The 118862-nt window shown below is 46.5% G+C and overlaps 2 protein-coding genes across 7 annotated transcripts; one reads left to right on the forward strand and one right to left on the reverse strand.

Moving 5' to 3' along the window:
• Nucleotides 1–17894: 17894 nt before the first annotated feature.
• plekha8 (pleckstrin homology domain containing, family A (phosphoinositide binding specific) member 8) lies at nucleotides 17895–97083 on the reverse strand. 6 transcript variants are annotated; one of them, XM_072509370.1, is made up of 14 exons: nucleotides 96939–97082; nucleotides 87254–87370; nucleotides 80602–80757; nucleotides 74252–74376; nucleotides 48932–49084; nucleotides 44139–44179; nucleotides 43166–43299; nucleotides 39179–39362; nucleotides 37996–38081; nucleotides 34919–34977; nucleotides 34643–34773; nucleotides 21965–22035; nucleotides 19660–19721; nucleotides 17895–19556 (listed from the first exon to the last, which is right to left on the reverse strand). In XM_072509370.1, the coding sequence occupies exons 1-14, from the start codon at nucleotides 96976–96978 to the stop codon at nucleotides 19359–19361; spliced, it is 1557 nt and encodes a 518-aa protein (XP_072365471.1). In that variant the 5' UTR covers nucleotides 96979–97082; the 3' UTR covers nucleotides 17895–19358. The 6 variants fall into 6 exon arrangements, with proteins under 6 accessions (XP_072365471.1, XP_072365470.1, XP_072365472.1 ...); XM_072509369.1 differs by having other exon boundaries at nucleotides 39179–39365; XM_072509371.1 differs by having other exon boundaries at nucleotides 39179–39365; nucleotides 87254–87311; nucleotides 96939–97050.
• Nucleotides 97084–97384: 301 nt separating this feature from the next.
• Nucleotides 97385–115380, forward strand: fkbp14 (FKBP prolyl isomerase 14). The gene is made up of 4 exons (XM_072509375.1): nucleotides 97385–97721; nucleotides 100957–101105; nucleotides 110407–110534; nucleotides 113403–115380. Exons 1-4 carry the CDS (start codon nucleotides 97516–97518, stop codon nucleotides 113559–113561), a joined length of 642 nt encoding a protein of 213 aa, XP_072365476.1. The 5' UTR covers nucleotides 97385–97515; the 3' UTR covers nucleotides 113562–115380.
• The last annotated feature ends 3482 nt before the right edge of the window (nucleotides 115381–118862 follow it).

Raw genomic sequence — 118862 nt, forward strand, 5'->3', positions numbered from 1 at the left:
ATGTCTCTCAAGTGCCCATCCGATTCCTTTTGAAATAATTAATCGCTGATGGGAAGCACATTCCAGGTCTTGACCAATTGCCGTGTAAAAAAGGTTCTCCCTTACATCTCCCTACATTTCTTGTTCAAAACCTTAAATCGGTGTCTCTTATTGTGATGAAATGCAGTTTGTGAGCTATTCGCTGCACTAACTGTGGTTTCAAAGCTTGTTCGGGCCCCAATTGAAAGAGGAAACAATTTATGGGAAAGGGAATGTGTAACCCAGGCAAGGCCTCCAGGCAGGACTATTGAGAAATAAATCTGTTCCATCAGTTTTTCGGAATAGGGAAGTTGATTGGGGGAAAAAACAAGGTTCTCAAAGGTTTCAGCAGGAGGTAAAGTACTAAAGTTGCTGCGGAACTATGCCTGCAAGACAGCTAACAAAAAATGAAAACTAAAGTTTGAGTTTTGCAGAAGGAATAGTGAGATAAAGTTACTGCCACTGCTTCAGTTTTGTTTTTAAATTTAGAGTAGCCAATCCATTTTTTCCAATTAAGGGGCAATTTAACATGGCCAATCCACCTACCCTGCACATCTTTGGGTTGTGGGGGCGAAACCCATGCAAACGCGGGGAGAATGTGCAAACTCCACAAGGACAGTGACCCAGAGCCGGGATCGAACCTGGGATCTCGGCACTGTGAGGCAGCTGTGCTAACCACTGCGCCACCGTGCCACCCTCTGCTTCAGTTTTTACTAAAGCCAGACATTCTGTGTACTGAAATGTTAAGTGGTTGGATGAACATGACTGGGGTATGTACGTCATCAGGACTGTCATTAACTGAGCCAAGGCGGTTTGCAGAAGTGGGCCCTTTTTGGTGATAGCTTTTATCAAAATTTGGAAATTGTAAAGATGTTGCTGGAGGTGACTTAAGAAACATATCCTGTATGAAGAAAATTAGGTTAATTCTCCCCGAGAAAGACAGAATAGTGATCTACTTTATGGCTGCATGTGGTGCCACAAATATGTTAAGGGAGCTGCAATAAATCCATGAGCTCTATCTTTGTCTCAGCTACTTAAAGTATGGAGTTCTGTTTGTGGTTTCTATTGAATGCAATTTGTCTGGTCATTTATGTTTAATTTTACATTGAGTTTGGTTTGATGTTTAAAATAAAATTTATAATATAACATTTTGGAGCGAATTTTCCGTTTGAGAGACTAAGTGGTGATGCCAGGACTGAATCGAGAGTGTTCTACATTGACAAAAGTGGTGCCGGTCCCGGAACAATTCTGGACCTGTTGATTGGCTAGTACTGGCACCATGTGGAACTACTGCAATTCCAATGTACGACGGCGTGTGATTTGCAGGGGTCGGGCCTGGCACTCGAGAGGCTGACAAGCTGCAGCCGCATACAAGCTCTCCACGCACCCCACACACTCATTCCAGCTAACAAAATGGCATCCTGAAGAGTGGCACCACGATTCGCCAATGCGGAGCTTGAGACCCTGCTGAACACCATGTAGGGGAGGCGGGGCACGTTGTTCCCCGGGGTGGGAAGGCGGTTGCCACCCACAGTTGTCAATTAGTCCTGGGTGCAGGCAGGGCTGTGAGCGCCGTGGGCCCCACCACCAGGATCAGCCAGCACTGTCACAATAAGCTGAACGACCTCCTCTGGGTAACCAGTCCCACGCGCCTAGCACCATCTCCTGTCCCCCACACCCATAGCACGCCCCCCCCCCCCCCCCCCTCCACACGGCTCCCACCAGGCAGACTGGAATGCGGCAGTGGGAATGGGTGGGCAACCCCCCCAGGCAAGTCAGGGTGGGCCACCACCACCACCGTCCCCTGGCACCAACCCTCACCCCACCAAGCAGCAGGCCACCCATACCCCATACCGCACCACATGTCAACAACTATCCCGCCCTCCATGGCCAGGTGCCTTGCACACACAGGCCACCAGCCACGGACCCACTGTGCTGACCTCGCCTGAATGTCTCCCACTGTTCATTATCAGACCCCAGGAGAGGGCGGCGCATAATTGCAGAGAGAGAGAGAGAGAGCAGACTGGAGGGGGACCACCGGACCTGTGGCCCCTCACTGCCACTAAGCGGAGGGCGTTAGACCTGGTCAGTAGGACTAGACAGTGGGCAGTCGCTGGGGCAGAGGTTGGCATTGGGGAAGCAAGTGAGCTCCCGACGGATTGCAATGTCTCTATGGCATGTGTGGCATCCCACACCAACCCCTCCTACCAGCTCCCATACCCTCCCTGATGTGGGGGTGGTGGTGTGGTGTGGGGGTGGTGGTGTGCCGAGGGGGTGTTGAGGGGATCGTGCCACGCATGCCATAGGAACACTGCAACTCAGCCCGGCTCATTTGCCTGCCCGATGCCGACCTTTGCCTCAGCAACTGCCCTCTCTCTGGGCCCACCAACCAGGTGCAGTGGCTGCTGCTCCGTGGTGGTGAAAGGCCACAGATCCACTGGTCCCCCTCCGATTCTCTCTCTCTCTCTCTGGAGTTATGCGTCGTCTTCCCCTTGGCGATGGTGTTGGTGGTGGGGGGTGACGAGGTGGGGAGTGGAGACAGAAAGCACACAGTGTTAGGCAGTCGGACATGTGTAGCACAGGGGGTGGTCAGCTGCTGGCCTCTGTGAACAGGGCACCCAGTCATGGTGGGCAGTATGGAGGCTGGCATGTGGTGCAGGGTGGGGTGCATGCACATTGCCGGCTGGTGGGGTTTGGTCACCCTCCCGGTGGGTGGGCATTAACAGGTGTGTGGGATGGTGGTTGATGCCAGGTGCATGGTGCTGGGTACTCACCCTGGCCGCCCTGAGGAGGTCGTGCAGCTTCTTCCTGCACTGCTGTCCAGTCCTGGCTATGGGGCCCACAGTGCTCATGGCCTCTGCCACCTGAGCCCAGGCCCGGTGTACTGCGGTGGGTGGCAGCCTCCTTCCCACCCTGGGGAACAGGATGGCCCTTGTCTCCTCCACAGTGCCTAGCAGGGTCTCGAGCTCTGCCGTGCTGCCATCATGTTGGCTGGGAAGTGTGTGTGTGGGGAGTGGAGTGCTAATATGCGGCTACAGCTTGTCAGCGTCGATTGGCAATCCCGACCCCAGAGAATCGGACACACTTTTTATTGGAATCGATCAAGTTCCACGTGACGCCGGTGGACGCCGGGCTCGGCCCCAATTTAGTTGTCGTGGAAATCCACCGATTCAGTCCCGGTGTCAACACTTAGGGTGGGATTCTCCGATCGCCGACGCCGAAATCGCTTTCGGCAATGGGCCGGAGGATCCATTTTTACTTTGGAATGCGGTGGCATTTTACCGATGTTTCGCCCCCTCAAAACCGGTGTACTCGTACACACCATGACGTTGGGACAGCCTCAGGGTGTCACCTGAGGCCCTCTTCGGATGCTCCATCCCCGATGGCGCGGGGCGTGTGTCCTCTCACTTTTCGGGGACCTCGCGTGGTGGCTGCGGGCTGTGTCCAACGACGCCATAGTTGGGGGTGGGGGGGGGGTGCATTCCGCTGACAGGGAGGGCTTCGGTGGAGGCTGGGGGGACTGGTGGGGGGTGGTGAGAGGGGTTACAGGTAGGCTGTTTCTGGCATGCTATGTGCATGCTGGGCACGGCCGGTGCCATGTTGTTCAGCGCTGCCGCCGCAGGTCACCGCCGTGCGCGGCCACGGACCCGGCCATTCTGCGTCCGTATCGGTAGGTAAAGCCAGGGTTTTACGTGGCGCGGCTGATAGCCCCCCACTGGGTGGAGCAGCGGTGTGGGGGCGGCGCTGACTTTTAGGTTCCATGACCAGACGGGTCCTGCGGACATAGCTGCAGAATCGGAGAATCCAGCCCTTAGTTTCTGAAACGGAGAATCCCGCCGTTTATTTACAGGGACACGGTTTACTCATATGCATAAAGTGGAGTAGGTAAGGAGGGTGGAGTAGGTAAGGAGATTGAGATCTTAAGATCAATCTTTAGAGATGAGACATCCGGAGATATGTAGTTCGAAAGGAGTATGCCAGAAAAGGTGGTATAATGTGGAATTAGTGGTGAGGGGAGTAATGTGCCACTATATAAGGTAAGGTTAGAGAGTCTAGTAAAAAGTGGTGAAGTGGTGGTAGGAGTAATAGAAAGATTACCTTTTTCAGGGGTACAATTTATCCTGAGTAATAATAGAGCTGGATCACAGGTAGGAGCGATGCCTACAGTGGTTGAAAAGTCAGTGGAAAGTCAAACAACTGAAGTGTTGCAAGAATCATATCCTGGGGTATTTCATGACTGTGTGGTGACAAGATCACAAAACCACAGGATGAGACAGGAGAAAGAGAACACGAGGAGTACCGACAGGGAGGCTGAAGTTCATTATCAGAAACCATGTTTGATCAAATGGTTGATAAAGAACAATAGCAGGTGGTGGAAGAAATGGATATCTTCAGTTCCAGAAAGTTGATTGAATTACAGCAGAAAGATTCAGAGATAAAACAGCCGTATCAGAAAGCACATACAAAAATAGTATCTGAGTGTGTACCAGAGTGTTATTAGAAATAATGTATCAATGAGAAAATGGAGACCTTTACACATTCGGGCAGATGAGAAAAGGGCAGAGGATTATCAAGTGACGTTACCGGTGGGTTATAGAAATTAGGTTTCACATGTAGTGCCTGTGGTTCCAATAGGGAGTCATTTAGGAGTCACGAAAACTAAAGCCTAGACTCCATAAGGATGTAGTTGAACTTTGCCGTACATGTCACACATCATGAAAGAGGGAGACCTCAAGTGGCAATCAAACCAATACCCTTAATATCCATTCCAGCATTTGAGGAACCTTTTACTAGGATCCAAATTGACTTTGGGAGCCCAGACTAAAACGAAAAGAGCGAATCAGTATTTGTTGACCATAATGAATGTGTCTACTAGATTTCCGGATGCCAGTCCGATAAGAAATATTACAGCTCAGAGGGTTGTAGAGAAGTTAACCAAATCATTTACCAGATATGGACCACCAAAAGAAAACCAATCCATTCTGGGGTCCAATTTTATTTTGAAGTTATCCAAGGATGTTATAGACAGCGTACGAATAAAGTAATTTAACTCAACTGCATATCATCCAGAATCACAGGAAGCATTAGGAAGGTGGCATGAAACTTTAAAGACTATGTTGAGGGTCTATAGTCTAGATTATCCAGAGGATTAGGATAAAGGAATTCCATTTGTATTATTTGCAATTAGGGATGTACCTAATGTATCAACTAAATTCAGTCCATTTGAATTGATTTTTGGTCATGACATAAGAGGACCACTTAAATTGATCAAAGGGAAATTGACGAGTCAGCATTCGGAGACTATAGGCACGATTCTCCGGAAAGATTTCGAAGTGTGGTAGTGAGCGGGAATTGCTTCGAGCTTCCAGGCGCTGGGACCAGCGAGGCCGGCAACATTATTCAATATTAATTGGTCCACTTGACGAGGCCTCACGGGCTTCTCGCCTCAAATGAAGGCTCGCCAGCTGATTTTCCGGGACCGCGCTCGCCAGTCCCCTGCTAACAAATAGAATTCCTTTATCCCAATGCACTTAACCTGCATTTGCTCAGCCAACCTCAGCCAGCTCGGAACAATGGCGCCGAGGAGACCGGCTCCAAGATTAGGGGACGCTGTCCTGGGGAGGCTGCTTGACGCAGTGGAGGCCAGGAGGGATGTCCTGTTCACCCGAGGATCCTGGAAGGTTAGCCATAGGGCAGCCAGTGCTGCCTGGGACAAGATGGTGCCGGGAGTGGTGATCAGGAGGACTGGCCTCCAGTGTAGGAAGAAGGTCAACAACCTAAACCGGGCAGCATGAGGGAGTAGACACCATAGCCCCTACCCCACTCCAAGCCCTCGCCCCCCCCCCCCTCCTCATGGGAGTGTCTACTCCCCTCCCTCTTCAAACCCCCAATCGGTCCTCCACCCCCTCCAACCCTCCCAAACCCTCCTTCACCCCCCCACCCCTCCACTACTACTGTGAACCATGTATGTGGCTAATGATGCCCTCTCTGTGGCCGAAGACCGAGCAGTCACCAACACGGAGGTTGGCAGACGCCACAGAGGTGAGGAACCACCAGGCTCTACCCAGAGGACATGTCAAACACGAGTTGTCATTGCCGTACTGACTGACCCGTCCCTTTCACTAACCACATGTCCATTCTCCCACATGTCGTCCAGCCAACGGCGTCGGCCCATCCTGGCCGCCCCCTCTCCTGACTCCGAGGAGAACACCTTCGAGGAGAGCTCGGAGAATACCACTATAATAGACATGGCACAGCTGTCATCCCCACCCTCCACCAGCACAGATACACACACCTCGATGGGAAATGTTAGTGGTCAGGCTGCTGGGATACAATCTGGTGAGCACCACACCGCTGCTGATGTACATCAGGTGGAGGCAGGAACCCCCAGCGAGACAGCAGTCGGAGGGTTGCTGGGTCCCAGCCTGATGCTGCGCATGTGGAACAGGGTTACCCGGAGCCGATGGAGACGTTAGGGAGCATCCGGGACATTCAGAGGGAGATGTCAGTGTCGCTTCAGCAGCTCCATATCCGCTTGGTGGAGGGTCAGAGTCTACGGGCGCCGGAGATGTTGCCGGCAATGTGTGGCACGGAGTCCAACACAGTGGAAAGCCTGGTGCATGACGTCGGCACCATTAGTGAAGGTGTCCAAGGCATCACGCAGTCGGTGACGGGATTGTTGAGAGTCTCGGCAGAATGTGTGGCTCACTGGGAGATGTCACCCAATACCAGATTGCCCCCAGTTGATCCCCCCCCCCCCCCAGCGCATACCCTCACCCTCCCATGGCCGCCCACCCCTGCAGGGGTTCCCCTGACCCCAGCTGAGGGTCCCCCAGCCCACTGAGCTTTGGGGTGCCAAGCTCCTTGGCTCTTTGATATTCCTCTGGGAGGTAACTCAGTAATTTATTCCAATTTCTTATCACTTCCTCTTTGTCCAATCTAATTTGGGGAATGTCAACATTATCTCTTCCTGAGTTGCAATGCTTAACACCTCCTCCTTCTCTGGGACTCAATCCACTAAAGTTAGCACAGGTACAAAAGGAGATTGAAAGTACGTTTGGATTTCGGCGGCAGCGGTGCGCAGGGGCCTTCTGGGAGGTGAGTACTTACTTTAAAAAGCCTTACCTTTACAGGAGCAGCCCTTTGGATTTCGGCGGCAGCGGTGCGCAGGGGCCTTCTGGGAGGTGAGTACTTACTTTAAAAAGCCTTACCTTTACAGGAGCAGCCCTTTGGATTTCGGCGGCAGCGGTGCGCAGGGGCCTTCTGGGAGGTGAGTACTTACTTTAAAAAGCCTTACCTTTACAGGAGCAGCCCTTTGGATTTCGGCGGCAGCGGTGCGCAGGGGCCTTCTGGGAGGTGAGTACTTACTTTAAAAAGCCTTACCTTTACAGGAGCAGCCCTTTGGATTTCGGCGGCAGCGGTGCGCAGGGGCCTTCTTGGAGGTGAGTAGTGAATTTAAAAAGCCTTACCTTTACAGGAGCAGCCCTTTGGATTTCGGCGGCAGCGGTGCGCAGGGGCCTTCTGGGAGGTGAGTACTTACTTTAAAAAGCCTTACCTTTACAGGAGCAGCCCTTTGGATTTCGGCGGCAGCGGTGCGCAGGGGCCTTCTTGGAGGTGAGTAGTGAATTTAAAAAGCCTTACCTTTACAGGAGCAGCCCTTTGGATTTCGACGGCAGCGGTGCGCAGGGGCCTTCTTGGAGGTGAGTAGTGAATTTAAAAAGCCTTACCTTTACAGGAGCAGCCCTTTGGATTTCGGCGGCAGCGGTGCGCAGGGGCCTTCTGGGAGGTGAGTGCTTACTTTAAAAAGCCTTACCTTTACAGGAGCAGCCCTTTGGATTTCGGCGGCAGCGGTGCGCAGGGGCCTTCTGGGAGGTGAGTAGTGAATTTAAAAAGCCTTGCCTGGTCCCGTGTCTGTTCTTCTTTTCTGTTTTATTTGTTTTTATATAAGGCGGGAACCGGAAGTTCGACCCGCGGACCTCTGGCAAGTCCCCCCCCCCCCCCCCCCCCAACCAATAAATTCTGGTGGAGAGGAAACCCGAGACACTACGCTTGTAGTGTCTCCCACCCGCCCTCCTCCTTTAACCTAATAATAAAACCCATTGGTGTAAGGTAAGTGCCATATTATATTATTATTATATTATTAGCATTGTGCAGGTCAAGGTTCGGAGGTGGAGGAGCAGTCTCTGTCAGCGAGAGAACCTGAGAACATCTAAGACACTCAGAAGGTAAGAAGGTAAGTAAGTGATTTTTACTTATTTTTACTTTTATACCTTTTTTCAAATTGTGTGTGTCGGGGGGAAACTGAAGTGACATCACAGAAAAGCTGTGGCCAGAGTGGCTGGTTGGGATTCTAACCTAAATTTTTTTAAAAATTGAGTATTTGGTAACTAATTAAACATAATAACTTAATTATAATTTAGAGGATATCTAAGCCAGAGATCGGAGAGTATTATAGTTAGCTATCGCATTTCTATTAGAAATCTAGTGCTAGGAAACAGATAGTTGACAGTAACTTTGAAATTTTAAAAAAAGTATTTAAAAAAAAGACAAATTTTAATTTTAATTAATTGACGCAATGTCAGTTAGAGGGGTGCTGTGCTCTGACTGTGAGATGTGGCAGGTCCGGGAGGCTTCCAGCGTCCAGGATGGCTTCATCTGCAGAAAGTGCACCCAACTGGAGCTCCTCACAGACCGCATGGTTCGGTTGGAGCAGCAATTGGATGCACTTAGGAGCATGCAGGTGGCGGAAAGCGTCATAGATCGCAGTTATGTAAATGTGGTCACACCCAAGGTGCAGGCAGAGAAATGGGTGACCACCAGAAAGGGCAGGCAGTCAGTGCAGGAATCCCCTGTGGTTGTCCCCCTCTCGAACAGATATACCCCTTTGGATACTGTCGGGGGGGATAGCCTATCAGGGGAAAACAGCAGCAGCCAGAGCAGTGGCACCACGGCTGGCTCTGATGTTCAGAAGGGAGGGTCAAAGCGCAGAAGAGTAATAGTAATAGGGGACTCTATAGTCAGGGGCACAGATAGGCGCTTCTGTGGACGTGAAAGAGACTCCAGGGTGGTATGTTGCCTCCCTGGTGCCAGGGTCCAGGATGTCTCCGAACGGGTAGAGGGAATCCTGAAGGGGGAGGGCAAACAGGCAGAGGTCATTGTATGTATTGGTACTAACGACATAGGCAGGAAGGGGCATGAGGTCCTGCAGCAGGAGTTCAGGGAGCTAGGCAGAAAGTTAAAAGACAGGACCTCGAGGGTTGTAATCTCGGGATTACTCCCTGTGCCACGTGCCAGTGAGGCTAGAAATAGGAAGATAGAGCAGATAAACACGTGGCTAAACAGCTGGTGTAGGAGGGAGGGTTTCCGTTATCTGGACCACTGGGAGCTCTTCCGGGGCAGGTGTGACCTGTATAAGATGGACGGGTTGCATCTAAACCGGAGAGGCATAAATATCCTGGCCGCGAGGTTTGCTAGTGTCACACGGGAGGGTTTAAACTAGTATGGCAGGGGGGTGGGCACGGGAGCAATAGGTCAGAAGGTGAGAGCATTGAGGGAGAACTAGGGAATAGGGACAGTGTGGCTCTGAGGCAGAGCAGACGGGGAGAAGTTGCTGAACACAGCGGGTCTGGTGGCCTGAAGTGCATATGTTTTAATGCAAGGAGCATTACGGGTAAGGCAGATGAACTTAGAGCTTGGATTAGTACTTGGAACTATGATGTTGTTTCCATTACAGAGACCTGGTTGAGGGAAGGGCAGGATTGGCAGCTAAACGTTCCAGGATTTAGATGTTTCAGGCGGGATAGAGGGGGATGTAAAAGGGGAGGCGGAGTTGCGCTACTTGTTCGGGAGAATATCACAGCTATACTGCGAGAGGACACCTCAGAGGGCAGTGAGGCTATATGGGTAGAGATCAGGAATAAGAAGGGTGCAGTCACAATGTTGGGGGTATACTACAGGCCTCCCAACAGCCAGCGGGAGATAGAGGAGCAGATAGGTAGACAGATTTTGGAAAAGAGTAAAAACAACAGGGTTGTGGTGATGGGAGACTTCAACTTCCCCAATATTGTCTGGGACTCACTTAGTGCCAGGGGCTTAGACGGGGCGGAGTTTGTAAGGAGCATCCAGGAGGGCTTCTTAAAGCAATATGTAAACAGTCCAACTAGGGAAGGGGCGGTACTGGACCTGGTATTGGGGAATGAGCCCGGCCAGGTGGTAGATGTTTCAGTAGGGGAGCATTTCGGTAACAGTGACCACAATTCAGTAAGTTTTAAAGTACTGGTGGACAAGGATAAGAGTGGTCCGAGGATGAATGTGCTAAATTGGGGGAAGGCTAATTATAACAATATTAGGCGGGAACTGAAGAACATAGATTGGGGGCGGATGTTTGAGGGCAAATCAACATCTGACATGTGGGAGGCTTTCAAGTGTCAGTTGAAAGGAATACAGGACCGGCATGTTCCTGTGAGGAAGGAAGATAAATACGGCAATTTTCGGGAACCTTGGATGACGAGTGATATTGTAGGCCTCGTCAAAAAGAAAAAGGAGGCATTTGTCAGGGCTAAAAGGCTGGGAACAGACGAAGCCTGTGTGGCATATAAGGAAAGTAGGAAGGAACTTAAGCAAGGAGTCAGGAGGGCTAGAAGGGGTCACGAAAAGTCATTGGCAAATAGGGTTAAGGAAAATCCCAAGGCTTTTTACACGTACATAAAAAGCAAGAGGGTAGCCAGGGAAAGGGTTGGCCCACTGAAGGATAGGCAAGAGAATCTATGTGTGGAGCCAGAGGAAATGGGCGAGGTACTAAATGAATACTTTGCATCAGTATTCACCAAAGAGAAGGAATTGGTAGATGTTGTGTCTGGAGAAGGGGGTGCAGATAGCCTGGGTCACATTGTGATCCAAAAAGACGAGGTGTTGGGTGTCTTAAAAAATATTAAGGTAGATAAGTCCCCAGGGCCTGATGGGATCTACCCCAGAATACTGAAGGAGGCTGGAGAGGAAATTGCTGAGGCCTTGACAGAAATCTTTGGATCCTCGCTGTCTTCAGGGGATGTCCCGGAGGACTGGAGAATAGCCAATGTTGTTCCTCTGTTTAAGAAGGGTAGCAAGGATAATCCCGGGAACTACAGGCCGGTGAGCCTTACTTCAGTGGTAGGGAAATTACTGGAGAGAATTCTTCGAGACAGGATCTACTCCCATTTGGAAGCAAATGGACGTATTAGTGAGAGGCAGCACGGTTTTGTGAAGGGGAGGTCGTGTCTCACTAACTTGATAGAGTTTTTCGAGGAGGTCACTAAGATGATTGATGCAGGTAGGGCAGTAGATGTTGTCTATATGGACTTCAGTAAGGCCTTTGACAAGGTCCCTCATGGTAGACTAGTACAAAAGGTGAAGTCACACGGGATCAGGGGTGAACTGGCAAGGTGGATACAGAACTGGCTAGGCCATAGAAGGCAGAGGGTAACAATGGAGGGATGCTTTTCTAATTGGAGGGCTGTGACCAGTGGTGTTCCACGGGGATCAGTGCTGGGACCTTTGCTCTTTGTAGTATATATAAATGATTTGGAGGAAAATGTAACTGGTCTGATTAGTAAGTTTGCAGACGACACAAAGGTTGGTGGAATTGCGGATAGCGATGAGGACTGTCTGAGGATACAGCAGGATTTCGATTGTCTGGAGACTTGGGCGGAGAGATGGCAGATGGAGTTTAATCCGGACAAATGTGAGGTAATGCATTTGGGAAGGTCTAATGCAGGTAGGGAATATACAGTGAATGGTAGAACCCTCAAGAGTATTGAAAGTCAAAGAGATCTAGGAGTACAGGTCCACAGGTCATTGAAAGGGGCAACACAGGTCGAGAAGGTAGTCAAGAAGGCATACGGCATGCTTGCCTTCATTGGCCGGGGCATTGAGTATAAGAATTGGCAAGTCATGTTGCAGCTGTATAGAACCTTAGTTAGGCCACACTTGGAGTATAGTGTTTAATTCTGGTCGCCACACTACCAGAAGGATGTGGAGGCTTTAGAGAGGGTGCAGAAGAGATTTACCAGAATGTTGCCTGGTATGGAGGGCATAAGCTATGATGAGCGATTGAATAAACTCGGTTTGTTCTCACTGGAACGAAGGAGGTTGAGGGGCGACCTGATAGAGGTATACAAAATTATGAGGGGCATAGACAGAGTGGATAGTCAGAGGCTTTTCCCCAGGGTAGAGGGGTCAATTACTAGGGGGCATAGGTTTAAGGTGAGAGGGGCAAGGTTTAGAGTAGATGTACGAGGCAAGTTTTTTACGCAGAGGGTAGTGGGTGCCTGGAACTCGCTGCCGGAGGAGGTAGTGGAAGCAGGGACGATAGGGACATTTAAGGGGCATCTTGACAAATATATGAATAGGATGGGAATAGAAGGATACGGACCCAGGAAGTGTAGAAGATTGTAGTTTAGTCGGACAGTATGGTCGGCACGGGCTTGGAGGGCCGAAGGGCCTGTTCCTGTGCTGTACATTTCTTTGTTCTTTGTTTAAGAATGATATCATCAAAGTGAATTGTTAGATTGGAGCTCACCTATTGTGATGGTACCAAAACCATATGGTACACGATGATTGTGTGGACTATAGAAAAATCAATGCAGTTATGAGATCAGGGGCGGGATTCTCCAACCCCCCCCCCCCGCCGGGTCGGAGAATCGCCGGGGACTGGAGTGAATCCCGTCCCCGCCGTGCCCCAATTCTCCGCCACCAGAGATTCGGCGGGGGTGGGAATCGCGGCGCATTGGTCAGCGGGGGCGGGAAATCGCACCACGCCAGAGGGCCAGCCCCCCCACCGGTGATACTCCGCCCCGCGATGGGCCGAAGTCCCGCCGACGTCAACCCTCTCCCGCCGACGTGGATTAAACCATCTACCTTACCGGTGGGAGCAGGCGACGCGGGCGGGCTCCGGGGTCCTCGGGGGGGGGGGGGGCGCGGGGCAATCTGGCCCCAGGGGGTGCCCCCACAGTGGCCTGGCCCACAATCGGGGCCCACGGGCCTGCGCCGTGGAGCCACTCTTTTTCTTCCGCCTTTACCGAGGCGGAAGAGACCCCCTCCCCTACGTATGCGCGGGGATGATGTAAGCAGCCACTGACGCTCCCGCGCATGCACGGACTTCCGCCGACCGACGAAGACCTTTCGGCACCGGCTGGCATGACGCCAAAGGCCTTTCCCACCGGCCAGCGGAGCGCCAACCACTCTGGGGTGGGCCTAGCCCCTCAAGGTGAGGGCTTGGCCCTTAGAGGTGCGGAGACTTCCGCACCTTTGGGGTGGCCTGACGCCGGAGTGGTTCCCGCCGCTCCATCCCGCCGGGACCCCCCGCCCCGCCGGGTAGGGGAGAATCCCGCCCCAGATTTGTGTTCTATTGCTCATTTGAAAGACTGTGTTGAAAAGGTGGGACAAGCAAATCTTTTGACCAAACTTGACTTACTTAAATGATGCTGGCAAGTTGCTGGCAAGTACCTTTATCAGACAGGGCCAAGGAAATTTTGGCTTTTGTGGATTCTTCTGTGGCCGGGAGTAAGTGTGCAGTGCAAGGTCTGCCAGCACAACTGCCTCACTGGATGGCACTCAGAGAAGGCAGGAGAGGCAAGGGTGAGGGAGGATTTCAGGGTCCTTCGTTGGAAGCCCTAACTGATTGTTGGTCTATCTCTTTCTCCAATTCCTTAGAGATACCAAAATGGATGGTGGTGTTGATCCCGCAGTGGCTGCCATCGCATTGCTGGTGGAAACCCAGGTGACCAGATGCCGGAGAAGGTAACAGTGACAGCACAGACAGGAAGCGGCCCCCCTGGTTCACTAGGTTCTCAAAGAATGATGCAGTGTCCATCAGCTCAATTCCCCCTTTCCCTCCCTACCCCAATCCCCTCTCCCTGCCATCCCCCTCTAATGCTCCATTTCCTTCCTTCCTCCTCCCCTCATTTTTCCTTCAACCCCACATTTCCTTCTTCCCCCAATACCACCTCCCCTGCATATCCCCTACCCTCATTTTCCCCCTTCCTCCTCACTCCCATTTCCCTCCTTTCCCCAATACCCCCACATTTCCCTCTCCCCCAATACCTTCTCCAATTTGTTGCCCAGCTGCAATTCCCCTCTGCCACATTTCCTCACTCTCATAATCCCCACTCTCCCCCCATTTCCCTTCCCTCCTCCCCTCACCCCACCCCCACATTTCCTCACTCTCATAATCCCCACTCTCCCCCCCCCATTTCCCTTCCCTCCTCCCCTCACCCCATCCCTCCCCCTTTCCCTCTCCCCATCACTCCCCCCATTCCCCACCCTTTCTCTCTTCCCCCATCCCCATCCCTCCCCATTCCCTCCGTCTCTCCCCTTTCCCTCCCCCCATTCCCCACCCTCTCTCTCTTCCCCCATCCCTCCCCCTTTCCCTCTTCCCCCATCCCTCCCTTTCCCATCCCAGTCCCTCCTTCCCCCTCCCCAGTCCCTCCTTCCCCCTCCCCCCTCCCCAGTCCCTCCTTCCCCCTCCCCAGTCCCTCCTTCCCCCTCCCCAGTCCCTCCTTCCCCCTCCCCAGTCCCTCCTTCCCCCTCCCCCCTCCCCAGTCCCTCCTTCCCCATCCCCAGTCCCTCCTTCCCCCTCCCCAGTCCCTCCTTCCCCCTCCCCAGTCCCTCCTTCCCCCTCCCCAGTCCCTCCTTCCCCCTCCCCCCTCCCCAGTCCCTCCTTCCCCATCCCCAGTCCCTCCTTCCCCCTCCCCAGTCCCTCCTTCCCCCTCCCCAGTCCCTCCTTCCCCCTCCCCAGTCCCTCCTTCCCCCTCCCCAGTCCCTCCTTCCCCCTCCCCAGTCCCTCCTTCCCCCTCCCAGTCCCTCCTTCCCCCTCCCCAGTCCCTCCTTCCCCCTCCCCATTCCCTCCCCTCCCCAGTCCCTCCTTCCCCCTCCCCATTCCCTCCTTCCCCCTCCCCATTCCCTCCTTCCCCCTCCCCTCTGTCTCTCCCCATTCCCTCCGTCCCCCTCCCCATTCCCTCCATCTCTCCCATTCCCTCCGTCCCTCCCCAGTCCCCCTCCCCATTCCCTCCTTCCCCCTCCCCTCTGTCTCTCCCCATTCCCTCCGTCCCCCTCCCCATTCCCTCCATCTCTCCCATTCCCTCCGTCCCTCCCCAGTCCCCCTCCCCCCACGTCTCTCCCCTTTCCCCAGTCCCCCCCTCTCTCTTCCCCATCCCTCCCCCTTCCCATCCCTCCCCTTCCCCCTTTCCACCCCATCCCTCCCTTTCCCACCCCATTCCCTCCATCTCTCCCCAGTCCCCCTCCCCCCACGTCTCTCCCCATTCCCCCCACTCCCCCCCTCTCTTCCCCATCCCTCCCTTTCCCACCCCATTCCCTCCGTCTCTCCCCATTCCCTCCGTCCCTCCCAGTCCCCATTCCCTCCGTCCCCCTCCCCATTCCCTCCGTCCCCCTCCCCATTCCCTCCGTCCCCATTCCCTCCGTCCCTCCCAGTCCCCATCCCCATTCCCTCCTTCCCCCTCCCCATTCCCTCCTTCCCCCTCCCCATTCCCTCCGTCCCCCTCCCCATTCCCTCCGTCCCTCCCAGTCCCCATCCCCTCCTTCCCCTCCCTCCCCTCCCCATTCCCTCCGTCCCTCCCCCCCCCTTCGTCCCTCCTCCCCCCCCTTCCCATTCCCTCCGTCCCTCCCCAGTCCCCCCTCCCCCCGTCTCTCCCCATTCCCCTCCCCATTCCCTCCGTCCCTCCCAGTCCCCATCCCCTCCTTCCCCCTCCCCATTCCCTCCGTCCCTCCCCATTCCCTCCGTCCCTCCCCATTCCCTCCGTCCCTCCCCAGTCCCCCCTCCCCCCGTCTCTCCCCATTCCCCCCTCCCCCCGTCTCTCCCCATTCCCCAGTCCCCCCCCCTCTCTTCCCCCATCCCTCCCCCTTTCCCCACCCTCTCTCTCTTCCCCCATCCCTCCCCATTCCATCCGTCCCTCCTTCCCCCTCCCCATTCCCTCCATCTCTCCCCCTTCCCTCCCCCTCCCCAGTCCCCTCCATTCCCTCCCCAGTCCCTCCTTCCCCCTCCCCTGCCCTCCCCAGTCCCCTCCATAGTCCCTCCTTCCCCCTCATCCCCACACCTATTCCCTCCATCTCACATTCCATCTCCCCCTCCCCCATTTCGTCCTCCCTCCCCATTCCCTTTCCCCTCCTTCCAATATCTATGGATCCCCATGATGTTCTCCCCAACCAATTGATATTCCACTGAACTCTCCTTGCCCTCAATCAAAGGCCCCCTCGCTCTCCAACCTCTCCAGTGCCCCTGATGACCCATAACCCCCTAATTGATGCTCACTTTGATATACCTTTCCGGACTCATCTCTCCCCGCCCCAGATCTCTCGCCCCATGTTGATGTCCTCTTTAATCAGAGAACACGCAATGCAGAAGGAGGCCATTCGGCCCATCGATTCTGCACTGGCCCACTTAAGCCCTCACTTCCACCCTATCCCCGTAACCCAGTAACACCATCTAACCTTTTTGGTCACTAAGGGAAATTTATCATGGCCAATTCACCTAATCTGCACGTCTTTGGACTGTGGGAGGAAACCGGAGCACCCGGAGGAAACCCACGCAGACACGGACAGAACGTGCAGACTCCGCACAGTGACCCAGCGGGGAATCAAACTTGGGACCCTGGTGAAGCCTCAATGCTATCCACTTGTGCTACCCGGTCTCTCCAGCCCATCCCCAAGTGTCCCCTGACACCCAACCTCTCCTGCCATGCAACCTCATCAATATTTCCCTGACCTTGGATCTCTCCTGCATCCCTTGTAGATGTTCTCCCTTCACCTTGATCTCTCCCAGCTTCAATCTCATCAGTGCCTCACTGGACCCCCACCCTTTTCCTCCTTTACACTTACCGCTTAGGCCTGGTGTCATGTCTCGTCATTAAATTCAACAGGACCTAAAGGAAATCAGTGTTTCCTGATCCCAAAGCTCCCCCTGCAGTAATAACAGGGCCAGTGGTTCTGCAGACTAGCTCTGAATTAACCAAAGTGATCTCTGGTTCTCTAATGTTGTAGAAAAAGTTTTGTTGCTAATCATGGTTACATTATCGAGTCCCCAAGAGCAGTAATCAGATCAACTCTCACTGTTCCCTTTCCAGTGCGAAATACCCAATTTACATAATAGTTCTTCAAAATCTAATCCCACTCTCCTGTCAATTTTGATTATTCTCTCATTTTGTCATTTCAGTAACAGTGTAGAAACTGAATGAAGTGTCATTGTCTAAAAAGTTCATGATCGCTCAGGTTTGTTATTAGAGATGAGAGTAAAGGGGGTAGGGAAAGAATACTTTAGAACAGAGGAGGAAGCTAATCATGATGGCCGGAGCATAATGGGTGCTTTTGAAGGGGAGCGAAGCCCTTAATGAAATGTAACCTGATAGGATATTGAATGACTAAATAGTTGTGCTCAAGTATAAACAACTAGCACTCGGAATAAATGGAAGGTGACATGAGGACAGAAACAACCTTTCACTCCTCCTAAGACCTTAACAGAAATTACTGACCTTTGGCTTCAACCAATCTCCGGTTTCAGTTTCCACCACCGCTCCACTTTTCCTCTCTGCTACAGTGGCGGTTTCTCTGCTGGATTGCTGGAAGATAGGCCTCCTGCCTCAATTAAGTAAATTAGTACCCTGCAATTTTGGACTGGATCAGCATTGAAGTGAGTTTCCCGTTATTTTGGGTCAGTTATTTCATCCCATAATTATATTGTCCGAAGATGACAATGCATATAAATGCCAATGTGCATTCTTGTGCACTTGTATGGAAATTCCAATTCAGAATGAAACGATACAAGTTCAAAGTTTTATGATTATCAACAAATATTTCTATGAGCAATCTGACTGCACCAAACAACATAATAAAAGTGCAACTTTTTATTAAATAAGTACAAAATATATCCATATATTTAGATATGTGTGTGAACATATATATATATATATATATATATATATATATATATATTTATATATTACACACAAAGACAGTGCATTTTTCAGTTAAATAAATTCTAATGGCTATAATTGCATGTTAAGTCAATTTACTGCATTATAGAAAGACTTCCAAAAACTAGGCAAAGTTAAGTTAGCTCAGTCATCCCAGTTGGCAAGTTGGTACCACAATAGATTAGCCAAAAATAGTGTTGGCAATTTATCAACATTGAACAATTATTTTGAAGTGTTCATGTCAGCTTACTCGATAAGTTCTTTTACGGTCCAGGCCTTTTCCCTGAATATGTTTTGGAGTCAACCCTGTGCCCAGTCAGTGGTCTGCAGAAGCCTGTGTATTCCACTTGCAGGAGAGATGGATTACTTTGGCACATACTTGGCGGTTAGTTCTTTTTGTCTTTTACTTAATGAGGTACAGTACTGTTTTCAACTCGTGGTGACCTCACTCCAGGTCCACTGGACTGGAACAGTTAAAACAGGAAAACTAATAGTCGCATGGACTAGCACATGTAGAGCAGGTAAAAACAACGTTGCTGCTTAAAGCTCATTAAAAAAGTCAGAAGTGCTCTGCTGTAACATCCTCATAAGTTGCTTTCTCCTTAAATAATATTCAGTGACATTCTCCACAAATCAGGTTTAAAACATAATTACATTATAGCTGTGTATAATGTTATGAAACGGATTAAAAGTGTTCTTTGCTTTAATTAACAAACTTTTTTATCACATCATAAACCATATTAAAGTAATACATTATTAGATGGTTTGGACAGGCTGGATATGCTTTCAGGCAAGTCCTTTTAAAAAAAAAGTGAAGGGCTGCACAGAATTAGTGGACAGTGGTCAGTTGTTTAAGCACTTTGTTTTTTTGCAAGATTCTCAACACTTTAACCTATGTCAAAACCAACCAGATTCTGTGCAAAGTGATGTCTTTGGATAGATCAGTCACTTGTAAACCTTTAAGAGTTCATAAATTTACAACAAAATAGAAAACAATGCAATTATTTTCGGAACCACCTGACAATGACAAATATTATAAACAGTGATTAGTGTTTTGAATTAATTACGATCATTTTGGCAGCAATTATTCTGAGGGAGCGAGTTGTCATGAGTCGAGCTCGAGGATGCTTGGATTCATATCACCCAATAAATATGCCGTTATCTTCAAACAAGCCTTCTGAAATTTAGCTCCGTTGTCCATTTGTTCAGTACACATTTGATTTTTGAAATTCAACAGAATGTATTTCAAGTGAAAGCATTGGGCTCGACTGAAACTGTAGAACTAATATTTGTTGTACATTTCATTTGTGGCGCAGGATTCCCCAACAGGATCAAATGTTTTCCTTTTCAGTCAATGTTTTGAGGACCATTGATTTATCATTATACCACTTCATCAGATTCTAAATTATATTCTTCGTACAAAGCATCCAAGATCTCAATTTGCTTCCCCATAGCTGGAAGATACTGGTTTAAATCTCTCTGCATTCCTTCATAGAACGCCTCCTTCTGTTCATCCCCTTCATTTACAGCGAGTGCTGCCATAAACCCTTCATAAAACGGTGCTGCTCTTAATGCCAACTGTGAATGTGAGAATAAGGCAATCACACTTATTTCACGATTTCTCTGAAAAAACAGAATATACAAATGCACTAAACATATATTTATTTTAATAAAAACTTACTGCAAAGACACCTCTAACAACCCAACCATGGTACTGGCGCAATGTTCTACCATATGAAGTATCTAAACAAGAGAATAAAAGAAAAAATACATTTTGTGCAAAAGATAATAAAAATCAAGAACATTTGAAACCATGTACAATTGTAGCAAACAATACCCAGTTCAAACCACACCAACAATTCTGTCAAACAATGAGGAACTGTTAATTCACAAATATTTTCTCTCCCGTTCTTTCTTTTCACACCATAATCTTTTAAGAAATTGAACAATGATAAGCAATGCCAATCTTTCTCTACAGCTACAAGAATAGGGTGGCACGGTAGCACAGTGGTTAGCACTGTTACTTCACAGTGCCAGGGGGCCAGGTTCTATCCCCGGTTTGGGTCGCTGTCTGTGCGGAGTCTGCACATTCTCCCCTTGTCTGCGTGGGTTTCTTCCGGGTGCTCCGGTTTCCTCACACAAGTCCGAAAGACGTGCTGTTAGGCGAATTGGACATATTGAATTCTCTCTTGGTGTACCTGAACAGGAATGTGCCGACTAGCGGCCTTTCACAGTAACATAATTGCAGTGTTAATGTAAGCCTACTGTGACAATAAAGATTTTTATTAATTCACCACTACTGGTTCAAGATTGGCACCATGTAAACACAAAACAAATCATGATAACAAACGCAGAAATGAGAGATATTCCAAGGATCAAGAGCTCAGCCAGAATTTAACAAGGCCAGAGGTTTACAAATTCATCTCTCTTCTTGTGCCGGCTCATGGAAAGATTAGAAGCCCAGGGTCTCCAGGCAGAAGCGGACTTTCAATGAAACACACAGCATTGCAACGCGGCACCCCTGCCAATGGGGGCGTACCATACGGAGAGGTGATTGTTGTGGTGAATACACTATATCAGAGCCTTGGTAGTTCTAAATTTGCTGATTGGCTCAAGATGAGCTTATCAGCAGGCAGTACAGAACAACATTAGGTTCTGATTGGTGGACTCCCTTTAATTTGTCAGACGTTGAGAGGTGGTTCAGACACGGATCTCCTGAATTGGTGTGAAGCTTCTGGACTTTCATTGAGTAAAGTGCAAATCAGCAGCCTGATTTAGGACATTCAGCCCGTCAGGTAGCCTGAGACAAAAGTGAAGTCATCGACCTTGTGCTACAATGGGGCAGCACGGTAGCACAAGTGGATAGCACTGTGATTTCACAGCGCCAGGGTCCCAGGTTCGGTTCCCTACTGAGTCACTGTCTGTGCGTTACCTCCGGGTGCTCCGGTTTCCTCCCACAGTTCAAAGATGTGCAGGTTAGGTGGATTGGCCATGATAAATTGTCCTTAGTGAGCAAAAAGGTTAGGAGGGGTTATTGGGTTACGTGGATAGGCTGGAAGTGAGGGCTTAAGTGGGTCGGTGCAGACTTGATTGGCCGAATGGCCTCCTTCTGCACTGTATGTTCTATGTTCTAAGTTCACAATTGTTAGCCTCAGTTCGAAATTTTGTCATGGATCAGGAGGGCAGTGACATCCTTTAGGGCAGGGCTCAACAACATTGGGGTGGGGCTTGGCAACATTGGGGACGGACCGCTGTCACCAGGGGGCAAGGCATGAGGAAAGTAGATTTTCACTCTCAAAGTAAAAAGACAAGTAGAGGCGCTGTCAGCAAAATGCACCCAAAATACACTACACACTGCACCAATTTTGAAGGGAAATAACACTCGTTTCCACATCAGCATAAGGGTGATGTAAAATTTCTCATTAACTTGTGCAATCAATTCGCCACTAAAACATGGCATCAAATGGGATCACAGAGGAATGGGATTGCCAGGAAATGAGCCAATCTTAAACTTTTTAAACGTAATTGAATAGCTTGATGCTCTTGGTTTTGAGCTTTAATTGGCTTCAAGCAAGTGCTGGCACTGTGGCAGATTAGGCCAACCTCAATTTCCCTTTTCTGCCTGTTCAGGTGAACATAAACAATCTAATAGAACTATTAGAAAAGAAGGGATTTCTCTTGTTGACTTGGCCAATGTTTATCCTTGCACAGCAGCATCAAGTGGATTCCACATGTCTCATTTTTATTCACAAGACTTTGCTGCAGATAACTGCTGATTGTATTTGCTTACCGTACAGCAGCTGAGCACCCTTCTAAATAATCACTGGTTGTAACATGCGCTGGAAAGTTCCAAGAATACGAACGGTGCTATATAAATGCTAGTTCTTTCTTGTTGATTCGACTTTTCCTCTCTCCCTCACACTATGTTAACTAAACACAGTAACAGAAAGACAATTCCATAAAATACATGGTTAACTCAGACTTACTTAGTGCTTTTTGGATGTCCTTTTCTCCGTTGTTTACTTCTTCCAGAAATCCTTTCAGAAATTTCAATCCCCTGTCACATGGGTATTAAAGGGGGAAAATTGTGATTTTCCCGTTTACCAATTACTTCTCGCTCCATTTTATAGCTAATTTTAGAACAAATATTTAAAAAATGGTTTGGGATTCTGTTGCTAAAGGCAATACTCAAAGTTGCCACTAGATGGTATAGTGAAACACAAATGCACACCCTTACAAAAATGGAAGTGCTAAAAAATAGCTTTTTAAAAAAACAGCTTTTAAAAAAACAAGGCACACTCCCCACAAGGTCCACAACACAAATCAATGTACAAGTGCAAAATATCTCAAAACAAAGGTGTATGAACATGATAATTTCTTTTAAGACAATTAGTTTAAAAAATCATGAGCGACATGAGGATGTTTTTAAGTTATGATCTACAGAGTGATGGGGGCAGATTCAATAAGAACTTTCAAAAGTGAATTAGATAAGTACTTGAAGGGGAAATATTGTGGCAGCCTTGGTGAGAGTACAGGGGAGAAAACTATGTGGATAGTTCTTTCATTGTGCGATCATAGGCACAATGGAACATTCTGTGATTAAACTCAGTCCATCGGGTTCCAAATTCGTTTAGTACATGCGCTCACATTCTACCATTAAGTTTCCTATGAAAAATGAACCACAGGTCCTCATGAAATTACATACGAGAAGGAGCTACTGTGGAAGGGCAGTGGTATTTAACCGGTCATGGCATCAGCTATAGCTAAACCCAATATTCCATCAGTTGTACATTGGGGAGAAAACAGAAGTAAAAATAAGTGACAATTCTGAACAGAGACGAGAGTTCAGATAGTGAAGAAAGGGGCTCTTAAGAGGACTGGGTAGCACAGATTCACCAGAATCATTCCCAAATTATCTAGACAGGTTGCACTTCTTATTCCTAAAAAGATTAAAGTGTTGTCTAATAGAGGTGTTTACAGATGATCAAAGGACTCAGTAGGGTAGATAGAGAATTAACATTTCCGTGAGTTGGAGAGTCCAGAGCAAAGAGGCAACATTAAAAGTGGAGCTAGGCTGCTCTAGGATGATCAGGGAGAACTTGTTCACAGACAGTGTCATGGAAATCGGAAACTCTCTCTCCCCAAAATGGTGTTCAGGCTGGGCCAACTGAAATTTCAAAACGGAGACTGATAAGATATTTGTTCGGCTAGAGTATTAATTGTTCTGGAACAAGGTAAGTGGTTAGAATGTAGATCATTAATTATCTAATCGAATGGTAGAATAGGCTTGAGGGGCTGAATAACCTGTTCAAGTTCCAATGTTCTTATGTCCCTCACATAGGGAAATTAGAAACCTTTGACAAATTGTTAACATGCATTTGACAGTATCAAAGTGTACTGCAATACACTAGTTTAAGCCTAATGTTCTGGAATAGATATATTCTACATTAACTATCAAAATAAGACTATAACTATCAAAATAAGAATAGAAGTCGAGAGTCAAATATTAGTATGGCCCAAGAGAAATCACTGACCAGTCACAGGCATTGCTGCTGCAATACCATTTTACCATAATGAAGTCAAAGAACCACTCACAACTGCAGGACAACCAACTTTGGCAGAAAACAATGTGTACGAATAGAGAGTAAATGTACTTCACAAAGTACACAAAATATCTACTACCATCCATTTTTAAAAAATGTTTCCAATTGAGGGCAATTTAGCATGGTCAATCTACCTACCCTGCAGGGTTGTGGGGGGTGAGACCGACACAGACACAGGGAGATTGGTCTACTACCATTCATTGTGAAACCTTTCACTTTTACTGAAGTTGGTAATTTTGATGTATGAATTGAGCAGACGCAGCACATCTTAATGCAACTTTTAGGTTTTTGTCCTGCAGTTGTGAGCGGTTCTTTGACTTCATCATGGCGATTGCTGAGATTGTGGAATTGCAAAAGATGTGTCAGATGTGACGTTGTATGACATGCCCTATTGGAGCGATTTGTTATAGGTTGAGCTTATTTAATTCTGCCTCAAACAATTCTTCCGATTGGTTGACCTGACCATGAGAGAAGCTCGCCTCTCAATGTTGTTGATTTTCCATGATGTAAAGTCTGGCTATTTTACACATATTTCACACCATTTTAACAGATAACTAAGAACCACTACCCAAGGAAGTAAGGCTACACAACAACCAAAAGACATTTCTCTTCCTAGCGAGGAAGGTTTAGCACAGTGGGCTAAACAGTTGGCTTGTAATGCAGAACAAGGCAGCAGTCCGGGTTCAATTATTCCCGTACCGGCCTCCCCGAACAGGCGCCGGAATGTGGAGACTAGGGGCTTTCACAGTAACTTCATTGAAGCCTACTTGTGACAATAAGCGATTATTATTATTTTACCAACAAAACCACAAAGTATACATGCATACACTGCAAATGAGTATTGAAATCACATATTCAATGATTGTGTCTAATTACTCATTCTTTATTTATTAATCAAAATGCAATTAACCACATTCTAGATTCTCAATTAATCACGTGTGGCTATTGGTTAATGTATTGAACCATGTCATGAATTACAATTTTTATCTTTCCACCAACAGAAGGCAATTCTCAAGTATAACACAACAGACCTAAGTGTATGCAGGTTTAATAGCTCAATGAGATACGGTCAGGAGTCTCACTTACATCTTAATGCTGAACCAGATGTAAATAATAGAAAATGATAGAATGTAAAGAACAAAACTTGTAGCTCAATAATGTTAAAATGTTGAAGTATGCTGGAGTCAAGAAAAATAAGATTTCTCATTGCACATTAATTCAGGGAGAAACAAAATTTGTGAATAAACAAATAATGGCATTGCGACTCCAAGTAAACTATAAACATTTTCACTCTCCGAATGCAGGTCTGGATTTTTAGGGAGTCGGGGCGACTCTGCAGACCTTTTAAAATGGCAGATGGGACCAAATTCTGGGATTCTCCGCCACATTTCTGGCTCCCCAATTTTCAGCAGTGAGCCTAAGGGTGCAGGCTGGCACAGATCCCCAACCAGCACCCTGCATTCCCAACCCAGCCAGTTCCATTTCAACAATACCCATCTCCTAGGCACAGGCAATTTTTGTGGAGTAAGGCCAGCTTTTCAAGGACTCATGGTTCTAAACCCCTCAGAGCATGGGGAGTGCTTCAGGAGGGGGTGTTGCAGAATGACGGGTGTAGGGGAGAGGGCATAATATTAAATTAAAACCCAGAATAACAAGGTGGGCATTTTAATGAGCCCAGCGCAACACTCAGCAGCCTCTGTGGCTACCTCTGAATTGTTTCAGGAGATGGTGGGATTGACTCCAGCTCGCTTCTGCCCCCCCAGAATGAAAAACCTGTTTTTGCAGCCACTCTCTCTAAAGTGGGCATGCCGAGCCTGGAAATTTCCCGACTCCTGCTACCCGCCTACGATAAAAATCCAGCCAACAGGCTCCCAACCAACTTTATCTCCTCCAGATCGAGTGGAGTTAAGAGAAACTGGTTGCTGCCTTATTCGTCCCCAAATACTCTTCCTAACCATCCCAGTTCATTCTGGTCCCACGCAACAAGGTGGTTTTTCTACTCGTGTGTGTGCAAATGCTGGTACTTTCTCCACCACACCAGTTAATGCTGGCACTCTCCTTCCTCCACTCAACCTGAAATGCTCAATTTCTGGAATCAAACAACGTCTCCCTTTTACTGCCATTCATTTCTCTCTTCCCACTATTACCATCCATTTATCCCCCTACATTGCCATTGATGAGGAAAGGGAAGAAAAGAGGCAATCAGTCACCCACCCACTCCTTTCGTACCATCTATTTCCCCTTTTGAAATCTACTCTGTTGCTTATTCTCTTCTCTATTTTTCTCTCACCTTGCAATCTTTAAACTCCTGTGATAATCTATTTCATCTCCACCATCACTTGCTCCAGTCAGGCCAATACATGTTTCTAGCACTTCCTTTCTGGAGGCCATTTGTGTGATAATCGGGCCAGTAGTTTTGGAAGCATGCAAAAAGAATGGGCCTGGTTGGTGCATTAACCCGTGGATTTGGAAAAAGAGCAGTGGGATGAAATGTTTGGACAATAGAACATTACAGCGCAGTACAGGCCCTTCGGCCCTCGATGTTGCGCCGACCTGTGAAACCAATCTAAAGCCCATCTACACTATTCCATTATCATCCATATGTTTATCCAATGACCATTTAAATGCCCTTAATGTTGGCGAGTCCACTACTGTTGCAGGCAGTGCATTCCACACCCCTACTACTCTCTGAGTAAAGAACCTACCTCTGACATCTGTCCTATATCTCCCCTCAATTTAAAGTTATGTCCCCTCGTGCTAGACATCACCATCCGAGGAAAAAGGGCCTCGCTGTCCACCCTATCTAATCCTCTGATCATTTTGTATGCCTCTATTAAGTCACCTCTTAACCTTCTTCTCTCTAATGAAAACAGCCTCAAGTCCCTCAGCCTTTCCTCATAAGATCTTCCCTCCATACCAGGCAACATCCTGGTAAATCTCCTCTGCACCCTTTCCAATGCTTCCTATAATGCGGCAACCAGAACTGCATGCAATACTCCAAATGCAGCCGCACCAGAGTTTTGTACAGCTGCAACATGACCTCATGGCTCCGAAACTCAATCCCTCTACCAATAAAAGCTAACACACGTACGCCTTCTTAACAACCCTATCAACCTGGGTGGCAACTTTCAGGGATCTATGTACATGGACACCGAGATCTCTCTGCTCATCCACACTACCAAGAATCTTACCATTAGCCCAGTACTCAGTCTTCCTGCTTTTCCTTCCAAAATGAATCACCTCACACTTTTCTGCATTAAACTCCATTTGCCTTCTCAGCCCAGCTCTGCAGCTTATCTATGTCCCTCTGTAACCTGCAACATCCTTCTGCACTATCCACAACTCCACCGACTTTAGTGTCATCCACAAATTTACTCACCCATCCTTCTACGCCCTCCTCCAGGTCATTTATAAAAATAACAAACAGCAGTGGCCCCAAAACAGATCCTCGTGGTACACCACTAGTAACTGAACTCCAGGCTGAACATTTCCCATGAACCACCACCCTCTGTCTTCTTACAGCTAGCCAATTTCTGATCCAACCGCTAAATCACCCTCAATCCCATGCCTCCGTATTTTCTGCAATAGCCTACCGTGGAGAACTTTATCAAACGCTTTACTGAAATCCATATACACCACATCAACTGCTTTACCCTCATCCACCTGTTTGGTCACCTTCTCAAAGAACTCAATAAGGTTTGTGAGGCACGACCTACCCTTCACAAAATCGTGTTGACTATCCCTAATCAAATTGTTCCTTTCTATATTGTTTTTAAAGAAATATTTTTATTCAAATGTTTACATTTTCAATAAACCCCCCCCCCACCTTACAGAAAAAAGAAAAACAAAGAACACAAATAAACATCTTACAGCTACATCACGAATTCCCCCAATATACAAACCCCCCATTAAGCAATAATAAATACAGTAGATAACACATAGTACACCCCCCCCCCCCCGCCCCTCTGGGTTGCTGCTGCTGCTGACCACCTCCTAACGCTCCGCTAGAAAGTCGAGGAACGGTTGCCACCGCCTGAAGAACCCTTGCACAGACCCTCTCAAGGCAAATTTTACCCTCTCCAATTTAATGAACCCTGCCATGTCGCTGATCCAGGCTTCCACTCTCGGGGGCCTCGCATCTTTCCACTGTAGCAGAATCCTTCGCCGGGCTACCAGGGATGCAAAGGCCAGAATACTGGCCTCTTTCGCCTCCTGCACCCCCGGCTCATCCGATACCACAAATAGTGCTAACCCCCAGCTCGGCTTAACCCGGGTGTTCACCACCTTAGACACCGTCCTCGCAATACCCCTCCAGAACCCATCCAGTGCCAGGCAGGCCCAGAACATGTGGGTGTGATTTGCTGGGCTCCCCGAGCACCTCCCACACCTGTCTTCCACCCCAAAGAACCTGCTCAGCCTCGCCCCTGTCATATGCGCTCTGTGAAGAACCTTAAATTGTATCAGGCTAAGCCTGGCGCAAGAGGAGGAAGAATTAACCCTACCCAAGGCATCCGCCCATGCACCCTCGTCTATCTCTTCCCCAAGCTCCTCCTCCCATTTACCCTTTAGCTCCTTCACCGAGGTCTCCTCCTCTTCCTGCATCTCCTGGTAGATCGCCAAGACCCTGCCCTCTCCAACCCACACCCCCGAGAGCACCCTAGCCTGGATCCTGAATGCTGGAAGCAGCGGGAACTCCCTCACCTGCCGTCTTACAAATGCCCTTACCTGCATGTATCTGAAGGCATTTCTGGGGGGAAGCCCAAATTTTTCCTCCAGCACCCCAAGGCTCGCAAACGTCCCATCTAAAAACAGGTCCCCCATCCTTCTAATTCCTGCCCTGTGCCAGCTCAGGAACCCTCCATCGATTCTCCCCGGGACGAACCGATGGTTCTCCCGGATCGGGGACCAAACCGAAGCCTCTACCTCACCCGTGGCACCTCCACTGCCCCCAAATTTTCAAAGTCGCCACCACCACCGGACTCGTGGTGTACCTAGTCGGCGAGAGCGGCAGCGGTGCTGTCACCAGCGCTCCCAGACTCGTGCCCACACAGGACGCCATCTCCAGCCTCTTCCACGCCGCGCCCCCTCCATTACCCACTTGCGTATCATCTCCACATTGGCAGCCCAGTAATACCCACACAGATTAGGTAGCGCTAATCCTCCTCTGTCCCTACTCCGCTCCAGAAACACCCTTCTCACCCTCGGGGTCTTTTTCACCCACACGAATCCCATGATGCTCCTACTGACCCGCTTAAAAAAGGCCTTAGGGATCAGGATGGGGAGGCACTGGAATATAAAAAGGAACCTTGCGAGCACTGTCACCTTCACTGACTGTACCCTACCCGCCAAGGAGAGTGGCAGCATATCCCACCTTTTAAACTCCTCCTCCATCTGCTCCACCAGCCTCGTCAAGTTGAGCTTGTGTAGGGCCCTCCAGCTCCTGGCCACCTGGATCCCCAAGTACCGAAAACATCTTTCCGCCCTCTTCAGTGGAAGCTCATCTATCCCCCTTCCCTGGTCCCCTGGGTGTACCACAAAGATCTCACTCTTCCCCACGTTGAGCTTATACCCGGAAAAGACCCCAAACGCCCTGAGGATCTGCATCACCTCCGGCATCCCCCCCACTGGGTCCGCCACATACAGTAACAGGTCATCGGCATACAACGAAACCTGGTATTTCCCCCCCCCCACGGACCAGCCCCCTCCAGTTCTTGGACTCCCTTAGAGCCATGGCCAAAGGCTCAATTGCCAATGCAAATAGCAAGGGGGATAGGGGGCACCCCTGCCTCATCCCCCGGTACAGCCGAAAGTATTCCGATCTCCTCCGATTCGTGGCCACACTCGCCACCTGGGCTTCGTAAAGTAGCCTAACCCAACTAATGAACCCCTCCCCGAACCCAAACCTCAACACTTCCCAGAGGTACCCCCACTCCACCCTATCGAAGGCCTTCTCCGCGTCCATCACCGCCACTATCTCCGCTTCCCCCTCCACTGCTGGCATCATGATTACGTTAAGGAGCCTCCGCACATTGGTATTCAGCTGCCTTCCCTTAACAAAACCCGTCTGGTCCTCGTGAATCACCCCCGGGACACAGTCCTCAATTCTGGAACCTCAGTCGATCCAAAAATAGAGGCATCCTCCGTCGGGGGCTCAGACCTAAACAGCCCCTCATAAAAGTCTCTAAATACCCCATTAATTCCCACCACACTCCGCACCGTGTTCCCCCCTTTATCCCTAACTCCCCCAATCTCCCTCGCTGCCTCCCGCTTCCGAAGCTGGTGTGCCAACATCCGGCTAGCCTTCTCCCCGTACTCATACACTGCCCCTTGCGCTTTCCTCCACTGCACCTCTGCCTTCTTGGTGGTCAACAGGTCAAACTCGGCCTGGTGGCTTCGTCGCTCCTCGAGTAGTCCCTCCTCGGGGACGTCTGCATATCTCCTATCCACCCTTAAAATCTCCCCCACCAATCTCTCCCTCTCTCTCCTCTCATTCTTCTCCTTGTGGGCGCTAGTGGAGATTAGCTCTCCCCTAATCACCACCTTCAGCGCCTCCCAGACCACCCCCACCTGCACCTTCCCATTATCGTTAGCCTCTAGATAGCTTTCAATGCACTCCCGGATCCACCCGCTCACCTCCTCATCCGCCAGCAAGCCCACATCCAGGCGCCACAGCGGGCGCTGGTCCCTCTCCTCCCCTAGCTCCAGTTCCACCCAGTGCGGGGCATGGTCTGAGATGGCGATGGCCGAATACTCAGTGTCCTCCACCCTCGGGATTAGTGCCCTGCTCATAACGAAGATGTCGATCCAAGAGTAGGCTTTACGGATATGGGAAAAAAAAAGAAAATTCCCTGGCCCCCGACCTGACAAACCTCCATGGGTCCACTCCTCCCATCTGGTCCATAAACCCCCTCAGCACCTTGGCCGCCGCCGGCCTCTTACCCGTCCTGGACCTGGAGCGGTTCAATGCTGGATCCAGTACCGTGTTAAATTCCCCCCCCATTATCAAGCTCCCTGCCTCTAGGTCCAGAATCCAGCCCAACATGCGCCGCATAAATCCGGCATCGTCCCAATTCGAGGCATATACATTCACTAATACCACCCACACCCCCTGCAGCTTACCACTCACCATCACATACCTACCTCCATTGTCTGCCACGATGTTCAGTGCCTCAAACGACACCCGCTTCCCCACCAAAATCGCCACCCCTCGATTCTTTGCGTCCAACCCAGAGTGGAAAAACTGCCCTACCCACCCCTTTCTCAACCTAACCTAATCTGCCACCCTCAAATGCGTCTCCTGAAGCATAACCACATCTGCCTTCAGTTCCTTCAGGTGCGCGAACACCCGGGCCCTCTTGACCGGCCCGCTCAGGCCTCTCACATTCCAAGTTATCAGCTGGATCAGGGGGCTTCCCGCGCGCCCCCCCCTCCATGCCGATTAGCCATCCCCTTTTCTAGGCCAGCCACTTGCCCGCGCCTCCCGCACTCTCCATTCCCCCCAGCGGCAGACCCCTGCCCCTACTCCCTCTCCGAGCTCCCCTTTGGCCAATGCAGCAGCAACCCAGCCCCCCCCCCACCAGCTAGGTCCCCCCCTAGCTGTGTTGCTCCCCCCATAGCACTCCCACAAGTCAGCTGACCCCGGCCACTCCCGTCACTCCATCGACCCCCCAGTGTGGTAGTCTCTCCCCCCCCCCCACTGTCCATCAGCGGGCGCTCCTCTCCAACACCGCCCTCGCCCCCGCACCTGCCCCCTTCCTTCCCTAGCGCGGGAAAAAGCCCGTGCTTTCCATCAAACCGGCCCCGCCCTCTCTGGGACAGCTCCCTTTTGCGGCCTAATCCCAGCTCCCCCACCTCGGGGCCCCGTCCTTCCAACCACCGGTGCCCACACTCTCAAAACCCCCACTTCGAACCATTTCACCCTACCCCACCCAGCACCCAAGGAAACAATACAGAACAGAACATCCCCCAAAGCACAGCAACCACGACCTCCCCTCACAACTGACCCTCAGTCCGTGTCCAACGTTTCGGCCTGAAGAAAGGTCCACGCCTCCTCCGGCGTCTCAAAGTAATGATGCCGGTCCTTAAACGTGACCCACAGTCGCGCCGGCTGCAGCATCCCAAATTTCACCCCTTTCCGATGCAGAACCGCCTTAGCCAGATTGTACCCGGCCCTCTTCTTGGCCACCTCCGCGCTCCAGTCCTGGTATATACGGACCTCTGCATTCTCCCACCTGCTGCTCCGCTCCTTTTTTGCCCATCTTAGGACACACTCCCTGTCCACCAAGCGGTGGAACCGTACTAATACTGCCCGCGGCGGCTCGTTAGACTTGGGCCTCCTCGCCAGGACTCGGTGGGCCCCATCCAGCTCCAGGGACCTCGGGAATGCCCCGCGCCCATCAACCGCATCGTCACCACATATGCTCCAGCATCCAACCCCTCCACTCCCTCCGGGAGACCCAGAATCCGCAGATTCTTCTTCCTCGACCGATTCTCCATGTCCTCGAACTTCTCCTGCCATTTCTTATGCAGTGCCTCCTGCGCCTCCACCTTCACCGCCAGGCCCAATATCTCGACCTCATTCTCCGAGGCCTTCTGCCGCACCTCCCGGATCGCCGCCCCTTGGGCCTTCTGGGTCTCGACCAGCTTGTCGATCGAAGCCTTCATCGGCTCCAGCAGCTCTGCTTTCAATTCCGTGAAGCAGCGCTTGAGAAACTCCTGCTGCTCTTGCGACCACTCCGCCCACGCTGCTTGGTTCCCACCCGCCACCATCTTGGCTTTCCTCCCTCGCACTTTTCGCTGCACCAGAATTACTTTTTGCACCGCTCCACTCCTGTTCCAATCCATACAGTGCCGGGGAAATCGTACTGTCACCTTCCCACACCGGGAACCGTCGAACAAATGCCGTTGGGCCCCCCAAAAAGAGCCCAAAAGTCTGTTTCTGGCGGGAGCTGCCGAACGTGCGACTTAGCTCAGCACAGCCGCAACCAGAAGCCAAATTATTCCTTTCTAGATGATTATAAATCCTATCTCTTATAATCCTTTCCAAGACTTTGCCCACAACAGAAGGTTACCGGGGTTGTCTCTACTCCCCTTCTTGAACAAGGGGACAACATTTGCTATCTTCCAGTCTTCTGGCACTATTCCTGTAGACAATGACGACATAAAGATCAAAGCCAAAGGCTCTGCAATCTCCTCCCTAGCTTCCCAGAGAATCCTAGCATAAATCCCATCCGGCCCAGGGGACTTATCTAATTTCACACTTTCCAGACTTACTAACACCTCCTCCTTATGAACTTCAATCCCGTCTAGTCTAGTAGCCTGTATCTCAGTATTCTCCTTGACAACATTGTCTTTTTCCTGTGTGAATACGGACAAAAAATATTCATTTGGCGCCTCTCCTATCCCCTCGGACTCCACGCACAACTTCCCACTACTGTCCTTGACTGGCCCTACTCTTACCCTAGTCATTCTTTTATTCTTGACATACCTATAGAAAGCTTTAGGGTTTTCCTTGATCCTACCTGCCAAGGACTTCTCATGCCCCCTCCTGGCTCTTCTGAGCTCTCTCTTTAGGCTCTTCCTGGCTAACTTGTAACTCTCAAGCACCCTAACTGAACCTTCACGTCTCATCTTTACATAAGCCTCCTTCTTCCTCTTGACAAGTGATTCAACTACTTCAGTAAACCATGGTTCCCTCGCTCTACCACTTCCTCCCTGTCTGACAGGTACATACTTATCAAGGACACGCAGTAGCTGTTCCTTGAACAAGCTCCACATTTGAATTGTGCTGATCCCCTGCAGTTTCCTTCCCCATCCTATGCATCCTAAGGCTTGCCTAATCGCATCATAATTGCCTTTCCCCAAGCTCTAACTCTTGCCCTGCGGTGTATACCTATCCCTTTCCATCGCTAAAGTAAACATAACCGAATTGTGGTCACTATCACCAAAGTGCTCACCTACCTCCAAATCTAACACCATACCAAATCCAATGGGCCTCGCCTCTTGTTGGCCTATCTACATACTGTGTCAGGAAATCCTCCTGCACACATTGGACAAAAACTGATCCATCTCAAGTACTCGAACTATAGCGTTTCCAGTCAATATTTGGAAAGTTAAAGTCCCCCATAACAACTACCCTGTTACTTTTGCTCCTATCCAGAATCATCTTTGCAATCCTTTCCTCTACATCTCTGGAACATTTCGGAGGCCTATAGAAAACTCCCAACGGGGTGACCTCTCCTTTCCTGTTTCTAACCTCAGCCCATACTACCTCAGTAGACGAGTCCTCATCAAACGTCCTTTCTGCCACCGTAATACTGTCCTTGACTAACAATGCCACACCTCCCCCTCTTTTACTATCTTCCCTGAGCTTACTGAAACATCTAAACCCTGGAACCTGCAACAACCATTCCTGTTCCTGCTCTATCCATGCACGGTCTGCTGACTTCTGCAAAATGTGGAAAGTGCAAACAGGGTCTCCATACATCAACAGGTGGCGTCACATGGGCAGCCTGTTCGGTTCCACGCACCCATCCACCCATTTAGGGTTCCACGCACTCACCCATCCATTTAGGATAGATCTATCAGGCATGAAAGACTAGCATGTCTTAGAGATTCAGTAGACAACCTGATCTATTACTCAGCCAAATAGCTCAGAATGTTCTTAGTTTCAACTCTTGCTTTAGGTGGAATTAACTGATCACAGTTCTTATCAAAGAGTGGCTGTAGTCTCCTTGGGGGGTTGGGAAGGAAATGAAAGAAAGTGCTGAGACAACAGCCATAGTTATGCCTCCTTATTGGTGTTCAGTGGCCTTAATTGTAAAATGTGTTCCTGTGGATTTTCAGTGTCTCGAGTTCACTTGAGATACCCCTCAGTTAACTAGACTGGTAATCTCTCTCTGTCTGTGGGGTATGCATGAAGAATGGTCACTTGGATCACATCCAGGAAATTTGTTGTACCTCAAGAGTGCAGCCACATCCCCAACATAAAAGTCAGTCTACAGGAGAGAATTGATCAAGAAATAAACTTTTTGGGAAGGTTGGAAAATTGCACAGACATACCTCTTCAGCCAAAGGAGTGCCTCTGTAGCAGAGTTTCTAACTGTGGCCTCATCAGTTTCCAGTTCATACAGCACTATCTTCTGAAGGGTAGTGAACCTTATGGAATCAGCGATGTATTTCTGATTTATTTTCTGAAAGTAGAATCCTTTTTTGCAACCATGATCAACTTAAATGGTTTTTAAAAGTATACAAAACCTAAATGTCCAATTTTATTACACGTAGTCATAGACTAACAGTAAATTAGTAACATCTAGAGGAAAAATATATCATACATACCTTAATATTACCCACAAAATCCAATTTGACAGGAGCAAAGACAGTTGGGCCAAGTTTATCTAAGAGAAAAGTGACAGAGGTTCAGTATAGAATACTGAAATTAAAACATTGTGATATGGAATAGAAATTAAAGGTAAAAAGGAAAATTCCTTATTTCATTGATTCTTGTAGAAGCCCATTTAAGCTTCTGATCGGAAAAGAATTAAGCAGGTTGAGAGAGAATTCTTTCTTTCAAAATTAAAATAGATGGAGCATTAAAAGAAATTCCATTGAAAGAATTTCCTGTTGCCACCTTTTTTGAAGTAGACAGCTCACAATTACAATTATACTGCAAATTTTAAAATCCATCAGTGCTATCAAAAATGATGACTTGATTTTAATAATCTCAGCATGGTTTGTGTTAATGACCCAAAGACAATGAGAGATTTTCTTAGGTCGATGCCCAGGAACACTTGGCATTGGCAATTATCAGAAGCTCAACCTGGTCATGGTGCGTGCTTGTAAAGGAACTTGCTTGATAGTCTCCCTTGGAGATAATTGGAAAATATTTGGAGAACTCTTTCACATGCAGACTCTGACCCATCTGTTTTCCACTTTTTAGCCATGGCTCACCAACACACAGTCACTGGCATTCTGCCCTCTCTCGTAGAAGGTGGCACGCGACAGGCTGGAAAACCAGCACACGTGCATTCCCTCGGCACCATTGAGGAGATCTTCCAACAAATCATCAGGACCAATGCCACAAAGCCAACCAATGCTGTCATTGAGGATGATGGTAAAATGTTGCCTAATGCACCATTCTCCAGCCACACTCAATCTGAAAAGTGTCACGAAATATAAACTGTAGGTGTCGTGACCGTGCAACTTGTGCTTTCCTCCCCATGCCCACTTCCCTCACCTGTTCTCTCCCCTTATGCTTCTGTGCTTTCCAATAATCGAGGACTGATGCCAACTCAACCTCTAAATAGGCATGAGGAAGAGCAAACCAAAGCTCCATGTATTGTCATCAGCATTTCCCTGTAGACCACCCAAGCAAAGTCTTCATCCGAGTCCCCTGCAGCAGAACTTGTCTATGATCTCAACCCTGCAATCTCACCCCAACCCTGCCCAAACTCACAAATGAGCTGCAATACTCCCACCCTGCTTACAAGCCTGGTTGCAGCTCTCTCATCTCCAATGTTTCACTGTGTGCTCATCAGACATTCTACACTAGCCTCTAAAGCGAGTGTCTGGGATGACACTGAAGAGGCACTGTTACTTGACCTTGCATGTGCAGTCACGATACTGGTGCTGTGCGTACCTCTGGTGTAGAGCCATGATCAGCAGGCAGTGAATCAGAAGGCATGAACAAGTTGTTGCAAAATAGGAAGACATAACAGTCAACATGCAAACTCCCTAGAGAGCAAGATCACAGATGAACTCTTCTATTGGGAATGAAGACCCCACTGGTGTGGACTACAGCAAAACTGATGACAATGCGCATTGAGATGTTTAATCTATTGGCGGGCCCATCAGACATCCTCCAGTCACTAGCACAGAGAGTGTAATGTTCTTGTCAGATGGCCTGATTTACATTACAGGAGCACTTTTAGCTAAAGCTATAATGATTTATTAACATTAAGTGTGGGTCAAATATATACAAACAATGATCAATATCAGTATGAACATACATATGCACAAGCAACCTCTTTCCCAGCTCCCTTGTCAGTCTGAGGTCACCTGACTCTAACATTCAATTATGTATTAGTGATACTCCTAGTGGTCAGTCGGTGAATTACAACACAACCATGATATCACTACATCCCCTTTCCTTTGAAGGAATAAATTAATACATCATCATCAGTATATTTACATGTGATATCATTAGCCTGTGAGTGTAACAGTATTAATTTTTTTCTTTAAAATTTTTAACTGATTTTATATATATATATATTATATATATATATATATATATTTATTTTTATATACTTTGACCTTGCTGCTCAGAACTTGTAGATTCAATGTACTCCATGGCATTCTCGTGCTCAGGAACTGCTGAACTATCTCACACTGCAGCTGACGTTGATTTTGATGTAGATTCGTCATCCATCACGTTGTTGTGAAAGTCTTCTCTGATTTTCAACAGCGCGCGATGATTTCTTCTTAAAACAAACCCTTCCTCTGTATGTACATTGTAGGAACAAGGTGCTACTTCTTCAAATACAATGGCTTCTCTCGGCCTAAATCTTCTATTCTCACAATGTCATCACTACTCAAGAGGTGGTAAAGTTCTAGACACCCCATTTCATGACCTATCTGTGGCTTTTCAAATCCTTCTCCCCTCCTGTTCAAAAACATGATTTTTTCTCTCTCTCTCTCTCTTGGAGCTCTGCCCAGCTATTCAAACAAAGGTTCAATCCTGGGGTGCACAGATTTCAACCCATCAGTAGTATCTTGGCTGTTTGATTTCCCACTCCCATTTATACAAAAGAACAGAGCCATGCTATTGATATGCAACTAATCTCCCATTGACAGAAAAGGAGGTCATCAGACTCTTTAATGGGCTAATAGCTGGACACTCCTATCCCGAAGGACAATGGATTTCAAGTGACTCACCCTGACTAAACATGGGCATCCTGTGTATTCCCACTAACGAGTTTAAGTCTGAATGGGACAATGTAACGTAGGCCAGGTGTGGGCATATCCATCTCATTCCATGCTTTCCCGCTGTCTGTTAACCCCTAAATTGCCTGTTCTCTCTTTGATCCCATTTCTGGACACACTTTTCTAAAATCTCCCTTGCATAAAAGTAGGCAGATAAAATTTTAATCTGCTGTCGGACAATTTTTAGAAAATTAAAAATAGATGAATTTTTAAAAAAGTTAAATGTTCCGACAAAGTATCTTTAGCACAATTAGGTTATGACATTTGCTAACGAGATAAAAATGTATTAATCGACAAGAGAAAACTAGATAAAAATTAAAAGGTTAGAATAACTGGTTTGTAACTCTCCCCAAATGCCTCCATGACAGAACATACAGCTTTCCTAAAATTAATCTACGAATATTGCAGAAATAAATGAAAGTGCAATTTCCTACCTAATACTGGTACGATTGCATAACAAGATTCCAGAAATGGCAAAGTAGGAATACCATTGTCTTCTTCAAATTCAATGTCAGTAAACCTGAAAATGAAAACAGACTTGCATGTATATTGTTGGAAAGTATCAAAGAAAGTATTAAAGACGAAGAAAACAAACTCCTGGAGACATTATGTCCAAAGGGAAACTCAAAGAAAAATTAATAAGCGGATATGCTATCGTGAAAAATTTGGAATGGTGCCAATACCGACACTGCAGCACAAGTTGGCCGGTGTCATGTGGAATTGGTAAAGTCAAAACAAATCATTCAGTGGACACCAATGCTACCTGATTGGCTTCAGTTTTAAAAGGATCACTTGTGCAGCCCTGTTGGCTTGATTTGATGTGTGATTATGTTTGTTGTGTTAATGTTTAAATGCCTATATTTTAATTAAGGATCACTTGTACAAATGAATTTAAAAAAGCAAAATGCACCATACAGCCGAAACTAGAATTAGCTTACCTGTACACCTGCAGAGATTGCAAAGAGTACGGGGTCAAAATAATGTCTAGCTGAAGCATTTAGTCACAGTCTGATTATAACCGTTGCTTGGTACAGGTTAACTTTGAAGCAAGAAATTTAATTATTTGTCAATGTTTGGTTTTGTGGCTGTAATTTATGTTCATAACCCTAAGTGCTAACTTAGATTAATCATCCGTAATTTCCATGGTGGCTTTAACTAATGCCCTCAGGAACTGTTTAAACGGCTGTTTATGCCGGTTCTCTTGGAATTTCATTGAAATTACTGTGACAGCTTGGGGAGTCTCCCCTCCCCCCCCTCCTAAACTCCTATTTCTACCAGCCAAATATCTGCCAACAGTATTTTCAGAAAACACTTCAGAGATCACTGAACTGAAGATTTGAAAGGGAGGCGATTGTAAGTCATAACATGTCATCAGATCCAGTGGATTTCAAGCTCTGGAAGAAACATTTGACCGTGTTCCAAAGCATCACTAATTTTTAATTATTCTTCATTTAAAAACCACAACTGGATATAGGACATACAAGTCAAAGCTCAGCCTGTATGTAAAGACAGACAACTACATTGATTACAAAGACACAAGCTAATTGAAATCATATTTGCACAGAAGGACACACTTCTTTTGTAACGCATGGGGATTCTCGTACAGACTGTCCGTACCTTTGCTCCATTGCACTGAAGAATGTCTGAATCTCTTCCTTTTCTGCATGAAGTGTTGTATTTGTACCATCCAGTTCCTCGCTGCCTTCAGCAGTCTCATCTTCAGCTCCAGAAAGCTGAAGTTCAACATTCACCCCACACTTCTCAGTAGCTGCATCTACTGATTCGGAGTTGTCCATCCTCTCTGCTGACATAACAAGGGGAAAGAAAAACACAGAATTAGACAAGACTTCACGGAGTCAAATATTAAATTAAAGAAAAACTCATTGGGATTAGGCGACATACAAATGACAGATTAAAATATACATTTATTTGAAAAAGATTTTTAACATAAACAGCAACTGACATTAAAAACAATCCAAGATTGTTGACTTATTTGTTGTACCATCTTATAGAGGACTACTTTTAACATACTTTAAAGGGGGTCCAGTGGAAATCCTGATAGGACCAAGTTTTGATGGCATGTGAAATGTTACAATTCGAAGGAATGGACTTTATAACCTCTTGGTAGCTGGTAAGATGACTTAACAAAAAAAAAACTGAACTACAAGCGCCTCAATTCAGCTTTAGCCCAGCATATTGGTAGAAAACAAAGACCATCATTCATGACAGAAACGGAGCCTGTACCGCAAGGACTCTTGCTGCGGAGTTGCTTAGGAATTTGCATACCGTGATGGCATGAAAACAGTGCTTTTATTCTTTTATCTCACTCATTAAGAACAAAAGATAATGGGAAAAGAATAGAAAATTCAATTGTTTAGAAGGATAGATTACTTAGGTTGTGCCGTGTTCCTTTCATTGGGTTGCTTTGAAATTCTTGAAAGCTTACTGAGCTTTGAATATTGATATAAAAATATTTACTATTTCTGTAAGCTTTACTGGTAAAATCTACTTCTTTATAAAACTTTTCGTTCTGCAATGGACTTTCAGCAACGCATGTAAAATGATTACCACCGACTTGGAGAAAAAAAGGATCTTATGCGAATTACATGCAAAGTCAAGCCTAATTAAAAGGCAGCATCAGATCATCGCAAGAATTATATCCATCCGAGTTTCCATAATGTACATCTATAGTGCAAGAGAAATTTTCAGAAAGTTGAGAAACTTTTCAGGAAGTTCCAAAACATAATGCAGTATTATAATGACTTCATAAGTCAAATGAAGTACAATATGGCAGAGTGGGTGGGGAGCAGGGGTTTGCACTTCTGCGCTCATCATGCAATCATCCACCCATTCATTTTAATAGGTGAAAAATCACAAGGTGCTTTTGAGGAAAACCCTGGCTTGGTTCTTTAGCTTTTACAAATCTAAAGAGTGTAAGTTCTCAATTTCCGTCTGCTTGTAAAAAAAAAAACTGCATCATGTTAACTGTGGATGCCAAGTTATTAGCCAAGATCTTGGCCTTGAGAATTGAGGATTGTGTGCCAAGGGTGATCGGGGAGAACCAGACAAGGTTTGTTAAGGGGAGACATCTGGCGGCGAATATTAGGAGGTTGCTAAACGTCATAATAATCCCCCCCAGGAGGACGAGAGGTGGAGGTGGTAGTCGCCATGGATGCGGTGAAGGCCTTCGATAGGGTGGAGTGGAACTATTTGTGGGAGGTCCTGGAGCACTTTGGGGTTGGGCAGGGCTTTGTGGATTGGGTCCGACTCCTGTATCAAGCACCGGTGGTGAGTATGCGGATAAACCAGTTGAAATTGGACTATTTTAAGCTGCACCGGGGGACAAGGCAAGAATGTCCATTCTCCTCATTGGTCTTTGTCTTGGCTATAGAGTCATTGGCAATGGCGCTGACAGCACTGAGGGGCTGGCAGGCGATAGTATGGGGAAGGGTGGATCATAGGGTCTCGCTTTACGCGCACAACCTATTATAGTACATTTTGGATCCCGCTGGGGAGGATTAGAGAGATTATGGGGATCCTAGAGAATTTCGGCTGGTTTTCGGGGTATAAATTGAATATGGGTAAAAGCGAGGTCTTTCCGATCAAGGCAAGGGGGCAGGATAATAAATTGGGGGAGATACCGTTCAAGGTGGTGGGGGGGGAAAGAGCTTTCGGTATTTGGGCATTCAGGTGGCGCAGGGGTGCGAGCAGCTACATAAGCTGAATCTGGCTCGGTTGGTGGAGCAGATGAGGTGCGATTTTGATGCGCCCCCTTTGTCATTGGCGGGGAGGGTTCAGGTGGTGAAGATGACAGTACTCCCGAGGTTCTGGTTTGGTTTCCAGAGCCTTCCAATTTTTATCCCCAAGGTGCTTTTCAAGAAAGTGAATGCGGTAATTTCAGGATATGTGTGGGAGGGTAAAACCACGCTGGAGCGGGGTAGAGTTAGGGTGGGGGGTGGGGGTACTGGCCCTCCCGAACTTTATAAATTATTGGGCAGCAAACATAGCAATGGTCAGGAAGCGGGTGGTGGGGGTGGGGTCCGTATGGGAGCGGATGGAGACGGTCTCATGTAGGGACACACGTTTAGGGGCACTGTTAACGGCGCCTCTGCCATTGTCGCCGGCCAGGTACTCCACAAGCCTGGTAGTAGTGGCAGCCCTGAGGGTGTGGGGACAGTGGCAGCAGCACATGGGGCTGGAGGGGGCTTCAGGGTGGGTACCAATATGTGCAATTACCAGTTTGTTCCGGGTCGGTTGGATGGAGGGTTCCGGGGGTGTCAGCGATCAGGGATCGTGCGGTTTGGGAATTTGTTTCTTGACGGCTGCTTTCCGAGCTTGGAGGAGTTTGAGCTGCCCAGGGATGAATGGGTTCCGCTACCTGCAGGTGAGGGACTTTGTGCGGAGGCAGGTCTTGACCTTTCCGCACCTACCGCCCCAGGGGCTACAGGACAAGGTAGTGTCGAAAATGGGAGTGGGGGAGGGGAATGTATCGGAGATTTATAAGGAGCTGATGGAATGGGAGAGAGCCCTGATAGGGGACGTGAAGCAAAAGTGGGAGGAAGAGTTGGGTGGGGAGCTGGAAGCTGGGTTGTGGGAGAATATCCTGAGGCGTGTCAATGCATCCTCGTTGTGTGCCAGGCTCAGCCTGATACAATTTAAGGTGGTCCACAGGGTGCACATGACTGTGGCCCGGATGAGCAGGTTCTTTGAAGGGGTGGAGGATAAGTGTGGGCAGTATGCGGGTGGGCCCGCAAATCATGTCATATGTTTTGGGCATGTCCGAAATTTTGGGGATTTTGGCAGGGGTTGGCTGACGTCATGTCAGACGTGCTGAAGGTAAGGATGGTTCAGAGTACAGAGGTGGCGATATTTGGTGTGTCAGAAGACACGGGAGTCCAGGGAGCTAGAGAGTCCGGCGTCTTGGCCTTTGCCTCCTTGGTAGCCCGGAGACGGATTTTATTGGCATTGAAGATCTCGGAGCCCCCGAAGTTGGGGGTGTGCATCAGTGACATGGCTGTGTTTCTCCGGTTCGAAAAGATTAAGTTCGCCCCGAGGGGGTTGATGCTTGGGTTTGCCTGGAGGTGGCAGCCGTTTATCAACTTCTTTGAGAAAAATTAAGCTGTCAGCCAGGGCGGGGGGTTTAAAAAAGAGGCACGGGGGGTTGGGTAAGGTTGGTGGAAAATTGGGATTGGGGAATTGACTATGTAAGCCATGATGGCTAGGTCTTGCTGGGTGGGTGTGTGTTATTCATTTTGTTCTTTTGAAATCTTGTTGCTGAAATGGTTAAAATTATAAATGCCTTAATAAAAATATTTTTAAAAAATGCATCCAGATTGGAAGAATAATATTCAAATTGTGTGTCGGGACAGGAAAAATCATAAAACCTATTAATCTAGTGTTCCTACAGCCTACTTTGTTCTTCTTCTACTTAAAGTGATTTTTGAAAGTCAACAAGTTATCGTATACTTTGTTCATTAGGTTCTTCAGTTATCACATATCATTTCAATCAAGGCCACAACCAAGTCGTCCTACTCCTAAAACTTTGCCAACATTTTTCTGGCAGCATAATGTGCTGCCTATTCTCCCTTCTGTTTAAAAACATACCCTCTGCATTTTCTGTGCTTCCCCTTCTTGAATTTTCCTGATGCTGATCATCATCTGCTGACTGTAACCTTTCCTGAGTCTTGAAGTTGGCCTGCTCTATCGTTGATCCATTCTGGACATTATTCATCTCATTCCTGCAGAACAAGTTTGATGTTAAAAAAAAAAACTTTAACATTTGTATAAAATTATCTTTTTACGTTGTGGAAGAGCAGCGCTGAATGTCAAAGAAAATTACGCTTTTACTGTAGCAGCTGTGTCACTCACTAACAACATAATTTCCGAGGCCTTTTGAGCAAGAGAAATGGCATTCACCATTACAATGATGCAACAATTCCAGAATACACATTTTCAAGCAAGTAGAGACTTTTAAATAGATCTGTACTTCTTTATTTTTTTGTGAAAAAAAAATGTTTTCCTCTACATTTTCAGGTAATCGTGCCATGTGTCATGGACAAAGCATTTATTTCCCAAACCTTTAACATCTGCTATTGGGAACGGGAGATAAAAAAAGAACGACTTACTGAACATTATGCTTCAAATCATTCTCTTTACTCACTGACCAAAATTCAGAAGCTGCAGCCAACAGCAAATCTATTTATATCATATATAAAGATTCACCATGCTTTAGATCCACAGTGACAAACACTACTTCATTTACATCTAATAGCAGCAGCAAGATAGTTTGATAGCAGCAACACAATTAATAACATTTAAAAAAAATCTTGGTAATTAGTTTTATTGCTGTGAAACATTGTTGACACAGAAAGCCTGCCACATTTGTTGAGCTATCAGTCACTGAAAAAGTAGTTCACTATATGGGGCTCTGACGTTATTAATAAATATAGGTTGCTAAATTTTAATGTCACTTTTAGGTGGAGTTTGAACCAAGACACCGCAGGTCTAACATTGTGTCAAATGCTACTTATCTGTGGAATATTTTCTCCATGGAATCATGCTTTATATAAATTCTTACCTTTTTGTGCAACTGTAACTGGAAAGATGCTGGTGCTTAATCTACAAAAATGATACAAGAACATGAATTACAATAAACTGGCAACTTGCCCAACTCCATTCAATCAACAAGTGATAAAATGTTGCTGATGTGTTTTACAGTAACTAACTTCCTGACCTCAGTGATTCAATTCTGTGTTTCATTGATACATTACCAATATCATTTGGGCCTCAGCCCAAGTTTTAATGTGTCTCGTACAGCAACAATTTGATCATTCAATTACCAACATTAGCCATCTTTTGTAGAATAATGGATGATTCAAAATATGTGACAAATTCAACCGTGGGAAGTATGTGCTCAGACTGTCCAGTTCTTCAACTATGGTCTAAATTGCAGAATATTTCCTTTTGAAAATCGTTTTTAAAAGCTATTCAATTTGGCTTTATAAAAAATAAAAGACAAATCCGCCATGTAGTTGAGGAAAAAAAGATTCCACAGAGCAGCTGGGCATTTGAATGACCTTCAACCATCTGCACAATGAGAAGTATTTGTTAAAAGCTCACTGAAGGTTGAAAATGAAGGATTAAGAGATTAAGACAATTTAATAAACAGGAATTACACATTTAGACCTTGGCAATAGCACATTCTGTATTTAATAAAACTACTGGCTCTTTGGAAAAAAACACAGACTTGCTTGGGAGACTAGCCAGCATGTGTAACATGAGAAAAGCAAGACTCACAAACAGGTATAAGCCATGCCAATTTATTGGCACTGCCTCAATGGGTTCCTTTCCTTCACCTATTTGCTCTCCTACTAACTGGAAGGAGTTGGCCCCTTGTTGAGATAGTCAAGGGTGCAATTCTCCCTAAAAATTTCCAAGTTAATTTGTGGCGGATTTTTCAGGGAATTTCCTGCCCGCCGAGTTCCCCACTGCTATTCAATGACATTTTGGTCACTTTTTTGGGCCCTGGGGAATTTCACACCGGTTTAGCCCATACTTGGAATTTGTTTTTAGCACTGGGGAGCAGAACACCGAGATCGGGCCACCATTTTGAAAAGGTTCCCCGATCTCTAAGTGAGCTTGTGGGTTCACCCCCCACCCCACCCATTGGCAATGTCACCCCATAAATATGGGCAATGTCACCCCCCACACAGGGGGACACTGTAGTACAGTGGTTAGCACAGCTGCTTCACAGCTCCAGGGTCCCAGGTTCGAGTTCCAGCTTGAGTCACTGTCTATGCGGAGTCTGCACGTTCTCCCCGTGGCTGCGTGGGTTTCCTCCTGGTGCTCCGGTTTCCTCCCACAGTCCAAAGATGTGCAGGGTAGGTGGATTGGCCATGCTAAATTGCCTTTAGGTTAGGTGGGGTTACTGGGTTACAGGGATAGGGTGGAGTTGAGGGCTTAAGTGCAGTGCTCTTTCCAAGAGCCGGTGCAGACTCGATTCGCCGAGTGGCCTCCTTCTGCACTGAACATATGGGCATTACCCCACACACCCCCAGGTGAGGACACCCCACTAAGGGGTCCCCGAGGGTAGCCCCTCTTCAGGCCCCCTAACAGCATCTCCTCCCTTCCAGGACCCCCACGCATCACTCCTCCAAACTCCCCAAGGCCCCTACTTACCTGCCATGCATGCCCCCACTCTTCAAACCCCCCCCTCCATCCTCCTTTCATGGGCATAGCAACCCTTGGTCCCTGGCCCTTGGCAGTGCCAGCCTGGCATTTGGGCACGCTTGCAGTGCCACCCTGGCACCTGAGCAGTGCTCCTGCCTGCTTGGCAGTGCTACCTGGACATCTTGGCAGTGCCAGGGTGGCATTGTCAAAGTGCCAGCTGGGCAGAGCCAATGTGCCGATGTTCCACATCACTGCAATTTTTTCTTTTAATACTTGCAGCAAGACATACCTGCTCCTGTACTCAAACCCTCTCGCAATGAAGGCCAGCATACCATTTGCATTCTTTACTGCCTACAGTACCTGCATGCATACCTTCAGTGACTTGTAAACGAGGAAACCTAGATCTTGTTGCACATTCCCCTCTCCCAATTTATGGCCATTCAAATAATAGTCTGCCTTCTGTTTTTCTGCCAAAGTGGGTAACCTCGCATTTATCCAAATTTTCCTGCATCTGCCATTCATCTGCATCCTCCTCACAGCTCACCCTTCCACCCAACTTGGTGTCATCTGCAAATTTGGAGATATTACATGTTCCTTAATCTAAAGCATTAATATATATTGTGAATAGCTAGGGTTCTAGCACTGATCATTGTGGTACCCCATTAGTCACTACCTGCCAATTTGAAAAAGTCCCGTTAATTCCTACTCTTTGTTTCCTGTCTGTGAATCAGTTTTCTATCCATCTCAATACACTACCCCTAATACCATGCACTTTAATTTTACATGCTAATCTTTTTTAAATTCTTCATGGGATTTGGGTGTTGCTGGCTGGGCCAGCATTTATTGCCCATCTCTGAGCGCATTTAAGAATCAACCACATTGTTGTGGAGCTGGAATAACATGTAGGTCAGACCAGGCAAGGACGAGAGATTTCCTTCCCTGAAGGACATTAGTGAACCAGATGGGTTTTTATGACAATGGTTTGATGGTCATCTTTAGACTTTTAATTCCGTATTTTTGTTTATTGAATTCAAATCTCACCTTCTGCCATGGTAGGATTCAAACCCGGGTCCCCAGAATCTGGATCTCTGGATTACTAGTCCAGCAACAATACCACTACACCACTGCCTCCCCTATATTATATTTGCTATCTTCCAAACCACTGAGACCATTCTAGAATCAACGGAATTTTGGAAAATCATAAAAATATGCACTCAACATCTTTGCAACTATCTCTTTTAGCGACCTTGGATTAGGCTATCAAATCCTGGATATTGTCAGCTACTGGTTCCAATATTTTTTCTCTGGTGATAGTAATTACCTTACGTTCCTCACTCTTAGCTCCTTCGATTCTCTCTACTTCTGGCATGTAATTTCTGACTTCCGCTGCTATTTCTTCATTCCCCATGATAATGTCTTCTGCCTCTGACATCATTATTTACTTTAGCTACTTGCCTTATTTTTATATATTTGTAAAAAGCTCTCACTATCTGTTTTCATATTCCTGACTGGTATACTCTCAAAATTATCAATTTCTGGTCATGGTTTGCTGGTTTCTGACATTCCAAATCTACAGGTTTATGTCATGTGAGAGTATTTTTAAGAAATGGGTGTTTAAGAAATGTACCTTTAAGAAATGGGTGTTTATCAGTGATGTCAGAGTGTAGGTGGAGCTGAGCTCTGGCTCTGTTTTTTCGTTTCACTTTGAGAAAAGCTTGGGTGTGTCTGTGTCTTTTTGGTTTTGTTTTCAGTGTTGGAGCTGAAGCCAGACAAAACAGCTGTACTGCTGTTCTCTCTGCCATGAGAACACTATCTCTTGATCATTTGGTGAATTCAGAATTATAAATGTTTTCAGTAGTGACTTTAACCTGATGTGCTTCTGTTAAAAGGTGTTTATTTTGACTTCTGGATGTTGTTTGGGAAGTTATTAAGAATTACTTAGTGTTGTATTCTTTCGGGGTTCTATTTGAATTAATGGTTACTAAGATGTTCACTGTATGTTTTAAAAAGGTTAACTTGAGTTCATAGAATAAACATTGTTTTGCTTTAAAAAATACTTTTCCATTTCTGCTGTACCACACCTGTAGAGTGGGCCGTGTGCTCCCCATACCACAATCTATTAAAAGTTGTGGGTCAGGTGAACTCCATGATACACTTTGGGGTTCTCTAAACCCTGGCCCATAACACTTATTACAATTCTTTGCAACATGATAAATCTCATTTTTAATCCACGAATATCCTCAACATCCTAAGCAATGAATGGATAATTCTCACTCTTTTTTTGTATTTTAATGAAATGTATTTTTGTTGAACATGTAGAATGTTTTTTTATGTTTCCCACCGCTTAGTTACCACCATACCTTTTAGTCAAGTAATTGGCTTTATTAAGTTTAATATTCTTGTTTTGGACTTGATTATGTCACTTTCAAACTTAATATGGAATGTAATTGTACTGTGATCACTTTCTCCCCCCAGAGGATCCTTACTGAAGAACCAGGGACTATTAACAGAGGGACAAAAATTGGATTAATTTTTCTCCCCGTGTTATTAGCTTTCTCTTTTCATTTAGCCTTTTTAAAATATTTCGATTCACTTTGCTATTTTTTAAAATCTCTAGCAGCACCTAAGTAGCAAATCAGTTAGCTCACAAAAATAAACACATTAATCGGATGTAACTTTAGTACATTGGATGCCCTTGGAATACAATTTACTGGATGTCCTTGTAACACAAGTTAATCCTGCAATGTCAATTTGAACCTGCCAAATCGAATTACATAGAATTTACAGTGCAGAAGGAGGCCATTCGGCCCATCACGTCTGCACTGGCCCTTGGAAAGAGCACCCTGCTTAAGCCCACACCTCCACCCTATCCCCGTAACCCCACCTAACCTTTTGGACACCAAGGGGCAATTTAGCATGGCCAATCCACCTAACCTGCGCATCTTTGGAGGAAACTGGAGCACCCGGAGGAAACCCACGCAGACACGGGGAGAAAGTGCAAACTCCACACAGACAGTGACCCGAGGCTGGAATGAACCCGAGATCCTGGAGCTGTGAGGCAACAGTGCTAACCACTGTGCCACCCTGAATTAAGTAAATACACAGAAACAGCATCAGTTCATTTGAAGAGATCCAATTACACATATTGAAGCCAAATAGAATGTAAAAAAAAAAAAATTACTTGCTTAAAAACAAACATACTCGGTTTGGTTTTATGATGGCTACATATGGAGAACCTGGAGGTGTAGGTTGCAGCAGTTCAGGCCTGAAGGTAGCATTTGCAATTTGCATGCATTCTTCCAACGTCTTCATAAAGGTGTTGCAAGTTGATCTTAGAAGAGTTGCCGTATCAATCTTGGTGAAGTTTGCACATAATTAGGAAAAAGAAACAGGCATAATATTACAATTAATATTAATGATTTAAGGGGGACTGTCACGGTTGACAAAATATTGACTCAGCTTGCCAACCCATTATGCAAATGTTTTAATGGATGTTTTTGACCGGTGCAGACACAATGGGCTGAAGAGCCTTTTCTGTGCTGTATTACTCTATGACTATAACTCTCACTCTAATAGGTTCCTTAAATTCAGTCCCGAAAACAGAACTGCATGTAAACCACAATTAAACTAATTCTGGTTTCCCTCCCATCGCCTCAAAACAGTAACAATTTCCCTTGACAATCAGAGCATAAATACATACACAACAGGATAATTGGTTGATGTTTTGAATGCCATTCAGAAAAGAGTCAAGCATTAAGTCACTCCATTTTATATTTTAAAAATTTGGAGTTATGTATCACCATCAATACAAACTGCCGGAGATGAACTATTTGCGATTATCTCAGAGTCAAGCTTACATAGATTGCAAAAAACATGGAATAGAAGGTTAAAAGGCAAATTTGTTTTACCATCAAAATTTCTTGGGGTGGTGTGGGAGGGCGGGGCGACAACCAATGCAATAAGATGGGATATGCAAAAGCTCATGTTCTAAATTAGTTCAAAAGCAATCGGGTCTTTTTGGTTATCTTCATTCAATAATCTTATGGTGCACTCCCCATAAAAGGGAAGCAAACCTGCTCAAAAGATGGTTTAGTTTGGTGGCTCCAGAAGCAGTGGTGTCAGGACAGCAATGACTGTTTGCTTTTTTGGCAATTATTTAGCAATAATTTGGCTATTATTGGTCGAGCACTCAGCATTTTAATTGTTTGCAGGTCTGTCCCTGACTTCTTCATCCATCATGTAGCTAGATTTGCCTACACAATTAGTCGGTCATCAGTGCTTTAGAATGATGCCCGAGTTCCACAAGACTGGGAGTCAGGATTTCAAAGAACCACTCCAAGATATAGTACTGCTGGAATATAAAGCACAGCTTTAGACAAGTGCAATCCACACTTGTAGCCTCCCGGGATTCTCTGACGCCCGAGAGATATCGGAGTCGGAACCCCGCCTCAAATGGGCATGACCAAATAATGCTCGCGGTAGTAGGTCGTAAACCTACTTATGACCTACCTGCGCAGGAGCCACCAGCCTCCCGCAATTCACCGGCCTCCCCAGAGAGACTGCAGCTGGGTGCCGTCATCAGTGCTGGTCCACACGAGTGTGATGGGTCCTATCTCAAACAACGGCCAATCAGACTACAGGAAGGAGAAAGATCACTTGGTTGCATGGTGTACCGAAAACAACCTCTCTCTATATGTTGGAAAAACCAAGGAACTGATCATCGACTTCAGGAAGCGTAGCATGACCCCCCCCACCAAATCAATGGCTCCGAAGTAGAGATGGTCGATAGCTTTAACTTCCTGGGGGTCACCATCACCAACGGTCTGTCGTGGTCCACTCACGTTGATGCAACCGTCAAGAAAGCGCAACAACGTCCCTACTTCCTACAGAAGCTAAAGAAATTTGGCATGTCTGCATCAGCTCTCACACACTTCTACAGTTGTGAGATAGACAGCATCCTATCCAGCTGCATCACAGCTTGGTATGGCAACTGCTCAGTCCAAGATCGCAAGAACTCCAGAGTGTTTTCGAACCCAGCCCAACACATCACACACGCTTGCCATCCTCCCATTGATTCTGTATACACCTCCCGCTGCCTCAGGAAGGCAGACAGCATTGTCAGCGACCCCTTGCACCCAGGCTTTCCCTCTTCCAGACCCTTTCATCAGGCAGAAGATACAGAAGTCTGAAGACATCCAGACAAAGGAACAGCTTCTTCCCCACAGTTACTGGACGCATGACTCTCTCTTTGACTTATCTGTTTCTTGTAAGAACACTATTCACAACGCCCTATGCTGCTCTTGTTTGACCCTTGTTCTGCACTGTAACCAATCACTATTTGTTGATGTACCATTGTCAATGTACTCTGTTGATTATTCTTTTGTCTACCATGTATATACAATGCACGTTCCCTTGGCCGCAGAAAAATACGTTTCACTGTACTTCGGTACATGTGACAATAAATATCAATCAATCGCTCAATCAATCATCCAGAAGTGCTGTTAAACTGGTAGAAGCATGCATGTAAAGGAGTAAAGTTAACAATCAGCTTTTGTATAATTTAAATGAAAATTTGATGGTGCGGCTCAATCAATTTGAATGTTTCTTTTAAACATCTGTCACATTTTTCCATCAATGTAAAAGAAGAGGATGTTGTAAAAGGATCAGCAGCTGCAGTTGTTAAAACAACACCAGGAAGCAGGAGAAGCAGTGAGGAATTTCAATCTGCCTTGAATACAATGTGGGGCTGATTCCAGAGCATCAACAATAGTCAATCCAGTCCAGGAAGGAGGAAAATCGGAGAGGCTGGGGAAAATAAAATGACCCGAGGGAAAGAGCATAATTCAGTTACAGACTGTGGTAGTATGTATTAGGGGTCATGTGGGACTGGAAGCCCTAATGTCATTGGCTGGCTGACTGATCCCGGGTCCTGGCTGGCCGTTGACCTCTAGCTCCGCCCTGAAGGCGGAGTATAAGAAGCCGGAGTCCTCCCCCGCAGGCCATTCTACTATCGAGCTGCGGGGGAACAGACACGCTTAATAAAGCCTCATCGACTTCACTCTATTCGTCTCACGGAGTCTTTGTGCGCTACAATTTATTAAGCATGCCTAAAAAGGACTATGGAGCTCAGGATCATCCCGGAATGCCTGAGGATCAGCCCCCACGCAGTGAACGCGGCAGCAGCCTTCAAGCGCTGGCAGACTTGTTTCGAGGCCTACCTCAGAACGGCCACCGGCCGGGTCACAGAAGACCAAAAACTACAGGTCCTGCACTCGAGGTTAAGCACGGAGATTTTCTCCCTCATCGAAGACGCGGAGGATTTCCAGACGGCGTTCGCAGCACTGAAAAGTCTCTATGTCCGCCCAGTTAACCAAATCTACGCTCGCTACCAGCTCGCGACGAGACGGCAAAGTCCCGGAGAATCGATGGACGAATTCTACGCCGCACTGCTGATTTTGGGACGAGCCTGCAGCTGCCCTTCGGTGAACGCAAATGAACACACGGACATGTTAATGCGCGATGCTTTTGTGGCAGGTGTGAATTCCTCCCAAATCCGCCAAAGACTTCTAGAAAAAGAGTCGCTAGGACTCTGAGGCACGGGCCCTAGCAGCCTCCCTAGACGTGGCCGCGCGTAATACCCGCGCCTACGGCCCCGACCGCGCGGCAGCCCATTGGGCTCCGTACGTACCCGTCGCGACAAACCCACCTCCCCCCCCCCCGGACACCCCACAGGCTTGCGCGGTCCAAACGCCAAGTCGCACCGGGGGCGCCCGCTGCTATTTCTGCGGCCAGGCGAAACACCCCCGGCAGCGCTGCCCGGCCCACGCAGCAATCTGCAAGAGCTGCGGGAAAAAGGGCCATTTCGCGGTTGTGTGCCGGTCCCGCGAGGTCACCGCTGTCCCGGAGAACAGGGAGCCCTGCAAGCCGCTTACGCTCCCCAACCCCCCCAGCGCCCCATGTACGACCCGCAGGCGCAGCCGCTCTGGGTCCTGACCACCGCGGTCCCGGGAGAACAGGGAGCCCTGCACGCCGCTTACGCTCCCCAAACCCCCCCCCCCCGTCCCCACGTATGACCCGCCGGCGCTACCAATTTGGGTCCCGACCACCGCTGTGCCCAGAGATGAGGGAGCCCCGCGCGGTCCTAACGCTTCCCAACCCCCCCAGCGCCCCATGTGCGACCCGCAGATGCCGCCATTTTGGGTCCCGGCCACCACGAGGGAAGGGCGCCGCCGTCTTGGACCACCCCAGACCTGTACGACGCGTGGGGGCGGCCATTTTGTCCACCCCCGCCGCCATCTTGTGAGCCCCCAGCCATGTGCGATGTATGGGGGCAGCCATTTTGTTCATCCCCGACGCCATCTTGGACGGCAACAACGGACCCCAGTGTCGACGGCTCCACGGGGTTCGAGGAAGACGCTCAACTACTACAACCACGTCTCGCTTCAATTACGCTCGATCAAGCTCGGCCCCGGACACTCCAGACGACGACGACAACGGTGCTAATAAACGGCCACGAGACACCATGCCTAGTCGACTCCGGGAGCACGGAGAGCTTTATCCACCCCGACACGGTAAGACGCTGTTCCTTGACCACCTATCCCAGCGCACAAAAGATTTCCCTAGCTGCAGGATCCCACTCCGTACAGATCCAAGGTTTCTGCATAGTTACCCTAACGGTGCAGGGGAGGGAGTTCAAAAACTACAAACTACACGTCCTTCCCCAACTCTGCGCCCCCACATTACTGGGATTAGATTTCCAGTGCAATCTACAGAGCCTTACGTTCAAATTCGGCGGCCCAATACCCCCACTCACTATCTGCGGCCTCGCAACCCTCAAGGTGCAACCCCCGTCCTCGTTTGCGAACCTCACCCCGGATTGCAAACCCGTCGCCACTAGGAGCAGACGGTACAGCGCCCAGGACCGGACCTTCATTCGGTCCGAAGTCCAGCAGCTACTAAAGGAAGGCATAATCCAGGCCAGCAATAGTCCCTGGAGAGCACAGGTGGTAATAGTGAAGACAGGGGAGAAACAAAGGATGGTCATAGACTATAGCCAGACCATCAACAGGTACACACAACTAGACGCGTACCCTCTCCCCCGCATATCCGACATGGTCAATCGGATTGCCCAATATAAAGTCTTCTCCACCGTGGATCTCAAGTCCGCCTACCATCAGCTCCCCATCCGCCCAAGTGACCGCAAGTACACAGCCTTCGAGGCAGACGGGCGATTATACCATTTCCTAAGGGTCCCATTTGGCGTCACAAACGGGGTCTCGGTCTTCCAACGGGAGATGGACCGAATGGTTGATCAACATGGGTTGCGGGCCACGTTCCCGTATCTCGACAATGTAACCATCTGCGGCCACGACCAGCAGGACCACGACGCCAACCTCCAAAAATTCCTCCAGACCGCCAAAGCCTTGAACCTCACGTACAACGAGGACAAGTGCGTTTTTAGCACCAACCGGCTAGCCATTCTGGGCTACGTAGTGCGCAATGGGATAATAGGCCCCGACCCCGAACGTATGCGCGCCCTCATGGAATATCCCCTCCCGCACTGCTCAAAAGCCCTGAAACGCTGCCTGGGGTTTTTTTCATACTACGCCCAGTGGGTCCCCCAGTACGCAGACAAGGCCCGCCCTCTAATACAGACCACGACCTTCCCTCTGTTGACAGAGGCTTGCCAGGCCTTCAGCCGCATCAAAGCGGATATCGCAAAGGCCACGATGCGCGCCATTGACGAGTCCCTCCCCTTCCAGGTCGAGAGCGACGCCTCCGACGTAGCTCTAGCAGCCACCCTTAACCAAGCGGGCAGACCCGTGGCCTTTTTCTCCCGAACCCTCCACGCTTCAGAAATCCGCCACTCCTCAGTGGAAAAGGAAGCCCAAGCCATAGTGGAAGCTGTGCGACATTGGAGGCATTACCTGGCCGGCAGGAGATTCACTCTCCTCACCGACCAACGGTCGGTAGCCTTCATGTTCGATAATGCACTGCGGGGCAAAATCAAAAACGACAAGATCTTAAGGTGGAGGATCGAGCTCTCCACCTTCAACTACGAGATCTTGTATCGTCCCGGAAAGCTGAACGAGCCGTCCGATGCCCTATCCCGCGGCACATGTGCCAACACACAAATTAACCGCCTCCAAACCCTCCACGAGGACCTCTGCCACCCGGGGGTCACTCGGTTTTTCCACTTTATCAAGTCCCGCAACATCCCATACTCTTTAGAGGAGGTCCGTACAGTCACAAGGGACTGCCACATCTGCGCGGAATGCAAACCGCATTTTTTCAGGCCGGATGGTGCGCACCTGATTAAGGCTTCCCGCCCCTTTGAACGCCTTAGTCTGGATTTCAAAGGGCCCCTCCCCTCCACCGACCGCAACACATACTTCCTTAATGTGGTGGACGAATACTCCCGCTTCCCATTCGCCATTCCCTGCTCTGACATGACCGCGGCCACAGTCATTAAAGCCCTGAACACCATCTTCACACTGTTCGGTTACCCCGCATACGTCCACAGCGACAGGGGGTCCTCTTTCATGAGTGACGAGCTGCGCCAGTTCCTGCTCAGCAAGGGCATAGCCTCAAGCAGGACGACCAGCTACAATCCCCGGGGGAACGGGCAAGTAGAGAGGGAGAACGGCACAGTCTGGAAGACCGTCCTACTGGCCCTACGGTCCAGGGGCCTCCCAGTTTCACGGTGGCAGGAGGTCCTCCCGGACGCTCTCCACTCCATCCGGTCGCTATTATGTACGAGCACTAATCAAACGCCTCATGAGCGTCTCCTTGTCTTCCCTAGGAGGTCCTCCTCTGGAACGTCGCTGCCGACCTGGCTGGCGGCCCCAGGACCCATCTTGCTCCGAAAGCATGTGCGGGCACACAAGGCGGACCCGTTGGTCGAAAGGGTTCACCTCCTCCATGCGAACCCGCAGTACGCTTACGTGGAGTACCCCGACGACGGCCGACAGGACACGGTCTCCCTGCGGGATCTGGTGCCCGCCGGCAACACACACACCCCCCCCCCCACACCATTCACCCAACCCCCCCCCCTTCCTGCCACCGCCGCACCCCACGACCGCCCCCTTCCCAGGAGGATCGGTTCCCCTCCCCTCAGGCCCGACCAAGAATAAAGCCCAAGCTGAAACCGTAAGGCTCCCGGAGACGACAACACCGGTACAAGCACGACCACCACCACCGGGGCCGAGGCGATCGACACGGACGACCAGACCGCCCGACCGACTCGTGGCGTCGATCTAAATCAATATATGGACTTTTCACAGGAACATTTTGCTTTTCTCCCGATACCTTCTGTAAATAGTTGAAACAGGACAAAATTGTACATACTGTATTGCCATATGAATGTTTTCCTCCCAGGACCAGCCCTGTAAACCCTTCCCACCATGCGAAGCATCACCCCGCCGGGTTCATTTTTGACAAGGGGTGAATGTGGTAGTATGTATTAGGGGTCATGTGGGACTGGAAGCCCTAATGTCATTGGCTGACTGATCCCGGGTCCTGGTTGGCCGTTGACCTCTAGCTCCGCCCTGAAGGCAGAGTATAAGAAGCCGGAGTCCTCCCCCGCAGGCCATTCTACTATCGAGCTGCGGGGGAACAGACACGCTTAATAAAGCCTCATCGACTTCACTCTATTCGTCTCACGGAGTCTTTGTGCGCTACACAGATCAAGTCAGTAGCTGGAGTGGATAGATTGGGGGAAAAAAAGTCAACAGTCTTTGAAAATAATGGCAGCATATGGAGAAAAGAGGGAATGAGGGAATAATAACAATACTCTTTAATGTCACAAGTAGGCTTACATTAACACTGCAATGAAGTGAATGTGAAAAGCTCCTAATCGCAACATTCCGGCGCCTGTTCGGGTACACACAGGGAGAATTCTGAATGTCCAAATTTCCTAACAGCACGTCTTTCGGGACTTGTGGGAGGAAACCAGAGCACCTAGCGGAAACCCACGCAGACACGGGGAGAGCGTGCAGACTCTACACAGACAGTGGCCCAAGCCGGGAATCTAACCTGGGACCCTGGAGCTGTGAAACAACAGTGCTACCCACTGTGCTACCGCGGAAGACATGCTAACTGGTAATAGCTGAACATACAAAGTATTGGGATAGTTAATTACTCAGAATCATGCTATGGTCAAAATGTAAATGCACCTCATGGTGCAGTGCTGATTATACACCACAGGAAAGTCCCAATGTTGGTCCTTAGCCTCTGATGCTAAGTGATCTCAACCAGGCATTAGTGAGGGTGTTGCGTTTGACATTAAATTTGTAGAATCCTTACAGTGCAGAAGGAGGCCATTTGGCCCATTGAGTCTGCACCAACCCTCCGAAAGTACACTCTACCAAGGCCCCAATGCCCCACCCTATCCCCCATAACCCAATTGAATCAGCACATCTTTGGACTTTGGGAGGAAACCAGAGCACACATAGGAAACCCATGCATACATGGGCAAATGTACAAACTCCACACAGACCAGGCCGGAATTGAACCCAGGTCCCTGGTGCTGTGAGGCAGCAATGTTAACCATGTGCCTCCGTGCCTGTCCTTAGCATGCCAAGTTAAGTAAAAAAATAAGATCAGCTACATTTCATCCACTTAATTGTTATCTGCTGGAAGTGACCTAGGATGCAAATGAGAAATGGTTCAGTCCAGATCCTGTCTACTTGCATAACTCCCCCCACACAGATATAATAAGAGCTTGCTAACATTCACTATCCCACTGAAAAATGTGGAATGACCTTTCACATGAGGTTCCAGAAACCCACCATTCTCAGGACTCAGGCTATCACCTTCAAATAACAACAACAAGATGATATATTTATATGGTGCCATTAACACAGCAAAACATCTCAAGATGCTTCATGGGAGCATTATCAAACAAAATTTGTTGCCAAGTCACGCAAGAAAACGCCATTAATCAAAGTTTAGTCAAAGTGGCAGCCGTGTATACCATCTATAAATGCACTGCAGTAACTCACCAAGGTTCCTTAGACAGCACTTTCCAAACTTACGGCCAGTACCATCTAGAAGGACAAGAGCAGCAGATGCCTGGGAACCCCAGCACCTGTAGGTTCCCCTCCAAGTCCCTCACCACCCTGACTCGGACATATATCACCGTTCCTTTACTGTCGCTGGGCAGCATCCTGGAACTGCCCCCCTCTAATAGCACAGTAGGTGTACCTACACCTCAAGGACTGCAGCGGTTCAAGAAGACAACTCACCACCACCTTCTGAAGGGCAACTAGGGATGTGCAATAAATGCTGGCCTAACTAGCGATGCCCACATCCCATAACTGAATTTTAAAAAACTTGCCTCCTACCCGCTGACCTTCCTGTTTGCCGAACCACCCGCAACTGCTCTTGTGCTCCGCTCCTCATTTCCTGACCCTTTTGCTGCCTCTCCCACTACCTGACCCTTCAGCTTGCCTACTCTCCAGTTCACTGATCCTCTGGCTCACAAGCCTTCCGTTGCTACGGTTAATGGTCCCCGAACTCTCGCTCATCACACATTCTGATTCCTAACCCTCCCTCTCACCAACCGTCAGAGAGAATGCTGACCTTCCCAGGTACTGAACTCCCCTTGTGTTGAACTTCCTACTGCTTCCCTCTCCTGAACCCTTGCTGTGAGCATGGGCTCAGGTGATGAGTGGTGAGGGGCAAGAAGAGTACATTCAAGGTGCAGGGGTGTGGAGGTAAGCTGTAAAGTTTTTAAACATTGAGCAAAAAGGTCGATGAGAGGGAGGGTTGGCAGCTACTGGGATGGTCAGCAAGAGGGAGGATTAGAGGTGGAGGGTTGACAAAAGAGAGGGTTTTGAAAAGGAGGGCCAAGGAATGGGAGAAGCCGCTCAAAGATGGTGTCAATTAGGTTATGCGATTCCACATCAGACCTGGCACATAACAAAAATAAAACAAAACACCCGAGGCTAAACATGAATAATTGCTCCATTAACTGCACAACATTTCAAGGAATGACATTAAAAAACTGGGCAACTTAAAATAGGATCTTTTATTCTCCCAACTACTTTGTAACAAAAGCTAATGGAGCATTTGCCTTTTTAATTGCTTCCTCAACCTGCATGTTAACATTCTGTGATTCATGAAAAAGGATAGCCAACTCATCCTAAATGCAAACATTTCCCCGTCTCCCGCCATTCAAATAAAACTGTCTTTTTGTTTTTCCTACTAAAGTGGATAACTTCACACTTCACCACATTGTTTTCCATCTGTCATGTTCTTGCCCCTACCCAGCCGGTCTATATTCCCCTGTAACCTCTTTCTCAATGCTTACTTTCCCACCTAACTTTGTATTAGCCCTTCCGTCAGGTTCAAGGTTTTAAAAAGAAGTATTAATCAGCACCAACGTGACCATTTGTTGGGGAGGCAGATGAATGGCGGGAGGCCATTGGATACGAGGTGGCTCTCGTTAATTGTATGAAAATAGGGCTAAAGTGGTGATAATTGGTTTCTCACCACACTACAGCGAGATTCCGATTTCACCTACGGGACCGGGCCAGTTGCATTGCAAACTGTTTGGTGCCTGGTGCGGTTCTCATTTTCGGCTTCTCCCGCTCTTCACCGCCTCGTTTCACTCGAGTGAGAGTGCAACAAGGCCTGAGAATCGCACCAATAATTTCTCGCGTGGCTCTTTATCGACAGCTTTATGAAAATTCAAGTACATTACATCCACAGGTTCCCCCTTATCCACCTTACTAGTTGCATCAACTTTCACTTTTAAAATCTGTGTTGCCTCTGCTTAATCATATCATAATTTTCGAAGTGCCCGAATGGTAGAAAGTAGCATTTGCCTACTACTACTGTTGAACTAATTAGCCTATAGTCCCCGGTTTTCTCTCTGCTTAAATAGTTTGTTAACTTCCAATCTTTGGGAACCATTCTAGAATTTAAGGAATTCTGAAAGATCAAAACCAATGCATCATCCATCTCTGCACTATCTCCAGCACAACTTATTAACTTATTCTAATTTATTAAAATGTCTTAGTTATGCTAGACGAATGGTACCCCATTATTTCTGTAACTGTCTTTTTGTCTTCTACCATGAATCTACAGGTTCCCAAAGACTGGAAGTTAACAAACAATTTAAGCAGAGGGAAAACCGGGAACTATAGGCTAATTAGTTCAACAGCGGTAGTAGGCAAATGCTATTTTCTATCATTCGGGCACTACGAAAATTATAATATGATTAAGGGTGCAGTTGGTGAGGGAGGACCACAGGAAAGAATTGAGTCCACAGTCAGATCAGCCACAATCTTACTGAATGACAGAGTATGCTCCAGGGGCCAAAACGACTCCTCCTGCTCGGTTTATGTTCTTACAAATTCCTAAAATTCGATTTAATTAAAGTCTCGGCCATTTCACTATTCACAATTAGAGTTTTAGCTGTCTATGCATGAAATGAGGCCCATGTTTATGCTCACTAATCTCTTCCTATGTACCTATATAAAAAACAGATTGTAAACGTTTCCATGTCACTTTCTAATTTACTCTCATGTTCTCTTTCTTCATTAACTTATTGGTCCTTTTAATGGAAATTCTAAAATTCTCCCAATCCTCAGGCTTCCTACTTATTTTTGCAACAATACAGGACACTTCTTTTGATCGAACACTATCTTTAGCTCCTCTTGTTAGCCATGGTTAGACGATTTTTCTGTTGGGTTCTTTGTGTCTTAAAAATGCATTGCAAATTCTGTAATAATTATTTAAATGTTAACTAATGGTATCATATCTTTAGTGCAATTTCCTAATCTATTTCAGCAAACTCATCCTCATTGTTGAATACTCGATGTATAATAGCCCCTGCATGCTCTAGTTAGTTCTCAACACACATATTTTGTATATATTCCATGAACTCATTCTCCAAAACAGTATTGCAAATTTGGTTTGCTCGGTTTATAAGATCAAAGTCCCCATGATGGCTCAGTGCATACAACTTTAATTTCCTTATTTATACTCTACCCTACACCGCAACAAATGTTGGGGGCCCACCATTTCTTTCTGATCCTCGTTGGTCTATTCAATTTCTTATGTTTTTTTGTTCTTTGTGATACCCAAACTGATTCTACCAAATAGAAACAAAATAATGTCTGCATACCCTGGTCGAATTATCTCTGCTCTGTCTTTCTAAAAAAAATTAATTCAGTGTCCAGGCATTGCTGGCAAGACCAGTATTTATTGCTTATTCCGAATTGCCCTTGAGGTGGTAGTGGTGAACCATCTTGTTGAACAGCTCGAGTTGTGTGGTGGTTAATCCCATTGGAATTATTCCATTCCTCCGTGTGGAGTAATTCCTAGACAAAATTTCTTGCCCTTCATAGGAGAACTCTTGCTTTCTCACCCTTCCATTTGCACTTGCTGTTGTACAATCTCTTGGATTTCAGAGGTTTCAACAGATCGAACACAGAACATAGTTGTCTTTTCATCATTAGTACTGTAGGAGGAGTCTTGATCATGGAATGTGCAGTATTACTATACACCAGTAGAAACTTGTTAAGGCACTTGATCAGTGAACCTTTCCTCTGGTTGCTCTCTTATGTTTCATAGTTTGGACAAAACATTCTGCTGGTCTATTAGTAGCAGGGTGGTATGGTGCAGACTTAACATGTTGAATACCATTCTCTATGAAGAAACTTTCAAATTCTTGAGTCAAGTTGAGGTCTTTTGTTGCTTACCAGCTGTTTAGGGAATCCAAAATTACTGAACATTTCTCCTAGCTTGTCAATAGATAGATTTAGATTTGTCACATATACCGAGGTCCAGGCAAATCACTCCACGCATAAAAACATAGAACATACAATAAATACATGAGGATTCATAATGAAAATACATAAACATAAGACAGTGGGTGAAGTATACGGTATGTGCTACAACTGTAGAGAAGGTGCGTAGGAAGATCAGTTCAGACCCCAAGAGGGTCATTCAGAAGTCTGGTAACAGCAGGGAAGAAGCTTTCTTTGAATCTGTTGACATGTTTTCTCAAACTTTTGTATCTCCTGCCCGATGGAAGAGTTTGGAAGAGAGAATAACCCAGGTGAGGGACCCTTGATAATTCTGCCCGCTTTCCCAAGGCAGCGGGAGGTGTGGACAAACAATCCTGCAAAATCCACACACACCAAGGGTTGCCAAGACTCTTCAGACCAACCCCATGGCTGTCATGTCGCTAAGAGGGATCTAGGGGTCCTCGTTCAAGAGTACAGAAAACTAGTATGCAGGTACAGCAGATAATAAATAAAGTGAATGGAAAAATGGCATTTATAGCTAAAGGAGTAGAGTAGAAACATAAAGAAGTATTATTGCAACTATACAAGGTATTGGTGAGACCACACCTGGAGTATTGTGCACAGTTTTGGTCCCCTTATTTGAGGAAAGATGTAGTGGCATTGGAGGCAGTTCAGAGGAGGTTCAGTAGGTTGATTCCAGAAATGAAGGGTTTGACTTATGAAGAGAGATTGAACAGTTTAGGCTTCTGCACCTCAGAATATCAACTGGTCAACTCTATAGAGTTTAGAAGAATGGGGGTAGATCAAAATGAGGTATACAAGATGATAAATGGTATGGATAAAGTAGACGTGGAGCGGATGCTTCCTCTTATGGGGCATTCTAGATTGAGAGGTCATAATCTTAGGATAAGAGGTAGAAAATTAAAACAGATTTGAGGAGAAACTACTTCTCCCAAAGAGTTGTGAATCTGTGGAATTCGCTACCCCAGTGCGTGGTGAATGTTGGAACAACAAATAAATTTGAGGAATTAAGACAGATTTTTAATTTGTAATGGGTTGAAGGGTTATGGAGAATAGGCAGGACGGTGGAGTTAAGGCCAGAATGAGGTCAGCCATGATTGAATGGTGGAGCAGACTCGATGAGCCAAATGGCCTAAATCTGCTCCTACATCTTATGACGGTGGCAGGTTTCATACCTTCGCACAGGAAGAATATGTTCAATTTCTCTTCAATTTCCACATCCATCCAGTCCAGGCCACCAGAAATAGCTTTGCTATTTCCTTCCACGTATACAACTCCACAATGGCCCTCATGTAGCTTCTCACCCATTTCCTCAAATGGTGGCGGAATAATCACTGAGCCTCCATAGAAGACATCCTAATTGTACGGACAGTTCCAATATTCTGGAGTAGTCAGGTTTAAACCTAAGTCTTCCCTCTTAATACCATATACAACACATATCAGTCACTGTATCAGATTGCTTAGAGTGTGTTTCCTCACTTGTTCAGAAGTGGCACACATGTTGTCAACTTGTTCAAAGTAGGAGATGTTCCCAATTGAGCAGTCTGACGATCTACCATCTTGAAAGTCCATCCACATTCTCATGTAGATTTGACCGGTATATAGACAAAGCAATATCCAACTTCGTATTCTACTTGCGGCAAGTGACGGACTTCCCATGTGTGGTCCAAAAATGGTAGTTAATGGCGATGGTCCTTTAACAATGTGAACTTTCTCCCATACATGAATCGATGGAATTTCTTTACTCCAAAAATGATCACTAATGCTTCCTTTCCAATCTGGGCATAGTTATTTTCAAGATTTTGCTCAAGGTTTAAGAAGCAAAAACAATGGATCTTTCGTCAATGACAAGCCCACCACTCCTACACCATAAGGAGACACATCACAAGTTAACTGTATGGTTAACACAAGATCAAAAAGTGTGATATTCAAAAGTGTGAGAATTCTGAAATAACACTTCCTTGGCTTGCAAGAAGCTTTATTGCATTGATTCGACCACTTCCACCTCTTGTTTTAGGTTGCATAATGGTTTCAAAATTGTTGCCAAGTTTGAGACAAATCTTCCATAGCAGTTCAACAATCCCAGGAAGGAATGTAACCAGTTGATATCCTGAGGCGCAGAAGCCTCTGTCATGGCCTTAACCTTTTAAGGAAATTTGTGGAGGCCAGTGGCGTCAATCACCACATATTCTAAATATTCAACTGAGGGTTGGAAGGACTCATTTGTCCTTACGGACTCTCAGACCATAGTGTTCCAATCTCTGGAGAGTGGCATCTAGCTTTCAAAGGTGTTCTTCTTCATCTCTTCCAGTGACTAGGATGTCATCCAGATAGCACTTGACTCCGCTCAGTCCATTCAGGATCTGATCCATACTCTTTGAAACAATGCAGGAGCTGATGTGATACTAAACAGCAATCTTTGGAACTGAAACAAACTTTTAGGTGACACAATTCAGACGTTCCAGACAAGAATCTTATCTGGAAGGAAGCTTGGCTCAGATCAATTTTGCTGAAAGGTTGGTGTCCTGCCAATCAATGTGAGGTAGTGGGTACTGTTCAGTACATAATACACAACTTATGGTGGCCTTGAAGTCACTGCAAATCTTTACGAATTCATCTTTCTTGATGATTGGTGTGGCCCATTGACCGATGCGGACAAATTCCAAGATTCTGGACTTCTCAAAGTCACTCTAAGTCAACGTCCATCTTTGACCTAATAACATATGGTACAGACCTTACCTTCCAGCATTTTGCTTGGCTTCCTCCTTTTATTTTCAGTTTAACCATAATATCGCTCATGCTCCCCAATTCCCCATTGCACACAACACTGTATTTTGTTAACATTTTTGGATTCGCCAGATTCTCCATTGGTCATCGTGTGAACTTTGGCACAATTCAATCGAATCTTCTCCAGCCATGTTTAACCCATCAATGCTGGATAGTTTCCCTTTACTACATGGAGGGGCAGATCTGCTGTATGCCCATTAAGCTGCACAGCTACTTCAATGCGGCCCTTCATTGGAATCTCTACTCTTGTATATGTCTTCAGCACTATCCTTGACGAACTTAAGGGAATATGTTTAAGTTTCTCCTTGTAGACAGTCTCTAACAACAAAGAGACTGTTGCCCCAGTGTCAACTTCCATCCTTACTGGCTGTCCATCCAGCAGTGGAGTGACCCAGTATTGGTGTAGAGTACCAGCAATGGCTAGCACTTTCAGTGATAATTCCTCTTCTAACGGAGGTGCTTCATTTTCCTTGATCCTTTTGTAGAGCATGGACATTCTTGGTTTTATTTTGTTTAAATGCTGCATTGGTTTGTTCTTGCTTCTTACTTTTACTTAGAGCTTTCTTTTTCTTCCTGCAGGTATGCTCCATGTGTCATTTTTCTCACAGCTTCAACATACCATGACTTTACACTAACATTCAGCAGAAGGAATCCCTGGCTTTGCACATTGGTAACATGTACCAATATCAAAATTCTTAGGTGTCGATTCAGCAGTCAGTTCGTTTATTGGAGTACACAAACTCAATTACTGGGCAGCTCCATAGAAATATAGTGATTTCCATAACTTTCTGCAGAATACGATTACACCATTAGCAAACTTTTATGTATCACTTCATTGTGTAGACCACAAACTAATCTGTCCCGAATAGTGTCATTCAGTACATCTCCAAACTCAATATTTGGACAATCTTTTAAACAAAGCCACAAATTGCGTGATTGACTCCTCTTGGCTTCTTATGAAATCTGAAGCGCTCTGCAATCACAAAGGGTTTCGGTGAAAAACGTGCTTGCAAAATATCTACAATCTGCTTGTACGTGTTAAAGTTTGGCTTCTCAGGTTGCACTAAACTATGGAGGAGATTAAATGCTTTTGCCCCCCCCCCCCCCCATATCACACTCAGGAAAGTCAACACGACAATATCTTCAGCTATTTTGTTTGCCTGTGTAAAAGTCAAAATGTTTACTATACAAGCTCCATTGCTCCACAGTTTCATCAAAGCGTCCGATGAGGCCGAAACCACCCACCATTTTTCTACTAACTGAGATTTCCCATATGCACACTTTACAACCATGCTTTCAGCAGCTACCTTGACTACATCACACAAGAGGCCGAAGCTTGGGCTGTTGCCTTTTGTTTATCACAGACAACTGTATAATCTGTTCTGCAGGCAGATTATCATTACTCATGTCCACTTAGCAATTTAGTTCTCTGTAGCACGTGTCGCACTGGGTAAAATGTTTTTTCCAACTTTTCTCAATAATTTCTTCTTCCCGGGTGGCCAATGTACGTTTGTAGTCCTCAGTCAGTTTTTATGTTGTGTTTTGGAGGTGTGATACTAGGGAGCATGTAGGTTTAAACCAACAGAGCGTTATTGAGTATGTTATCTCTTACTTGGCCTTTCCTCTCTTTTCTAGGACTTATGACATCACTTGCAGTGAATGCATTCATTCAACGGAGCTTTACTAGGGCCAATAAGAATTAATACAAATATATAACACTTTTAGTTAGGTACCTATTATCAACATTAGCACCAATCATGAATTTTCATTAAGGTTATGCATGTTGGAGTAATTGTGTTTTTTTATAAACATCATGGACTGCATTTTACAGGGTGCAGTAGATTTGTTTCATTCCCCCCACCTCCACCCCTGGCGAAAACATTAGAGGGACTGGGGTTGGGTGGGGGGTGGGGAAAAAGGATGCAGATCCCGTAAAGAGCTGTCGGCCAATTAAATGGCCAGCAGCTCTGTAGTCCCAACTGCGCCAGCTGAGAGTAGTGCCTACTGCTCAAACTGCAGCTAGTCCCAACACGGAGAGGAGCCGAGGTAAGTCAGGGGTTGGTGGTCTCAGCGAGGGTTGGGGGGCTGGGGGGGAAAAGAGAAGCAGGGTTCAAGAGTAAGGGATGAGAGTTAAAGAGAGAATGACGGGGCAGTGATGCCGCCGGTGGGCCCGGCGGGGTGGCCTACAATGGAGACCCTCTTCACCATACCTATCATCAGCTCATGAAGCTAAAGCTGCTAGTCTTTACACATGGCCTAAGCCTCACTCGTTGCAGGCAAATGGCAGCAGGATGAGGCCCTTAAACAATCATCTCGCCACCCCTTCAAACTACCCAGGAAGCGTACAATCTAGCCACCTACCTATAATAAAAATGTGATATGCTTTTAGAAATCATTCTTTTTTGAAGAGGTACGATTGATGTTTGTTCGACCACAAGTCTAGATCATGTTGGGAAACCATATTTCAAAAACTATGTTTTCTTTGGAAGGACATTGCATTATTTGGACACTTGAGAACTGATCTGGATATTCTTCTTTATTAAAAGGTCACAAGTTCACCTTGGACTGTGAGTAAGCATGACTTCTCCAAGAAATCATATGACTTCAGCTAAATGACCAGCATGGCACTAGAGGAGGTGGGTTATTTGCTTATATGAATTGTAATTACTTCAATGGTTTTTTTTTTGGGGGGGGGGGTTTAAAGGCAAAGGCCCTAGTAATTTATTGGAAATCACCTGAGGAAGATGGGTTTTATATATTGAACTTGTTTTTTGTTTTATAAACGTAGTTGGGAATAAACAGAAGAGGGAAAGCTGCCCAACTTGTGCTCTCCTTGCCTTGTCTGAAATACAGTGTGTTTATCAGTTTCCAGCTAGGAATTCTCATCCCAATGGAACTCGTCTCTATTTGGAAACCCAAGGAGGAGATCCCGAAGATTGATCTGGCTCTAGTCTCTTCCACGCTGAAGCTCTGCTGGGGACCACCTCCAGACATCTACTGGGACTAGCGATCAGTCTTTACATGCAGCACGAGATCGACAGTGTTGAAACCCTGCAAACTTTATCATTTTCATAAGGTTTTTCTTTAATCGCCAGTCTCTGCAGAGACCCTATTTGTGTGTTGTTGTTGTCCCAAATTACAAAGGGTGTGAACCAGCTCTTGCAACTTATTTTTAAAGGAAGTTTCACTTTATAATAAATCAGTCGTTCTGACTTTATTGAAAGAAAAGTCTTTTTTATTCTGGGTCTAACAGTAGCAAGGATAAACGATTAGCCATTTTCGTGAATGAATTAAACAACACTAATGGTGCGAACAGTGAAGCTAGATAAATTGCGCACACTTCCCATCCTGGTCGTAACGCCATCCAAATTCCATTACTTACCAGAAACTCAGTACAAATACCTTCTTTCAGGATTAGAAAACAAACATAAACAGATGTTAGCTTTCATTGTCCATTGTGTGGAAATGCAAACTGCCCCATTCACAGAGCTCCTATTGTTAACTCAGATTTTCTTTTGCCCAATGGTTTTGCTGTCAGTGCAGATGCCTTTTAAATAGAAATTTTCTTATCCCATAGCCAACAATTCTGTGCCAGTCACTTGTATCTACCCTTGGTGACACGACTATAATCTCAGCTGAAGGGCCTGGTGTTGTCAGTGACTTCTAGGCTATAAATAATTTCTCACTATCCTTCAATGTTAGCTTTTGGTGTCATGCAGGAACTTGCTTTGCCCCTGGGTGACCAACTAGTAATTTCTGTTTGTTCTCTGAGAAAGTCAGTAAGTATTCAATTCATCAATCTTGGAAGCTTTAACTGTCACTCAAGTAACAAACCACAAACATTTCCACTTGATCCTGGAACTCTGACCCAACCTCCACTGAATGCATGAAAATAAAGCTATAAAAATAGCAACCATATTGCAACTTGTTGACCAATTCACTTTATTTCACAACAATTGTTTAAATCAAATGTTTTAGTTCATTGGAATTTTAAAAATGTTTTTATACCTTTCTTCAAAACTATTTTTTCATGACAAAATGAACACCTTGGTTTACCACTCCAAGTTACCTAACTGTGCTGCTATCCACCAGTTTAATATTGGACCAGCTACATAAGCTTTGTTTCCTGTTGTCTCAGTGATGCTTTGATTCCCATTTCAAGGAGTTTTTAAATGGCACTCTGTTCTCCTCTGCCAGAGTGAATGTTACCTCCTGTGACCCACCCACTGGTTTAGCACTATGACATAAAACAGAAATATAGAAAAATGCAGCCACAGAACGGTGGGTCAGGGGTTTGACCTCGTCAGGCATTTCACCATAAAAGCAAACTAAACAACCCCAAGAGGCATATCTTCAGCTTACTTTCAAATTGCAAAACAGAGCAATGGTTTTGAAGGCCATACATGTTCAAGCTCCACACAAGAGACGTGACCATTATATTGAGTGGGCTCTGCACAAAAGGTGTTATCTTTTGGACGAAATGTTAAACTGCCCTATCGAGAAGATGTGGACGATCCCACAATCCCATTCGAAGAACAACAAATGGGTTCTAGGCAATGTTAATCCCCAATAAAAATCACTTAAACAGGTCATCTGGTCATTCGATTCATTGCCGATTGTGTGCAAATTGGCTACTGCATTTCCTATATTTCAATAGCGACTATGTTTCCTTGGTTGCGAAACACTCATCAAAGATGCAAGCTTATCATTCAAAATTAGATTAGATGGGCAAATTTGAGAAAAGGGATCAAAGTGGTGTCAAAACAGGATAGGCAAACATGGTTAGAACAATTTGTTTGAATGAAGGGCAAATGGTAACAGGCATTGTTTGGTCTGAATGACCTGCCAGCTTGTTGCAGCTGGTTTATTTCTATGGTCTCTTATCTGGTTCATGAAGGAAGGAAAGCTATCGTTCTTGCCTGGTCTGGTCTACATGTGATTCCAGACCTACAGAAAAGTGGTGACTCTTTTTTGAAAAAATATTTTTATTCAAAGCATTTAACAAATATACACAGAATATCAGAAGAACACATCATCAACCATTAAACAACCACCATCCTCCAGTCCCCCCCCCCCCCACCCGCCATGTACCACCTTCCACATTTTAAACCCCTGGACTCCAGACATACCAGATATTGCCAGCTCCGGACTATGAATCGTCCCTCACCCAACACCATGGATATCATGTCTGAGAACCCCTGCCGAAAGACTCTCAATCTCGGACATGCCCAGAACATGTGACCGTGATTCGCAGCGTCCCGTCCCCACTGCGCGCCACCCACACCTATCCGCCACCCTGCAAAGAACTTGCTCATCCTTGCTATAGCACGTGGGCCCGACGCACTACTTTAAACTGGATGAGGCTTAACCTCGCACACGACGAGGACGTGATCAACCTCCGCAAGGCCTCAGCCCATGTCCCGGCCCTCACCAGGGCATCCTCCACTAGGGCACTCTCCCTCTTCATCAGTTCCTTATAAATATCCGACACCTTCCCCTCTCCTATTTTGTCCCCCGACAACAGCTTATCTTACAACACTGGAGGCAGCAGCCCCAGCACCTCTCTCCTCCCAAACTCCCGAACCTGCAGATACCCAAGACCATTCCCTTTGGACAACTCGTATAACTTCCCCAGCCACGCAAATTTTTCCCTTATGGATAAGTCCCTGAAGTACACAATCCCCTCTTGCTGCCACCCCCAGAACCTCACATCCAGTCTCGCTGGTATGAATCTATGGTTGTCGCAAATCGGTGCCTACAAAACAACCGAAAGTGCTGCCTACACTGCCCCCTCAAAGCCAACACCACCACTGGGCTCACGGAGTACCAGGCCGGCGAGAACGGCAAAGGCGCCAGCAACAAAGCCCTCAAACCAGTTTCCCTCCACGGTGCCGCCTCCACCTGCTCCCAGACCGACCTCTCCTCCATAGCCCATTTCCTCACCCATGGCAATATTTGCCGCCCAATAATTTATCAAATTCAGCAACTACAGCAACCCCCAACACGTTTCAAAACATTCCCCATCTACAAAACCTTGAGATCAGTCCATTGACGTTCCTAAAATAAAGACTTAAGGACAAAGATAGAGAGTTTCTGAAACACAAACAGAAAGCTGGGCAACACCATCGTTTGTACTGTCTGCGTCCACCCAGCCAGCAAGACATCCCACCTCTTAAAATTCTCCTTCATCCCCTCCACCAATCGAGCTAAGTTCAACGTATGCAGCTGGGCCCAGCTCCGTGTCACTTGAATACCTAGGCACCCTAAAGAGCAACTTCGCTAACCTCCTTTCCTGCCGTCTGGCGTTGATCGGGAACGCCCCACTCTTTCCCATGTTCAATTTACATTCGGCCAAATTCCCCCAGAATCTCCATAACCCTCCCCCCGTGGCTGCCCATCAGGTCCGAAATATACAATAAATCATCCGCATACAGCAAAACTCTATGTTCGGCAAGCCCCTCCAATCCCTTGACGCCCCAGGCGCCATTGCCAATGGCTCTATCACCAAGGCGAACAGCATCGGGGAGAGCGGACACCCCTGCCTCACCCCGCAGTAAAGCACAAAGTACCCCAAACTCATTCAGTCCATCCGCACACTCGCCACTGGCACGTTATACAGCAGCTGGACCCAACCCACAAATCCTTGCACGCACCAGAACCACCTCAGCACCTCCAACAAATACGCCCACTCCACCCGATTTATAGCCTTCTCCACATCCATTGCCATCACTACCTCAACCTCCTGCCCCATAATCATATTAAGTAGCCTCTGTGCATTCTGTGACAGCTGCCTTCCCTTCACAAAACCAGTCTGATCCTCCCCAATCACTTCCGGCATGCAGTCCTCAATCCACGATGCTTGGCATCGACATTCAATAACAATATCAGGTGGTATCACACGCACACTGCTCTGGGTCCTTGTCCTTCTTTAAAAATCAGGGAGATGGAAACCTCTGGAAAAGTAGGGAGGAGTTCCTCCCTCCCCCTCGACTCATCATACATCCTGACCAGCAGTGGCCGCAGCTCAGTAAACTTTATATAAAACTCTACTGGGAACTCGTCCGGACCGGGGACCTTCCCTGCCTGCATCCCCACCCCAATACCACCCATCACCTCCCTCAGCCCAACCAGGGCCCCCAGGCCCTGAACCCACCACTCCTCCACCTTGGGAAACTCATCCTGGAACCCCTTGGGATGTTCTAACCCATCCAGGAACCACTGCATCCGTTCTTCCCCCATTGGGGGCTCTGGCTCATAATCTCTCCTATAAAAGACCTCAAATGCACCATTCACCCACTCCAGGTCATCACTACCTTAACCCCTCTCATTCCTCACTCTACCAATCTCCCTTGTCGTTGCCTGTTCCTCAACTGCTGGGCCAGCATTCTACTTGCCTTCTCCCGGTAGTCAAACTGCCCCTCTGGCCCTCCACAACTGCCCCCCCCACCTTCCCCGAAGACACTAACCCAAACTCCATCTGGAGCCTCTAGTTTCTCCTTCAGCAACCCCTCCTCCGGCACCACGGAGTACCTCTTGTCCACCCTCAAGATCTCATCGACCAGTCTCTCCGTGTGCCCAAACCAAAATAAACTCCCCTCTCACTACAGCCTTGAGTGCTTCCCACAAAGTGCCTAGGGTGACCTCCCCCGTGTCGTTCAACTCCACATCGCCCCAAAGAGCAGCCCTCCCCCGCTCACAAAGCCCCTCATCCGCCAACAGCCCCACATCTAACCTCCACTCCGGCCGTTGAGCCTCCCCCTGAACCACCAGCAACTTTACCCAAAGCAGCAAGTGGCCACAATCTCCAAGTCAGCTACCCCCACCAGCAGCGCCTTGTCCATCACGAAAAAATCTCTTCTGGGAATACACCCAGTGTACATGGGATAAGTAGGAATATTCCTTCGCCCTCGACTGGGTTTCCATGAACCCCCTCAGCTCCCTAGCCACTGTCGACACCCTCGACGGCTTCGGATTCAACAGACCCAGGTTTAGTCACCCCCCATAATCAACTGGTTCGTGTCCAGGTCTGGACTTTTCCCCAACATCTGCCTCAAAATCCACATCATCCCAATTCAGGGCATAAAGTTTACCAAGGCAATCGGAATCCCACCAGTTTCCCACTGACCACCACGTATCGACCCCCCAGATCGGTCACAATGTCCCCCATCTCAAATGCCACCCTCTTGTTAATCCCCCCCCCCACTTCCCATCAGTTGTACCCCTCTATGAACCAGCCCCCAGCACACACCCCTCCAGGTCCTCCCTCGGATGTCCGCCGCCATCACTCTCCCTTCCCAACTGCGCCACACCAACTGGGTCCATGTCAGCAACCCTCCCCATCCCCTCCCCCAAACAAAGAACCAACCCCATATCCACCACCCTCCATCCTCCTGATGAACCCCCACTTCACTTTTGTTAAGTAGCCCGTCCAGCTGGCATGGTGCGCGCCCCCCCCCCCACCCCCCCACCCAACAAGGCCTTGGACTTCCCCTCTCCCCTCCAACCACCAACTAAGAAAGAATAAAAGGTAAGCTCACCATCACCACTCCCCCCATCAAAACCAACCCATACATTCGTCACCAAAGTTCAGTGTACTCACACTCTTCTCAGTCCATGGTCCCTCAAAGTCCATTGCCTCCTCTGGTGAGTCAAAATAAATGTCCTATTTCTGATGCATCACCCACAAGCGGGAAGGGTACAAAACCCCAAACCTCACTCCCTTCTTAAAGAGGGCAGCCTTTATCCGGTTGAACCCGGCTCTCCTCTTCACCAACTCCGCACCCAGGTCTGGTAGACCCGCAGCTCAATCCCTTCCCAGGTGCACTTCCTGGCCTTGCCCATTTCAAGTTAATTTCTTTGCCCAAGCATCGATGCAGCCGCAGCACTATATCACCCTCAGCGGCTCACCTACCTGCGGCCTCCTCCTCAGTGCCCTGTGCGCCTGATCCACCTCGAGTGGCCGGTCCCCTTCCCCCATCAACTTCTCTGGCATCCTCACCACATACGAGGTGGCCTCCGCTCCCTCGATGCCCTCAGGCATCCAGACGATCCTCAAGTTCTGTCTCCTGGAGCAGTTCTCCAGATCCTCTAATTTCTCTCTCAGCCTCTGCTCTCCAACACCAACCCCAACTCCGTCTCCAACGAGGCCATCTGCTCCACCGCATCCTCCACCTTCTGAATCACCAGGTCCTGAGCCTCCAATCTCTGCCCCACTCTCTCAAATCACAGCTGAGCGCCTCCACCATCTTAGCCAGGTCTTCCGATGCCTCCTACCTCTGTTGCTGGAACTGTCCATTCAAAAGCTCTACCAGCTGTTCCATTGACCACTGAGTGGGCAGCCCTGCTCCCTTGTCTTCCGCCATCTTGTGGCGCACCACAAAAACTGTCCTGCTCCAGCTGCTCGCTCTTTCTCGTGACACTTCTTGCCCTCTGATCCATGCACTGATCTCACCAGAGGAATATTATCTTCTCTGGGTACTCACACCTTTGGCACTCAAACCCCGCCCCCCCAAATGGATGGGGAAAGACCAACAAAATCCACCTTGAGTGGGAGCCACCAAATGTGCGACCACTCATCCATGGCCACCACCGGAAGACTCAGAAATGTGGTAATTCCTAACTGCCCTCTGAAATGGTGTGGCAAGCCACTCGGCACAAGAGAAATTAGGGATGGGAAATAAATGCTGGCCGTGTCAGCATGTCCACACCATTAATAGAATTTAAATGAGCATCTTTCTCGGATGGCCAGAATGGTTGGTAGCCTTGTTTTTTTAATTGTATTTAATCAAATTCATCTGCTATGTTTTCTTTCCATTGATTTATAGAACATCCCATTTTACGAACGTGGATAATTGCCCAGAAAATTAATTGGCCTTCAATGTACAACTTAGATCAGAACATTAGCAGCAATGATTGAGCAATAGATACAATACAACGGTACATAATGAATATATACCTCCATATCAGTTGGATTAGATTGGGCATTCTCTTTTAGATTATTCACTTGCTGGAGGAGAAGATCACAATACAATCTCAGCTCGGAGACCTTCTTTTTCAGGGATTCTGTGTTTTCATTTATTTCTTTAACAAAAAAGAGAAAATGTAAATTAGTTGCTTTCCCGTAAACTTTCTATAAACTAACTAGTTTGTGTAGCCCTATATACCATTATAATTTTTGCAAGAGAAATAATTTAAATGTAAATTCAAATAGATAAGTGAATCTTGCAAAGGTGCATTTACCATCAAAAGGCCACAATGCTAAGGTGAAGTCGTCATTATACTGAACCTGAACTCTTGCAGAATTGATGGGAAGAGCAACATCAACCACTCTACATGGCCTTACTTGATCTGACCAAGGCATTGACGAGTCAATTGGGAAATGCTATGAAAAACCCAGTCAAAGGCCAGCTTTCCAGAGAAATTAATCAACATCCTCAGACCAGCTAGGTCACACGTTTCGGTACCTCCCGTTTGAACGGACTTTTGGGCTCTTATTGGGAGCCCCAACGGCAACTTTTGACGGCTAAACCCATTGTGCTGTGAAACAGAAGGGAATCCCACCGGATGTACATGGAGAAAGGAGATAATAGTGGCCGGATTGCAGAGGATCTTCTGGAGCAGCGGCAAGGAAGGGAAGCACGAAGCAAGATGGCGGCAGAGGGAGGCCGTTTGGTATGGGGCCCGGAACAGCAAGAGTTCCTTCGGAGATGTGTTGAGGAGCTAAAGAAGGAGGTGCTGGCCCCGTTGCGGCAGGCGATTGAGGGGCTAAAGGAGGCGCAGAAGACCCAAGAATTGGAGCTTTGTGGCGTGAAGGCAAAGGCTGCCGAAAATGCGGACGAAATACAGGGCCTGGTGGTGAAGACAGAGACACACGAGGCACTGCATAAGAGGTGTATGGAGAGGCTGGAAGCCCTGGAAAATAGCTCGAGGAGGAAGAACCTAAGAGTTTTGGGTCTTCCCGAAGGTGCAGAGGGAGCGGACGTCGGGGCATATGTGAGCACGATGCTTCATTCCTTAATGGGACCGGAGGCCCCGACGGGCCCCTTGGAAGTGGAGGGAGCATATCGAGTCCCTGCGAGAAGACCGAAGGCGGGAGAAATACCTCGAGCTATAGTGGTGAGGTTTCACCGCTATAAAGACAGGGAGATGGTCCTGAGATGGGCGAAAAAGACACGGAGCTGCAGGTGGGAGAACGCGGTGATCCGTGTGTACCAGGATTGGAGTGCGGAGGTGGCGAGAGGGAGGGCGAGTTTCAATCAGGCCAAGGCGGTGCTCCATAGAAAGAAAGTTAAATTTGGTATGCTGCAGCCGGCGAGACTGTGGGTTACACATCAAGGGAAACACCACGACTTTGAGACGGCAGAAGAGGCGTGGACATTCATTGAAGAGGAGAAGCTGGACTAGACTGGAGAGAGAAAGAGCTTTTGTAATAAAGCAGTGGTGTGATTGCATGGGACTGGGAATCGGAAGGGGGGAGGGGGAAATTTTCTCTTTCCCCTCGATGGGTGGGGGGGTATGGTGAACTGTGGGTGCCGGTGGGGAAGGAGAGGGGGAAGGAGAGAGGGAGCTGCGCCATTAGGGGCGGGGCCGAGTGGGAAGCACGGGCTTTACTCCCGCGCTATGGTAATTATGGCGGGAAAAGGGGGCGCAGGAAGGAGGGGGCCTTACACAATGGGAGGCTGAGGATAAACAGGGGAAGCCGAGGTCAGCCAGATTTTGCTGACTTCTGGAAGCAACATGGGGGGAGCAATCACGCTAGAGGGGGATCTAGCGGCGGGGGGGTGGGGGCTAACTGGGTTGCTGCTGTTAAGGGGAAGGGGGAGCTGCTACGGGAGGGGATGGTCGGGACGGGAGGACACCGTTGGGGGGACAAGTGGGTGCGTGGGAACCAGGTGAGGAGCTGGTCTAAAAAAGGGGATGGCTAGTCGACGAGCGGGGGGGGGGGTAAAAGAGCCCCCCAACCCGGTTGATCACGTGGAACGTGAGGGGGCTGAATGGGCCGATTAAGAGGGCAAGGGTACTTGCGCACCTAAAGAAATTAAAGGCAGATGTGGTCATGCTGCAGGAGACGCATCTGAAACTGGCGGATCAGGTCAGATTACGAAAAGGATGGGTGGGATAGGTATTTCACTCGGGCTTGGATGCGAAAAATAGAGGGGTGGCAATATTAGTGGGGAAACGGGTATTGTTTGAGGTGAGGACCATAGTGGCGGACAGTGGGGGTAGATACGTGATGGTGAGTGGCAGATTGCAAGGTGAGGCGGTGGTTCTGGTGAAAGTATATGCCCCGAACTGGGATGATGCCAACTTCATGAAGCGTATGCTGGGGCGTATTCCGGACCTGGAGGTGGGAAAGTTGGTAATGGGGGGAGACTTCAACACGGTGCTGGATGCAGGGCTGGACCGGTCCAGGTCTAGGACCGGGAGGAGGCCGGCAGCGGCCAAGGTGCTTAAGGACTTCATGGAGCAGATGGGAGGAGTGGATCCCTGGAGATTTACTAGGCCTAGGAGTAAAGAGTTCTCCTTCTTCTCCCATGTCCACAAGGTGTATTCTCGGATAGACTTCTTTGTCCTGGGAAGGGCGCTGATCCCGAAGGTGGCCAGGACGGAGTACTCGGCTATAGCCATTTCGGACCATGCCCCACATTGGGTTGATCTGGAAGTAGGAGAGGAAAAGGAACAGCACCCACTGTGGAGATTAGATATGGGATTGTTGGCGGACGACGGTGTGTGTGTAAGGGTAAGGAGATGTATCGAAATGTATCTGGAGATTAATAACGACGGAGAGGTTCAGGTGGGAGTGGTCTGGGAAGCACTGAAGGCGGTGGTCAGAGGGGAACTGATTTCCATAAGGGGAAACAAGAGAGCAAAGAGAGGGAGAGATTGTTGAGAGAAATTTTGAGGGTGGATAGGCAGTATCCAGTGGCTCCGGATGAAGGGCTATACAGGGAAAGACGAAGGTTGCACACGGAATTTGATTTGTTGACCACGGGCAAGGCGGAGTCACAATGGAGGAAGGCACAGGGAGTGCAGTATGAGTACGGGGAGAAGGCGAGCCGGTTACTGGCCCAACAACTGAGGAAGAGGGGGGCGGCGAGGGAGATTGGAGGGGTTAGGGACGAGGAGGGTGAGATGGAACGGGGAGCAGAGAGGGTGAACGGAGCGTTTAAGGCATTTTATGAGAGGCTGTATAAGGCTCAGCCCCCGGAAGGGAAGGAGGGAATGATGCACTTCCTAGACCAGTTGGAATTTCCAAAGGTCGAGGAGCAGGAGAGGACAGGACTGGGAGCACAGATTGAGGTGGAGGAGGTGGTAAAAGGGATTGGCAGCATGCAGGCAGGGAAGGCCCCGGGACCGGATGGGTTCCCGGTGGAATTTTATAGGAAATACGTGGACCTGCTGGCCCCGCTTCTGATGAGAACCTTTAATGAGGCCAGGGAAAGGGGAACGTTGCCCCCGACGATGTCGGAGGCGACGATATCGTTGCTCTTGAAAAGGGACAAAGACCCGCTGCAGTGCGGGTCTTACAGGCCTATTTCACTCCTGAATGTAGATGCCAAGCTTTTGGCCAAGGTGATGGCGACGAGGATGGAGGATTGTGTCCCGGGGGTGGTTCACGAGGATCAAACGGGGTTTGTTAAGGGGAGACAATTGAACACTAACATACGGAGGCTGCTGGGTGTGATGATGATGCCCCCGCCGGAGGGAGAGGCAGAGATAGTGGTGGCAATGGATGCAGAGAAAGCATTTGATAGAGTGGAACGGGATTACCTGTGGGAAGTGTTGAGATTTGGATTTGGAGAGGGGTTTACTGGATGGGTTCAGCTTATATACAAGGCCCCGGTGGCAAGTGTGACAACAAATAGGCAGAGATCTGACCACTTCCGTCTATACAGAGGGACAAGACAGGGATGTCCTCTGTCCCCGTTACTGTTTGCGTTGGCAATTGAGCCACTGGCCATAGCGCTGAGGGGCTCTAGGAAGTGGAGGGGAGTACTTAGGGGAGGAGAAGAGCACCGGGTATCACTATACGCGGATGATTTGCTGTTGTATGTCGCGGACCCAGTGGAGGGGATGCCCGAGATAATGCAGACACTCGGAGTTTGGGGAATTTTCAGGGTATAAATTGAATATGGGGAAGAGTGAGCTGTTTGTGGTGCACCCTGGGGAACAGGGCAGGGGAATAGATGATTTGCCGTTGAGGAGAGTAACAAGGGATTTTCGGTACCTAGGGATCCAGATGGCCAGGAACTGGGGAACCTTGCATAAGCTAAATTTAGTAAGATTGGTGGAGCAGATGGAAGAGGACTTTAGGAGATGGGACATTGTGCCCCTGTCACTGGCGGGTAGGGTGCAGGCGGTTAAAACGGTGGTCCTTCCGCGGTTTCTTTTTGTGTTCCAGTGCCTCCCTGTGATGATTACAAATGCCTTTTTCAAGAAAGTGGATAAGAGCATTATGAGTTTTGTATGGGCTGGGAAGACCCCAAGAGTGAAGAGGGGGTTCCTGCAGCGTAGTAGGGATAGGGGGGGGGGGGGGACTGGCACTGCCGAGTTGAAGTGACTATTATTGGGCCGCCAACATATCAATGTATGCAAGTGGATGGGGGAAGGGGAGGGAGCGGCATGGAAAAGACTAGAGATGGCGTCCTGTTTGGGAAACCAGCCTAAAAGCATTAGCGACGGCGCCTCTACCGTTCTCCCCGAAGAAATACACCACAAGTCCAGTGGTGGTGGCAACGCTGAAAATTTGGGGGCAGCGGAGACGGCATAAGGGAGTGACGGGTGCCTCGGTGAGGTCCCCGATAAGGAACAACCACAGGTTCGTCCCGAGGAAGATAGATGGGGGTTTTAAAGCTTGGCAGAGAGCAGGGATTGTGAAATTGAAGGATTTGTTCCTAGGCGGGACGTTTGCGAGTCTGGGAGCACTGACAGAAAAATATGGGTTGCCACCGGGGAATGCATTTCGATATATGCAACTGAGGGCTTTTGCGAGGCAACAGGTGAGGGAATTTCCGCGGCTCCCGGCGCAAGAGATTCAGAACAGAGTGATTTCGGGGGCATGGGTGGGGGATGGTAGGGTGTCAGATATATATAGAGAAATGAGACACGAGGGGGAGACGATGGTGGAGGAGCTGAAGGGGAAATGGGAAGAGGAGCTAGGGGAAGAGATTGAGGAGGGGCGGTGGGCCGATGCCTTAAGTAGGGTAAACTCTTCGTCCTCATGCGCCAGGCTCAGCCTGATACAATTCAAGGTTCTACATAGGGCGCACATGACTGGAGCAAGGTTAAGTAGATTTTTTGGAGTGGAGGATAGGTGCGGGAGATGCGCGGGAAGCCCAGCGAACCACACCCACATGTTTTGGTCATGCCCGGTACTGCATGGGTTCTGGGTGGGGGTGGCGAATGTGCTTTCAAGGGTGGTGGGGGTCCGGGTCGAGCCAGGCTGGGGGTTGGCGATATTTGGGGTTGCGGACGAGCCGGGAGTGCAGGAGGCGAGAGAGGCTGATGTTTTAGCCTTTGCGTCCCTAGTAGCCCGGCGAAGGATATTACTTATGTGGAAAGAAGCTAAACCCCCGGGCGTGGAGGCCTGGATAAACGACATGGCGGGGTTCATGAAATTGGAGCGGATAAAATACGCACTAAGAGGTTCGGCTCAAGGGTTCACCAGGCGGTGGCAACCGTACCTCGACTATCTCACAGAACGATAAGGGAAATGGGAAAGGTAGCAGCAGCAACGCAGGGGGGAGGGGGAGGGAAGGGCGCATCCGGGCCCTCAGGGGTTTTGTACAGGTGTTTGTATATATGAGTTATTTATATTGGTTTTTGTGACTTTATTATTTTGGATATTGGCTAGTTTTTATTTTTGTTGCTGGCAGTTGCCGTCTAGTTAATATATTATTTATTGTTAAAAAAAAAAGGTCATTGACTAAATTAGATTTTATTATGTAAAACTAAAGTTTCCAATCGCAAGCATACAAGTGTACAAATCTCTCAATTTCCACCCCAATTCCCACACTAACACTCCGCAAATCTCCAGCCAAGAGCACAGACCTCTGTGCAGGCCTTTACCAATTCCTTTATTTTTTTGTGCTCAGCAGCCTACTTTTTTTCTACTCTTGTCTTCATGGTGAAGTGTTTTGTTCAACAATTCCCTCCAGTCGTTCTGGGACAGGAGCAGAAATAGAAATTATACCACTATACCATTTCTTCACAAAGCATCCTTTCAAATTGTTTTGGTGCAAATTACACTTAAGAAAGAGATACAAAAAAAGTAGTTTGGTCCTAAGAAGGGGGAAAAGAAACTACCTTTCTCCTTCTTTGTCCTACTGTCTGTCAGGCAAGCCTTGGATGATCCCAAGGCAACAAGCCACCTTTGTCTCTCAGCAACATTGACAGCCTTCAGGTAAAAGTGTTGCTCTCCTGGGATGATCAACTCCATTCTTGTGCTGTCACTAGTATGTACTGCAAGTGAAAGAAACAGATTATAATAACCCCAAGGGGATGGGGTGGTGGAGAGAAAAGTATATTCATTAACAAGTAAATGGCAGAAGAAATATGCAAAATTTGCCACACACATATCAAAGAAAAACAAACCAAATATTTCAAGTTATTTTGCTTATTACTGCTGCTTTGAAAAGAAAGAACATCCATCTTCAAGGTCTTCAATTTCTGATCCATCTCAGTTTGAAAATTATAAACAAGCTTTTAACTAATTTACAATCCATCATTTGCAATGAGTTAAAATTGGATCTTGCAGCCCGGATTTGCATGAAATTGGGCCAAGTGAGGGAGCCTTTAAAAAATGACAGACAGGGATTCCACCCGTTTAGACCAGAGCAGATTAAGGATGTGGGTAGCAAAGCGCATGCCACACTCCCACCCTTGCGGACTCCATTGTGGGGCAAAGCATTTCAAACACCCTACAACAGGCCTGTTTGGCTAGTCAATGTCATTCATTGCACCTCAGAGGAATCGTCAACCATGGCAGAACCCTAGTCTGGAGTCAGGAACTAAAACAAAACAGAGGCTTCAACATGCCTTTTGAAATACCGTTCTCCTCTTACCTTCTCAAAGCTGGCAATTAATCACAGCACTGTATCAGTGACTAAACGCTTTGGTCCATGTCACATCTCTTAATCTGTGTTGTCAGAGACAGTGAAAAGACTCTTCAAAAGTAATAAATGTGTGGAACAATAAAGCTAGCACTCATTTTGCAAGCTCTGCAACATTGCCTGCGGTGCTGAACCATTAGTTATTCAGCATCTATCATGTCATTTGTTCAACCTGCTTTTGTTCATATAATTGTCAGATAGCCTCATTATGAATGCTTGGCTGAGCTCTAGGAATGGCTGTTGAACACAGCTCTTTAGATAATATTGAACCCCTTGCAGTTGAGTGCTAGCTTTGTTTGATTAACATCTTTATTACATTGTGAGAACCTGATCTTTCTTTGAAGAGTTATTTTTCAATTCCTGTATGTTTATTTACAAGATTGAGGGGTGTGAAGTAGATTAAAGCTTTTTGTCACTGATGTTATGAATGACCATGTACGATGATTTTTAAAAGATTGAAAGCTGAGCAGTTTTTGTTTCTCCCCAGAGGAGATTTTTGAAGCCTCTTTGCTTATTGTGTCAATTTCAAGAGCATGTCAGTTTCAGGAGCATTTTCAGACTGAGCTCATTGCCTCTCAACATAATGGAAGAGTCGCTATTAATAATGGGTTATGAAGAGAAGGCAGAGAGTGAACATAGAGATGTGAGGGGGCATGGAAGGGGACATGCAGGGAGTGAGCGGGCGAGGACTTGAGGGTCTAACAGTCACAATTACAACTGGGCCAATATTCCAGTAAACGTAAGTGAGTCTTCTAGCCTGCCGGTCTTTCCATGTTTTTTTTAAAAATTCACTTACAGGATGTGAGCGTCGCTGGCTTGGCCGGATTTTATTACCCATCCCTAGTTGCCCTTTGATTTCTAACTCAAAAAAAAAATATATATATTTTTTTTTAATTTAGAGTACCCAATTCATTTTTTTTCCAATTAAGGGACAATTTAGCATGGCCAATCCACCTACCCTGCACATCTTTGGGTTGTGGGGGCGAAACCCACGCAAACACGGGGAGAATGTGCAAACTCCACACGGACAGTGCCAGGATCGAACCTGGGACCTCGGCGTCGTGAGACTGCAGGGCTAACCCACTGCGCCACCATGCTGCCCTTCTGATTACTAACTCAATGATCATTCCACTACTCCACCATCTCTCCAGTCCACTTATGTTGCCATCTGGACTTGCCGATGGAGACAGTGGTCCCAACTCCAGCTCATGCTCACCTGCATGACAGGTAACTGAAAGCATGCCCAATGGAGCAGTGACTAAAATTCAGGAATGCACAAGACACCAGAATTAGTGGAGTGCAGATATCTTGGGAGAGTGCTGGGCTGGATAAGATTACAGAGATAGCTAAATCAAATTCATACAAAATTGTATTCATGCTATCAGTAGCTTTTTAATCCCATTGATAAATTTTATATACAAGTCGATTACATTATGAATAAATGGTGGTATATCACCATTCTTTCTGGGGCTGCATCGTGACTCAGTGGTTAGCACTGCTGCCTCATGGCGCTGAGGTCCCAGGTTCGATCCTGGTTCACTGACCGTGTGGAGTTTGCACATTCTCACCCTGTTTGTGTGGGTTTTGCCCCCACAGCCCAAAGATGTGCAGCATAGGTGAATTGACCATGCTAAAATTGCCCCTTAATTGGAAAAAATAAATTGGGTACTCTTAAATTTATTTTTTCAATTTTTAAAAAATATCACATTCTTTCACACGATTAGTCCATATCTTGTAATTCCCTACCTAACACTACTGCAAGGGCAACATTGCATAGGGACTGGGGTAGACAAGATAATGGCATTGAAGCCTGTCGAAGGAAATTACTGTGAGGAATTATTAATATTAGTTGCCCACTTAGAGAATACATTAATATGAGTTGCTATTATAAAAAATCACTTGCTAATGAATGCTGTGACTTCTTGACTATATTTTAACATAGTTTTTAGCCATATCTTAGAATGATGGGTAATGTACCAAGTACTGCTTAAAAACAGCTTTTCGATTTAATCCTATTGTGCTGATGAGTTGTTCTAGCCAAGGATGCCAAATACGTACTATTAGGCATTGTCAGTTGAGAGATAATAAACCAAGAGCATTTGCATGGTTGTTTAATATAAACATGGCCAGACCAGATGCCAGATGTTTTTTTTTCAGAAAGCTGTTTATTTCGGGGTATAAAGGTATGCTCTTTTCTACTTGTAATTCAGAGAGCTGATGAATGGTCATTAACCATTGCAGGACTCTCCACGATATTGTGTTAATAAAATTCTTGAAATGAAGCTCAAAGCCTCTGTATAATATTATTTCCACGACAACGCCACAATCAAAATCAATCACTATCTTACTGCAGGCTTGAAGGGCTGAATGATCTAACACTGCTCCTAATTTGTTTGGTCATATCTGACTGCACCAACTTAAGAAAATCCACCACCTTTTCATGACAACAAAGGCTGGGAAATAAATGCAGCCATGCCAGCATTTCCCAAAGCCCGACAAAATAAAACTGGAAAAAAAGCTTCAACTTATTCTCACTAGGTTTTGCAAACACACAGAAGTCAGTCACTTCACTTACTTCTGCCACAAGGAGCACCAGATGAAGTTAATTATTAAAACTAGGCACTTGGATTAAAGGAACATGCACCCTTCAAATAGCATTTGTTTTCATTGGTGTCTGAGCATTTTTGTTAATGTGCTAGATAATGTACCAACAGATAGAGAAACTATCCCATACCTAACTAAAATTATGGAGACAGTCAGATATTTCATCCCAGCATGGCAAAACCGTGGAAATGAAAATTGAACTATTGAGTGGTTTTCTTATTTTAGGTCTATGACAGCCAGAAAAACAGGTTTTTCTGGTCCCTTCAGTTAGTTTTGTTGTAGCAGTTGATTTTTCTCTTCCTCCAAGTACAGCAAAATTGTTATAGCATGCAGTAAACTCTTGTCCAACTATATTGCAGGGTGTCTTCAAGGTTTCTGAATTGTTGCTTCAAAATGCTTTATGTTAAATAATGATTCCCTGGCTGTAGGAACGACAGCTGTTTTTAACAGTCAGAGTTACGAGATACAGGCAATGGGGCAGCCTGGTGCCAACTTTGAACTATTTAAATGTTAGCCTCAAGATGTAACATATTTGGATTTGCAAAAGGCCTTTGATAAATTTACTGAATGGTAAGATCATAGAGCATGCAGAGTCAGGGGACAGGTAACAGACTGGGTCGGTAGCAAGCTGGCTTTAAGACAGTAGGAATTAAGTGCAACCACTCCGACGGGCTAAGGTGGGAGATGGTGTTCCACAGGAATTGGTGCTGGGATCGCTGTTGTTCACAAATAAATTACATTTGATAATTTGGACTTGGGAAACAAAAATACAATTTAACAATTCTGTAAATGAATGGGTCGACAACTGGCAAATTAATTTCAATATAGATGTTTACTAAGTGGCAAATTTTAGTAGGAAGAATAAGAAAGTCACAGGGGCTGGTTTAGCTCACTGGGCTAAATCGCTGGCTTTGAAAGCAGAGCAAGGCAGGCCAGCAGCACGGTTCAATTCCCGTACCAGCCTCCCCGAACAGGCGCTGGAATGTGGCGACTAGGGGCTTTTCACAGTAACTTCATTGAAGCCTACTTGTGACAATAAGCGATTTTCATTTCATTTCATGCAGCTTGGATAACAAGTGTTTAAATTGGTTATAGGAACAGAGGAATCTGGAAACAAAGAATCATAAAAGTCACTAATAGTGATGCAGATACATCCACAATGCTGTATGGAAGTGGGTTCCAGGTTTTTGACCTAGCACTGATGGAGGAGCAGTGATTTATTTCCCAGTCAGGATGGTACATGATAAGGAGGGAAACTTGCAGGTTGTGGTGTTCCCATACAAAATGTAATTTAGTTTTTGACTAGGGCTTCCTGTCCATATCTCACCCAAACAGAAAAATGTGCATCATAGGCAGAGATCCGATTAGCAACATAGTAACAAACCAAAACAAGCTTTTTATTGAAACAGGTTATGATTTCCATCGCTTGATCTGATAAGGACAAGTCACTTGGATACATTGCAAACTTGTCCACATTTGCTGCAGAAGCTCACAGAAAATGCATCGTGGAATGGAGCACCAAACATAATAAAGGAAATTAAATAAGACTGTTGCTTAAATTGTTCAACATGGACGGAGCATTTACAAAAAAAAACAAACATAACAAACCACACAGCTGATGGAACAACAGAAATAGAAAGGCAAATCATTCTGTGTAATCAGCTTTTTTTTTAGATGTCTCGTGCTGGACCGGGTATTTCCAAAATGAAGTTAAGGTTACATCTAAAATGGTAACCTTTCTTTCTGAGACTGATCATTCTGCTGATACAATAACATACCTCCCATTCTGAAAAGTCCCTGGACGTTTGTGTGAAGAAAATTTAGAGCCAATATAATGAATATAAACATCTTTCCACCATAATTTTAATTGGAATCCAGTCTATGGATATGTAAATGCATCTAACGCCCATTTCAAAATAGCTTCCTTGACCAAAGTTACAGACCCTTCATTCTGCACAATTCATTGCTACCTACACAAATTTAATCCAAAATTGCATTTAGGCTTAAATGTGGTAACTTCAATTTATAATTTCTCCGCATTACCATCAAGTGAAGCCAGTATCACTAGAATTCAGCTCAAATATTAATTTTGACAGCTCAATGTTCTTTCCACATACAACTCGTATTCAGAACTACCAAAACCAGAGGTGCACTGTTCAACGAGATATAGAAACTGCACATAGCTTTAAGTAAGGTTTAACAGCAGATAATTAAGATGTGTTCCTGATTATAAATTATTCCAGAGCATTTTTCAGGGGAAGTAAAATGCATGCAGGTTTTTGAGTCCGAAACAGAAGATTTAATTACTGAAGGAGTACAGTGTGTTGAATTTAATGTTCCCTCAGGAGTGCTGCATAATGGGGCAGGAAAGTTTATGCTGGAGAGCCTGTTGCCTTCCTAACACCCTGTCACCACACACACCGCCCCCAAGTTAACTCTGAGGTGGGATGGATCGGGAATTGTTCCCCTGTCCAGGAGCTAATTGAGGCAAAATGGTCTGCTTCTAATATTCAATATCACTGGGCAAACCGCCGGGTAAAGCCTAGCGTGCATGCCTGTGGCCTGGTAAGGAGAGGGGGGACCCACAGGAACCTAACTCCTGCCCTTTCGAGACCCCAACCCTTGCTGGAATGTCCCTACTGATCACACCTCATTTCCCTTCATTCCAGAAACCAGTGGCAATCCTCTTCCTTGGACCTACTGAAGTTCCAGCAGTGCCCACCGCTCCTGGTGCCACAGTTTGGCTGGTATCACTTGGGCAGGACATCCATTCTGCAGGAGAAATCCATGAAGGGAAATCCCCCCTGCAGGAGCTGGGAATCTCGATGGCAGCCAGCAGATTGCCTGATTGGAATTTAATCTCGACGGCGCTCCTGGAAATGACAGCGGTGGAGGTGCTATTGCCTCTCCAGCTGGTGGATGAGCCAACTGCCACAACCAATAAATTCTGCCCTGAGTTACTAAAGATATAGGTTACATTTTAAAGTCGTGTTGAAAGCTCTTCACACCACTAACTGCGAGTGGGTTTAATGCATTAATTTTTAGTTAAAAGAATTGTCTTTTCTTTACCGATGGGCACAAACCCAATTTAACAACACTTGTTTATTTTATTTTAACATTTAATAAAATGTCATTTAATATCTACATAGATTTTCCGATTATTTCAAATCAGCACTGAGGAAATGAAAGTTAAAGGTGAAAGTTAAAAGGTCAGAGATGTTTTGATCCACCTCATACCTTACCTTGTATTTCACAGACAGCCATCTTAATGCTGCCTTTGCAGCCCTTCCACGTGTCCTCCTGTGAATCATAATAAGACAAAATTCCACCAGCAAGAACAAACCAGCGTGGCTGCCATCCTGCACAAAAAACATTAATATCAAATTATTACACTACAGAGCAACATTAACATGTGCTTCTACAAAGACAAATGGGAATATTTAGCCAATAATTGTGCAGGTACCCAAACATATTAGCAGATACATTAGTGCCAGTAATTTTTTCAACAGTCAAACACCAAAGAAATTCCATTTCTCATTCCAAGATTTGCATCTTCCTTCTCTCCTAAATTTCGTCATTAGGAAATAACATTTGTAAGTCGGAAAGGATTATTAAGATCTCAATTTGTTTGTAGCATCCTAATAATAGTTTCAGATATCTTACACATCAAGAATTGGCTCAAGGATGTGTCTCAACATAAGCAACCGCCTGGGACTTCCGGTGGTGGCCATGGTGTGAGTGGTCGCACACAGGTCAGCTCCTGCTTGTAGGTGTAGAAAAGAGCTCTTTTTACCCAAAACCGGGTGCAACCCCAACAAAAAAATGTAACTGAAGGTCGGAGGAGAGGTTCCCCCAGGAGTGACATGTCTGCTGGTTACTAAACCTGGCAGAAGTTGAAAGACCAAGGAGTTGGAAGAGACCTATGGCACAGCAGCTAGTGGAAAGATGGCGGAGGGGGAAGGGCAATTAGCAAAGGCCCAGGTGGAACAGTGGATGGCCTTCATCAAGGAAGAGTTCCACCAGCAGAGTAAAGAGATGCAGGAGGATCGATCGAAGGCCATCGATGTGGGCTGTGCACCCCGAAGGACTCGATGGAGAGGGTGGAGAAATGTTTGGAGGCTCAGGAGTTGCAGATCCGAGGTGGAAGGGTGATCCCTGAACACAGCGATAGCGGCGGAGGGGAGATCTCATGCAAGACGTTGAGTAAAGGTGGAGGAGCAGGAGGCAGAATCTGCAAATAGTTGGCTTGTGGAAGGCATGACTACCACAAAGTACGTTTCAAGAATGCTGGTGGGGCCAGTGGCGGAGGGGGTGCAGGGCAAGGCCCCTTGGGTGGACCGAGCGCCCAGGTCTCTGTGGCAGAAGCCAAGAGCTGGGCAGGCACCACGGGAGGTGATCGTGAGACTCCACAAGTTTGTGGAGAAAGAGTAGATCTTGCAGTGGGCCAGGGAGAAGCGGAACTGCGAATGGGAGGGGAACAAGGTCCGAATATATCAGGACATTGGAGCTGAACTGGCAAAACGGAGTGCGGAGTTCAACAGGACTAAGGCAATGTTATGTCGGTAGCATATCAAGTTTGGGGTGCTCTACCCCTTGAAATTATGGGTGACTTATGAAGGCCGGGGATATTATTTTGTGACCCCAGAAGCGGCCAATGATTTTTTTCAAGGAGCATAAACTGGGGGAGAACTGAACAATTATGGGAAACGGAGGTGCTGACATGCTGGAATAATGGAGAATACGGATTGGAGGGAGGGGGGAGTTCTTTACCTCCGATGTGAAGTGTTCGTTTTTCCGTTGGGTTGATAATGGGTAGCAGGGGTGAAAACTTTGTAAGGCTGTCACCAATACCACCACCACCCCCCGCCCCCCCCCCAACCCAGCCTGCAGATTTGGCTGCGTTTATTCTTTTTAAAAAATATATTTTTATTCTCCTCCTTTTTCACATTTTCTCCCGCATTTACACCCATCAACAATAAACAATCAGCAGCAAGATATGTCAATCCCCATAATAACAACGATCCCATCCGCCCACCAACCCCCAAACATCAGCCCACATGTTTACATAAACAAATGACAAAAAGGAATCAGGGATTACCCATAGTCACCCTTAATCTACACAGTCCCCCTCCCCCCCTCCAACCCACCCACAACTAATGTTCGATGTTATCCAGTTCTTGAAAGTGCATAATAAATCGTGCCCATGACTTGTAGAACCCCTCCGGCCCATGACCTGTAGAATACCTCCTTCTGCGTTTATTCTTTTTGTTTGTTTTTGGTGAAGGTGACCTGTGGTTCGAGATGAGTCTTTGGTTGGATGGGGGAGGGGGGAGGTCAGTGGGAAGCCTTCTTCGCAGAACAAAGAGGTGAGGGTGGGGGGTCAATAGAAGGAGCCTTTGGGCAGGAATTGCCACACTGGCATGTAATGCTGGTGAACGGAAATGAGGTCGAGGAGAAGGCCGAGAGAGGTGGCCGTGGGGAGGGTTGGGGGGGGCGGCGAGATGCAATGTGGCGAGGTTGAAGAAACATAGTCAGGGACGGAGAAAGGGGCCATCTTATGTGCCAGGTACAGAGTGAAATTAAAGGGGGTGGAGCCAAAAGGGGAGGATGGCGGACGGGAGGGGCGAATGGAGGCACAAGCCCCCAGTACAGCTGATAACATGGAACTTGTGAGGGCTCAAAGGACTGGTGAAAAGATCTTGGGTCTTTGTGCACCTCAGGAATTTAAACGTGGAGGTTTGCCTTTCTGCAGGAGACTCACCTCCACGTGAAAGACAAGGTTAGGCTAAGAAAGGGATGGCTGGGACATGTTTTCCACTCTGGGGTTGATTCAAAGTCGTGGGGGGGTGGCCATTTTGAATAGCAAGAAAATGGGGTTTGCGAGCACGAAGGAAGTGAGGGACCCAGGTGGGCGATATGTGATGGTGAGTGGGATACTGGTGAATGTATATGCACCGAATTGGGACGATGTAGGTTTTATGAGGGGGTTGCTGGCAGCGATCCCGGTCTTGGCTATGCACCAGTTGATTATGGGGAGGAGATTTTAATTGTGCCCGAGAGCCGAGGGTAGATAGATCACGTCCCAGGTCAATGAGTAAGATACGAACGGCAAAGAAGCTGGGAGGTTTTATGGAAATGATGAGTACGGTGGAGCGGTGGTGCTTCAAGAACCCAGGAGGGAGTATTCCTTTTCTCACATGTTTATAGGGTTTATTCAAGAATCAACTTTTTTGTGGTGAGCTGGGAGGTTTTGGTTGGGGTGGAGGGGGCAGAGTACGTGGGGTTGTAATCTCAGATCATGCACCCCATTGAATGGAGATTCGACGGGAGCAGAGACCGGGGTGGAGGCTGAATTTGGGGTTGTTGGCAGATACAGGGTATTGCGATAAAGTGAGTATAGATGGTTTGTATAGGAAGTGGAGAGAAGTGGGGCTGGTTAAGGTGAGAGATCTGCACCTAGTAGAGAAGTTTTCCAGTATAGAGGAACTGAAAGAGAGGATAGAGCTGCCAAGAGGAGGTGAGTTTAGCTACCTGCAGGTAAAGGACTTTGCATGGAAAGTTTGGAAAGAGTTCCCCAGCTTGCCGAGGTACACCCTGTTGGAGCAACTGCTGCTTTTGGATGTGGAAGGGGAAGGCAGGATCGGAGATATATTTGGGTGACTGCGAGATCAGGGAGGTGAGCAGATGGCAAAGATTGAGAAGTAGGAGGGCGAGCTGGGAGGGGAGATAAACTGGGGAGTATGGGGTGAGGTGCTACGAAGGGTAAATATGACCTCATTGTGCACAAGGATGAGCCTGATATGCACAAGGATGAGCCTGATACAGTTCAAGGTCGAACACAGGGTACATATGACTCGGGCAAGAATGAGTGTGTTCTTCCAGCGAGTGACAGACAAGTGTGAGAAGTGTGGGCGGGGACCAGCGAATCAAGCACATATATTCTGGGGCTGCAAAAAGATGGGAGAGATTCTGGGCGGGAGTGTTCATGGCGCTAGCAAAGATAGTGGGGGATGAGATTGAGCCGGACCCTTTGATAGTGATATTCAGGATATTGGAGAAGCCGGAGCTAATGGAGGAGAGGAAAGTCGCCGTTGTCACCTTCGCCTCCCCGATTGCCTGGCGAAGCATTCTTTGAAAGGTGGCCTGTCTGGCTGGGCGACTTATACGATTTTCTTCGGCTGGAAAAGGTCAAGAAATACTTAAGGGGTTCAGCAGAGGGTTTCAAGGCAAGGTGGGGAATGTTCGTAGCCGTGTTTGAGGAGCTGCTCGTCGTTTTTTTTTTGGGGGGGGGGGGGGGGGGAGGTGAAGAAGGGAAAAATTTCTACAAACTGTATAGTCGTGCATTGGGGAGATTGTTCCCCAATTTATTTATGTTTTGTAACCTTTTATATAAGTTTGGTATAAAATACATTTTTTTAAAATAAGCAAATGCCAACTTTCACCATTTTCTGTAGCCTTTTCCCCAGGATGGGCAATAGGGATCCCATGAATCAGACATCTGATTTAGTGTAGGCCTCTACAGGGGATCTGCAGCATCATAAGCAGTACAAGTAACAGCGAGACTCTTCAACCAATCGGATTGCAGTATCCTTACTCATGTAGACTGCCAGCCAGGAGTTAAAACACAGGGAACATGAAGTGAAATGAAGATTGGGACATGCAGTTGGGGTAAAGGAAGAGAGATAAAGTGGAAAACATTTTTTAAATAATCTGTGTCATTAATTCTCTTTTCCGGGATAATGACTTCACACTTGCAAAATTAACTTTGTGGCCAGAGAGGCTGCTCAACAGTAATTATTACTTATTTTAACATTACAACTTCAGTTACTTCTAAATGAACTAGCCCTAATTTTTATAGTGTCAAGAGCATAGCTGATGGTGAATGCTAGGGTATTCCAAATCCCCAAAGGAAAACTTGAAACACCTGCCCTTAATTGTATTTGCAATTTGATATACTGTGGATTTGAAAACCAGAGAATAATGTCCCAATCATCTTTGTGATGATTTTTAATAATTGGTTATTTCACAAAGTCGACTATAAATAAGTTCACTCACTCAACAACTTCCATTTTTGAATAGTTTAAAAAAATACATGACCAGCAGAACACACTCCAAATTACTGGATTGATTCAAATTTTCAAGTTATCGTGATTTTTCCTGACAATAGCCATCTCTGGAGCAGAACTGGTGAGTAAGTAACACAAGTTCATGCGAGTATGGTGACTTCAAAGACAAGTCTATCAGTGAGGAGTGCAGTAGCGCACCCGGTGGGAGAGCAGGGAATCTTTGGCAGCAACCTTTGGATTTCCACATTTAACTGCACATTTGCGAATATACAAAATTTCTATGAGATTTAGCCTGGAATAAAGTAACACATCGTCAGGACGGACGAAGAGTCTATGGACTCGAAACATGGTGGCATGGCTGACCTGCTGATTTTTCCAGCATCCTCTTGATTTCAGTTGCGACTTCTTTGCTTGGAAGCAAGAGTTAAGATCGGAGGAAAACAATTCTTTCTTTTGGTCAGTTCACCATCCAAGATGTGCAAAGGTCCATTGTCAGGAGCCTTCAAAACAAGCTAGTGCTTATTTGGATGACACCAAAGACAGAATCAGAGAGTTTTTGGGCACTGTACATACTGCCCACCTATCCTGGACTCATGGTGGAGGTGCACATCTACAATTAAGGCAGATAGTTCAAATTTAAGCTTCTGTTTTGTATGGAGAGATATAATGAAAGATGGCTGAGTTACTACAATCAGCCACTGACCAAAAGAACATGAAATACTTCTTCAATAAACTAAAAGTTGTGCAGGGACGAAAAACAAGAGACATGGTCCCATTTGGAGTGAAGATGGCACTAACATGCTAACACATCAAGCAGAAATCATGGATCATCAATATAGCCATTCCAGTTAGACCTTCAGTTGTCCATCTGCCGTGTCTTCTGACACACTGAATAACATACAGCAATGACTTTACCAAGGCCAGCCTGCATTCCACCTGCCAATGCTAAAGACCAATTTGCAATCAAGCAAATGCTGGGTGGAACAGCAATCGGTTTGGATGGTATCTCTGCATAGATCCAAAATCATGGGACCACAAGCTTAGTAAGAGACCGCTTTCCCTCTACAGCAAAATCTGGGAATGTTCAACTGTGTAACAGCTCAAAGATGTACGGGCTATTCACTCCTGCAAACACAAATGCTGCAATCAGGACTGGGAATTTCACTTTGAATCAGCAGCAGGTAGAAGTCGCGCCCACATCATTCTCTGCCAACTAAAAGAAATAGTAGAAAATATTCTTCCAGAAAGCCAGTGCAGCTTTCAGGTTGGTCACAGACCATCTGATGTGATTTTCTTCAGCCTTCAAATCCAGGAAAATGTAGAGGAGGCTACCAGAATTTCTGTCAACATTTGAATTTGTGAATCATGGTACACTGCAGGATATTCTTTTAAAGGACAACGGTCCTGATAGAACTGTGAATATTGTCCAGTAGTCTCCCTTTGGCATGCTGGCCTGAGTAACAGACCAGCGTCATGTGTCAGCACCATTTGTAGTCACTGGCAATATTTTACGTGACTGTGTTCTTGCCCCTGTGCTATTGAGCAGTAGTGCACCAAGTGTTCCAGAATGACAGAGGATATTAAATCCAATACTGTGTAGGTAATGATATCTTCAACCTTCACCGGCTGTGTACAAAAACAAAGTAACGCCGGTAACTGTTTTTGCCGATGATTTTGCATTTCTTTCGTTCAAAGCAGCAACTTGCTGTGATACAAAATCTTTTACACAGTCAAGCATCCCAAGGTATTTCACAGATGTGCTAGGCGTCAAGTCATATCTGAGATATTTTCAGATAGGTGACCAAAAGCTTGGTGAACAAAGTAGATTTTAACAGGCAGGTGGGCGAAATGAACTGATTTAGGGAGGGTATTCTAGATCTTACAGCTTAGGCCAACTGAAGGGTCAACTGATGAAAATTGGGGTTATGTGCAAGAGGCCAGAATTGGGGAACACAGATCTTATAGGTTGTAGTGATCAAGGTTACAGACATAGGCAGGGGCAAGGCCATGGAGGGATTTGAACACAGAATTGAGTATTTTAAAAGATCATATTCTCGAGGATATTCAGCTTTCATCCAGCTGCTTTGTTCAGGCTGCATAGTGTTTCGGCCTTACAATCAACTTTTAAAAAACACTGGTCCAGCCCATTCAGTTATACCCCTGCGATTATGATCAATGTACCACGTAAAGTCACGGATAAATTTTTGCTACTTCAGTGATGTCCTCTCTCAGAACACCACAATCAATATCACACAATGGATTTGTAAAACCCAAGCAATGACCCAGCCCAACAAGGAGTTACACTGGCAGGAAAAGTATTATAGAACCTAATTATTCTCACCATCTTCCAAATTGATTTGAGTGGTGGATCTTCCCCCACTGTCACATCAAGTAACTTGACCGTTTCCATTGGCACTGTCTACAATGTATCCCTGGTGTAGAATGGAAAGACAGGGTGTCTAACACTGATGTCTTCAAAGCTAAATATAACTGGAATTCAGGGTGCAATCAAATAGGTCTAGTTGCATTTGTGAGAACACATTGTTCACCCACATGCTTACAGAATTCCCCAAACAACTTTTTATGGCTAGACTAGATATCACAAGTGATATGGGGCAGATGAAACACTATAAAGCAGTCACTGTAAAATCTCACGATATTAACCCAGACACCCTGGTATATATAGCTACCAAGAGACTACGAGAGGAGCACATCTGCCTGGCTTGTTTGAATTATCTGGTTGCCAACCACCTGACAGCAATGGCAACCCATCTTCCTGCCTCACATGGTTTTCAGTACAATAAGAGCAGCCAGAATTGAACTTGTCTCCCATCAGTACGTCTGTAACAATGGGACTCCATAAAATATACCACAATCTTTCTAAACCAACTTAGCCAGCCATTCAAGTTCAGAGAGTTTAGGCGTATGAGCCAAAGCTTAGACCTTTTGGATTTGTAGAGAGGGGACAGCTGCAGGTTAACAAGCTGAAACCATGTAGCCAACCTGCACAAAGCACAAGTAGCTTCCTGTTCTAGTCTAGCCAGGACTACCTGTTCAATGGAGCATCAGTTTCCAGGGCTATCTGGATCAGAGTGAAAACAATTCCAGCTCAGTGATAGATCTACCTCTCTAGATTCCATCTGTAAGCCAGCCTGGTTATTCATAATCAATATGACACTGGGTCACTGGACCTGTTTGGGACAATATTAGGTTACCGAGACAGGCACGGATGGTTAACTTGGTTCCAGCCATCCGAGTCCAGATATGTCATCTCCACTTGCTCCAAAATCCTTGATGCTTAAATGCAGTGGTAAATAAACAGCTTACTAGTAATCAATTGCTTAATCCAATCCCTCACAAGGTTTTAGCAAAGTGACATGTCTACGGTTAAATTAAGCCGCTTTCAGAGTACTCAGTGATAGCACAAGTTATAGCCTCGAAAACTTGATAATAATCCCATTTCACAGCTTGTCCTTAACCTCTCATGTGGGCCAGAAAAGCTAAAAAGTGGAATAAGTTTGGTGAAAACAAAAAGCCAGAACTAACAAGAACAGAATAGCAGTACATCCATCATCAGCAATGTTACGAATCAGTTTCACATCAAAATTACAGCTGTAGCTGAAAATAACATGAAGCAGAGGATTTCAAACCACTCCTGTGTAATGTAAATCTAGTACAATATAAAACTAGGTGTAACAAATGTGCACAGTATCCTATGGATCTCCTCATTTTTCTTTTACACTTACCTACAACTAGCTGAACATTTGAGACAATGCAGGCTATTCAATCTATATTGTTAAAACATTGAAGTTTGCCATGCAGATGAGCAATCAGACAGCCTGGTTCACTGGCGGAACCTGAAGTGGAGTTATGTATGCATAAACACAAATGTACAGAACTCTCTCTCCTGGGCAGCAGAATTCAAGTGTCACTCAAGTAATGGAAACAGAATGTCAGACTAAAACTCTTAAATATCCAGACTGATAGTTGGCCATGAACACTTGCTAAAGTTCATTCTCTGACAATATGAAGTATGCTTCAGTGAAGTAATTATTAATTTGATCTCAAACAAAATTACAAGCAAATAGAAATTAAATAAGTTATCAATGGATAGACTAAAATTAACCAGCAAATCAGTCTCATCCCATTGAACCATGAAGAAACATACAGCGTAGTTAATGTTCAACAGTGGAACATGGAGAATCTCTTCAACATTTTCCCACCCTATAGTGTTTAGTCAAAAAGAAACAACCGAAATGTTTTGTAATTATCAAATGTAAGCATGCCGGACATGCCCAATCATATTAATTTACATGAAATGGCAAAAAAAGGATTTATTTATTGACGGTACATGTGGGTTGGGATAGTGAAACGCAGCCTTTACACGAAGAGGTGGCGGGGTGAACTATTTCAGGCTTCTCACTAAAATACATCCTCAATGACTTTTAATGTCAAATGAATGCCGACAGGATTAGGTCCAACCTGACAACAACAGCTTTGCTTGCTGCCGTGTGACCCAGATACCACACTGTTTTAACATTACCTGCCGCTTACTAGGCGCGGTTTCTATTCCGATTTGCACCGCGTTCATGAACATGCCGAGATCCCGAATACACATTATACAAACACAATCACATATAATGTCCTATTGTTGCTCCAGAGGCCCCGCCACTATCTTCGGAGGCCTGTCAACTGGAGGGGGGCAGTGGGGGGTTGGGGGGGGGTCCCTTCGGTCACAAGAACGCAACCATTTCCAGGACAGGAGCGCTGAGCACCCAACCCCACCTTTTAAAAATCCAAACCAAAGTCAAACACGAAACCGAATCTCACGCTTGAAATTTAAAAAAAGAGAGCGAATTACCACTGAGATAATTGGTCCACTTATAAAGCATTCCTTCCATGGTAACTGTACAGACCCCCTGCCATTCATTCACTCAGACAGTCCCGACTGCACGGCACACCAGCCGGGCGGAACCAGGAACACCAGGAGCCGAGCGCCCAATGATTGACAGGTTAAGGAACCATTCGCCAGTGGCACTCGCTCCTCAGGTAGGCGCGTCATAGTTCCCGTAAGTAACCAATCAGAGGCATGGGGAGGCGGGCTGATTCCCTCTCCGTCTCCTCTTGCCTTCTCTGCCGCCCTGGTTAAAAGCACCAATCAGATTTGGCCGCTGGGGCTGTTGCGTCACGATCACGACGCTGAGAGGACTGGCGCGCACGCACACTACAGAACAATTCGGGAGCACGCGCGCGCGAATTTCTTTGTGACGTGGAGCAGCAGGTCCGGAGAGGGCGGGGCTCGGTCGGCATGACGTTTATGTGAGAACTCAGCGCTGGAAAGTTGCAGCTGCCACGTCTGCGCGTGTGTGGCATTGAGTGCCAGAGGCAGGCAATACAAGAAAGGGGGAATTCTACCCCAAAGAGCACTTTGGCGCACTATGTTGTCCAAGTGTCTGAACGTTTATCGAGCACTCATTTTCACCTTCGTGCTGGGCTACACCAGCTGTGCTCTGATACCGGAGCCTGAAGTGAAAATCGATGTGTTGCATAAGCCGTTCCTCTGTCACCGAAAGACTAAACTCGGTGACCGGCTACTGATACATTACGCTGGTTTCTTTGAGAATGGCACCATGTTTCATTCCAGGTAAGTCCGTGAGGTTCAAGACTTGCTAGATATTTCAGAGTTTAAAAATGTCAAAAATGATCCGAGATGCAATATGAGGAAAGCTGTTAATCGAATTCTAACAGCGAAGAAGTAATTTTCATTTATGTTGTGCCTTTCACAATCCCAGGGCGTCTGAATCTGCAATCTATTTGTACATAACAAACACCAGCGAAATGAATGACTAGGTAAGATGTTTTGGCAGGTAGAACACCAGGAAAGCTCTGTTCTTGGGGGGGGAATAGGGCCTCTCAGAATGTAACATTCCACCAGGATTACACTTTGGTGGTGTCATTCACAAAGCTGTTTACACAGCCATCACTTTTGACTATTGATCCAGTCATGTCCCATGCTTTGATGCAAAGAGTGCACTACTGAAGAAGTATGAATGATCTGTTGACCTTGAATGCTGCATTTACACCAAATGGAAGGAACTGACAGCAGGACTTAATTTCACTCATTCCAGTCGAAGACTCTGGGACCTTTTTCGTCATCTTGGAGCAGCCCAAGAGTCACCTGTACCAAATTGCCCACCAGTCACCCTGAACCAAGTTCCGTGAAGTGAAGGCACCATTGGGAAAGAAAATAAAACTCCTCACCCAAAACAAACTGGGAAAACATCACTGGCAGTGAACAGAACATGGGCCGTCCTGGTCACTTCAAGATCACATCTGGAGAAAGCATTAAGGGGCCTGAAATGTGGCGAAGCAGTGGAATATTAAAGCATTGCACCAGAATTCCTGAAATAACTAAGGCCCCTATGGTCACGGCTGGCTTATTCAGTTCACACAAGAATCTTCAGATCAACCACACTCCTAAAAATTGTCAAATGGCAAAAATCATTGCTAATTCAAAACCAGGAAAAGATCTCCCATTGACAGCCAGTTTTCAACTGATTTGACTACTTTGTGTGCTTCAAGATGTTTGAGCATCTTATCTTGCAACGCAATCTCCGGGGTATGTTGACCAAGCTGGTTACTCTAAGGGATGCATCACATATGATCAAGTACCATCACTCACCACCTACACCGAAAATGGCTTCCAAAAGAACCTGAAGACAGGCATGGTGTGACTAGACCTCACAGCTGCCTATGATAGTGTGGCATATTGGTCTGCTCTTAAAGGTGTTCAGAACACTTTGAACCTGGGTCAAGACAATTGTCGAAACACTCCTTCACAACAGAGGATTGAGTCCACCTTGGGCAAGGGAAAAGTGCAGGGAGAAGGCTAGCTAATAGACTACCACAGGGCTCAATGCTAGCCCTTACCCTGTTGACCATATTTACAAATGACCTGCCATCCCACCAGTTTGTCTATGCTGATGATGATGTCTGTTACACCCAAGCCCCTTCCTTCTACATTCCGGACCAGACCCTCAGTGAAGGTTTTACAAAGTTGATGACTCATGTTGAATCCCTTGAACCAAATCCAGTGTATTCCACCTCGACAATGCCAGTGCCAAAAGAAAATCTACACTGATGACTAGAGACTAAAGCAAGTCCCAACCCAAAATACTTAGAAACAACGTTAGTTAGGACTTTGTTCTTCTGGAAACATCTGAAGAAAATGGCAGCAAAGATCAAACTCTGAAGCAATCGACGAACCAAACTTGCTGGATCCAAGAGGGACATTACTGACCCAACACTCTGGACCTTGCCCTACCATGCTTCGCAGCACAATGGCTTCTAGTCAAACAATACATGTTTTTCTTAATTCTCATCCGGTATTTAAAATTTCTCCAGTGTCTCACCCTTCCCCCTCATTCTTTAATATCCTCCAGCCCCACAACCCTCTTGAGAGAGCTGTACTCATCTAATTCTGGCCTCTTGAGGATTCCTGATTTTAATCCACCATCATTGGCAAGTCCCCAAGCTTTGGCATTCCTTCCCTAAATCTCTAGCTCTTTTCTTCCTTTAAGATGCTCCTTAAAACCAGCCTCATTGACTAAGCTTTGGTCATCCACCCTAATATAGGTTGAGCATCCCGTATTCAAAATGCTTGGGGCCAAAAGTGTTTCTGATTCCAGAGTTTTTGGAATGCCTGTAAAATTATATTATGCGGTAACTCGCCCACCTGCCAATGGGTGAGTTACCAGTGCTAAATGGCGCCCGGCTATGGCCTCCTTGGCGAAGCCGATAGGTCCCGGGAGCCAGTTAGATCTGACATCGGCAGGGTTACTCTGCAAATCTGGTTCCCGCCCATTGTGGGAGGAATCCAGACTGAAGTTTCACAAGATTTTGTAAGATCTCGCAAGGAGTAACGACCGTTGGGGAACCCAGAAGATGCCTCTCATGGGGTCTACCGGCTGCCTCCCGCCCCAATTCTGGCAGGATGCGGCCAGTAAATTGCAGCCAATATCTTTTAATTCATGATCAAACGGAACAATTGAGAGGGATTCCCGCCTCCTCCGAGTTCTGCCTGACAAAAGTGCTCTGATTACACTTCCATGACGTACCTTAGAATGTATTTATTTTTATATGGACAGCAATGTGAGCTAATGCCCAAACGAACTGAAACACAGGCCCATAAACTTCCCAGTTCTCCAGCACCGCTTTGGGGTACCCAAAGATGCACTTGGGAATTCTTCTAGGAAGTTCCCATGCAAGGGTTTACCAGACAATTGACAGAAGCGATTTAAATCATTAACTTCAGATGGTTCTGCCAGTTTTGCCCTGATAGTTGCTCTATTTGGAAGGGGATAACAAATCACTTCTAACTCCAGAGTGATTATTTAAACACCCAGCCTCACATGGAACACCCCGTACACAAATTAGCCCCCAGTAGACCCCCCCCCCACACACACACACACAATTGCTCTCCCCCCATTGTCTGAACCACTAACATTTGAAACTTACCTTCTCCCTTTAAATTTCTCCTTTGGGGCGTCTTTTCGCTCTGCACCCCAATTATTCCATATTGATACAGCCCGGGGTGCACTACACTGCTCCTGTCTCACCCAGCCTGAGTGCGAAAGGTTGGTCGAGACAGGGAATTTGGAATTCATGGGCTTTGGAATTTCAGCATGGGTAAGTCCGTCGAGTGGAATATGTGCCGAGGAAGTTACTGGCTTAATTTCCTTCTTGGTGTTTGTTCCTTCAGTATGCATGTACCATTTGTGGTGTATTCATCATTTTTTCAACAGAACTATTGGGAAGAATCTACTTGATGAGATCTGTGGTCCCAAATTTGGATACTGAAATCATTTCTTGTATTTCAGTCGTGAGAACAATGGTGAGGCGGTTTGGTTCACACTTGGGATTAAAGAATCACTTATTGGCTGGGACAGAGGGCTACGTGAGATGTGTGCAGGAGAGAAGAGGAAACTAATCATTCCCCCAACCCTTGCATATGGGAAAGAAGGAAGAGGTATTGCATCTAGAATTAAAGATGAGTTTTTGTTGATGCAAAATATAATCTATCCATTATTTCTGCTGCATAGTCTTAATATATTTTCTGTATACTTAACCATCAGCTCAAAAAGTACTTTGCAAATGAAATATACTATATTTTACTCTATTAGATATATATTATATTACTGAAATTGTAATTTTTGGAAAACCTTGCTTAGTCAAAACGTTTGCTATTAATAATCTTTCAATGTACATGACGTTTAGTGCATTGTATTTAATATAGTTTAGGGAGCCATCTCCTAACCAACCCAGCTGATTTTGGTTGCCATTCCATAATCTAAGAAAAGCCCAACAGTTGGGGTGGGTTAGGTAAATTGGAGTGTACAGGAAATTAAAAAGCATGGAAGTTCTATAGTCCCTTGTATTGTATTTAAAAAGGCAAGCAACAGTCTCGTCAGGACTCGAGAACAACTGCTTTGTATGATGAATGTGAAATTGTTATTTTATATTTGTTGCAGTAATGTTATTAAAAAAATCTGGGTACAGTACATGCAGCATGTTTGCTAAAGCTGTGATTTGAGGTTTTGTAAAAGTAAGGTCATCTTGATTTTGCAGGGTAAGTGTTCGGCTGATAGATTTGAGAAGCATTTATTTGTCTACAGATAGCTGGCTTAATGGAATATGGTTTTGCTTTGGAGGTCCTTTGGGTGTAGATAATTTGAGAGATATTGTACTTGGTCCTGGTTAAACATATCATGGGACATCTTATGGGAGGAGACAGAAGAATGTCTTATGCTTTGGGTACAGATGATGCAACTAAGGGAAAGAGCCAGGTCTCTGTGTAGTTGCAGTTTGCCATAGATTTTAGCTGACAAGAAATGCCTTTCAGTTTCCTCCTGAAAGGTTTTCTCCAAGGTCTCTGCACAGAGAAAAGCAAGTAAAATCTGATTGGCTATTTGAACTATATTGGTTTGCTTAATTGGAATATTTAGTGGCAGATTTAGGAAGTAATTTAGACTTCCTGCTTTGATTTAAGAACTGTTAACTGTAAAGCTATTTTTTTATTTTTTATTATTCATTTACGGGATGTGGGCATCGCTAGTTAGGCCAGGATTTATTGCCCATCCCTAGTTGCCCTTCAGAATGTGGTGGTGAGTTGCCTTCTTGAACTGCTGCAGTCCTTGAGGTGTAGATATACACACTGTGCTGCTAGGGAGGGAGTTCCAGGATGTTGCCCCAACGACAGTGAAACAATGGCAATATATTTCCAAGTCGGGATAGTGAGTGACTTGGAGGGGAACCTCCAGGTGGTGGGGTTCCCAGGAATCTGCTGCTCTTGTCCTTCTAGATGGTAGTGGCCATGGGTTTGGAAGGTGCTGGCTAAGGAACCTTGGTGAGTTACTGCAGTTCACCTTGTAGATGATACACATGGCTGCCACTGTTCGTCGGTGGAGTGTTTGAATATTTGTGGAAGGGGGAGCAATCAAGTGGGCTGCTTTGTCCTGGATGGTGTCGAGCTTCTATGGAGTGTTGTTGGAGCTGCACTCATCCAGGCAAGTGGAGAGTATTCCATTACACTCCTGACTTGTGCATTATTGATGGTGGGCAGGCTTTGGGGGGTCAGGAGGTGAGTTACTTGGTGTAGGATTCCTAGCCTTTGACCTGCCCGAGTAGCCACAGTATTGATATGGATAATTCCATTTAGTTTCTGATCAATGGTAACTTCCATTGATGTGTTAATATGGTTAATTCACTGTTTAAATTTAAGTTTGTTTTAATATAAAACAATACTTAATGGTCAGTGATATCACTCCTGTGGTGCAGTCAACATTCCTGACAGTTTTACAAATTGCAAATAGTTGGGTTCTCATCCGGGATCCTAATACATGTGCTACGGTCTGCATAGGAACTGTTAACTTTTTAAAAATCTGACTTTTGTCATGTGAGAGTACCTTTAAGAAATGGGTGTTTATTACTGCGGTGATATCAGAGAGTGGGTGGAGCTGGGCTGTCTGTCAGCTTTTTACTTTTGTTTTAGGCTGTTTGCTGCAGGGTGTGTTTTAGTTTTGTTTTCAGTGGTGGAGCTGAAGCCAGACAAAGCAGGTGCACTGCTGTTCTCTCTGCCATGAAAAGACTATCTCTTGATCATTTGGTGAATTCAGAATTATAAATGTTCTCAGTAGTGAATGTAAACCTAATGTGCTTCTGTTAAAAGGTGTTTCTTTTGTCTTCTGAATGTTGTTTGGGAAGTTATTAAGGATTACTTAGTGTTGTATTCTTTGGGGGTTGTAGTTGAATTGATGGTTGCTAAGATGTTCACTGTATGTTTTAAAAAGGTTAACATGATTTCATAGAATAAACATTGTTTTGCTTTAAAAATTACTTTTCCATTTCTGCTGCGCCACACCTGTAGAGTGGGCCGTGTGCTCCCCATACCACAATCTATTAAAGGTTGTGGGTCAGGTGAACTCCATGATGCACTTTGGGGTTCTCTAAACCCTGGCCCATAACACTTTCCAGTGACCAATGCAAAGGATTGCGCAGCATGATTTCAGTTTTAAGACTTTTACTGCAACAAATAAACTAAAATACACATTGACAAAACAGTAGGCAACTAATATAGTTAACAACAGAAAAGGTAGTCCCATTAATTTTTTAACACAATTAAAAGCTCCACACCACTTTTTAAAGAATGTATTTTATTCCAAACATGTGTAAAAAAACCAGCAACATACTCCACAAACTCACAGTCCACAGTAATACAATTTTTCCACTTCCTCCGCCCCCCCCCCCCTTCTCCCGCGAGAAACAGTTCCTCAACAGTGACATCAACAGCCCCCATTGTGACTCAAATCCCTCCGCTGACCCCCCCAACTCAAATTTAATCTTTTCAAATCGGAGAAAATTATACAAGTCTCTCAGCCAGGCTGCCACCTTCGCTGGCGTATCCGACCTCCAATTTAGCAAGATCCTTCGGGCAATTAGGTGAAGGACACAACATCGGTCCCCTTCCCGTCCAGCAGCTCCGGCACTTCTGATATCCCAAACATCGCCACCATTGGGTCCGGCCTGACCTCCACCCCCACAATTTTTGATAACGCCCCAAACACCATTTCCTAGTATCGCTCCAACTTCACGCAACCCCAAAACATGTGCACATGCTTTGCCACCCCCCATCCACACATCTCGTACTCATCTGCCTCCCTTGGAAGAACCCACTCATCTACGTTCGGGTCATAGGTACCCTGTGCACCACCTTTAACTGAATCAAGCTCATTCTCGCGCAGGAGGAGGTTGAATTCGCCCTACGCATCACCTGACACCACAGTCCCCAGCCTATTTCCCCCCACCTCCTCCTCCCATATGTTCTTGATCCTCACCACCACCTGCAACCCAATCACCTGCCACACCCCCTCCCCAAAAACGCTCGCCAACCACCCTTGTATATCCCCGATCCTACCCTCTCCCAACTCATCCAGGACCAATAAGGTATACTCCAGCAACGTGGAAAACGTCCTCCACTCCTTCCACACATAGTCCCTCACCTGCATATCAATTCACTCCCCCTCGGCAACTTGAACTTCTCCCGCAACTCCTCCAGACCTGCACACTGCCTTTCCGAGTACAGGTCCCTCTCCCTCATCAGCCCCACCTCCCTCCACTTCCCACACATCTCATTCATCTCACCTGGCTTAAATCTGTGGTTCCCCCATAGTGGTGTTGACACTGACATCCCCTCCAGCTTAAAGTGTCTCCGCAGCTGATTCCACACCCTGACCATCGACTGTACCACCGTTCTTCCTTTATACTTCCCCAGGGCTAATGGCAGCAGGGCAGTCACCATAGCCCTCAGACTGGATCCCGTACAAGACCACACTTCCATCCTGGGCCTCTCTCCACCCCACCACCTCACCCTCTCCACATTCACCACCCAATAGTAGTGCAGCACGTCCAGAATCGCCAACCCCCCCCCCCCCCCCCCTTTCTACCTCTGTAGCAGGGCCGTCTTTTCCCTTGGCACCTTCCCAGCCAATATAAACTCCAAAATAACTGTCTACAACTTCTGCAGGAAGGCCAAATGGATAAAGATCGGGAGGGTCTGGAAAACAAACAGGAACCTTGGCAGCATATTCATCTTTACCACCTGCACTCTCCCTGCCAAAATCAGGTGGAATGTACTCCCATCTCTTAAAATCCCCTCTCACAATCTCCTCCACCTACATTGTCAAATTCCACCTGCGCGTCGTAGCCCATTCCCTCATCACTTGAATTCCCAAATACCTGAACCTTTCTCGAGCCGCCTTGAATGGCAAAACCCCCAAGTTGGCCCCCCACCCCGCCACATTCACCGGAAACACCTCACTCTTCCCAACATTTAACTTTTACCCCAATCCTCCAATATTCCCATGATCCGACCCATACGCTCCAGCAGGTCTGACTCCAACAACAAGTCACCTGTGTACAATGACACCCGAATCTCCCTGCTCCCCCTCCCAATCCCCTGAACCCCTAAGAGCCATCGCCAAGAGCTCAATTGCTAGCGCAAACAACAGCGGCAACCGTGGACACCACTGTCTCGTCCCCTGTGCAGTCCCCAACTCCGTAAACTCATCTCATTTGTATGTACACATGCCACCGAGGTTGCACACAACAAATGTACCCACACCACAAACTCGGACCAAACCCAACCTACGCAGGACGTCAAATAATAAATTTGTCAACCTCACCTTCTCACAAAACCCCTTGTATGCCAAAAAACCCGAATCCAGTCTCCATCCCGGCCCCTGCACTTGCCCTGAGCTAAACTTCACCTCCAGCCAATGCCAAAGATTCCTGCATGCTTCACTCCCACATTGGCAACGCTCGACTCACCACAAAGAAATCAATTCTACAGTACACCTTATATACATGTGAGAAGAAGGCAGATCCCCCTCCCCGGATTCTTAAACCTCCACGGATCAAGCATTCCCATGCATTCCATAACCCTCCTAATTCCTTCGACGTCCTCAATCTTCCCATCAACTTGGGGCTCAACCTGTCCACCCATCGCACAATTAAAATCTCCACCCATAATCAACTAGTATGTATCTAAGTCCGGGATCATTCCCAGGAAACCCTTCATAAACCCCACATCATCCCAATTCGGTGCATATATGTTGACTAGCAACAGTGGTGGCCCCTCCAACACCCCACTCACTATTACATATCTACCCTCTGGGTCCCGCACTTCCTTGGCCCCACAAATACCGTCCTTTTGTTCAACAAAATGCCCCCCCGTGACTTTGAGTCAATCCCGAGTGAAATACTTGTCATACCCATCCCTTCCTCAACCTAACCTGATCCTTCAACCGGAGGTGCGTCTCCTGTAAAATGATCACCTCTGCCTTCAAACACCTCAAGTGTGCAAACACCCGAGATCTCTTAATCAGCTCCACATTACAATTCTTACCGGAGGCTTGCGCCTCCACTCCCCCCTACTATCCGCCGTCATCCCCTCCGGCTCCACTTCCTCTAATACTACCCTAAACCGGGTCCATCCAAGATAGTCCCCCTCTCCACCCAAGACCACACTCAGTCTCCAACTCTGCCATGTCGCGATCCTGCCTCCCCCTCCTCTCTCTCTCTCTCTCTCTCCACCCCCCACCCCTAGCCACCTCTCACGGCCTCCTCCATCACTTCACCTCCGTTCACCAGCATTACGTGCCAACGTGGCAGCTCCCGGCCGAAGGCCCCCCAACACACCCCTCCCCCTACAAGTCCCTCCTTAGCCTGAGCAAACGCCGCCCTACCCACGTGAATGCCCCTCCTTCGGCAACCCCACCCAACGTGCCCCATATACACCCCTTACTCATAAAGAAAGAACACGCAAAATCGCTTCTCCTGAAGGAAAGGCACCACAAATGAGGAGATGGGGTAGTTACCCCTTTACAAACTTATAACTCTCCCAAAGAAAAAGAAACACCCTCGAGCAACACACAATAGCCATAACATCCAACCTTTGCAGATATAGCTCCTCCATCTCACACCAACTCTCAGTTTTCCACAGTTTATGGTCTCTTATAAAGTCTTTGGCCTTTTCTGGCGTTAACACTCCAGGCCTTCAAATATGACCCACAGTTTCGCCGGCTACATCACCCCAAACCGACAACGCCGCCTTGACCCTGTTGAATGCAGCACGCCTCTTTACCAGCTCCACACCAATGTCCTGGTATATTTGGACATGATTCCCCACCCATTCACAGTCCTGCTTCTTCCTGGCCAACCTTTGAATCTTCTCCTTCTCCATGAACTTGTGCAACCGCACAATCACCACCCGCATGGCTCCCCCACTCTCGACTTCTGTGTTTGGAGATCTGTGGGGCCTGCCCACCTCTGGGGCCTTGTCCAGCACCCTCTCCTCCACCAACCCGGCCAGCATCCTGAACGCATATTTTGTGGCGCCCGTTCCCTCCACACCCTCTGGCAGACCCACAATTCACAGGTTCTGCCGCCTTGAACTGCTCTCCTGCTCCTCGACCTTCACTCTCCGTGACTTACATAGGTTCCCCAGGATCCCCACCTCCACCTCCAGGGCACATCCGATTGCTCTGGTTGGGCACCACCTTCTCCGCCTCACATATCGTCACCCCTTGTGCTTCAAGGCACTTCTCTACACAGTCCATCAATCCTCACAGAGGTTCTACTACTTCCTCAATGGCCATCAACCAGTCGCCATGCATCTCCTTCCTTTGGCAAAATTCTTCCTTGATGAAAGACATCAACTTCTCCATCTGGGACATTCCCACTAATAATGACCCTTCCCCCTCCGCCATTTTCACATTTGTTGCTGCGCCACAGGTCATCTCCAATTCCTTATCCTGGTCCTTAACTGTTTTTTGCGGGGTCCGGTAACTAGTACACAAGCCAGTCTTGGGGAGAACCTCTCCCTCTGTACCACCTTCCTGCCGGAGCTACCCCACTAACGGGTATAAAGTGCCCTCACCAATGCGTTTGAGCCAAAGCTGCCCTGTGTGCGACCACTCACTACATCGATGCCAACTGAAGTCTTCAGTTGGCAACTAATAAACACACTCCCAGCAGAGATAAAATCCCAAGCTCCTGCTGACTTCAACAGAATCCATTCTCCCTTCCCAATCAAAATGAACCTTCTAGTGTCCTTTTTAAAACAGTGCCTTCACTCAACCTTCTGAGCATAATCAAATGGACTGCAGTAGTAAGGCACCCTCTTTGCCTCTTCACCTTCGCCAGAACTCTACCCGGTGGTTAATTCTTGGTAGTTCATCTGTTTCCCCAGCAGCACCTATTTTTAGCCTTCCCCAAATCCCTCTCTGTCTGACTGACAGACAGAGTCTATGAGCAGCAAGACTAGCTGTCACCTCCTCTTGTGATGAGGTGTTAAAACGTGAATCTTACTTTTCAATATGCTTTGACCTGGGCCTCTGTTCCCATGACAACCAGGTCACTTTGTCTCTGGTAGAATTTTGTATGCAGTCATAGTTCTCATTGCACAGTGGTTAGCACTGTTGCTTCACAGAGCCAGGGGCCCGGGTTCAATTCCCAGCTTGGATCATTGTCTGTTCGGAGTCTGCACATTCTCCCTGTGTCTGTGTGGGCTTCCTCCGGGTGCTCCGGTTTCCTCCCATAAGTGCTTGTCAGGTGAATTGGACATTCTGAATTCTCCCTCATTGTACCCGAATAGGCGCCGGAGTATGGCGACTAGGAGATTTTCACAGTAACTTTTATTAGTGACACTAATAAAGATATTATTATCCAGGACATGCTGCCTCATTTTAAATTAAACGCACTTGAAACATAGCCATCTTATAAGATCACGCATTTGTAACATTTGACGTAACAGAGACGCTACATGCTTCAGGAAAGTTATTCTGCAGTTTTGAGTTCTCATTGCTGTTCATGTGGATATTGTATATAAGGAGCAAACCTAGATGTGTTTGTATAGATTTTTAATATTACAACCAAAATATCCTGCATGTACCTTTTTCATCTTTTTCAACTAATGTACTGAACAATTGCTAATATGAACAGCGTTAATGTTTTTACTATTCAATTACTAACCATTCCATGCTCTTTGTTTGGTTAACAGCTAACACGGTTGTGCATATTCAATGCATGTCCTTGAATTGAAATCTCCGTTACCCAGTGACATTTGCATGCTGATTTGGCTGTTGTCAGTTTTACTTTCTGGTAAGGTTGGCTGCGAGTGAGTGAAAGGGAATAATTCCACCCGTTCATAATAATGTATAATGATTGTATATCACAAAGTAGTCAATCTGGCAAGATCTGGATCTGTCCGATAGTTTGTATGTGATGATAGTACTACTCTGTGATGTACTACTTTGGAATTTCAGTCTCATTGAAACTCCTGTTACCTCTTTACCTTCAACAGCTGAGACACACAACCTCTAGATGCCAGTGTATGTTAAGAATATGAAGGACTGTTAAGACAAGATAAATTATGAATATCAAAAACATTAAGCTTCACTGCAATCCTTTCGGAGTTCTTGAACCGTACCAATTCACATTGGCAAGATTCACAATTGAAAAATAGCCATTGGAAAGTGGTACTCCCAGGGCCCAGCAAGGAGTCAATAGCCTCAAAAACTTTAATCATTGCGATATCCTGCCCCTGAACTCCCATGTCACAAGTGACAATCCTGGGAACTCCCAATTCAGTGGAGTCTGCAAAATGTGGCAGAGGTTGACTTCCGCGGTAATATTAACGGGTCTCCCCGGCCCGAAGTTTAGATCCAGCGTATAAACTTTTTTAATTAAATGAGTTTGACCAATTTTAATCCTGTTACCAATGAACAATATAAAACCTCCCCCAATTCAGCAATAAATTGACCATCTCACCAATAGCAGCTGGTGAGCCAAACGGAAAAATGATACAGGGGGTGCACTCGTGCTATTGGGGCAGAGTGGAGGAAACTGTTCTCCATATCTAGGCACGCTGTATCTCTTGGGAGTGCTGGGACTGACTCTGGGTGCCCAAAACCTTAAGTGTTCCATTTGTCACAAAATTCCTGAAAGTGAGTAAATAGCATTAACAATTTAATTGTGTATAGTATAAGGTTGACATCAAAATGTATCCCTACGTTTTAGCCTGATTCTAAGTATATCTTGATGTTTATGTGAATCACACGACTAGTGAATACCTCCTAATTAGCTGGGCTTTATTTGGCAGAAATGGTGAGATGGAACTGATCATTTTTCAAAGAGTTCCAGTAAAATCATAACAGTGTTTAATTTTGAATGCAAGTATTCCATTTCTCAACTAAAATAAATATATATTGCAGGAAAAATTCCACCTGAAAGCACTTTGACATTTGAAATTGAACTGTTTGAGATCAAACATGGACCACGATCTCATGACTCATTCCAGGAGATGGACCTCAATGATGATTGGAAGTTGTCCAGACGTGAGGTAAGACTATTTTTTTAATTTATAGATAAATATTCTCTACTCTCCAGATTAAAATTAAGGCCATGAATCTAAAACCAAGAAAGATCAATTATAATATTGAATTCAGTATAAAATCATGTTCAGAAAGCAAAAACGAAAGAAAGATCAAGAAGGCACTTAAAATATTTTTTAAAGGCCAGGGGGTGATAGAGGCTGATGCTTTAGCCTTTGCCTCCCTAGTAGCCCAGAGACAGATCTTATTGGCATTGAGGGACTCTGAACCCCCAAAACAGGGGGTATGGGTCAGTGACATGGTTGGGTTTCTCAGGCTTGAGAAGACCAAGTTCGCCCTGAGTGGATCGATTTCGATGGCAGCCATTCATCGACTTCTTTGGGGAAAATTAAACTGTCAGCAGTGGGGGAGGGGGGGTGTAAAAGGAAAGAGGGAGGCATGGGGGAATGGATGAGTTGGGAAATAGTTAGTAGGAAAGGGGGATTGGAGAATTGTGTATGTAAGCCATGTTGGCTGGGTTTGGTTGTTGGTTGGGTGGTGTTATTTACTTTGTTGTTGTTCTTGAAAATTGTTTAGATTATATATGCCTAAATAAAATATTTTTTAAAAAAATATTTTTAAAAAATATATACAATTTTTAATTAAAATTGCAACAAAAATTAAATTTTGCAGGAGTCTGATCCTATATTTTTAAATTAAATTTAAGACCATAGAAGTTGTTTGGTAGAATTAAGACTCCTCACCACAACAAAAAATCAACAAATTAAATCAATTATTTGTGAATGCACCAGTCTTCGCAGGTTCATGCATTTCATGTGTTTCAATGTCAAATCTATCAATGAGGTACTGTTGTAGCAAAACGTGTGGAGAACAAGGAAAATCAGACAGCAGCTTCCTAATTTCTGCCTTTAACTGTGCATGTGCAGCAGCCACACATTTTTGTCCGATTTACTCCAAAGTAATGGTGAATACTCGTTCTCTAACGTTTTCTCCTATCACAAAATCCAAGTTAGTAGGTTCTTTGCCAATCTTTTTTCATAACTGGTGCTCAGCCTTTCAAATCTCTTGTTTCTGCCTCGGTATTTTTGTTCAGTTTGACTTTATTTTCTATTATTGACTTCAGCTCTGTCATACTCCTTGTTTCTAAGTTTAATTTTAATTTCAGGACTCACTGAAGGAACTGCTTTTCCTCCATTTCAATTTCTTCTTTGTGAGAATATATCTCCATCTGTCCCCTTACTGTTTTGTGCTTCAGCATTTTCCATTGTATCTGTACTAACTTAATCTGCTAACGTTTTTCATTCCAGTTTATTTGGACTAATTCCCTTTTTTAATTTAAAGTGGTTTATCAAAGTACTTTGGCATCTGTCCTTCAGTTTTTTTTATCTTGAACCTAATAATATTGTGGTCACTGTTTGCTTGATGCTTCCCTGCTCTTGCATTGACTTCTTGTCTCATTTCATTCTGAGAACTAGGCCCATTCCATGATTTGTTGGATTCAAAACATATTGTTCATGCAGCAATTTAACTGTAAATTGGCAATATTTAATATTGGTGGACATATTCTGGCAATTTTTAACTAACTGTCCTCTTTCCTCCATTATATTGTTGATTATTCGGATGGGTATAAAATACCTTCAGAGTTTCCCATAATAAACAACTAGAGAATATCAGCCTGAATTTTTAAGTTGAGGTGGGCTCAGCCTCCGCCATCCGTGGAGTCGACAGGCAACACATCCCAGGCAACTCCATCAGTCCTGATGCCATAATATACTCTAACGAGTGTTGATAAGGCAGGACTTCCACCCTCGTGGGAGCAAGCCCCGCCTTTGAGAACTGCCAGCCAATCTGATTGGCCAGAAGCTCTCCAGGGCCACCAGGCACAGCACTGCAGTGGCCAGAAGAGGCACTGCAGGAAGCTGCCCAGGACTAATTCCTGGAACCTGGAGGAGAGGTAAGTGGCAGGAGTCCCAGGGTGGGGAAGGTGAGAATACTTGGGGGGTCATGATATAGGGTGATCGGAGTCTCGGGCATAGCCGGGGGGGGGGGAGGCAGCCAAGCAGAGGTTGGTTGGTCTGGAGGTCACCGGGCCTTAAGTGAGGGATGCCACTAGTCAGAAGGAGCCTTCTAATGGAGGAACCCTTCACCCCCACTGCCTGCAATAGAACACTTTTTTGTTGTTTTGAAATGGTCACTTAAGGGCCTCCACCAGGCACATCAGGGATCACCATGCACACACACACACATTTACCCAACCAGAATATATATATATATTTTTTTTTTTTGGGCTAGTATAGACTAGTTTGGAGGGACCTTGGGCACGGGCGAGGGCTCCCGCTGCCGAAGAGCCGAGACAGGGGGTTGAAGCCGGGCGACGTTAAAGAGATGGGGACTGGGGCGGGAAAGTTGGGGGGGGGGGGTTCTTTCGGATCCGGATTTGTAAATTGCCGGTCTCTATTCCAGCCCGATATTTAATCGGCTTTCGTTGTCGAATAGCCGGCAGAGGGGATGCCCCCCTCCCCCAGTGCGGTTACTGTGTCCCCGCCCTGCCAGCCATGATACCCACCCTCACCCCTGCTGAATCTTCTCACCCCCCACCCCCCTCCCTCCCGACTGCGAGGTCAACCAGAATATTTTTTAAATAACTTGATAAATATTGCTCAATAGGGAAGGTCTTGCAATAAGTAAAGCGTGTGAATGTGGATGCTTAATATTTTGTATTATATACCCATTTAAATATATATATCTTAAATTTTAATTCAATTTCCATTTTCCAAGTATTGCAATTTTTTAAGCTATAAACCATGAACACTTTATGTATGCCTTTAAATGTTAGTTTTTTTCTTTATTAATCCTGGGCTATCTTTGCAAATTAGGTGAAAGATTATCTCCGCAGAGAATTCGACAAATATGGAGTTGCACAAAATGACACCCAACAGGAATCGATGGTGAATGACATCTTTACAAATGAAGATGAAGACGAAGATGGATATATTTCTGCCAGGGAATTTACATATAAACATGATGAGCTGTAAATTAATTAATGGCTCTGTTCACTACCAGCACATAAGGACTTCTGCATTTGTGATTTCAAAGGATATTTCTAAAAAGGAAAAAAATAATAATCACTCCATTGAAAAGTAAGCCTGATATGAAGTCCATTTTCAAAAGTTTTTAAAATCAAACCTGACGTTATAAAAAGTGATTGGAGAAATTGTTCATTGGACATTTACCTCCCATTTTGAATGTTTTACCATAGACATTCACTCAATAAGCGTGAGCATTTCTGTGGACATTAACACCAATCATAATTGTGTGACAGTCATTGAGAGAAGGGACTATGGAATCATAAGCCCACTACTGATTGTTCATGTTAATTTTGAAAAGGGGCACTGTGTCCTTTTCAATTGTGCATTGCTGAAGTCGCATTTTATGCACCCAGCTGTGTGTTTATGGAATTGAAAACGGGGGGTTCGATGAACAAAATGTTAATCCAGTCCGTGCTTTAACAGTGAGCTGCACAGGCCATTTAATTTTTTGTCATTGGAATTTTTTCACATTAAAGCACTGCAAGAGTATATTTAAATATGTTCAAGAAGAGCTTTTTTACAGTAGAAAATATCTAAAACAAGTTTCCCACTTATGATTTTACCTCATCCCCACCCTGCCACGAGTACAAAATTCAGTTGGAGTAACCTTTTGTCTTTCTGTCTTATGAATATAATTTAATACACTTCCATGTGTTAAATCTTGCCAAGATAATTAATTACAGATGGGGAAGATAATTTGGCGAACTTAATTCATCCACTCGGGGAGAACCTCTAGTCCACCAAATGTCACACTCAACTTTTTTCTCAGTGCCTTGACTGCACGTGTTTCTCGCTTAATGCAAAGGACTTCTAGAAAAGCAGTCCTAAATTTATCTTTTATTTGTTTGAATACATGTCCCATTGTCCTGCTCTCTCAACTTAAAATAATATCTAGTTTAATCTTATTTTATTTTTATACTTCTAGGATTACCTCTTAGACGTCTCCTTTCCGGCTGCAAATTTTAGTCATTCCTATTAATTCAGACCTTTTGCACTACTCTTGGAACCTTTCCCCACACCACCTCCAGCACTTGGATGTCTCGCATGTCTCAGCAACTTGATTTGTATACAGTGCTTAAAAGTGTGGTCTGAATAGAGTACTGCACAGTTTGGACATATTTTTCTGACTAATATTGTCTGTATCGATCAATGTTCTGTTGGCTTTGTTGATTTATGCTCTGCATTGGTTGGATCGGTTGTATTGGTTGGATCGGTTACATGTCAAATCTATAAACTTCATCCGTACCTATTTTTAAAAATTCACAGATTACTTATGCCACCTACTTTTACCTTTCCTACATCAAGCAAGGTTTGCTACTGCTGTGAAAACCAGATTCGACAAGCACTTTGCATGAAATTGTACCTACAGACCTTTTAAAACTGTCATTTAGAGTAAACAATTAATAGCTCATAGATGTGATAATTAGGCTGCAATAATGTGGTTTAAAATTCTGTCCACATGGCAGTAGTGTCACCAAGCCAATACTTGATCCAGGAAGGTTTGCAGTACTCTAGAATGCTCTTGGTAATTGACCAGCTAGTGTAATTCATTGATGGAGCCAAGAATGTTATAGCTCACAGGGGACTGGAACCCTTTTCTCAAATGACTGCAAATTATCTAGTAGATTGAAGCCCATGAACAGAAACTCTACTCAAGTCGATTTCTCAGTTGTTTGGTTTGGAAACACCTTGTGGCTTTCCACATGTGATAGAACAAAACTACTCAGCTTTTTGCAATCTAATTAAATTCACTTATCTTTATTAATTTCTGCTAACTACAATCCTTAATTATACTGTATAACGTTGTAGCTTCAAAAGAGAACTACAGTCATGTCTATGGTTTCTTCCAGCTTTTTAAATAGAACAAAGACAGGGACCAGGATTCTCGGTTTGGGAGACTGTGTTCTGAATTGCACCAGTTTTACAATCCCCTTGTATTCGTAAAGCAAGATGCAATTCTGTAACCCTTGCCATGCAATTTTTGCATGGTGTGGAATATGAGGGAATTCATGGAGGAGTCCAGATATCAGGCCACCACCTTGAGCGGGCAGCCCAATAGCAGAGTCTCGTGGCCGGCACCCTCCCTCCCCGTACCACAGCAGACCCCGCCCCTGGATTGCCTGGGTTCCCCCTACCCCACGTGGGTGACCACACCCCCCCCCCCTTCCCGGACCCCTGCATTGGAGGACCCACCAAAGGGACCCCTCTAGTAGGGGCACTCTCCATAGGGAACCCTCCACAGAACACCACACATACAGAACCCCTCCCACACACACACACAGACCCCTGTCTGGAAGCCTGAGAGCAGTCCAGACAGGGCTGTGGGAAGCATTATAGCTGTAACACTTATCTGCATCTGGTTCATTCAGTAGTGGTTTGTGATTGACAGTTCAAAAAAAATCAAAGGGGTAAGTGCAGTGAAATCACACGCTTGACTGATTGGAATGCACTTAGGGCAACTTACAACTCTGATGTGGGAAATAGAACATAGAACAACACAGTACAGGCCCTTCAGCCCACTATGTTGTGCCGACCATATATCCTAATCTAAGATCAACCTAACCTACACCCCTTTAATTTACTGCTCTCCATGTGCTTGTCTAAGAGTCGCTTAAATGCCCCTAATGACTCTGACTCCAACACCTCTGCTGGCAGTGCATTCCACACACCCACCACTCTGTGTAAAGAACCTACTCTGACATCTCCCCTATATCCTCCTCCAATCACCGTAAAATTATGTCCCCTCATGACAGCCATTTCCACCCTAGGGAAAAGTCTCTGGCTATCCACTCTATCCATGCCTCTCATCACCTTGTACACCTCTATCAAGCCACCTCTCTGCCTTCTTCGCTCTAGTGCGAAAAGCCCTAGCTCCCTCAACCTTTCTTCACAAGACATGCCCTCCAGTCCAGGCAGCATCCTGGTAAATCTCCTTTGTGCTCTCTCCAAAGCATCCACATCCTCCCTATAATGAGGCGACCAGAACTGGACATTATTCCAAATGTGGTCTAACTAGAGTTTTATAAAGCTGCAGCAAAACCTCGCGACTCTTCAACTCAATCCCCCTGTTAATGAAGCCAGCACACCATACGCCTTCTTAACAACCCTATCAACCTGGGTGGCATCTTTGAGGGATCTATGTACGTGGACCCCAAGATCCCTCTGTTCCTCCACATTTCCAAGAATCCTGCCTTTAACCATGTATTCAGCATTCAAATTCGACCTTCCAAAATGAATCACTTCACATTTATAAATCTTTAGAAACATTGGGGTTTCAGCACTTAGGCCACTGAAGCGTGAAGGGAGATGAATGGATCAAAGCAGCAGATATTAGTTGTCAATCACAAACTACTATTCCAAAGCCTTGAATAGATTGCAGACAGTGAATCTGTGGAACCAGAGGCAGGCACAGCTGCTTGCATTGCAGGAATGAACATGGGGAGCAGTTTGGCAGCTATAATGCTTACCATAGCCCCTGTCTGGACTGCTCTCTTGCTTCCAGACAGGGCCATTTTACTGGGTGCGGGTGGTCTCTCTGTGGGAGGGGGGTCTGTGTCAGGAGTTCCTTTAGACCCCAGGGGGGGTCCCCATATTACAGGGGCCCCCCCTATTACAGGGACTCCTTGGAGTGGGGGCGGGGTGGGTCGGGTCACTCCCATACTTCAAGGTTGGAGGCGTGGGGGTGCTCAGGCAATCCGGATTTGGGGGCTCCTGTGCAGGGAGGGGTTGCAGCTGATTTGTGGGGGATGGGGGGGAATGGCCTCGGATGATCTCTACAATCGTGACCCTGGTGTGATTGCACCTTTGGCCTACCATGTCAGGGCCATGATTGTAGAGAACACAAGTGAACCTCGCCCATGCGATTCCCGGCTGTGGAGACCAAAGAATCATGGGAGGGCGGAGCATAAGACGCCGGGCTTGCTAAATAAATCCAAATCGGTCTTTTCGACTCATTTGCATTTATTTCCATGCTCCTGCTGGCTTCGGCATGGAACTCGTTCACGCTGCCAGCAAGGGGTCGGAGCATGGCATTTGAGTTGGCGTCCAGCACTGATCATGATTTTTGCCCCAATGCCCTATTCTCTGGCCCATTGGAGATGCATTCCGGGCATCCCAGGACGGAGATGGCAACGGCATTTTCGGGGCTTTAAGCCCGGTCCCAGGGTCCGCGGAGGCGGCAGAAGCAGGGAGAAGGCACGGAGGAGGCACAGTGAAGACACAGGAGGAAAAAAAGAACAAAGAAAAATGTTGAGGGTGAGCAAGAAAACGGCCGGAAAATAAACAGCTGGAGGTCCGTCGGGGAGTGGAAAGGTCACCGCGGGATCACCAGGAAAAATGGAGGCTGGAGCACTAGGGAAGGCCGCACTGCTTACGGCTGAAGAAATAACTAAGGTGATGGCTGCGGAATTTGAAAAGCAGTTGGCGCAGATTGCGAAATGCATGGAGACGGTGAGGAAGGAGATTAGGGAGGTTTTGACTGTGCTGGTGGAGGAGGTGGTTTCCCCGGTGAGGACGGAGGTGGCGAGCGCAGTGGCGGAGGTGCAAGAGCAAGGGGAGGCGCTGAAGGAAATGGAGACGACGTTATTGCAGCACGGTGATCAACTTGCCTCAATGGGGAAAGAGATGCGGAAGGTGATGGATACTAACAAGGATCTGCGAGGAAAAATGGAAGACCTGGAAAACGGATCCAGGCGACAGAATTTGAGGATTGTGGGGCTGCCCGAAGGAGTTGAAGGACCGAAGCCGACTGAGTATTTTGCCGCGATGCTGGCAAAACTATTGGGGGAGGGGGAGCATCCCTCCCGATATGACCTGGATCGGGCTCATCGGTTGTGGAGGCCTGTACCAAAGGCGAGTGAGCCGCCAAGGGCAGTGACTCTGTGCTTCCGTAGGTACAGGGTGAAGGAGAAGGTCCTGAGCTGGGCCAAGCAGAAGCAGGTGGTGCAGTGGGCTGGAGCTGGTATACGTGTTTACCAGGAATTTACAGTAGAGCTGGCAAGGAGGTGGGCTGCCTTCAACTGGGTGAAGAGGGCACTGTACATTAGCAAGGTGCGGCGCGGCATTGTATATCCAGCGAAGCTGAGGGTGACTTACAAGCTCAGGGACTTTTATTTTGGAACGGCGGAAGCAGCGGAGGAGTTTGCGAAAGCAGAAGGAATGTGGCAGAACTGAGAAATTGGGGAATGGCCATGTGCCGATGTAACCTCATGATTGTATTTTCTTCTTTTTTGTATCACTGCGCGCGGG

Source organism: Scyliorhinus torazame, chromosome 6, assembly GCF_047496885.1.
Source record: "Scyliorhinus torazame isolate Kashiwa2021f chromosome 6, sScyTor2.1, whole genome shotgun sequence".
Classification (NCBI taxonomy): Eukaryota; Metazoa; Chordata; class Chondrichthyes; order Carcharhiniformes; family Scyliorhinidae; genus Scyliorhinus; species Scyliorhinus torazame.

What these genes read in the sequence shown, in the direction of transcription:
- plekha8 (XM_072509369.1), bottom strand. Translation starts at nt 96,978, where the DNA reads ATGGAAGGAATGCTTTATAAGTGGACCAATTATCTCAGTG. An exon ending in AGTTACAGTTGCACAAAAAG is followed by an intron (nt 43,300 to 44,138) that starts GTAAGAATTTAT and finishes CTTGTTCTGCAG; the next exon opens with GAATGAGATGAATAATGTCC. An exon ending in GCACTCCTTTGGCTGAAGAG is followed by an intron (nt 22,036 to 34,642) that starts GTATGTCTGTGC and finishes CCCATGTGACAG; the next exon opens with GGGATTGAAATTTCTGAAAG.
- fkbp14 (XM_072509375.1), top strand. Translation starts at nt 97,516, where the DNA reads ATGTTGTCCAAGTGTCTGAACGTTTATCGAGCACTCATTTTCACCTTC. An exon ending in GGCACCATGTTTCATTCCAG is followed by an intron (nt 97,722 to 100,956) that starts GTAAGTCCGTGA and finishes CTTGTATTTCAG; the next exon opens with TCGTGAGAACAATGGTGAGG. An exon ending in ATATGGGAAAGAAGGAAGAG is followed by an intron (nt 101,106 to 110,406) that starts GTATTGCATCTA and finishes TATATATTGCAG; the next exon opens with GAAAAATTCCACCTGAAAGC.